General features: G+C 47.9%; 3 protein-coding genes, 2 long non-coding RNA genes, 7 other non-coding genes and 2 pseudogenes across 17 annotated transcripts; 6 read left to right on the top strand and 8 right to left on the bottom strand.

Moving 5' to 3' along the window:
• The first annotated feature begins 9,034 nt into the window (after positions 1–9,034).
• Positions 9,035–10,025, top strand: LOC101388391 (olfactory receptor 2V2-like; annotated as a pseudogene).
• Positions 10,026–50,165: 40,140 nt separating this feature from the next.
• Positions 50,166–50,237, bottom strand: TRNAP-UGG (transfer RNA proline (anticodon UGG)). Its single transcript has one exon. It is a non-coding gene; the product is annotated as a tRNA-Pro (tRNA).
• Positions 50,238–51,936: 1,699 nt separating this feature from the next.
• Positions 51,937–59,862, top strand: LOC147911310 (uncharacterized). Its single transcript, XR_015551162.1, has 3 exons — positions 51,937–52,721; positions 58,206–58,939; positions 59,356–59,862. It is a non-coding gene; the product is annotated as an uncharacterized LOC147911310 (long non-coding RNA).
• Positions 52,890–52,962, bottom strand: TRNAT-UGU (transfer RNA threonine (anticodon UGU)). Its single transcript has one exon. It is a non-coding gene; the product is annotated as a tRNA-Thr (tRNA).
• Positions 55,127–66,562, bottom strand: TRIM7 (tripartite motif containing 7). 5 transcript variants are annotated; one of them, XR_015551161.1, is made up of 8 exons: positions 64,906–65,597; positions 63,897–63,992; positions 59,809–60,039; positions 59,090–59,112; positions 58,686–58,801; positions 58,187–58,222; positions 55,907–56,735; positions 55,127–55,731 (listed from the first exon to the last, which is right to left on the bottom strand). XR_015551161.1 is itself a non-coding variant. In XM_087428146.1 (8 exons), exons 1-7 carry the CDS (start codon positions 65,410–65,412, stop codon positions 56,224–56,226), a joined length of 1,521 nt encoding a protein of 506 aa, XP_087284272.1. In that variant the 5' UTR covers positions 65,413–65,597; the 3' UTR covers positions 55,127–56,085; positions 56,184–56,223. The 5 variants fall into 5 exon arrangements, 4 of the variants coding, with proteins under 4 accessions (XP_087284272.1, XP_087284273.1, XP_087284274.1 ...); XM_087428146.1 differs by having other exon boundaries at positions 55,127–56,085; positions 56,184–56,735; XM_087428147.1 differs by having other exon boundaries at positions 56,184–56,735.
• A 1,402-nt stretch (positions 66,563–67,964) lies between these two features.
• Positions 67,965–68,036, top strand: TRNAA-UGC (transfer RNA alanine (anticodon UGC)). Its single transcript has one exon. It is a non-coding gene; the product is annotated as a tRNA-Ala (tRNA).
• A 464-nt stretch (positions 68,037–68,500) lies between these two features.
• Positions 68,501–68,573, top strand: TRNAK-CUU (transfer RNA lysine (anticodon CUU)). Its single transcript has one exon. It is a non-coding gene; the product is annotated as a tRNA-Lys (tRNA).
• Positions 68,574–78,305: 9,732 nt separating this feature from the next.
• On the bottom strand, positions 78,306–78,378 carry TRNAV-CAC (transfer RNA valine (anticodon CAC)). Its single transcript has one exon. It is a non-coding gene; the product is annotated as a tRNA-Val (tRNA).
• A 1,738-nt stretch (positions 78,379–80,116) lies between these two features.
• TRIM41 (tripartite motif containing 41) lies at positions 80,117–89,769 on the top strand. Of its 2 annotated transcripts, none has more exons than XM_014779599.2 (6): positions 80,117–81,205; positions 84,747–84,842; positions 86,607–86,870; positions 87,415–87,437; positions 87,638–87,765; positions 88,192–89,769. In XM_014779599.2, the coding sequence occupies exons 1-6, from the start codon at positions 80,396–80,398 to the stop codon at positions 88,794–88,796; spliced, it is 1,926 nt and encodes a 641-aa protein (XP_014635085.1). In that variant the 5' UTR covers positions 80,117–80,395; the 3' UTR covers positions 88,797–89,769. The 2 variants fall into 2 exon arrangements, with proteins under 2 accessions (XP_014635085.1, XP_004443639.1); XM_004443582.3 differs by having other exon boundaries at positions 80,118–81,205; positions 86,640–86,870.
• Positions 89,770–90,911: 1,142 nt separating this feature from the next.
• Positions 90,912–95,684, bottom strand: RACK1 (receptor for activated C kinase 1). Its single transcript, XM_004443583.3, has 8 exons — positions 95,431–95,684; positions 94,206–94,377; positions 93,523–93,670; positions 93,190–93,285; positions 92,673–92,783; positions 92,095–92,235; positions 91,437–91,547; positions 90,912–91,029 (listed from the first exon to the last, which is right to left on the bottom strand). Exons 1-8 carry the CDS (start codon positions 95,537–95,539, stop codon positions 90,964–90,966), a joined length of 954 nt encoding a protein of 317 aa, XP_004443640.1. The 5' UTR covers positions 95,540–95,684; the 3' UTR covers positions 90,912–90,963.
• On the bottom strand, positions 93,833–93,911 carry LOC147911306 (small nucleolar RNA SNORD96 family). Its single transcript, XR_015551257.1, has one exon. It is a non-coding gene; the product is annotated as a small nucleolar RNA SNORD96 family (small nucleolar RNA).
• Positions 95,061–95,128, bottom strand: LOC147911305 (small nucleolar RNA SNORD95). Its single transcript, XR_015551255.1, has one exon. It is a non-coding gene; the product is annotated as a small nucleolar RNA SNORD95 (small nucleolar RNA).
• A 150-nt stretch (positions 95,685–95,834) lies between the features above and the next one.
• On the top strand, positions 95,835–96,664 carry LOC147911304 (uncharacterized). Its single transcript, XR_015551240.1, has 2 exons — positions 95,835–96,034; positions 96,119–96,664. It is a non-coding gene; the product is annotated as an uncharacterized LOC147911304 (long non-coding RNA).
• Positions 96,665–108,529: 11,865 nt separating this feature from the next.
• On the bottom strand, positions 108,530–117,077 carry LOC147911303 (class I histocompatibility antigen, Gogo-C*0202 alpha chain-like; annotated as a pseudogene).
• Between the last annotated feature and the right edge of the window lie 23,662 nt (positions 117,078–140,739).

The raw sequence follows: 140,739 nt of genomic DNA, 5'->3' as shown, positions 1-140,739 counted from the left end.
TCCTTCAGATATGAAGGAGAAAAAAAGGCTTTCCCAGACAAAAAAAAAAGCTGAGGGATTTCATTACCACTAGAACTGCCTTACAAGCAATGTTGAAAGGAACCCTCTGACCTGAAACAAAAAAGAAAATAGATAGAATCAGAAAATTGCACCTCTATATCAGAATAGGTTAGTAAACACTTAATAATAACATAAAGGCTAAAGAGAAAGAAAGCATCAAAAATAACTAAAACCACTTCAATTTGCTAACAAACTCACAATACAAAAAAGGATAATTTGTGACAAGAAAAACATAGAACAGGGCCAGCCTGGTGGCATAGTGGGTAAGTTTGCATGCTCTGCCTCGGTGACCCAGGGTTCATGGGTTCAGGTCCTGGGCATGGACTTATGCACCACTTGTCAAGTGAGGCTGTGGGAGGTGTCCCACATGTAAAGTGGAGGAGGATGGGCATGGATGTTAGCTCAGGGCCAATCTTCCTCAGCAAAAAGATGAGGATTGGCAACAGATCTTAGCTCAGGGCTGATCTTCCTCACAAAAAAAAGAAAAGAAAAGAAAAAGAAAAATAGACAGGGAAGAAGAAAAGGATGGAAGCTGCATAGGCTAATGGAGATAAGATGCTATCCTCAGAAAAAGGACTATCTCATCTATGAGATATTTCATACAAACCTAATGGTAACCATGAAACAAAAAATCAGAGCAGAGTCACAAATTATAAGTAAAGAGGAAACTGAGAAAAGCATCACAGAAAACCACCAAACTGAAATGGCAACAGACACACAAGGAAAAAGAAACAGTGGAAACATAGAACAACCAGAAAACAAAAGATAAAATGGCAGCAGTAAGCCCTCATATATCAATAATCACTCTAAATGTTAATGATTGAACTCACCAATCAAAAGACACAGAGTGGCTGGATGGATGAAAAAACAAAACTGAACAATGGCTGCCTCCAGGGGGCCCATCTCAGCTCTAAAGACAAACATAGGCTCAGAGTGAAGGGAAGGAAGATGAAACTTCAAGCAAATGTCAAGTAAAAGAAAGTGGGTATGGCCATAGTTATATCAGACAAAACAGACTTCAAGAAAAAAAAGATAAGGGACAAAGATGGACATTACATAATGATAAAAGGGACATTTCACAAAGAAGATATAGCACTAATATATATGCACCTAATACAGGAGCACCAAAGTATATAAAGCAACTATTAACAGACATACAGAAAGAAATTAACAGCAACACAATAATAGTAGGGGACATTAACACCCCACTTACATCAATCGATAGATCATGCAGATGGAAAGTCAACAAGGAAATAGTGTCCTTAAATGAAACACTACACCAAATAGACTTAACTGATATATATAGAACATTATATCCAAAAGAAGCAGAATACACGTTCTTCTCAAGTGCACACGAAACATTCTCAAAGATAGATTATATGTTGGGAAATCAAGCAAGACTTAATAAGTTTAAGAACATTGAAATCATGTCAAGCATCTTCTCCAACCAGAATGCTATGAAACTAGGAATCAACTATAAGAAAAAACCTGGGAAAGTCACAAATATGTGGAAACCAAATGATATGCCTCTGAACAGCTATTGGATCAATGAGCTAATCCAAGGAGAATTCAAAAAATACACAGAGACAAATTAAAATGAAAACAGAATGTACCAAAACTTTCAAGAAGCAGCAAAAGTGGTACTAAGAGGGAAATGTATTGCAATATAGGCCTACCTCAAGAAACAAGAAAAATCTCAAATAAACAAGCTTACACTATAACTAAGATCTAGAAAAGAACTAGAAAAAGAACAAACACAGCCCAAAGTCAGTGGAAGGAAGGAAATAACAAAAATCAGAGCAGAAGGGCTGGCCCAGTGGCGTAGTGGTTAAGTTCATGCACTCCACTTTAGTGGCCCAGGGGTTCACAGGTTCAGATCCTGGGTGCGGACTGACACACCACTTGTCAAGCCATGCTGTGGCAGCAACCGATATAAAGTAGAGGAAGATAGGCATGGATGTTAGCCCAGGGCCAATCTTCCTCAGCAAAAAGAGGAGGATTGGCAACTGATGTTAGCTCAAGGCTAGTCTTCCTCACACACACACACACACACACACACACACACACACACACACAAACCAGAGCAGAAATAAATGAAACAGAGACTAAAAACCAATAGAAAGGATCAATGAAACTAAGAGCTGGTTCTTTGAGAAGATAAACAAAATTGACAAACTGTTAGCCAGACTCACTAGGAAAAAAAAGAGAGAAAACTCAAATAAATAAAATCAGAAATGAAAGGGGAGAAATTACAGCAGACATCACATAAATACAAACAATTATAAGAGAATGCTATGAAAAGCGTACACCAACAAACTGGATAACCTAGGAGAAATGGAAAAATTCTTAGAATCATAGTCTTCCAAAACTGAATCAAGAAGAAAGAGAGAATCTGAATAGACCAATCACAAGCAAAGAGATTGAAACAGTAATAAAAAATCTCCCAAAAACAAAAGTCCAGGACCAGACGGCTTCTCTGGTGAATTCTCCCGAACATTCAAAGATTTAATTCCTATCCTTCTCAAACTCCTCTGAAAAATTGTAGAGGAAAGGACGCTTCCTCATTTCGTGAGGCCAATGTTACCCTGATACCAAAACCAGACAAGGACAACACAAAAAAGGAAAATTATGGGCAAATATCACTGATGAACATTGATGAAAAAATTCTCAACAAAATATTAGCAAATTGAATATAACAATACGTTAAAAGGATCATGCACCATGATCAAGTGGGATTTACTCCAGGGGTGGTTCAACGTCCACAAACCAATGTGATACACCACATTAACAGAATGAAGAGTAAAAATCACATGATCGTCTCAATAGATGCAGAGAAAGCATCTGACAAGATCCAACATCTATTTTTGATAAAAACTCTCAATAAATGGGTATAGAAAGAAAGTACCTCAACATAATAAAGGCCATATATGACACACTCAGAGCCGACATCTTACTCACTGGTGAAAAACTGAAAGCCATTTCTCTGAGAACAGGAACAAAACAAGGTGCCCACTCTTGCCACCCTTATTCCACACAGTATTGGAAGTTTTAGCCAGAGCAATTAGGCAGGAAAAAGATATAAAAGGGATTGAATTGGAAAGCAAGAAGTAAAACTATCGCTATTTGCAGATGGCATGATTTTCAATATAGAAAACTCTAAAGAATCCACCAAAAAACTATGAGACTTAATCTATAAATGCAGTAAAGTTGCAGGGTAAAAAATCAATATACAAAAATCAGTTGCATTTCTATACACTAATAATGAACTAGCAGAAAGAGAAGTCAAAAATACAATCTCATTTACAATAGCAAAAAAAAAAAAGAATAAAATACCTAGGAATAAACTTAATTAAGGAGGTGAAAGACCTATACACTGAAAACTGTAAGACATTACTGAAAGAAATTGAAGAAGACATAAAGAAATGGAAAGATATTCCATGTTTATGGATTGGAAGAATAAACAGTTAAAATGTCCATATTACCTAAAGCAATCTACAGATTCAGTGCAATCCCAATCAGAATCCCAATGACATTCTTCATGGAAATAGAACAAAGAATCCTAAAATTTATATGGGATAACAAAAGACTTCAAATAGCCAAAACAACCCTGAGAAAAAAGTGAGATGTATCACACTCCCTGAATTGAAAATATGATACAAAGCTATAGTAATCAAAACAGCATGGTACTGGCAGAAAAACGGACAAATAGATCAATGGAACAGAACTGAGATCCCAGAAATAAAACCACACATTGATGGACAGCTAATTTTTGAGAAAGGAGCCAAGAACATACAATGTAGAAAGGAAAGTCTCTTCAGTAAATGGTGTTGGGAAAACTGGACAGCCACATGAAAAAAAGAATGAAAGTAGACCATTATCTTACACCATACACAAAAATTAACTCAAAGTGGATTAAAGACTTGAATGTAAGACCTGAAACCATAAAACTCTTAGGAGAAAATATAGGGAGTACACTTCTGACACTGGTCTTAGAAGTATGTTTTCAAATACCATGTCTACTCAGTCAAGGGAAACGAAAGAAAAAATAAACAAATGGGACTTCATCAGACTAAAAAGCTTCTGCAAGGCAAAGGAAACCATCAGCAAAATGAAAAGGCAACCCATCAACTGGAAGAAAATATTTACAAATCATATGTCCCACAAGGGGTTAACCTCTGAAATATATAAAGAACTTATATAACTCAACAACAGGAAGATGAACAACCTGGTCAAAAAATGGCCAGAGGATCTGAACAGACATTTTTCCAAAGAAGATATACAGATGGCCAATAGGCATATGAAAAAATGTTCAACATCACTGATTATTAGGGAAATGCAAATCAAAACTACAATGAGATATCACCTCACACCCATCAGAATGGTTTTAATTAAGAAGACAAGAAATAACAAGTGTTGGAGAGGATGTGGGGAAAAGGGAACCCTCACACACTGCTTATGGGAATGCAATCTGGTGCAGCCACTATGGAAAACAGTATGGAGATTTCTCAAAAAAAAAAAAAAAGAAAGAAAAAGAAATATCAGATTATCCAGCTATCCCACTACTGAGTATTTATTCAAAGAACATGAAATCAACATTTCATAGAGATTTATGCATTCCTATGTTCATCGCAGCATTATTCACAATAGCCAAGACTTGGAAGCAACCCAAGTGCCCATCTACCGATGAATGGATAAAGAAGATGTGGTATATATACACAATGGAATACTACTCAGTCATAAAAAAATACAAAATTGTGCCTTTTGTGGCAACATGGATGGACCTTGAGGGTATTATGCTAAGCAAAATAAGTCAGACAGAGAAAGACAAATACCATATAATTTCACTCATACGTGGAAGATAGACAATCACATAGATAAGGAGAACATATTCATGGTTACCAGAGGAGAAGGGGGTGGGGTGAGGGTGAAAGAGGTAAAGGGGCACATATGTATGGTGACGAATTAAGAACTAGACTCTTGGTGGTAAGCACAATGCAGTCTACCCAGAAACTGAAATATAATGATGATGTACACTTGAAATTTACACAATGTTATAACCAATATGACCTCAATAAAATAATACTAAAAAAGAAAAACTATGAAGGACGAGTAGACTTATCAGATATTAAAATATACATAAAGTGTCTTTAAGTAAAAAAAAAAAAAAATAGGTAGGGAAGGAGATTCTACGGTGGTCCTAGCTAAAAGTAAAGCTGTTTCTTGGTTGTATGCAATCAAGTTTTACCCGATCAGAGGACTAGAGGACTTTGGAGGAGGATATGCCACGTGAATGGAACAGCATGAGCAAACCAAAAAGGTCAAACAAAAGCTGTATTTGGCAGCTGCAGGTGTCAGATCATTTGGAATATAGGGCTTGTTTAGAGGGAGTTGGGGTTGAAAAGCTGAAAAGGGAGAGTGGGACCACATGGGAACTTCAATCCGTTAGAGGTGGACGTGGGCTCAAAGTCTGAGCTGTGAAGGGACCCACAGAGAGGCTCTCAGTACACACTGCAGTACACTGCAGTACGCAAGGAGAGGCACAGTCAGGGCCATTACATGCATGCTGGCAACGGTGATGCTCTGAACACAGTGGTGACACCAAGGAAGAAAACAGAGTGCTGGTTGTAAGAAGCAAGAGTCTGTGTTAAGACAAACCAACAGGACCAGGAGAGTGTTTGATTTGGGGTACATGGGGTAGCCAGCATGGATCTTATTGAGCTTGAATGGGGCAATAGGTATCATTTTAAAGAAATAAGATGGGAATGGGAAATATTGTTTTTCTGGGACATGCAGGTAAGAATTAATGCTTAAAATGTTTTCTGTTTGAGGTGTCAGCAAGAAATGTGATTGCATATATTCCGCAGGCAATTGGAAGTTGGGGTTGGGGCTGAGGCTTGGGAGGGGTGTCTGGGATCCAATGGGGATTTTGGTCTCATTGGAGAGACAGGAGGACAGAAAGATTCTCTGACTCCTCCACCTCAGCCTCATGGTCATCACCCTGAGATCTTTCCCTGAGTTTCACAGGGCCAGAAATGTAATTGTGATTTTCATCTATGATTATGAATTCCACTTCTACTAACCAACACAAAAGACACAAACTTAACCATAAATGATCATGTATTCATCTGTGATGTTAAAAGATACACTGAGGCACATTAAAAATTTTAAGAGTTTATTTGAACAAAAAGCAATTCCAATTGTGCAGCATCAAACTGGAAGTGGTTAGGAGTGCTCCACTGACAGGAACCAAGGGAAAGACTTTTATAGAGAAAAGGCAGAAGAAAAGCAAGGAAGTTATCTGATTGGCTATACTTAAGCATTTGACTTATTGGAAATCCTAGTTGGCTATTTTTGGTTGATTGTCCTTAGGTTTTGATATCTTAGTCTTGAGACATTTACAGGCTTAGGTTTTGGTTTGCTTGGTAGGATAGTAAGGCATTAAAGCCACTCAGCCTATTGGCCTCCTTGTTTAATTAATTTAACAGTGATGAGAGTTATATCAGAAAGGAAACCAGTACTGCCCTTTAGTAAAAGGATCTCTAATGTTTAAGAGTACAGATTATGGATCAGAAGCTTGCTCAGAGAGCTAAGAATTACAGAAAGGGAACTGTAATTTCCTATCTGAGAATTTCTCCAAGATAAGGTAGCTTGCCCTTCTAAAGATATTTTTCCCTCAAACAGCCAGATATAAAGTATCTGGAACTTATATTCCAAAGGCCCCTTCTCAAGTTTTGGGAAGAGGCCCATACTTACTCACCATGTAACCTTGGACAATCCAGCCAGCTCCTCAGAGCCTCAACTTCCTCATTTGTAAAAGAGGGGCTAATTTAATAATCACTGTACCTTCATTGCAGGATCACTATGAGGTCAAATGAGGAATAGGTATGAGCACTGTGCGATGCAAAAGTCAAATATTATTTTTACTGATTGTGTATTGCCTGTCACTAGACCAGGCAGATGAGAAACAGACTGACAAACTCAAAATCTTTGATTCTTTGTTTTCTAGGCAACTTGCATGGCACCATCTTTCCTACATGACAAGATCACTTGTTAAAATTAATCCGAGTCCCATTTATTTATATCAGCAATCAGGGTATGAGACTAGAACATGAAAGGCTGTGCAGACAGCCTCTAAGATGGTCCCATTGGTCCCCATTTCCTGGTATTCATGCCCTCGTGGGCTCCCTTCCCAGTGAGCATGGGCTGGATTTAGTGACTCACTTCTAAAGACTAGAATTCAGCAGAGCTCACAGAGTGTCACTTCCAATTCCAGGTTATAAGACCACGGCTTCTGTGTGGGGTGCTTTTGCTCTCACTCTCTCTTCCATCACTCACCCTGGGAGAAGTCAACTGCTATGCTGTGAGGAGCCTTTGAAGAGGGCCTGAGGTCTGCCAACAGCTGCACGAGTGATCTTGGAGCGGAGCCTCCTCCAGTCCAGCCCTGAGAGGACTATCATCTGGCCAATAGCTGACGGTAACCTCCTGAGAGACATAACACCAGAGGCAAACAACTAAGCTGCACCCACATTCCTGATGCACAGAAACTGTGAGATAACAAATGTTCCCTGTTTTATTCCAAGCTGCTAAATTTTGGAGCTATTTGTTCCACAGCAGTAGATGGCTAATACAAACTTAAGGAAAAAATATTCACTGCTGTGCTACCTTCAGAACCATGAAAATGCCTGATAGTGCAGCCCTGGATGGATAATGAGACAAGTGAAATTAGAAGGAGGCTGATGAGAGAGAAGAGAGAGAATCCTATAAAAACCGTAAAGGCCTTAGACAGTGAAGACAAGGTTCACTGGGTGAGTGTGAGGACAACAATAAAAGAGTTGTGCATGAATAATGGCAGTGTTTTCCACTCAGTTGTTTATAATTATTTATTCTGTTATTTGCCTTGGGTTCAGATACTGCAACTATCATAGCATCAAGGGAGTTTTATCTTTTTTAATATGCATGACTTTTATTTCTCGATTTAGCTTTGTCCGTATAAAATCAGGCCATGCCTCCTGTTCCATTCCATAGTAACATATTTAGAAAAAATTCTTGACCAAAGATCAAGGAAAATCCCTTTTCAGTGACACGATCCAAATAAATTGATTGAAACTTTTATAAGGCAGTGAGTAAAAGGTTCAGAAAGCCAGGTGCAAGTTTTCAGTCAGAAGGTTTTTATAAAGAAGGCTCTTTGATTTCTACTAAAAGTAACTTTGTAAGTAGGTATTAACTGTACTTGATTCCAGCCCACTTATACTGAAGCCTTGATCCTGGAGTTATTTAAAAGTCTCAGCACAATTAAAGACCTCACTGTTCTTAAGAGGTTTGGGAACCAAGTCACTGTTGCTCCCCATTGGATTGTGACTTTTTGTCAACCCAATATTGACAACAATGGCATCCAACTGCAGCTCTTCCTTCTCATGTGGGGCACTAGAGAGCACTTCCATAATTGATATTACAAACATAACAGAGTGGCCAGCATGATAAACTCTCAGCACATACAGAAAGATATACAGACTAAAGAGAAAATTATGCTTCATTCCCTTCCCTTTCTATAACACCTAAATTATCTCATGGGAATGAAATGGCCTAAGCCCTCTTAGAGATAGTTTACCAAGTCCATGTGGTCTCAGATAGTAGACTCTGTATCATACAATAAAGCCAAGACTTTGCCTGCTAAAGGGGATTGTCCAAAGGTCCCATGACACATAAAATAACTCAGTTTCTACTCATCTAGATAAGGATACACACCAGTACAGATATGTGGTCCAATTCCATGAGCTGGGAGAACTCCTATTGCTGTGTCTTAGGGATATGAAGGAGTGTCCTCTTCTATGTCCCAAAGCTTATGTTGCTGAGGCCTCATGAGTTACAAACAAAACAGCTAGCTGAAGATGTGGAATGCAGAGGTTAAAGAAATGTCAGTCAAACCAATATTTTTTGTCCATGTTCACAGGTTACCGGAAACATCAACTGAGCCATGGAGACGTGGTTGAACCAATCATCCACAGATGACTTTGTCCCCTTGGGCATCTTTTTCCCACAGTCCAACTGACTTTGTACTTTTCTCAGCAATCATGATAGTCTTCACAGTGGCCCTCTGTGGGAATGTCCTCCTCATCTTCCTAATCTACATAGATGCTTGACTTCATACACCCATGTACTTCTTCCTCAGTCAGTTCTTCCTCATGGACCTCATGTTGGTCTGTACCAATGCGCCAAAGATGGCAGTCAACTTCCTGTCTGGCAGGAAGTCCATCTCCTTTGTGGGTTGTGGCATACTAATTGGCCTCTTTGTCTGTCTCGTGGGATCGGAGGGGCTCTTGCTGGGACTCATGGCTTATGATCGCTGTGTGGCCATTAGCCACCCACTTCACTATCCCATCCTCATGAGTCAGAGAATCTGTTTGGGATTGTTGGGAACTCCTGGGCCTTTGGGATAATAGACAGTTTGATCCAGATGGTAGTAGTAATGACCTTTCCCTACTGTGGTTTGAGGGAGGTGGACCACTTCTTTTGTGAGATGCTATCTTTGTTGAAGCTGGCCTGTATAGACACATCCCTTTCTGAGAATGTGATATTTTCTTGCTGTGTCTTCATGCTGTTCCTTCCCTTCTCCATCATCTTGGCCTCCTATGCTCGCATCCTGAGGGCTGTTTTCCAGATGCACTCTGCTCAGGCTGGTGAAAAGGCTCTGGCCACCTGTACCTCCCACCTGACAGCTGTCTCCCTCTTCTATGGGGCAGCCATGTTCATCTACCTGAGGCCTAGGCGCTACCGGGCCCCCAGCCATGACAAGGTGGTCTCTATCTTCTACACGGTCCTTACTCCTATGCTCAATCCTCTCATTTATAGCTTGAGGAACCGGGAGGTGATGGGGACCCCGAGGAAGGGGCTGGACCATTGCAGGGTTGGCAGGCAGGCCTGAAGGTCCAGAGCATCCTGTGCCTGGTGCTGCCACCTCCTGGCTATGTGATGTTGCATAAATAATCTACTTTATGTGAGTTTCAGTTTCCTCATTAATAATGAGGATTATGACACCCAAAGCTTGCAGAGGTCTTTTTAAACCCTAAAGCAGTACTCTTTAGCTCTGATGAAAAACCAGCTTTTTCCCCCCAGTCTTTTTTGGACTAATTCTTTTGTAAAATACATTAAAATGGAATACAGGACTTTGTGAACTCAAGATCTGCGCAGAAGTAACGCATTGGGATTGCTATTACTTATTATTCAAAATTGGAACTACATCTACTATCAGAGGATGCCCTGAGCTTAACTTCTTAATTCTTATTGCTAATCTCTACCATTTATTTAGAGCCTACTATGTGCTAAGCAGCACTCTATGTTCTCTATGTGTATATATAGATATCACTTTTCTCCTATATATATTATGTCTTGCACTAGTGTCTTAGGTGAAAAGCTTCCACATGACAAAAAACAAGCTTGTAAAATTCTCTTTAGAGAGTGCTCACCCTTCACCCTCTATAAAGACTTCTTCCAAGAATAAAATGCAGTTTTTGAGATTCATAAGGATAGGGGTAAAAACTTGCTTGTTTGCATATTCACAGTATCAGGCACATGGGAAATACACATGAAAGTGCTGTGTATATACAATCCTCAAGCAAAATTAGTCGCTTTTTATCTCTTCAGTTTCTGTAACAGAAAAATTGGTTATACTTTTTCTGTTTGGATTAGGATTGGAACATAAATGACAGAATTTGGTGTTATTCGAAATGTTTTCAAATATTTGTATTTGAACTATTGATAGTATTTGTTTCCATCTATCTAAGCTCTGACCAGTATCTTGTACACATTTGCAGTAAAACTATCTTTACCTGGAAAAAAAAAATCTTTCTTGAAGATAGAGAGAAAGAGAGGACAGCATTAGGTTCTGAAAGTTGGACTAAACCACAGAAAGGTGTTTCCTCTGTTTTCAGGCTTGGAGAGAACAGAGGGCAGAAGCACTAATAGCAGCTCTGATTCTTAGGACCTACCATGGGAAGATGACTTTAGATTGTCTGTTCAGCTTTATTCTCACTACTAACATTTTTGGGGTGAACATCAGTATGTCCCTTTTACAGATGAGGACCCTGGGGCTCAGACTAGTTACGTCCCTTGCCCTCACTCCCCAGTTCTCCTCTACACCTCCCCTTAGGAGAAAGTTTTTTTGTTGGTGGAGCTGAGATGAGCAGAGAACTTTTCAGGAGGCTCCCTTCCCTTGAATTTTAATTGCCAGAGACTAGGGACAGAGGTGTGGCTGCAGAGGAGTCTCCAAGGATTTGTGAAAATAGAAGCAACTTCCCTTAGTCACAGCAGAGGAGAGAACAGTGGTGGAGTGAGGAGTGGCAGAGAATAAAACCCCTCACCCTGGTACTGGCCCTGACCCAGTGAGGGGTCTCTTCCACAGATAAGACCTCCCTACTGGCTCCCAGCAAGAAACCCCTCCCCTCCTGGTCTAGCCCACTCCTTCCTTGCTCTCTTTATAGATGAAGGATATACAATGCCTCTGTGGTTTAATTTTTGTTTCTGGAAGGCTTTTTCTTAACCCCTAAAGATTCTGCCAGGGTTTTAACATGGAGCTTTCTCTTCCAGGTTTTTCTTTGTTTTTTCCTTCAGAACACATTTTCTTTCCATTTTAACCAATCCTAATGCATTCCTTGAAAACCTTCCCACAGCACTCATGGAAGACATTCTGTATTTCCTCCCTGTGGATGGGGAATGCTCCAAGCACCTCAGTCAACTCCTATTTTCACAGGATAGGAGGAGATTCCAGAATAGTTCTGAACACACAAGCCTTTCTTTCTCTTCTCTACAGTTCCTATGTCCCTCCTGCTTCTGTTTCAGGCCCATTTCCTTCAAAGAGATGGAGGTGCACTGGCTTCCCTGCACTGAGAGAGACCCCATTGTTGACCCAACTGACTGATCAGAGCAGCCCTTCCTGGGTGGTGGAGTCTGTTCACCAAGAACACAGGGCTTCAGACTGGGATGTGCCCCCTGACTCTCCAGCCCTTCCTGGTGTCATTAATTGGGATGTTTCTGATAACATTTTTCCTTTCTGAATATGATCATTTACTATCTCTGTCATCAGACATTTAAAAATGTTTGTTCATAATTCATTATCATAAAAACTGATAAATAAAGGGAAGGACTGATCATATATCCCTTTTCTATATGAGCTTGTCAAAGTTTCATTTTTTTACAGTTAAAAACACAACTCTCATTCAATGTCACTCAATTAATGAGGAAATCAGACAGTTAAGCTAGTTCTTAGAGCGATAGCTTTTATATAGGCCATCAGAGAATTTATTTTTTTTTAATTTTTTAATTTTTTTGGCAGGGAAAGATTCACCCTGAGTTAACATCTGTTGCCAATATTCCTCTTTTTTTTCCCCTCCCCAAAGCCCCAGCGCATGTTTGTATATCCTAGTTGTAAGTCCTTCTAGTTCTATGTGAGCAGCTGGCACAGCGTGGCAACTGACAGAGAGGTGGTGTGGTTCTGCGACCAGGAAACGAACCTGGGCCACTGAAGCAGTGAGAGCGCTGAACTTTAACCACTAGGCCATCAGGGCTGGCTCCAGAAAATTTATTTTAAAAATCAAAGAATGTTAGAAAAAGATTTCTAGGATACAAAAATGATTAATGTCTTATAAGGCGGTAAAACCACCACCTTACAGTCATGTTTTCTACTGGACATAAATCTGCAAGTTAACATGGAACTTCACAGTGCCTAGGCTCAAATCAAACAGTAAATTGCAAATTCAAACACAGAGGATAATTCTTCCCCACCATCCATCTGACAGGCATCGCTGAACGGTCAGACCATGATTCTCATCACGGCTGCCGCCAATGGGGTGTAATTCTTTGCTGTCTGCAGCATAGAGCCAGAACTGCACTTGCCCAAGAACCAGAAACAAAAACAAAGACACAAACTCAGAACACCAAAAAAAAAAAAACAAAAAACTAGAAACTCAATAATATAGAGTCCTTAGCCCTTCGGGAATCATTCTGGGAACCAGGATGACACGCACTTGGGTTTAAGCAGCCATGACGTACACTTCTTCAGCAAAGTTGACTTGCTCCCTGAGGTGAGTCCACCCAAGCAACTGGGAAGGACATCTAAAGCCATCAAACTATAATTTTTGAAAGGTAAAAACCTGATGCTCAAATAAATATAAAATAAACGTGTCAAAGATTTTATTCAACTTATAGTAATTAATGAAGCAACCAATAGGATGGTTAAACTGGTTCAAAGAGCACTTGAGGAGTGAGAATTTATAAGCAATCTAATAAAGGAAGGATAGAATAAAAATCCAAGTTAGGTACAAAACTGGTTAATGACCTACAAGATAATATATTAGATATGTGGAATTATTTTTTTCATCAAACAGAAATTTACAAGTTAATGGTGTAATCTCAGTGTCTGAGCTCTAATCAAATGGTAAATAGCAAAGTCAAACATAGGTATATTCTCCTAGAGTATTTATAACCCTTGGTTGAGTCTGTGAAACAATGACATTGAAAGGATATGCATTCATCCTTCAGCTTTATTTCCAAATTTTGGATAACTTTTCTTAACTCAGAGTACAGATGAAGTTTAAAGCCCTGAGACTGGATGAGATAGCTTATGAGCCTTGAGTTGTCTGAAAACAGGAATGGTTAAGAAATCCCCCCCACCCTTTTGTGTTCCCAGAAAGGGCCAACAGGCTAACCACAAAAGACCACCCTGCTCTCGCACAGTCTAAGATAAGACCTGCCTCCATCTCTCCTCAATGACCCCCTTGTTTTATAAACCCCCTGCTTTCCTCCTCCTCTTTGAGACTTTCCTCATTAGCAAATGTCCTTCCTGTTACAATAGCCTGAATGAAATCATCTCTTTAACTGTCTGGTGCATTTTGTCTTTGACAATCACCTAGGGAATAGTTGCAGAGACAGAAGAGTCTTTGCTTTGTCTATGAAACCTGCCATTCTCTGCCCACATTTCTCCAAATTAACTATTAATGCAAATTTTTTTTTCTTGGTGAGGAAGATTAGCCCTGAGCTAACATCTGTGCCCATCTTCCTCTATTTTGTATGTGGGACGCCACCACAGCATGGCTTGATGAGTGGAATAGGTCCACACCCGGGATCTGAACCCTCGAACCTGGGCCGCTGAAGCGGAGCGTGGAAACTTAACCACTATGCCACGGGGCCAGCCCCAAAGCAAATTTTTAAAAGGTAATAAATGCAAAACATATATACATAGTGAAAGTACGTCTTCTTTTCACCTCTTCCTCTTGCTACCTAGTTCAAGTTCAAAGCAACCACTATTACAAATTTCCCTCATTCTTTTCAAAGACTGCAATGTTTTCCATGTGTGAATGGGCCATAGTTTATTTTATTGATCCCCTCCTGATAGCCACTTTACATAGTGCCCCATCTACCAAATTAATTTTAAGCTCCAAAATATTCAATCTCTCTCTGGTTAGTCTCCTCATTCTTATCTCCCATTTTTGCCTTGTCCAAATTTCAGTTCAGTCCAAAGTCTCCTCTTCCAGGAAGCATTCTCTGTTTAAATCCTTGCCCACTCAGATCTCTCCAGGATTCTACTTCCCTCAATCCATAAGTATCTTGAGTGCTTCAACCAGAATTCTTTATCTATAACCACTGAGTTGCTGGATCGGAAGAAAATTCAGAGGAGACTTAATCCAGCCAAGTCCAAAGATGCAGGAATTTGCACTACAATCACCCAAACACAAGTTTTACCAGTCTTTGTCTTAATTAGCCCAGTGATGGGGGAATTCCTATTTCATTTCATCTGCATATTTTTGGCATAGACTTTGTGCCCTTAATTCATTTCCTTGGACAAGGACTGGGTTTTCAGGTGACAAATATCCACCGAGCACCTGCTAGTGCACAGACCTGTGGGGAGTGCTGGCCCACAGGGTCCCACAGCACTGCCTCATGCCCAGGCACACAGTTCAGTTAACTGATGCTCCTTAGGAAACAAGAGTTGTGATCATCTCATAACTAGTCTCACTGTGCACAACTCCAAACTGAGAAATTTGCTAAAATAAAGAAATAGAGAGAGAATATGCATGAGAGAATAGGGGAATAGAAGAAGCAGGAATCTGGCCGAGGAGGACAGACGTGGGCGTTGGTAATACTTGTTTAACTTTTGTGTATTTGAAGGACTTTCCTGGCTTGAAATTTTCTATAATAAACAATTAAAAATGCTCACAAGCCCCTGGGTTTTGCCAACTGCCTTATTAAATCTTTCCCCGCCAAATTTCTATTGGGGATTTTTGTGCATGCATGTGGCAAATCTCTATTATAATCAGGTAGGTCAACTTTTTTAACAAATATGTAAAATTGCTTTACACTTGCAGTTGCAAAAACTGTGTATGTGTTTGTGTAGTTTATTAAAGTAGTTTATTAAACAATGAGATCGTATCTGTTGTATTCATACAGTGTCCCACAGTCTGACCCTCTTAACGCCAGCGTCTGCCACTGTGAATGAGGTGGCATCAGAGATGACCTTTCCCTGCCCAGGAAAACAAACAGGCCCAGGAGAGCAGCAGAGAGCCAGGAGCCTGACCACCAGGGGCAATAAGGGGTGGACACTGTGTGTGTTTTTGTTTTTTTCTTGAATAAATGCAAGGCATGGGCTTTTCCTCAAAAAGGTGAAGGTAAGATTAGACACGAGTAGTAGAGTTGTTGGGGGTTTTTAAGCTGTTATTAAAATGCTACAAGTGTTACTACACTGGTCTGAACTAGCCAGGGAAGATTTCACAGCGATTTGAGCTGGGCCTGGAAAGACAGATCTAATGTTTGATGGAACAGAAAGGAGACAGGAGTCTAGACTCTCCCCTCCTTTCTATCTGTTGTTTTTGACAAGAGTCCTAGCCCCTCTGTGCCTTGGTATCCTCACCTGTAAGACAAGGATAGTAGTACCTACTTCAGAAGGCTGTTGTGTCAGTAAATGAGTCAAGTCTTGAAGGTAAGCACAGGCTGGGCCCATAGCAAGATGAGGTATCAGTTCCTATATCTAACCTATAGTTATAGTTTATTATATATTATAGCTTCTTGTTATTAATCTCAGTGAAGTCACACTGTGAGGAAGGGGCTGGGAGGATTGGGTGGAATGGGCACTTTGGAGGGGAGTAGGAAACCCAAGCAGGCACAGAGGATGGACCACCATTGTGGGGACCTCAAGAACCAGACTGAGGAAGGAGTCTGGACAGCATACACTGGAGAGAAAGAGGCTGGAACGGGGAAGCTGCCAAAGGCTGCTGAGGGTGTCCTAATGGGCTGAGGTGCTCCTCTCTCTACCCAGCAGCCACCACCATTCCTAGGTTTCCTGGGACTGCGGCATGGCCATTTACCTCCTAAAGACCCACTGTGGGAGCTGTCAGAGACCCACAGGGCTGGCGACCTCCACCTGGGCCCCCCCCCAGGCAAGGCAATTCCAGGCTTCTCTGAGAAGCAGGCAAATTCGCCCCCAGCAGTCCCCACCTCCACTCATTTGATTCTTTCTGTGTGTTGTCCTGAGCTAGCACCTGAGGGTGACACACAAACCTCTACATATTACACAAAATAAAATGAACATCACCGTTGCCCTCAGCAGCTCACAGCACCCGACGAAGACAGCTGCAGGGAAGAGGTGGGGTGAGGGCACCCACGAAGGCTTCCATCCCTGAGAGTCCCTGAACCCAGAAGGGTGTAGAGGCTTTGGCCAAACCCACATGCGGGGCAAGGAGTGGGTAGGCCATTCCAGAAGGAGGGGAAGTGGTCAGGAGAATGGTGAGTAGGAGGTGAGCGGTCTGTCAGCTGAGGTTCTGGATGTGTGGAGGTGCAGCTGGCTGGGACGGGAGCAGGAACCAGGCTCATTTTTCGGGTCAGGAAAAATGAGCGCAGGCTTCACAGTAGGCAGTGAGAGGTCAGCCAAGGCCCAGCAAACGCTCTCCAGGGTATGTGTTCCCAAGAAACTCCGCAGGGTGGGGCAGGGACCAGGATGATCAAGGTCACTGGGAGCAGACAGTCACGTGGATGAGCTGAAAGACACACAAGGGAAAAGGAGAAATGGGATGAGATTGAAGGTACGATGCCATTGTTACAAATCCAAGCTTGAATGGCTTATTACAAATCCAAGCACCCTGGGCCAGTATACGGACCTGCTAGCACACAGAATGTCTGGTACGGGGAGTGGGCCATGGTATAACAGAGACGAAATAAATGAATTTAATGAAATAAATAAATTTAAAGACTAGAGAAGGGCCTTGCACAGACCAATCTTGCACAGAACAAAAATGAACTGAGGAGTCTGTTCAGCTCTGGACCTGAAGTCCCAAACCAGTGTTTCTTAATCAGGGCCTGGAGGCAGGAGATCAGGAAGGAAAGAGGGTCAGATGAGGACCATCTCCCCCGCTGTCCTCCCAGAGACTGGAGGAGAGAGGCGGTCTGGGGTCAGCCTAGCATTCTACTCTTGGTTTCCCCACTTGTGAAAACTGGAGGCAGGCGATGCTGTGGGCATTTGAAATACAACCTCTGAGGCCCCTGCTGTGCTCACTGCGCACTTCACACCAGTCAACTGCACTTTTGCTCCTTGAATTCTTGCCTTGGAGGACTAGGTGATGAAAAGGACTTTCCTGGCAAACTCACTCAGATTGTGTCCTAGTAGGAGTGGGTGGAGGGCCCAGTCTCCCAAAACCTCCCAGGGACACCCATGTGGGTCCTTCTGAGACAATGGCCAGCTTTGTCCCAGCTCGGAGTAGGGGGCCAGTGGTTGGGACATCTCTGATGACAGACAGCTCCCCCTCTGAACTCCTGCTGTGTCCTAGGCCCAGGCCAAGGGCTCCTGTAACTAGATAGGAGGAGCAATGCCTGGAGGGGCACTGCAGAGGCATCTGGGGGTGGGTGCCTCATCCCATGTCACATGGGCCACCTTCTCCAAAAGCACTTAAAGCAGTCCAGAAAATGGGCTCTTTCTCTTGGCCTTAATTCACCCTGACGATGGGCAGGATATTCAGCAGAGAGGTTAGAAACAGGGCAAATCCAAGTGCCACGAAAGCAGGAATTTCAGAGCCAGAAGTGCCCTTTGGTGATCAGTTCATTCCGCCCTCTCATTTTACAGATGAAGACAGCTCAGGGACCGGTGTGGCTGGCTCATGTCACAGAGCAGGTCCCCACACTCCGTGCTCAGGGCTCTGCCCACAGTCTTCCAGGCCCGTGCAGCCTTGGAACTGAATTCACATGGATTTCCAAATGGGCAGAGACCAAGCCAACCTGGTCTCCCCACGGATGCCTGACTCAGGAAGGGCCTACTTGTGAAAATCTCCGAAGCTGCCCTCCAGGTCCGGGCTCTGCCTCTGTGCTGAGCTAGAGCACTGGGGACCGGAAGCTGCTTTCCCGGAAGGTCTCAGCACTCTCAGGTCCACTCCCAGGGTGGCCCCAGGCCCAAGAGAAACCCTGAAGAAAACTGCGCACAGCACCAGCCTCCAGGTCGGATGAAGTAGGTACACGGGGAGCTGCTCTGAAACCTCCAGACAGCTGCCTTTAGTCCTCAGGTGGAAGACGCCATCCGCCCACTGTCGCAGCACCTTCTCTGTCCCTCTTTCGGCATCTGCTTCCCCATCTGGGACACAGTATTCACATTCAGTGACGTTTTGGGAACCAGTGACCATGCCAAGCTCCTGCCCATCCCCAGACCAGCCCTGAGAGGGGATGACCCAGGTGGTGCCCCATTAAATAGCCCATCCAGGAGAGAAGTGCTGGCTGTGGCGTCTGGTCCCAGGACGGAATGCCAGGAGGACATTCGGCCTGGCAGAGGAAGGGTGCAGCAGAAAGGGGCAGTTCCCGCTCCTGCGGCCCGGGCAGGTCTCCCTGAGGCTGTCGCCGAGGACTCCGGGCTTCGGGCCAGCCGGTGCTCGGGTCCTCTCCCCCGGGGGCAGCCACGAGCTCAGCCGGCGTCCGCGGAGAGGGACTCCCCCAGCCGAGTTGCAGCCGCGGGAAGGTCCTGGGCGCTCCCGAGGGGCGCGTTATGGTTCCCGAGGGACGCGCGCCGCCCTCGGCCGCTCCCTTGTCAGACCCTCTCGGGCTAACGAGCCCCGCAGGGAGCCGGGGAGCCTGAGGCCTGAGGAGCAGGTTTCAGAGGGAACTCGGGGTGACCTCGACCCTCCCCGGCCAGCGTCCCACCTGGGGAGCTCCTAAAAGAGCTTCCAGAGCGCCAGGCCCTGGGCCCCCTGCTTTACATATGCGCTGTCAGTTGAGAGAAAAACAGAAGCTCAGGCTGCAGGAAATGGGCGAACTCCCAACACTTATTTTTTTCCTTAGTATTATTGTTGTTGATAACACACACGCGCCCCAGCCCAGCCTCCCTCGGCTCTGGCCGCGGGAGCCCCTCAGCACGTCCACCTTCTGTCTTCCTCTGTCCTCCCGGGGCTCACTCTGGCCGGGCCGCGGACGTCCTCCCCACAGCCCTCCATCACTGTGCTCTCCATTCGCGCGGGGCTGCGTGTGTGTCTTCCCTTTGTTCCTCATCCCGACCGCCCCTCAGGCTGTAAGTGCTGGAGAGCGGAGTCCTCTTCTGTCCCCTTTCTTTCCTGCTGTGTCCCCTGGGCCTAAATCAGAGCCTGCCCTGGCACACCGCTGACTCCGCAAGCATTTCTACAGCCGACTTGTGCTTCGCACGTGTTAACTCTTCTAACCCTCTTCACCACCCTGTACGGAAGGCACTACTATCATCCGACCTCCAGAAGAGGCCTGACTTAGCTGGGAGCACCCTGACAGTGGGGGCTGACACCACCCCAGGGGGCCCTTCCAGGGGTCACATACACTCAACACCACAACTGTTCTGCAAACCTGATTGCTCATAAACAAAAGCTTTTTTTTTTTTTGAAAAGACAGATATAGGAAATAAAAGGTGAAAGGCCCTTGTCTCTTCAAGCACTAGTACTTTGCACATCACACACAAACACACCAACACACACTGGAACCTCATGCAGACACACCCTGGGGTGGATGTCTTTATTTTTACCATAAAAATAAATGATTTTATGCATCATTATTTCATTTCTGTGACATGCACTTCTCATTGTTTAAACTTGTCCGGTGGCAGGTTCTCAGCTCTGACAATTTGGGATTGGATGACTTCCATCACTCCACTTCAACTTCTCCTGTCTTGCAATGGCCGCTCACCTCCTTCATTTAATTGACATTTCTTTAAATTTGCTCATATCTTTATTGTGTATATAACTACTTTAGCTTCATCACAAGCAATACTATCAATAAGTTCAGTTTTCAAGGTGCAAGTTACATGTCTCCTATGCTACATTAAAGCATTCCATAAACGTGTCTTGTCGCTGAAGCCATTTTGCATGGTACAACTGTCACCCGTGCCATTCCCTGGGAAATGACTGCCTCCTTGTTGTGTTTTTGTTTTTTTGTTTTAGCATTTTATAACAGCTTTATAATTTACATGCAATAAAATTCACTCATTGTAAGTGTACAGTTCGATGATTTTTTTAGTCAATGGGCGGAGTTCTGTAACCGTCACCCCAATCCACTTTTAGAACAGTTCCATTACTGTAAACATTTCCTGCATGCTCATTTGAACTCAATCTTGGCTCTCTCCCTCAAACCCAGACAACCACTGCTCTGCTTTCTGCCTCTATGGATGTGCCTTTTCTGGAAGTTTCATATAAATGAATGATAGGAGTGGAATAGCTAGGTTGTAAGTTTAAATTTGCTATACCAAAAAGTCAAACTTAGAGTTTCTATACTATACTATACCCAACAATTCCACTCCTAGGTATACACCCAAAAGAATGGAAAACATGTTCACTCAAAAACTTGTACACAAAATGTTCATAATAGTATTTTTCATAATAGCCAAAAGTGGAAACAACCTAAATGCCCATCAACTGACGAACGGGTAAACAAAATGTGGCCTATCCATACAATGCAATATTATTCAGCCATGGAAAGGAATCAAGTACTGATACATAGTACAATATGAATGAACCTCAAAAACGTTATCCCAAGTGAAAGATACTAGACACAAAGGCCACATATTGTATGATTCCACTTATATAAAATGTCCAGAATACATTTAATAGGAAAAGCCATTAAAATAGAAAGTAAATTATTGGTTGCCAGGGACTAGGGGGAGGGAGAGTGTGGAATGACTGCTAATGGGCACAGGGTATCTTTTTGGAGTGATGAAAATGTTCTGGAATTTGATAGTGGTGATGGTTTCACAACATTATGAATATACGACATATGAATGAAAAAACTACTGAATTGTACACTTTTAAAGGGTGAATTTTATGATACATGAATTTTCTCTCAATAAAACAATAATATGCAGCAAAGAAAACATACTACTGCATGAACAACATGAATAAATCTTAAAAATAAAATATTAAGGGAAATAATCCAGACACCAAAGAATACATACTAGACGATTCTGTTTATGTAAAGCTCAAAAACTAGTCTAGGTGTTAGAAATCAATATTGTGGTAACATTTGAGGAGGGTGGGGTATTGACTAGGAGGGAACCAAGGGGGGCTTCTGGGTGCTGGGAACATTCTATCTGTCGATCTGGGTGGAGGTTACACAAGTGTGTTCACAGTATATTCTACTTCAAGAAGACTACGTTAAAATATCAAGAGAAAAAAATCAATTGACAGTAAATGTAAGTCTGTTTCTGCACTTCCTATTACGTTTCATTGATCTATATGTCTATCTTTATGCCAATACCACCCATCTTGCTTACCTTTATGAAAAATGTTGAAATCAAGTAGTCTTCAAACTTTGTTCTTTTTCAAAATTGTTTTGGCAAATCTAGGTCCATTGCATTTTTATATCAGTTTTCAAATGAGCTGGTCAATTTCTACGGAAAAGTCTGCTGGGATCTTGATAGGGTTTGTGCTGAATCTCTAGAACAGTTTGGGCCGAACTGCCATTCTAAAAATACGAACTCTTCCATTCTACGAACATGGATTGTCTCTTCATTTATATAGATCTATATCTCAATAATATTTTGTAGTTTTCAGAGCACAGGGCTTGCACTCTTTTTATATTTATTCCTAAATATTCTTTTCTTTTTTATGCTATTCTGAATGGAATTGTTTCTTTAATTTTATTCTTGAATTGCATATTTCTAGTATAAAGAAATAAATTTGATTTTTGTATATATTGATCTTATACTCTGCAACATTGCTAAACTCATTTATTTCTTTTTTTTATTGGATTATAACATGGTGTAAATTTCAGGTGTACATCATTATACTTCTATTTCTGCATGGATTACATCATTTTCTCATGTTCACCACCCAAATACCAATTACCATCCATCACCACACACATGTGCCCAATTATCCCTTTTGCCCTCCTCCCCACAACCCTTCCCCTCTGGTAACCACCAATCCAATCTCTGTCTCTATGTGTGTGTTTGTTGTTGTTATTATCTACTACTTAATGAGTGAGATCATATGGTATTTGACCTTCTCCCTCTGACTTATTTCACTTTGCATAATACCCTCAACGTCCATCCATGTTGTCACAAATGGCTCAATTTCATCATTTCTCATGGCTGAGTAATATTCCATTGTGTATATATACCACATCTTCTTTATCCGTTTGTCCCTGGATGGGCACTTAGGTTGCTTCCAAGTCTTGGCTATTGTGAATAATGCTGAAATGAACACAGGGGTGCATGTATCTTTACGCATTCGTGTTTTCATGTTCTTTGGTAAATACTCAGCAGTGGAATAGCTGGACTGTATGGTATTTCTATCCTTAATGTTTTGAGGAATCTCCATACTGTTTTCCATAGTGGCTGCACCAGTTTGCACTCCTACCAGCAGTGTATGAGAGTTCCCTTCTCTCCACATCCTCTCCAACACTAGTTTCCTGTCTTGTTAATTATGGCCCTTCTGACGGGCATGAGGTGATAGCTCATTGTAGTTTTGATTTGCATTTCCCTGATAGTTAATGATGTTGAACATCTTTTCATGTGCCTGTTGGTCATCTGTATATCTTCTTTGGAGAAATGTCTGTTAGGTCTTTTGCCCATTTTTTAATTGGATTGTTAGTTTTTTTGTTGTTGAGATGCATGAGTTCTTTATATATTTTGGAGATTAACCCCTTATCAGATATATGGTTTGCAAATATCTTCTCCCAATTGTTAGGTTGTCTTTTCGTTTTGTTGATGGTTTCCTTTGCTGTGCAGAAGCTTTTTAGTTTGATGTAGTCCCATTTGTTTATTTTTTTTTTATTGTTTTTCTTGTCCGGTCAGATATAGTGCTTGAAAATACGTTGCTAAGACTGATGTCAAAGAGCATACTGCCTATGTTTTCTTCTAGAAGTTTCATGTCTTACATTCAAGTCTTTAATCCATTTTGAGTTAATTTTTGTGTCTGGTGTAAGGCAATGGTATACTTTCATTGTTTTTCATGTGGCTGTCCAGTTTTCCCAACACCATATGTTGAAGAGACTTTCCTTTCTCCATTGTATGTTCTTGGCTCCTTTGTTGAAGATTAGCTGTCCATAGATGTGTGGGTTTATTTCTGGGCTTTTGATTCTATTTCATTGATCTGTGTGTCTGTTTTTTGTGCCAGTACCATGCAGTTTTGGTTACTATAGCTTTGTAGTATATTTTGAAATCCGGGAGTGTGATACCTCTAGCTTTGTTCTTTTTTCTCAGGATTCCATTAGCTATTCAGGGTCTTTTGTTGTTCCATATAAATTTTAGGATTCTTTGTTCTATTTCTGTGAAAAATGTTGTTGGAACTTTGATGGGGATTGCATTGAATCTATAGATTGCTTTAGGAAGTATGGACGTCTTAACTATGTTAATTCTTCCAATCCAAGAGCACAGAATATCTTTCCATTTCTTTGTGTCCTCTTCGATTTCTTTCAGCAATGTTTTATAGTTTTCAGTGTACAGATCTTTCACCTCTTTGGTTAAGTTTATTCCTAGGTATTTTATTCTTTTTGTTGCAATTGTAAATGGGATTGTATTCTTAATTTCTCTTTCTTCTACTTCATTACTAGTGTATAGAAATGCAACTGATTTTTTTTAAAAGATTTTATTTATTTATTTATTTTCCCCCCAAAGCCCCAGTAGATAGTTGTATGTCATAGCTGCACATCCTTCTAGTTGCTGTATGTGGGACGCGGCCTCCGCATGGCCAGAGAAGCAGTGCCGTGTGCGCACCCGGGATCCGAACCCGGGCCGCCAGCAGCAGAGCGCGCGCACTTAACCGCTAAGCCACGGGGCCGGCCCAAAATGCAACTGATTTTTGTATGTTGATTTTGTATCTCGCAACGTTATCATATTCATTTATTACTTCTAAAATTTTTTTGGTAAATTATTTAGGGTTTGCTATATATAAATTCATGTCATCTGCAAATATTGACAGTTTCACTTCTTCCTTTCCAGTTTGGATCCTTTTTATTTCTTTTTCTTGCCCAGTTGCTCTGGCTAGGACTTCCAATACTATGTTAAATAGGAGTGGTGAGAGTGGGCATCCTTGTTTGGTTCTTGTTCTTAGAGGGATAGTTTTCAGTTTTTCACCATTGAGGATGATATTAGCTGTGGGTTTCTCATATATGGCCTTTATTATGTTTAGGTACTTTCCTTCTATACCCATTTTATTCGTAATTTTTATCATAAACGGCTGCTGTATCTTGTCAAATGCTTTCTCTGCATTTATTGAGGTGATCATGTGATTTTTATTCTTCATTTTATTAATGTGATGTGTCACGTTGATTGATTTGTGGATATTGAACCACCCCTGCATCTGTGGAACAAATCCCACCTGATCATGGTGTATAATCTTTTTAATGTGTTGTTGTATGTGATTTGCTAGTATTTTGTTGAGGATTTTTGCATCAATGTTCATCAGTGATATTGGCCTGTCATTTTCTTTTTTTGTGTTGTCCTTTTCTGGTTTTGGTACCAGGGTAATGTTGGCTTCGTAGAATGATTTAGGGAGCTTCCCCTCCATCCTCAACTTTTTGGAAGAGTTTGAGAAGGATAGGTATTAAGTCTTCTTTGGATGTTTGGTAGAATTCACCAGGGAAGCTGTCTGGTCCTGGACTTTTATTTTTGGGGACGTTTTTGATTACTGTGTTGATCTCCTTACTGGTGATTGGTCCATTCAAATTCTCTATTTCTTCTTGATCCAGTTTTGGAAGGTTGTATGATTCTAAGAATTTATCCATTTCTTCCAGATTCTCCCATTTGTTGGCATATAGTTTTTCATAGTATTCTTTTATAATCTTTTGTATTTCTGAGGTGTCCGTTGTAATTTCTCCTCTTTCATTTCTGATTTTACTTATTTGAACCTTCTCTCTTTTTTTCTTGGTGAGTCTACCTAAAGGTTAGTCAATTTTGTTTATCTTTTCAAAGAACAAGCTCTTGGTTTTATTAATTTTTTCTATTGTTTTTTTAGTCTCTATTTCATTTATTTCTGCTCTGATTTTTGTTATTTCCCTCCTTCTACTGATTTGCGGCTTTGTTTGTTCTTCTTTTTCCACTTCCTTTAGGTGCATTGTTAAATTGTTTATTTGAGATTTTTCTTGTTTGTTGAGATAGGCCTGTATTGCTATAAACTTCCCTCTTAGAACAACTTTTTCTGTATCCCATAAATTCTGTCATGTCGTATTTTCATTTTAATTTGTCTCTAGGTATTTTTTTATTTCTCCTTTGATTTCTTCATTGACTCAATCATTGTTCAGTAGCATTTTGTTTAATCTCCACATATTTGTGGCTTTTCTGATTTTCTTCCTATAGTTGATTTCTAGTTTCATACCATTGTGGTCAGAAAAGATGCTTGGTATTATTTCAATCTTCTTAAATTTATGGAGACTTGTTTTGTGGCCTAATATGTGATCAATCCTGGAGAATGTTCCATGTGCATTTGAAAAGAATGTGTATTCTTCGGTTTTTGGATAGAATGTTCTGTGTATATCTACTAGGTCCATCTGTTCTAATGTGTCATTTAATGCCAATGTTTCCTTATCGATCTTCTGTTTGGATGATCTATCTGTTGGTGTAAGTGGAGTGTTAAAGTCCCCTACTATTATTGTGTTTATGTCTATTTCTCTTTTTATGTCTGCTAATAATTGCTTTATATATTTAGATGCTCCTACTTTGGGTTCATAGATATTTGCAAGTGTTATATCCTCTTGTTGGATTGTTCCCTTGATCATTATGTAGTACCCTTCTTTGTCTCTTTTTACAGTTTTTGTTTTAAAGTCATGTCTTTGTCTGATATGAGTATTGCTACCCCAGCTTTCTTTTCATTGCCATTTGCATGGAGTATCTTTTTCCAACCCTTCACTTTCAGTTTGTGAGTGTCTTTAGGTCTGAAGTGTGTCTCTTGTATGCAGCATATGTATGTGTCTTGTTTTTTATCCAGTCAGCCATCCTATGCCTTTTAACCGGAGCATTTAGTCCATTGATGTTTAAGGTAGCCATTGATAAGTATGTACTTATTATGCTTATGCTTTTAGGATTCTCTCTTTATCTTTAATTCTGGACATTTTAATTACAATGTGTCTTGGTGTGGGCCTCTTTGGGTTTATCTTGTTTGGTGCCATTTTTTAACTTTTTTTCTCGGTGTTTTAGTAGTTCTTCTCTGTTCCTTTCTTCTCTTGCTCTCTTCCCTTGTGGTTTGTTGGCTTTCTTTAGTACTATGTTTGGGTTCCTTTCTCCTAGTTTTTTGTGTATTTATTATAGGTTTCTGGTTTGTGATTACCATGGGGTTCATATACAGTAACCTACGTATATAACAATCTATATTAAGTTGATGGTCTCTTTAGTTCGACCTCGTTCTGAAAGCTCTACTCTTTAACTCCCCTCCTCCCACACTTTATGTTTTTGATATCATATCTAACCTCTTTTTTTGCATTTGTATCCATTACTCTCTTTTGTGGTGTCTTGACATTAGTACAGCCATGTTTGGCCCCTCCATTGACCTACAGCCACCAGCACAAAAAGAAATATAAAAGCTGCTTTCTGCATGGTGGGAACTGGCCCTTCTCCCACGGAGATAGTTGCAATGTGTAAAAAGTTCAAGGCCCTTTGGGCGCCCCATCCTGGGACAGACTGGCCATCTGTGCCGGGCTGGAACAATAACCAGGGTAAACAATGCACGTACACAACTGCTGGGCTGGGATGATAGCCAGGAGGCTTGGTGCCCGTATGCCACTGATAACCATTTGTGCATGGGAACACTGAATGCTTGCTCTGTAAACTCTGTAACTGCTTATATAAACTACTGGAAACCGAGGCCTGGTGAGAGTTCCAACTGTGGAAGGGACGCCTTGCCCAGGACATGTGATTCCCGCCCAGCGGTGTCAATTGAAGAGACTCTCCTGGCAGTGGGGCGTGGATGTTGTGAGTAACCGATCCGATGTGTTCTCTTTTCGGTCAACCTGGTGTTTCTCTTTCCAGTTGATTTGTGTCATTTCCCTTCAGTCGATGTGGATGTTTTCCCTTTCCAGTCGAGCTGATGTTTTTCCCTCTTAATATTTGACCTATTCAGATCTGTTTGCAGACTATCGCCTTTACTATCCTCGATATAATAAAATATACCTTCAGTCCATTTGTTTGGAGTGGAAAGTTTCTTTTACATCTCTGATGGAATCTCCTGAACCTCTCATAATATGTGGAAATAGATAATTTTTCCTATTTGTGGTCTTCTCTTTTCCCCTTAAATAAGTCCCTTTAGTATTTCTTGTAGTATTGGTTTCTTGGTGACAAACTCCTTTAATTTTTGCTTGTCTGGGGATCTTTTTATCTCTCCTTCCATTTTGAATGATAACCTTGCCAGGTAGAGTATTCCTGGCTGTAGGTTTTTTCCTTTTAGCACTTTAAATATATAGTGCCACTCTCTTCTAGCCTGTAAGTTTTCTGCTGAGAAGTCAGCTGATAGCCTTATGGGGTTTCCTTTGTACGTAACTTGTCTTTCTCTTTTGGCTTTTAGGATTCTCTCTTTATCTTTAATTCTGGACATTTTAATTATGATGTGTCTTGGTGTGGGCCTCTTTGGGTTTATCTTGTTTGGGGCTCTCTGTGCTTCCTGTACTTGGATGTCTGTTTCCTTCCTTAGGTTAGGGAAGTTTTCATCTATTATTTCTTCAAATAGATTCTCTGCCCCTTCGTCTCGCTCTTCTCCTTCTGGGACACCTATAACATGGATGTTAGTGGGCCTGATGTTTTCCCAGAGGTCCCTTAGACTGTCCTCACTCTTTTTAATTCTTTTCTCTTTTATCTATTCAGCTTGGGTGATTTCTTCTAGTCTTTCGTCTAGCTCACAAATCCATTCTTATGTATCCTTAACTCTGCTTTTGAGTCCCTCTGGTGAATTTTTCATTTCCAGTATTGCATTCTTCATTTCTGATTGGTTCTTTTTTATATCTTCCATTTCTTTGTTGATGTTCTCACTGAGTTCATCTACTCTTCTCCCCAGATCAGTGAGCATCCTTAATACTCTTTGTTTGAACGCTCTGTCAGGCAGGTTGCTCATTTCGGTTTCACTTAGTTCCTCTTCTGGGGTTTTGTCCTGTTCCCTTACTTGGAACGTATTCCTTTGCCTCCTCATTTTGCCTCTTTCCCTGTGCTTGTGTCTTTGTATTAGGTAGGTCAGCTACGTCTCCTGCTCTTGGATAGGTGACCTTATATAAGTGATGCCTTATGAGGGAAGTGTGCTTCCCTCAGTTCCGAATGTTCCAGGAGTGAACTCTATGTGGGCTACGTGTGTCCTTCTGTTGTGTCCTGTTTGCTCTTCCTGTAGGTGCCCTGGGAGGCTGAGCTGTCCCCCTGGCCAGCTGTTGTAATGCTCAGCTGCTTGTAGTTGTTGTGGTCCCTTCAGTCTCTTTATCAGCTCTGGGGAGCCCCACACAGTTGGCTGCAAGTTCTAATAGCACATTTGTATTGCAGTATTTCTGTTAAGTGAGTAGGCCCCCAGAGTGGCAGGTTGTTGGGCTCAGGGGTTACAATTGCTATAAGCCTCCCGCCTTTAGGTCTCTTGTCAGCTCCCTGAGGATTGCAGCTGGTGGGGCTGACTTCAGGCATGGGAGCACCCAGTTGTTTCAGGCTTTGGAAGGTAGGGTTGATCCCCCATGTGGCTCTTTGAGAAGCACAAATCTTCTGCAGCTGGCAAGCCCCGCCACCCACAGGTCCACACGCACTGTCAACACAGTCCTGCCCCGTGTGCATACCCTGACCTCCTGAAGTGGACCCCGTCTCTCTGAGGCAGGAGCCCCACACACTCCACCACCGCCCCACACTCTCCACCCGCTCCTTGCGCATGCCCTACCCCACAGAGAGGTGGACCCAGTCCCCAGACTGCAAAGAATCCAGTCACCAATCTATGCAGGCCCAGAAGTTTCCTGTGGGCTTGTTGTTGGGTGGGGCCAGTCCCTAGGGTGGGCTGCCCACCCTGGCTGAGCTGAATTAAATCAGTGCTCTAGTGGGTGGGGCAGACCCTGGGCTAGCAGGCCCCAGGGAGAACTCCAAGGGCATCTGCAGTCTGTGTCAGCACGCCCACACCAGGCCACAACAATGGCTGCCACCAATGTCCCAGTCCCTGGAGAGGTCTCACCTCTCACTGAGATGCACTCAGAGCCTATCAGGTGAGTCTCTTTTCACCAAAGGGCTGTTCACCTTTCTTTCTGGTGATTTTAGGTTGCTTTCTGAAACAGATGAGTTTCTGCATGGGCCCTTTAAGAGCCGGTTTTAGTTTCTTTGTGAACCAGCTTTACTCAGGGTACTCCCCAATGTTTTAGTAACAAGCAAAGTCAGATATTATGCCACTCATCTCGACTGTGCTGGGTCCAAAACATGCCTACAGCGGAGGCGCTCCCCAGCTCAGGGCCCCGCTCCTCCAGGCAGGGCTGCGGACCTTTGGGCTGCTCCCGGGCGGCCATGAAGCTGGCGGCTTGTGAAGGTGGCATTTTTTCTCTCCAGAAGGGCATTTCTGTCTCTTCCACCTCAATTAGGATTGTTGTTTGTTGCAGGAGTTCCTCTTATCCAGTTTTCAGTTTTGTCTCAGGGGTAATTTTTCCAAGAGTAGTTGTAAATTTGCTGTGTCCGCGGGTGGAGGTGAGTTCAGAGTCCGCCTATGCCGCCATCTTGACTTCTCTCTCATTTATTATTTCTAATATAATTTTTTTTCTGTTTTTAAAGAAAATTCCTTAGGATTTTCTGTATACAGGATCATGTTGTCTGCTAATAAAGACTGTTTTACTTCTTCCTGTCCAGTCTGATAACTTCAACTTCTTTTTCTCACTTCCACTTCTACGTAGAAGAGAAATAGTTTGAGCAGATATCCTTGTCTTGTTCTAAAACTTAGAAGGAAACATTCAGTCTTTTACCATAAGCATGATGTTTGCTGTAGGTCTTTTGTGGATGCACTTTGTCATACTGAGGAATCTCCCTCTGTTCCTGGTTTGTGGAGGGCTCTTCTTTCATAGGCAGGAGTAGACAAGGCTAGATAGAGCTGAGTGTGTGTGTGTGGAGGGGGGCAGTGAAATTAGCAGGTGACACGATAGGACTCTCGATCAGGGGATGTTTTTCTGGGGTCAGTCAATTCTGGAGAAGGGTTGTTAAGGAGGAGTTGTCCCCATTTCTAAAGTTTGCTCAAGGATAGTCAAGGTCTGGAGAACTGTGCAGAGTAGAGAAGCCAAATTAAAGTTTGGTCAAGTCAAGTTAACAGGCACTTTGTCCCAATTGGTCAGTATAGACAAACAGTTCAACTAGTCATTTATGAGTCAATGATTGGGAATTAGGAGAGTCTGGGTCTGGCCTTGTCACAGGTACAAGGGGGGGTCATCTTCAGGTCACGTGGGGAAGGTTCGTTCTTTGCAATGAGCCACTTCGTGGACCACAGAAGTGCAGGAGGTTTTCTGAACTGATGCTGTTTTCTGTGAGCACTGGGCTCAGGTTAAGTTCAGTGTGGGAAGACACTGGCGACCCTCCCTCCTCAGCCCCTGCCACAAGCCAGGCCTACAGTACTGATGAGGCCTCCACCAAGCCAAAACATATCCAAGGATAGTTTCTGTATCTCCCTGTGCCACCCATCCTGCTTTCCCCTACTTTTCACTCTCAGAAATTCTTCCTAATGCCCAACCCTCCTTGATCCCACCTCAGCTGATGGCCCAATTCCTCTGTTTAGGAGCCCAGATCACCAGCTTTCGTTCCCCTGTTTCCTTAGGACCAAGTTCAACCCCCTACCGAGGTATTCCGAACCATGCAGTAATAAGGTGCAAATCCAGCCTGCTATGCTGGCACCTCCTCACCCTCCCATCTCCTGCACTTGCCTCTCTCAGATGGAATGCACTTTCCTACCAGTCCTGGCCAAACACTTCCACGTGGTTCAAATGCCATGCCTTCCTCACCTGGAAGAAGTGATGCCCATGCCTGCCCCCTCTGCTGCCTTTGTCCCTCTGATAACAGTTACAGGACAGCTCTCTCCCCCAGTAGTTCTGAGAGGCGATGTCAAGTTCTAACATCTGTGTGCCTAAGCGCCCAGCACACACAGTGGATTGGGTCATTTGTCTTTTGTTTGCTTGTTCATAAACATTTTATTGAAACCTAATACATACAGAAAAGTGCACAAATCCTAAGTGTACAGTTTGATGAATTTTCACAAAAAGAACATATCCATGTAACCAAAACCCATGTCAAGAAATAGCATATTACCAGCATCACAGAAGACCCCTCATGCCTACCCCACTCCCAGGCTACATGCCCCATGCTACCACTAGCCTGACTACTCTCACCATAAATGAGTTCTGCCTGATTTTGAGCTCTAGGTGAATGGATTCCTGCAATATGTGGTGTTTTCATCTGTCTGATGTCTTTCCCTCAACATTATGCCTGTGAGACCCATCCATGTCATTGTGTGTAGTTTGTAGTAGTTTCTCATTCTCAGTGTTGTGTCGTACTGCATTGTATAAATATACCATCACATAAAAAACAAATCCTGATTTAGATAAGGAAAGGCTTTCTTCAAAAGGACCATTGTAACAAGGGGAGAAGGGTATTGCAGTAGGGAGAAGGCTCAGATCATGAGATCTGTGCCTCAAAGATTAGGCAGAAGGAAGTTCCTCTCATAGGGAAGAGGAAAGAAGGCTAGAAAGGACTGCCTGTGGGAAGGGGGGTGAGCAGACGGCATGATCAAGCCACTGAGCAGACAAAGTTCTTCTCTGTAGTCAGCCTGAAGCTGAGGTCCTCTGCAGGAATTGGTGGGGGGTGGGGGGAAGGAGCTGCCTCACCCGTGGTTATCTGGAATGAAAGCCTGATTGATGCTGGGGCACAGAGACCCAGCCCATCCCCTTCAGCCTCACCACAACTTGGACATTTCTGCAGCTTCCTCCCAGCTTCACAGCTCCCCATGGAATTGCTGAGGCCTCAGGACTAACTGCCTCACAGCCCAGTTTCTCCCTCTGCCCAGTCCTGCCTGCCTGCCTCCCTTATGAGTGTTGATCCCAGGAGCGCTCCCCATTAAACTTCCTGCACACAAACCTCTGCCTTATAGTCTGTTTGCTGTGAGCCCAACCGAAGAGTCAAGTGTGGGTTTCCATCAGGCATATGCCAGGTGTGGCGTGGTATGCCACGTCTGTGTGAAGCTGTCTCTATAGCAGCCGCTGTGTTGTGGTTTGAGCCAGGCCTGGGTCCCAGGTTGGCCCCAACACACTTGCAGCCGGAGTAGAGTCATTCAACTGTTCTGAGCCTAGGTATCTTCACAGTAAAACAGAGAACAGAACCTGCCAATGATACTGGCTCAAGACAAGGTTGACATAAGGGAAGCCATATTGTAGAAAAGAAACCCTACGGTAACTTTGAATGACCTCTGACAAACTACTCCAGCTGGAATATGCACTCTCCAGGAGATCTAACTGCTCTGTAGATTTTACGACCCCTGCTTGTGCATGTAGCTCCCAGATGTGATAAGATGATAACTTTGTTCTTTTGAGTTCCTTAGGAATGTGATGACCCCTGAACAGAGAGTCTATGCTGATAGCCATCATCAATGAATACTGAAAGATCTGGTGTGGCACTCCCAGTCTGTAACACCAGAGGGTCAACATTCCTAATCCCTTCCCCTATAACCCATCGGCCTGTATAACCACTGTAAGATTTTGTGCCCCCTTAAGATGGTTCTTTGAGACATTAGTCGGCCATCTTCCCCCTTGCTAGCATGCTGTAATAAATTGCCCTTTCTTTTCCACCATCTTGCCTCTTGATGATTTCCTTCTGTCTCACGGAGAGCAGATCGTGCCCTTTGTGCGGTAACACCGAGCAATGACTGGTGACTCCAAGAGCTGATGCCTGACAAGCAGCAGTCCTGACTGCTGTGTTACACATTTCACCCTGCTGCCCAGAGTGCATGCAGGTCAGATCCTCTCACCACTTCCTACTTGACCTTAACCTTTTCCTGTCCCGGCTTCCTCATCTATAAACTGGAACTAATAATAGAATTTACTCTCTAGAGCTGTGGTGAGGGATAAGTTGGTTGATCCAAGTAAGTGGAGATGGTAAAGGAGTGTGAGGAAGTCGGGTAGGCCTAGTGAATGCCTGGTAAAGGGTGGCCTTTAGCAGGAACAAGGATGTCTCCCTGGGCCTGAGGGCCCTGGAAGTGCAAACTGCCCACTTAAATCAGGCCACATCTGGATGGACACTGGATGCACCTGTGAAAATAAACAAACAGAAACCTCATAAATAGAGTTGAGAGGCCAAAAGGGGAGCTCTTCTGCCCTAAGTCCATAGCAGAGCCCATCAGGAAGCAGAAAGACTTCCTCTTGTTGACTGGCAAGAAGCTCAGGCAATGAGAGACTGTCACAACTCAGCCAATGAAAAGCCACTACACCTTGAACTCTTTGTTTACAACAGCCCCCCCACTTCCCCTTCCCTCTATAAAAGAGTTTCTCCTCCTTTTGCTGCTCCAGGATTTGCTCACGGTATGCCACGGTTGCAGACCCTGAATTGAAAGTCTTTGCTGATCCCAAATAAACCCATTTTTGCTGGAGAAATAACTGGCTTTCTGTTTGTTTAAAGTCAACATTTTGATGGCCCATACAGGGATCCAGAGAAGACCTCCAATGACTCCAAGGCTGGTGAGCAAACAGGTTCGGTACCCACAACAGAGACCACTGAGCTCCCTGCTTTTCTCCTTGACCACGGAGTTGGAGGGTCAGTCTTCCTCCTGGATCTGAGCTTCCACCCTCTTTGCATTTCAGGCCCTCCAGGCTTTATTCGAGAGCTATTTTAAGGCTTCATCTGTTTCTAGTTAAGGCCTAATTTGTCTGTGAGTACTCGGATGGCACTTCAGCCTGATTCTGAATCAGGGTATTCCTTGGAACTGCTCTAGCCTTTGGTCTGATTCCTTTTGGAACTGGACTGTTTCTTCTGAAACTGTGCTAGCCTTCAGTTTTATTGGAACTATGCTGGTCCAGCCTTCGGCCTGGCTCCCTTGGGAGCAGATTGTTACTTGGGACTGTATTGATCAACCTTCAGTCCGATTTCATTTGTAACCAGACTGTTCTTTGGAACTGCATTGATTCGACCTTCAGTCCACCTTAATAAAATCAGACTGTTCTATTGAAACTGGCTGGTATTAAGCCTGCGGGCTGTTTGAGCTGTTGAATCTGTTTGAGCTGTTCAAGAGTTATTCCTTTGCTCTAGAGAAAAACCTCTAAGAAATATCCCAGTTATCTCAATATTTTGAGGGCCCCCATCACAAGCTACTGGCCGATTTTATGTTTAAAACCTGGATCATTCCTCATGGGGATTTCTAACTAAATAAACCAACTTAACCAAAAGTAATTTAGAATATCAATGGCCATTATGCGGGGCTGTTGAACTCCCCAAACATACTTTTCTTAAAACTACATTGGACAACCATAGCTCTGTAATTTCCAAAACTGAATGGAACAGTTATTTTGATGGGTATTTTGAGGCTTCCAAACTTTATCAGGAGTCTAAAATTGCCTCTTTGCAAAATAAAATTTTAAGATTAACCTGGGAAAACAAATGACTAAAGAAAGATAAAATGGCTTTTGGAGCCTCATGTTCCTCTTCCCTGGCTTCTTTGTCTCAGGGGTTCTGCCTCCTGCACCATCCTCCTCCTTCCTTTCTATGCTGCCTACACCTCCTCTGTACCTCAGTTCCCCCAGAGTAACTCTCTCACTGAACTTCCCCTCTTCCCTGAACTTCTCCAAACTCCCTCTTCCTCTGAACCTGTCAGAACCTGTCCCTTTAAAATTAAGCCTTCTGAGGAACCAAAGATAAACCCTTAATTTCTTATATTCCCTGGACAAAAGCTGAACTGCAAGCCATAGTTAAAGATTTTCCCAAAGTAATGGAAGATCTCACAAATTTGCTGAGGAATTTAATATAGTCATTCAAACTTATCAACCTTGTTTCTCTGACATTTATCAGCTAGTTCATATGCTTGTCGGTGAAGACCAGGCCCAGCATTGGAGGAAAACTGCTAATTGGGAAAATCCTGAAACACCTCTAGAATTACAACCAGGAGACCAGCCCGCTGACCTGCTATATGATCAGGCTCGGACAATCACTAGACGACTTCATAGGCAATTCCTAGGGCTTTCCCAAAGCCTGTTGATTAGAACAAAATGCAGGCTTTTGCACAAAAACCTGATGAACCTGTTCATGATTATTACAAGCAACTTGAGACTATTTTTAAAGAAAACTTTAGTCTTCCTTTATGTTGATTCCACCAGGGTAGCTTTTAACTTTATGTTTATTAATGGGCTGAACTGGGACCTTTCCCTTCTAGTAAAAAGGACCAGGATGAAATGGAAAATTATGTCCATTCCAGATTTAGTTAATCTGGGAAACCAGCTCTCTTGCACTCTAGATGGTCACCTAAAAGAAAGACCGCTAAAATTCTTAATCTTCAACTCCAGCAAATGAAGACCCCTAAATGAAACCAGATTTCTTCTAGTTTCAAGTATTATTGCAAAGAGTCAGGACATTGAAAAAGAGACTGCTACAAATTTAAGGGCTTCAGGCACCTTCAGCCCTCTAACCAGCCTTTCCAATGTCCTCCAAATTCCCAGTGACAGGTCTCCAAGGAAATACAGGGGCTCTTCCCAATCCTCCCTCTTAATCTAATTGGAGAAACATTTCTCCAGATTGGAGATGAATCTCTTTCTGTCCTGATTGACACTGAGCCACACTCTTGGTGCTCAGCTCCACTGTGATAAAGCAACCCTACCCGAGAGTACTAAAACTGTTCAGATACTGGGGATTTCTAATAATCCTCAACAGATTCCTGTCTCTGAACCTACTCCCTTTTGTTTAAGCCCATTGAGAGACACACACCATTTTCGTAACTGAACTCAATGGGTTCGTCTCTTGATGAAAGCAGAGCCAAAAAGCACAACCAAGGCAGAAGCAGGTGAAGAAATGTTTATTGCTTGCACAAGCAATGGAGAACACCAGGGATAACTCCCAAAGCAGTGTTTCCCAAGCTCAGTGCCAGTAGTGACTTGACACAAAGAGAGCAGAAGGTCGGGGTTTATTTGTAACAACTGATGAACCTGTTCATGACTAGTCTCACAGTGTAACAACTGTGTTCTTTTAAGGTGCATGCATAGCATGTATACATGTTATTAGATACATTGCATGATCTAAAAATGGCTGTTTGGACCCTCCCAAAGGAGGAGAATTTAAGATGCTAATGAGTTAAGGTAACTTTAGGACATCTGATGCTGGAACAATTTGTGGGAGTCTTTCTGCGAACTTACAATTTCTCTGCAAAACAGCAACATCTGCAAAACAGAACATATAGTTTCTTTTTGTCTGCAAAACACTTGACAGATTACATTAGTTGTTTAACCAGCTCCTCAGTAATCCTTTCTTTGCCTGGTTCCCTGGTCACATTTTCTCCTTAGTTCCTTCACTTCTGTTGATTTATTATGCTGAGACTTCTTGGAAAAGTATCATTCTGGATTTTCATTCTCCCAAAAGGGGGAAATAATTCTAGAATTTGACAGTGGTCATCAAAATGCCCAACCAGATGAATTAAATGACCCTTTGACATCTTTTATTTGCTCCGTCTTTGATGGTACTAGAGCTGATTCTGGAAACACTGATCATTTATCCCTTTTGAATAAGCTACCACTGCCCTTATGAGCAAAATCTCCAACTGATATTGGTAAAACTCACAGCACACCTCCCATCAAGATTCAAATAGATCCCTCAAAATCTCTCCCCAGAATTAATCAATGCCCTATAGGTAAAGAAGCCCTTCAAGGGACCCATAATAGAGGATTACAAGGCTCACGGCCTCATTATCCCTGTACTAGTCCCTGTAATACTCCATTTTTACCTATGAGAAAACCAAGGGCCAAGGGTGGAGGTTTGTCCAGGACCTCCGAGCAATAAACAACATTGTTATCCCTCAACACCCTGTTGTTCCTAACTCTCATACCCTACTAACATCCATTCCCACTGGGATCAAATGCTACGGTAATTGATTTATTCAGTGCATTCTTGAGCATTCTAGTTATAAAGCTAGTCAACACCTTTTTGCGTTCACTTGGGAAGGAAAACAATTCACCTGGACAGTAATGCCTCAGGTTTTACTGAGAGCCCTTCTTATTTCTCACAAATCCTGAGGGCTGATCCGGATGATATAAAGTTCCCTGGAGGTTCTACTTTGTTGCAGTACATGGACGATTTGCTTCTTTGCTCTCCTTCCCAAGCCTCCTCACAGGAAGACAGCATCCACCTGCTAAAGCTTTTAGCCTTAAAGAGATATATGGTTGCCAAAGAGAAATTGCAGTTTGCCTAAACCCAGGTTTGATATTTAGGGAGTCTGATATCAGAATAATAGCTACACCAACATCCAAATAGGCTTCATGGTGTCCTAGGTTTCCTAAAACCCAAAACTAAGCGCCAACTTCAAGGTTTTTTGGGGCTAGTTGGTTATTGCTGAAATTAGATTCCAAATTTCTCTCTTATGGCCAAAGCTCTGTATGTTTTATTTAAAAAGAACAACAACCTCGACCCAGTTGTATGGGCAGAACAGGACAATATAGCCTTTAAGGCATTAAAGGAGAGTTTGATGCACCCACCTGCTCTTGAACAACCCAGTTAGCAGGTTCCCTTTTTTATTTTTGTATATGAAAAGAAAGGGAATGCCCTTGGAATACTCACCCAAAAACACGGGAAGCACCATGGACCCACAGGGTTTTATAGCCAGCAAGTGGACCCTGTGGCATGGGGATACCCCTCCTTGCCATTGAGCCATTACTGCCACTGGCCTTTTGGTTAAGGCCACCAAGAAAGTCATTGTGGGATCCCCTTTAATCATTTTTATACTTCATGTAGTAGAAGCCCTCCTGAAGTCTCATCACATTCAACAATTTTGAGTCAGCCCCCTCACCTCCTCTGAAGTCCTTGTGTTAACTGCTCGTCACATAACTCTTTTACATTGTAATAACCTTAACCCTACCACTCTTCTCCCCTCCATAACCGACAGAATCCCTCATGACTGCTTAATGCTGATGGGTCACCTCCTAACTCCTCATGATGATCTGCAGGAAACTCCTTTGGATAACACCAACTTCTCCTAGTTCACTGATGGTTCTTATTCAGAAGATGACAATGGCAAGTATTGTGCTGGGTGTGCTATTGCAACTCCTTTTGATATTGTTGAGGCAGCACCTTTACCTATGGCTACTTCAGCCCAACAGGCTGAATTATACGCTCTTACACAGGCTTGTACTTTAGCCAGGGGCAAAACTGCCAACATTTATACTGATAGTAGTTATGCTTTAGGAGTTGCTCATGACTTTGGAATGTTGTGGAAGCAATGTGGCTTCCTTACTTTCAGCAGAATAAAATTTAAAATGATCCCTACATTCAGGGTTATTGGATGCTATACAGGTACCTGCTGCTTTCTATTATTAAGATCCTAGGGCATTCTAAACTTGACTCTATGATTTCCTTTAGAAAATCACCTTGCTGACATTTCCACAAGGAATGTAGCCTTAAAGGAACCAACAACAGCCAAACCTCTCTCATGATCCAAAGGGATATTTCCCCAAATGATAACTTAGAAAAACTGGCTAGAGAAGCTGAACAATTGGTCCCAAAAAAGGAAAAAGCAAGATTGGAAATTCAACAATTATTGGTTTGATAAAAAGAGAAAGGTCTTGTTTGGCCCAAATAACAACCATTTCTACTGGAGACTCTAAAATTCCCATTTCTAAACACTGTACATGCATTAAACCGTTTGTATACTGACAAAATTATGGCATTCATCAATCAATATTGGTGGGGAAATATTAACAAGCCTGCAAAAAGTGCCTACCTTATTTGTCACACTTTTCCAAAATACAACCCAGGGGACCCTATACATACTGCTTTCAGACATTTTAAACTGCCTAATGAACCATTCAAGGTTTGGCAAATGGGTTTCACACAACTTCTCCTGTCTCATAGATATAAATATGTTTTAGTTATGGTCTGTATGTTTCCTTACTGGACTGAAGCCTTCCCTTGCAGCAGGCTACAGCTAAAGTGCTTTTGGAAAAGATTATCCCTACCTGGGGAACTTATCTTGAACCTCATACTGACTGACGAACCCATTTTACTGGTCAAGTGCTTCGAGAAGTCTGAGCTTTTTGGCCAGTTTTACAACATTTTTTCTGCACTTGCCACCCTCAACTCTCTAGTTTAGTCGAATACACTAACAGCATATCACGACTCAGTTGGCAAAATCTGCAAATACTTTGGCCAAAAGCATTGCCATTGGTCCTTTGAAATCTCAGACCCACCCCCTCTGGAAGTCAAAAGCTCTTACCCTTTGAGAAGTCACAGGATGCCCAGTGCATTTGGCTCCTGCCTCTTTTGACATACAACTGATAAAAGGAGATATACTCCAATATTGCAAAGGCCTAATTGCTTCTACTGAAAAAACAACCATGTGTTGGTAGAGCAATCTTTTCACAGTGTGCTCTAGAGAGATGAAAACATTAAGCATCACATTTTGCAGCCTAGAAATTTTGTCTATTGGAAAAGACACCTCCAGAAGGATTCTCTTCAACCTTGCTGTAAAGGCCCCTATCGGGTACCATTAACTAACCCTTGTGCTGCAAAACTCCAAGGTATAGACTCTTGGATTCACGTGACACACCTAAAGAAAGCACCAAACCCTGACTGGACCTGCACATCATCTGGTGACCTGAAAGTAAAGATTTCCTGGAATTGAAGCAGATGACATCCAATGAGACAGCTTTCCCAAGATGTCAGGACCAGACCTGTTGGAATTTTGTCTGCCAAACCTTTGATGATAACATAATGCTTCAGACAATATCCAAGGTCTATGATCTGATAACATATGGACTTTAGAAAAGTGCCTGAGAGTTCTCCCTCCTACCTCTCCTTGTTACTCAAACATGACCTCAATAGGTTTCCAACCTGTGCACTTTCCCTCTGACCTGGGACACAACACCCAGGAAAGGTCCTTCCTGACATCGAGGGATGAAAGGCTGCTGAAATTGGAAAAATCTGACTCTTGATCAATGATGCTTTCAGAGAAAGATCTTGATCAAAAGGGGAAAATGTGGAAATTAATAAACAGAAATCTCATTAAATTGGAGTTCGAAGGCCAAAAGGAGGAGCTCTCATGCCCTACATCAAGAGCAGAGCCCAACAGGAAGAAGAAAGACTTCCTCTTCTTGACCACCAAGAAGCTCAGCCAATGAGAGGCTATCACAACCCAGCCAATGAGAAGCCGCTACGCTTTGAACTCTTCGTTTACAGTAGCCCTCCCAACTTCCTCTTCCTCCTGGAAAAGAGTTTCTCCTCCCTTGCTGCTTGGGGACTTGCACGTGACTCACCAGGGTTGCAGGCCCCAAATAGCAACTGTTCACTAATCCCCATAAACCCATTTTTCCTGGAGAAATAACTGGCTATTTGTTTAATGTCAGCAAGTAAAACTAAGAATGCTTTTATCTAAATGATTGGTTGTATTTTATAAAAGATGTGCATTGAGATAGGAAATTATCCACAAGGTTTGGAGGGTTTATTCTGTCCTCTTGCCCATCTGCCCCCGGCTCTATCCAGGCAACAGGGTGCAAAGTGCCTGGTCCCAGCTCACCTACTACCTTCCTGTTTCCCTTGTTGCCTAGCACCCACAACAAATGTCTACTCTGTTTTATTTCTCACTGCAAATCTGAGCTTTGTTCATGTATCCCTTTGAGCTTGGTTAATGGAGAGAGCACATAAGAAATGGATGGCTGGGCTGGCCCCGTGGCTTAGCCGTTAAGTGCTCGCACTCCGATATGCTGGTGGCCCGGGTTCGGATCTGGGGCGCGCACGGAGGCACCGCTTCTCCGGCCGTGCTGAGGCCACGTCCCACATACAGCAACTAGAAGGATGTGCAACTATGACATACGACTATCTACCGGGGTTTTCGGGGAAAAATAAATAAATAAAATTATTAAAAAAAAAAAAGAAGTGGATGGCTTTCTGATGTACTGGTGGAAGGGGGTCTGGGAGTCCTGACTAGAGGGTGTGGCAGCCATCTTGGAGAGAGATGATGGCAGCAGTGGAGTTGTCTGGAGCTGCCCAGTGGGCATGTGGGCATGTGCCAGAGCATGCTGGCACCATTTCCTGAGAGAGGGGGACATGCAGGAGGAGCTGGTTGGGAAATAGGGAGGGCACAGGTTCGTTCAGGGATGGAGCTGAAGCTTGTGGGCCTAGAGAGACTTGGAATGAAAATGAAAGAGGAAACTAGGTGAGAGATCTGGGCTGGAGACAAAATCTAGAGGCATCAATCACACTGGCAACCATGGCAGTGGATGAAGTCACCGAGGGAGAAAGTGGGTGTGAGAAGAGCAGACACCCAGGCCCATGTCCTTCAGAATTCCAACATTTATGGCAGATGGAGGAAGAGGCAGAGAGTCAGACCCCGAAGCTCAGGAGGTGGGGGGAAACTGGATGTGGTACCATATTTCAAGGCTCGTGTGTTGATACTTCAGAGAACTGAGAAAGATAGGGCTGAAGAGTGTTCCTGGCTTTAGCCGTAGCATGAAGGTCACTGACAACCACAGTGAGAGCTGTGCTGGGTGATTCACTCACCATCCAACAAGGATGCTGCTGCTTCCACACTGCCTGAAGCTGGGCTACAATGTGATCCAGCAATCCCACTTCTTGGTATACATCCAAAGGAAATATAATCTGTATCTCGAGAGATATCTGCACCCCTAAGTTCACTGCAGCATTAGTCACAATAGCCAACACATGGAAACAACCTAAGTGTCCATTGATGGATGAATGGATAAAAAAATGTGATTGACATATTTATAATGGAATATTATTCAGCCTTAAAATATAAGGAAATCCTGCCATTTGTGAAAACATGGATGAAACTGGAGGAAATTGCGCTAAGTGAAATAAGTCAGACACAGAAAGACAGGTACTGTATGATCTTACTCATATGTAAATCTAAAAATGTCAAACTCATAGAAACAAAATAGAATGGTGGTTACCAGGGGCTGGGGGATGGGGAAATGGAATTTGTGGGTCAAAGGATACAAACTTTCAGTTATAAGATGAATAAGTTCCTGAAACCTATGTACAGCATGGTGATTATAGTTAATAATAATGTATTGTATACTTGAAATTTGCTAAAAGAGTAGATCTTAAGTGTTCTCACCACAAAAAAAAAATGGTAATTATGTGAGGTGATGGAGGTGTTAATTAGCTTGATTGTGGTGATTATTTCACAATGTATATCAAAACATCTTGTTGTATACCTTAAACATATACAATTCTTATTTGTCAATCATTCCTCAATAAAGCTGGGGAAAAAGCTGGGTTACAGAGCAGCATCATCTGCAGCATCTAGGGACACAGGAGCTTACACCCAGGGGAGAGCCAGACAATAAAAAAGGAAACCGATAAGTGACCCAGATGATTTCAGCTACAATTGAGGCCAGGTCAACATTTGAAAAATCAATCAATGTAATTTGCCAAAATAACAAACTAAAAAGGAAAGACCATATGATCGTTCCAGTAGTTACAAAAGAGGCATTTGACAAAATCTAATATCCATTCTTTTTTTTTAGGAACAGTTAATAACAAGTTTTATTTATTCCCCGAAAGAAACTTACATAATGTTTATAGCTAAACAGCAAGATATAAAGATTATGCAAAACATTTTCTGGATTTGTAAGTTTTTTATTGAGGTATAGTTGACATATATATTCATATATGTTGCAAAATGATCATCACAATAAGTCTAGTTAACATCTGTCACCATATATAATTAAAAATTTTTTTTCTTTTATCTAATTCTTGATAAAACTCTCAGCAAACTAGGAATAGAGGTGAGTCTCTCCACCCTAGAAAGGGTAACATCACACTCAACGTTGAAAACTGAAAGTTTTCCCCAAAAGATCAGGAAAAAGGATGTCCATTCTCACCACTTCTATTCAACAATGAACTAGAGGTTCTAGCCAGTGCAAGAAGGTGATAAAAGTAATTAAAGGCATCCAGATTGGAAAGGAAGACGTAAAATTTTCATTATTCAGAATGACATGATTTCTGTGGGGAAAATCCAATTGAATCTACAAAAAAAAAAAAAAACCCTACTAGAACTGATAAGTGAGTTTAGCAAGGTTGCAAGATACAAGACCAATATGCTAAAATAAATTGTATTTCTATATACTAACCATGAACAATTGGAAATCGCTTTGTTTTCAAGAAATAAAAGAAACTGTTGAATTCTGTTCTGTTGCTTTGGTTGTAAACTTGAATGAAAAACAGAAAGTTATGTGTAATTTCTGAAGAATCGTAATGAGGAAAACGGTGCAGACACAACTTGCATTTTGCAGGCATTACAGACTGACATTATGCCTCACAGCTGAGTGTTCAAGGCTTTTTGGGATAAACCAGAAAAAACTGAATCATTTCCTGATGAGCTCAGCCAGCCCATCCAGGATAGACACCAGCCCTACCCTTGTGACAGCCTCCAGCCAACAGCTTACCCATGAGAAAAAAGACTCATTGTTTCAAGACTGGCTGTGATGTTTCTCTCCTTTCTCTTCTCTGCCATTTATAAATTCTGCATTTGCCTTTATTCAAGAAAATCAGCCAGTTGATTGGTCTCTGTCACGCTCATGCAAAAATGAATCTCGATAATCTCAACAAGCGAGTCTGGGGGCTATTCCCAACTCTTCACGCCGCACCTCATGTTCAATGGTTGCAGTAATTCCTTAGACTGGCTGTCTATGGGTAAAAGGCGCTTTTAAAGCTGTCCAAAGTTTCTTAGAAGGAGCTGTAGGCAGCTACCAAGAAACATATTTAAATAAGCTTCTTTGGTTTAGTTCTTAAAGGCTACTCCTGCCCACTGCCATGGCCTATTGCTTTCTGTTTAAAATTCCATAAAAGAGGGGAAAAATTATGGAGAAAGAATTTATTGCATGAAAGTATAATAATTGCATTCTTGACATTTTTACAAAGCAAGTTACAAAACACAATGCAAAGCATTTTTGTTAAAACAGTGCATATGTTCAAGTATGCATGAAAAGAGTCTGAAAAGCTCTAGAACAAAATATTCACAACAGGGGTAGCGTGGTCGAGGGTGATTTTCATTTTCTATATGCTTATTTATGCTAATTTCTCTTCTTATGCCTGTCTAACTTTTCTACAGTGAGCATACACTAATGGAATAATTTTCAAGTATCTAAAAACACAAAGTGGAAGTCCTAAGGAACTGAAAGAGCAGGCTGGAGGAAGCAGACTACACACACAGCACACACGTGCACAGCACACACACGCACAGCACACACACGCACACACACAGCACACACGTGCACAGCACACACACGCACAGCACACATGCACACAGCAGGGAGAGGACCAGGGTGTGCTTTGGCAGAGGCTGCCGCTAGTTCCTGCCCACCCTGGTGCCTACTTAGCCTGGTGTTGCCAAGTGAAAACAGAAAGCTACACAGGAAGGAGGGAAAGCCAGGACTCTCTCTCACCCCATTTCAAGGTCTTGTTTTTAATAAGCTACAAAAACAAAAAGGTTTAAGGAACTTGGAAAGGCTGTTCTGCTGGGAGACACTCCCATATCTGGTTCTCGAGTCTATAACTTGCTAGGCAGAATTCAGAGATGGGCCCCATCTGGTGTACGTGCCCTGTACAGCCCCCTCCCCAGCTGGTGGACATGCCCCGTATAACCCTCTCCCCTTGAGTAAACATGATGGGATAGCACTCCTATGGTCATGTTACATTTATGGAAAAGGAGACTTTGCAGGTGTAATTAAGGTCACTGGTCACTTGACGTTCAGTTAATCAAAAGGGAAATCATCCTGGGTAGCCTGACTTAATCAGGCGAACCCTCTAGAAGAAGATGAAGTGCCAGAGAGAAGCTATACTGCTGGCCTCAAAGGAGAAGTAAACTGGCCTGTTGTGAGAGGGCCGATGAGCCAGCAAGGGGCTCTGAGAGCAGCCTCCAGCCAACAGCCAGCAAGGAAATGAGTATTTCAGTCCTACAACTGCAAGGAACTGGATTCTGCCAACAGCTAGTGAGGTTGGGAAAGAACCCTGAGCCTCAGACAACAGGGCAGCAATGACAACACTGTGATTTCACCTGGTGAGACATGGGGAGAGGACCTTGCTAACCTGTCCCCAGACTCCTGATCCACAAAAATTGTACAATAATAAATGTGTTGTTTTAAACCACTAAATTTGTGGTAATCTGTTATGCAGCAATAGAAAACTAACACATGGCCTTTCCAATTAATGAACTCATATTTTGTTTTAAAAATTTATTTTGCAAAGATATCTTTCTTGTGTAGTGATTTTTATATGTGCAAAGATCTTAAGTGCACAACTAAGTGAATACACACACACGTGTGTGTGCCTATCACCCAGATCAAGACAGAATATTTCCAGCACCAAAAAAAGTTTTCTCATGTCCCTTTGCAGTCAGTATCTGCACTTACTTCCCCCAGGTAACAGACATTAATTTTGCTCATGCTTGAATGTCATATGTATGAAATCAACAGAATACAGACTCTTTTGTCTGGCTTCTTTTGCTCATATAAGTGTCAGTGAAATCCATCCACGTTGTTGCTTGTAGCAGTAAGCTTATCTTAGTCCTTTCTGGCTGCTGTACCAAAATACCACAGATTGGGTAGCTTATAAACAACGGAAATTTATTTCTCACAGTTCTGGAGCCTGGAAGTCTGAGATCAGGGTGCCAGCGTAGCCAGGTTCCGGTAAGGGCCCTCTTTCAGCTTGCAGACTGCTGACTTCTCATTGTGTCCTCATATGGCAGAAGGGGGAAAGGAGCTTTCTTGGGCCTCTTTCATTAGGGCACTAATCCCATTCATGACCATCACATTGGGTGTTAGGATTCCAAAGTGGGAATGTGGGGGAGGACACAAACATTCAGACCATACCATGACCACTGTTGTAATTATTCCATATATGACTATATAAGATTTTATTTATCTTATACAGATAGATAAGATATATAAGATGGTGGACATTTGGACTTTTTCCAGATCTGAGTTATAAGCAAAGCTGCACATAACTCTTGTCATTTCTTGCTCTGTCACAGGGCATGATATACTTTCAGTAAATCTAAGATTTGGCACACCTAACATAAACTCTTACATAAACCCTTATATAAACATGAGTGTGGAGGGCGGAAATGGGGGAGAGAGAGGCAGTCTGAGATATATTCTTTAGTAGATTTTAAGCTCTGACACACAAATATATAGGTAGTTCTTTCAGGCATCTGGAAGGCCAGGCCGAAGACTGCTATTTTTGCAAAACTGTCCATGATTCTCTAGGCCTTTTGTTTCTGCTGTAAATCTTTTCATCCTCTGACTAGAGTCTCTCACAGAGGAGAAGTTTTTAATTGTGCTGAGATCCAATTTATCCATTTTTCCTTTTTGGTATCAAGTCTAAGAACTCTTCACCCAGCTGCAGGAACTAAAGATTTCTCCTCTTTTTCCTAAAAGTTTTATAGTTTTAATTTTACATTTAAGTCCGTGATCTCTTTTGAATTAATTTTTGTATAAAGTGGGAGGTTTGAGTTGAGGTTCATTCTTTTGCCTATGGATGCTCCAGCAACATCTGTTGAAAAGGCTATCCTTTTTCAGAGGAACCGAATCGCTATTGCACCTGTGTCAAAAATTAGTTGGGGAGAAAATATTTGCAAACCACATATTTGACAAAAGACTTGTAGCTGGAGTATATAAAGAACTATAAAAACTCAACATTAAAAACAATCCTCAACATTGACAGAATAAAGGGAGGAAAAACACATGATCATCCCAATTGCTGCAGAAAAAGCATTTGTGAAAATTTAATACCCTTTCATGATAAAAACACTTGACAAAGTAGGAATAAAAGGAAACGGGTGAACGGTTAAACAAACCATGATTCATTTGTACCATGCAACATTACTCAGCAATAAAAAGAGATAACTATTCATACAACTGGAATGGATCCCAAGGGAATTATGCTGAGTAAAAAAGCCAGTCTCTAGAGGCTGCATACTGTCTTATTTCATTTATACAGCATACTTGAAGTAACAAAACTAGGGAAAGAGAACAGATTGTGGTTGCCAGGGGTTAGGGATGGGGGACAGGGGAAGTTAGAGGGATGGTGTGGAGATAAAAGGGTAGTCCAAGGGAGCCAGGTGGTAACGGCATGGTTCTGTATCTTAATTGTGATGACAGTTACTGGAAGCTATACAAGGGATAAAATTGCTATCTAGAGAACCGGAGAAATCTGAGTAAACTCTGTGGGTTGTACAGGGTCAATTTCCAGTTTTGTGACTGTACTACATATAGTCATGCAAGATGTCTTCACGGGAGGCTGGGTGAAGGGTGCCTGGGACCTCCCTGTACATTTCTTTGCAACTTTCTGTGAATCTATAATTATTTCAAAATGAAGTTTTTTGTTTTGTTTTTTAACATTCCAAATCAGCATTCTCTTGTAAGACGTTAATGCTCTAAGCTGGGGAGATGTGTAGACTGTAAGAGCCCTGCTAACGGCAGGGGCTGTGGTCAGTTCATGATTCTGTGTGGTTTTACAGACACATTTTCTGATCCACACTGAGGATCTCACTGTGGGGCAGAGATAACTGAGTGCAAGGTCCTGTTATTAAAATGACTGAGTGGAAGGTGATGTTATTAAAACAGATACTCAGCTGAGGCCATCTCTGCAGGCCTATGAGGCCTGAAAGACACACGCATTGGCTAAAGGACAGCTACATATCGTTATGAGAAGCGTGCGGCAGCCTTTACATTAAGAAACCAAGCGCCGGCCTGGACCTCCCGGGAGGCCGCAGTGCTCCCAACGCTCTAGTCCAGCCTGGTTACCCTCCCCTCTTCCAATCTTCCATTCAGAGTCAGGGCCCAAGGGACAAAAAATAGGCTACTTTCGTCTTCTAGAATTTGAGCCAGCCGTTCAAATGAGGTTTGGGAACGTTTAATGACATAAAATCTAAGTTGAAAAAGCATGATTCAAATCTGTATCCACAGCAAGATCTCAACTAAGAATATAGGCATAGTGGTGCAGGGGAAATTCAACAGAAACACAAACTGGAGATTAGTCCACCAAACGTTGACGGTTATCTCTGAGTTTGGAGCTTGAGGGTGAATTTTTTTCGATACATTTTTTTTCCTAGATTTTGCTATTTTTTTTTTAAATGGACTTTTATAATGGGGACGGGGGGGGGTCTCCGTATAGTGTGCAATCAAGCGTGTTTTCTCAAGTCTCCATACTCCTGGTTGGAACACTTGTACGGGGCGGAAGCCTCAGGCAGGAGAGCTGCACGGACGGAGGCCAACGTGATCACTAAAGAACCACTTCTGAATGTGTCGGTGTTATTGCCAAGACAACGTTATAGGTTAAAAAAAAAAAAAAGAATTGGGAGAGGAAGTGCAGGGTTTCCCCCTCCTTTTTTAATTTGTAAAAACAATACACGCTCACAGTTAAAAAAAAAAAACAAAAAACAGACAAACAGGTGAGAGTGTAGAAGGCTTCCCCTGCGTCCACGCCCACTCCCCAAGGGTGAACGGCGGAGTGACTTCTTGAGCGTCCTTCCCAAACCCCGGGCATGGGGCCTGCACTTCCAAAATCCTCCTCTGTCAGAGCCCTGGTGGAGTCCGGATTCCACGCCCAGCTCCGGCCCAGCTGACCTGGCGGGTCTGGGTATAGTTCTGCGTGACCTGTAGACTCGCCCCAGCACTTGGTTTTTCTGAGGACCTTGGGGAGGATACCTAAACTGAAAAGAGACATCTGGAAGCCCCTAGGCCCATGGTAGCGTGGCCGAGTGGTCTACGGGGCTGTATGGAAGCTCCACTCTCTTCTGGGACTTGGGTTCGAATCCCGCTGCCGCCAGTCCGTGGGCAGGCTTTACGTTTTTTCTCCCTGTGGATCACAAAAGGAAGATTATGCGGAATTGGACACTCGCAGGGTCCCCGCCCTTACTCGGGGTCTGGGACTCGCTTTAGCAGCGGCGGCCGCGGAGTAGCCCGGCTCTGTATGGTCTCCGGCCGCCCGTGTCCTTGAGGGCAAGTGGGGTGGGTTCAGGTCTTTACAGGTGCCCGTGGCTGAGCCGGAGAAACCAGCGGTGTAGACGCCGTTCTCTCCTCCCTGGGAGACCGTGCATCTGTGTAACCTGGACTGGGACCAACTTTGACTCATAAAGTTCCAAATTTACCCCAATGTAATAAATTTCAAACGGTAAGAAACAAAGGAAGCCGCACAGGCCGTCTCCGGAAGAGGTCCTTCCGCTTGTGAGGCAAACGGGCGAATCGCTGCATATGGAAATCCGCGCCCGAGCCCTAATACTGCTGGTTGTTAGGAAAGCCTCCCGCCCACGGCGGATACACAGTTTCCGACGGCCCCAGACCAGAGGAAACACCCATGGAGGCTTTGCGGCCAACCTCTCACCTGTGAACCTCGGTTCTGGGCGGCTCACTCACTTTCCTACCGATCCCCAGCCCTCCCGGCACTCTTGGTGATGTCCACTGCCTGCCCAGGACCAAAACTGTCCAAGAAGCAAAAAAACTTAGTTACTACTAGCTAAGGCAAATGGAAAGGCGGGCTCGTCCGGGATTTGAACCCGGGACCTCTCGCACCCAAAGCGAGAATCATACCCCTAGACCAACGAGCCTGCTGCCGCAGTACCTTTTGGTTGGGTCCCTGATCCCATTCTATAGGGAGGCGTTTCATCACCGAGAAAGCGGATCTTAATTTCCGACATGTTGAACCACGTGTCCCTCACGCCCACCCTATCCCTGCCCGGCCGTCTCCGCGTCCGCGGTGAACTCTCAGCCCCAGGTAGCTCGCGCAGCGTAAACGCTCCGTATCCCTGGGCCTCTCTAAGATCTCCTGGAATCCGAATGAGTGCCTCACTGCTAGGGCTACTGGGGTAGCAGGCAGGGGCATCCTTCCTCTTTGGGGACTGGGAGCCCCCTCCCAAAGGAGCCCAAATAAGGCGCAAGTCTGGGGGCCCGGGGGCGGCGCGCAGAGACCCGGAGAGCCGGAGGGCGCCTGGAGAGACCGGACGCTGGGCTTGGAGGGGACGCGGGACGGACTGGGTCTTAAGCCGCGACTGGCGAAATGAAACCCGGGTAGAGTCCCTTCATGTGGGCCGCGTGGTAAAGGGGCGGGGGCTTTTCTTTATCGGTTTATGAAGATACTAAAAACAACATATACTTATTTGCAAAACGTTCAGAAAATGTAGGGAAATGTAAGGGAGAAATGAGATCACCAGGAACCCAGCTGCCTCGAGAGTGACTGGCCGCGGTGGTGGGTGCGCAGCCCCCGACCCTCGCACCCGTGCGCGTGCACACGCGCGGCGCCCGCCCCGTGCCCAGCTCTCCGCCCTCGCCGCGCTCTCCCGGGACTACCCCGGAGCTGACGCCGCGCCGGCAAACCAGAGGCCTGGACTGTGGGAGCGCTCTCCTCCTCCCTCGTCTCGGACCTGCTCTCTCCCAAAGGATTTAATTGCACTGGGTTATTTAATCGTAAAACAGTGATTCTGATCCCATGCTGTAAAATTCAGGAAGATCCACTCAGAGCTGGCCTAAAGGTTTATTTTTGTGCCAGCAGCAGAGAAATTCCCTACACAGATGGCTGTTACACAACAGCGTGGGAGATGGGTAGTGGTTAACCCACTCTGAGGGAAAAAGTGCTCATTGTCCCATTGCCCCTCTCCGCGAGCGTGCTCACTCCTGTGCGCTGACCGCTCCGCTTGCCGCTCCTCCTCTCGGCCTCCTCCTCGCAGACCACGATGCCGGCGCGCCCGCTGCCCACGCAGCGTCGTCCTGGCTCCCCCCACGCGCACTGAGCTTTAGGTGGGCTCTCCTCTGTGGTCGGCGACCGTGCGTCCTCGGCCCCTCGTCACTATCGCTTTTCTTCTCTATGGAATTATATAAACAAAAATGCAAACAGACGTCCACATCTGTGACAGTAAAGACTGACCTAATGACTTTGTCACATTCTCTTCCAGTCTTTTTTTTTTAACAACCATTTAGTTTTTCTTCTAAACAAAAAGACACACAACTAATTTATGCTGACCTTCTGACGTTTTCCCCCCCAAAGGCCCAGTGCATAGCTGTATATCCTAGTTGTAGGTCTCTCTAGCTCTTCTATGGGGGACGAGCCTCAGCACTGCTTGACGAGCGCGCGCCCAGGATGCGAAGCGGCGAACCGGACCGCCAAAGCGGAGCGCGCGAACTTAACCGCTGTGCCACCGGCGGCCCCTGACCTTCTGACTTTGATTGATTGCTGCTAACGGAAGGCAAGTGTACAAAATGAGCCCAAATCCTTGTGAACAGCGGGGGCGCTGCCTGACGGGCAGAGCCAGGCCCGGGGGGTTGGGGGGGTGTCTCGAGGCGCCCTCCTGCCGCGGCCTGGGCGAACCTGAACGCCCCAGGCGGCCTCGGCCTCGGCAGAGGCTGACCATTGCCCGGCCGCACCTTCCCAGACCGCAGGAGCCCCGTCTCCAGCCGCGCCTCCTGGGGACAGGCTGACTCCCGGCGGTGCTCTAGGGCCGCTCAGGGTTCGAAAACAGAACGCAAGGAGACGAAAGCACTCGCGGGAACCCGCTTAGACGCCGGAGAAGGGGTGAATGGAGTGGGTGAGTAGGGTGGCGGAGGGGGGACCGTTTCCCTCCCTCACACAGGCCTGCTCCCATCCAGACTTTGCAGCAAGACCGACCCGAACGCGCTCGCCCCCATAGGCCAGGAGCCCGCGGGCGTGTTCGGGCACTTGCGCGACTGGGCCTGGGATGCGTGGACCTCTGTGCTCCTGCCCTACCGGAAGGCCAGATTACTACAGAAGCCAGATTGCGGGACCAACGGCGTGTACCCGGGGGCTTAAACATAGCCCCCTCCCGACTAAAACAGTAGATTCCCAGGGTGCTTAGGGGGTGCAAAAGTAGTCACCACGCAATGAAGAAGAATGAGAGGAGGGCGAGCCCCAGGTCCGAGTGGGACGACAGGAGGGGAACGGAAAGACCCGCCCCGAACTCGCCGAGAGCGCGCGCAGAAGGAAGCGAGCGAGGGACCACGGGAGAGAAGGCGCGTAGGACCTAAGGTGCGGAGCCTGTGATCGCAAGGCCGAGGACGCAGTGAGTCTGGCTCTTCGAGAAGTAAGCCGACGGGAGGGAGGGGCCACTGGGCGGCGGCCACCTGAGAGGCAAAAAACAAGAAGCTCCGCTGGGGTCTGATCTCCCAGAAAGGTGGAAATTCGTGTTGGTCTGGGCATCTTCCGCTTCTCCACCTTTCAGGAAAGGCTGGAGAAAGGAAAAAAGTTATCAAGGCCCCAGCGAGATTTGAACTCGCGACCCCTGGTTTACAAGACCAGTGCTCTAACCCCTGAGCTATGGAGCCAGTTGCGAGCAGACTTCCTGCGCACGAGCAGTTGATGCAGCTAGCCTCGCCGCGCAGCCGCAGACAACTACATGGAAGAACTAAATGGCAAGAGGCGGGGCCGGCGTCTCTCAGCCGGTGAGGGTCTCACCGGGCCGCCGCCGCCTCACCCGCGGCGTCAATAAGCGTCGGTGCCGTGGGCCGAGCCTCATCCTGGGAGGGAGCTCGGCGGAGATACGGCGGGCGGTGCCAGCGCGCGAGCACGCGCTGTGGGGGATGGGGTGAGGGCGGGGCGCGCCGCGGGAGGGCGGGGCCTCCGGCAGGCGGAGTGCGAGGAGGGCCCGGGTCCTGGGTGGGGCTGGGGTCGGAGGCGAGGACCGGTTGCGCAGGCCGGTATGCGGCTCATTGGCGTAAGTATGGCGGTCCGAGGTCAGGGCTGGAGAGAGGAGTTAGGGTAGGGTGTCACTAGACCTGTCCTGAGGGGAATCCAGGTCTGGGCTGGTGAGGTGGGCTGGGCGGTGAGGAAGGAGTGGGGGATCAGGAGGGAGAGGCTGATCGAGAGAGAGTGATGGGGAAATCAGACGGTCGGGGTGTGAGGACGTAACAGGGCTGAGAAGGATTGGGTCAGGGCTGGGGACCCCCAGCCCCTACCGCACCTTTAGGCAAATTACGAAAAGGCAACCCTTAGAGTCTGCCTTGGACTTTTGGGGAGCTGGTCCTGTCAGGGCCCCCAAAAGGGCCCCGCAGGGTCATGGCAGAGATGGAGGGTGAGTGCCCAGGTGAGGGACAGGCGTCCTAGCCTGGCAGTGGTCAGAAAGTGGTGGCTGTAGATGATGGACCTTGGCTTGGTGGCCCAACCTGCCCTGTGATCCCTGCAAGGCCAGGTGGCTTAGGTCACTGGGTGGCCAGGCCAGAGGCAGGCCATGGGTGCCTTCCAGTCTGGATGCTGAGGAGCTGTGTGAGGGTCTAGTGGAGGGACCTGCAGTTCACAAGGATCTGGGACTAATGGGTGGGGTCAGAAGAGCCCAAGTTAGGCCAGTCATTGCTCTCAGAGACCAGAGATCTCAGAGACCTTATGATGCCCAAAGGACGGGAGAGGGAAACGCACACACATGCATACTCTCAAACCAACATTGTGACATCCAGAGTCACCATGCTGCCTTGATGACCGAGAGAACATCTTTCAGCCTCCACACATGGCTGCCCCTGTAGCTATTGTTGTATCTCTTCAGATATACAGATATCTGTGCAGTTACTCTGCAAACACATCTCCTCTGATAGACACATGGCCACACTCACAAACACAGCTGTTGAAAATACACACACAGCCATCCCTACGGTCCCTAGTGCTGGCCCTCCAGGCGCCTCCACGAGACACCCCACCTTCTGTGACCTGTAATATGTGTTGCAGTACTTCAGCACAGTTGTTAAATGATCTGAGGGGTAACTGTGACACTCAATCCAAAAGCCATATGAGCCCAGATAACATCAGGGCTTGATGGTAAAACTAGGCAATTTCATTAGCAAATGAATGTTAGAAAATGGGTTTCCTTGTGGGAATCAGTGGTATTCAAATACATGGATTGGCTACAGTGTTCTAGAGGTACTGTCCATATGAACAGACATCGGATTCATCCTCTGGATTCTGCTGTAGGCTAGACTCTTAAATGGTCCTGTCCCCAGCCTGTAGGACACTGGATTCTGATTGCCTAGTGCTATGTGCACTGGGTCTGCCTCTAGAACAGTATCCTGCCTGCCCTACAAGAACCACGTATGCAAAGTGTATGCAAAGCTGCTTCTCAAGGGACAGAACACGGAGGCTCTATGACACCTGCAGACTATTCGACTGTCACTGTCCCTGGATGCCAACACATCTATCTGAACAACTTGTGCAGGACAGAATTACGTCTGAGACTGGCTTTCATCTAGCCAGGTAGCAGGGGAGGAAACCAAAGTCTGCTTGCCACACCTAAACTCTATGCATGTGCTCATAAATGCCTTCTCCAAGATCCACATGCCCCCTGCCCCTGCAGTCTGATATAAACACATGTGCACACATTTCTCACACACATGAACACACATACTCCACCAGCCTGGCAGAAACCCTTGCTCACACCTGTGCTCTTGCACTCAGCCTGGGGGAGTCGAGAATGAGCCAAACCACCCTAGAAATGAGCTCACAGTCTGTATTTCCATCTCCCCACCCCCCATCCCTGGGGAACACTAAGCAAGGGACAGCCCACCACCCCTCCCAGAATCCCAGCCACACTGAAGCTGGGGAACAATTAGCCAAGGGGATCACACCGTCCAGGGCACAGGCTGAGCAGGCCTTGGCACCAGGGTCCTCTGCTGTTGGCATACATTTGGCAAGTTCCAGAAAGGATTTGTCAGGGGCATGTTTGTGCTCTGTGCATTTCCATTCTGGTGTTAGTTGCATCTGTAAAATTATAAGTGCTGTCTTGTGTTTCAAAATTCCAGAATTTCTGGTCTCCTTACCCAAGGGAGACTGTACTTTGGCACTTGAAAGGGGGTTAGGCATCTGTGAAAACAGGTGTTGGCTGTCACTGTGGCTGAGGACACATGTGTCACTTTGTATCATCGGGTTAAGGAGTGCTGAAGGGCAGCAGTGCCTACATGCTGTTGTCCTGGACTTTTCCTCATGTACAGGTCAAGGGTCTCCTTCCAGTTCTGGCCCAGGCTGTCCTCTGAGCTGGAAGTACAGTGCTCCTCCCTGAGTAGATGACTTCATCGGGCCAGTTGGATTCAGGTCTCTGAAGGCAAGGCTCGCACCTGACAAGAAGGCAAAGCAGAACTGAACCTGGCTGGCTGGGTGTGAACCACCCCCTTGCAACTGAGAACAGCACAGGACCTGGTGTGGTGTTGTTCAGCACCAGGCCCTGCTGAGTCTGGGCAGTAAGCCCCAGTGATAGGAAGCACCTGTCAGGAGCTGGGCTCTTGTCCTCACCTGTGTGTACCTCCTCACAACTGTAGCCAAATGCACACGCCCCTGGACAACAGGCAGAGGACAGGCCCCAAGGGTCCTAGGCATCTCTTCCTCTGCTCAGTTGATCACTGAGCCTTTTCCCCAGTTGCCCATTCTCATACCTCGGATGTTGTGGTCTGCAGAAGCCCCTCTAAGGCAGCCTGGGGCAGGAGAGTGGAGGGCAGACCCAAAGTGACCCCGAGGCTCCCGTGGACAGCAACATCCCTTCCCATAAGCAGCAGGACAAGGAGGAGCTCACCCTTGACTGACATCCCGTCTGGGAGGCGGGCCGATGCCCCTCAAGGCCAGATTCGCAAGTAGGTGCCGGTGGAGCAGACAGAGAAAAGGGGGAACACGCGCTCATGGAAGTTGACGCGGAAGGTGTAGAGGTGGCGCATGTCCTCCGCAGCGTAGAAGGACACGGCCCCCACCTCCAGGTCCAGGGCCACCCGCACGCGGGACAGGTGCCCACAGCTAAGGGGCGTCCGGTCGGGGCTGGTCACCGCCCAGTACTGCCCGCCGTTGAGCTGCAGCGCCCAGACGCCCTCCTCCGGGGTGAAGGGGGTGAGGCCCTTGCGGCGCACGCTCTCGCGGGCCACGCCGAAGGCCCAGCCGTCCTTGGCGCCCACCTCCACCTCCCAGTGGTGCCGCCCCGAGGAGAAGCCACAGGACGCCAGGACTCGCGTGTTGGTATCGAAGCGGCGCGGGTGGCTGGGCAGGTCTTGGGCCCGCTGTCCCAGCCGCACGCTCTTAAGATCCAGAGAGAGGATGAGGCGGGGGTTGGCCGTGTCCGGGTCCAAGGTCAGCTCCACTGCGGCCGAGACAGGCAGAGACGTCCCAGGCAGGCCTCTGGCACAGCCCCCCCCTTACCTATTTTTTCCCTCCGCTCAACAAGTACGTGTTGAAATCAAACAAATGGACCTGATTTGGATCCCAATTCAAACAGATCAACAAATTCAATTTAAAAGACAATTGGGGAATTTCGAACACTAGCTATTGGAAAGAATCATTAGTTTTTAGTTATGATGATGGTTTTGTGGTTATCTTTTTAAAAGTCTCTTTAGAGATAACATACTGCGACATTACGGAAATGATACTTATCTGTGATTTGCTTCAAAATAATCCAGTAGGAAGAAGTGGGTAAGGTTGTTTATGAAAAATATGAGTCAAGAGTCGATAATTGCTGAAGGTGTATGATGAGTACACAATATTTGTTATGCTCTTCTCTCTACTTTAGTGTATTTTTAAAATTTTTACATAATGAAAAGTTAAAATATGCACGTGTGTTGTAAGTACTGCTCTGTTCCAGGCCAGTTCTAGGCCCTGGGAATCCCACAGCCCAGTGTCCCTACCCTCCTGTAACTTCCTTTCTGGGGGAAGGGAGAGGAGAGACAATAAATGATAAGCAAGATAAGAGGGACCAGGGAAACAGGCTGTAATTCCAACTAGAGTAGCCAAGGAAGGCCTCACTGAAAAGGTGCATTTGCGCAGACATAAAGGAGGTGAGGAAGCAAGATATGCAGCTGTCTGGGGAAGGCGTATTCCAGGTCAAGGCACAGACAGTGCAATGCAAAGGCCCTGAGGTAGGTGTGTGCTTGGTGCATTCCAGGAGCAGCAAGGAGGGTGTGTGGCTGCACAGAGTGAGCCAAGGAGAGAGTGTGCAGGGAAGCCAGATCCCATGGGGCCTGGAAGGCCACGGTGAGGACTTTACTGAATGAGAGGGGCTGTCGCAGAGTTCTGAGCAGAGGAGGGGCATGGTCTGACTCAATTGGTTTAGGATCTTCCCAGGTAAACTCTGACTTTGTTTGGTTGGTCATCAGCATCAGGAATATGTGCCCTCCCCTCTCCTGCCCTCCTCTTGGGGTTGGAGCCCACTCACCCCAGAGTTCTGCAGGAATAAGAACCACCTGCCTCTCCGTATTCAGTCTCCTCTTACTTCCCCTGACCCCTGCACACATCCCATGCCCAGGACAGGATGTCCTGTTTGGGACATCCTCCGTCTGTTTGGGAGTGGGGACAGGAGAGATGCTCGTCCAAGTGACTGACCCACAGTTTATAGGCCTACAGGCCCCCCTGTGGCCTGAGGGAGCCAGAACTTGGAGGTGAGGATGACAAGGAAAGGGGAGCAGACAGCAGAGGTGCTGAGGCAGGCAGGCAGAAGGAACCAACCATACATAAAGCCCAGAGAGACAGTCACTGGCAGGGAGTAGATACTCTAAGTAGCCAAATAATGGGTACTCATAATCACAACAACCATCATACCTCTCTCCTCTTTCTCCAGCTCTCCCCGAAGATCCTCTGAGGAGGAAAAACAAAGCAGGGTGTGCATGAATGACACAGGAGATCTATCTGGCAATGACAGTGTCACCACCTCCTCTGACATTTATAGCCCCACTGGCTCCTCACTCCCCAGACACCCCAGAGGCCAAGAGTTGATGTGCAGACCTGGGTCAAGCCTGGGAGCAGCAAGGGGCCAGTATTCTAGCTCTACCTGCCCCGGTCCTCCTTCTTCTGCCTGGAGCTTGCCTGAACTGAACTCTCCCTCCTCACCCGTCTTTCTGCCCCAACACCCCTCTACCGCTACTGTTCCTTCGTGCCCTGCGGGGGCCTGGAAAGACCTGCCAACTCCCTGCGGACCAGTCTGGCCTTGACACATCCCAGCTCCTGTCTTCTCACACAGCTTCTGGAAAGGCACATCCTTTCCAGACCCTCAACTACCAGAAACACACCCTGCCACCTGAATGGCCCAGCCCCCACATACCTTTGAACTTTTTGAGCATCCCCTTTAAGACAAAGGTCTTGAGGGAAACATTCCAGACTTTATTCTTCATCTCAGAAGAGACTGTGGTTGGCTTGGGGCCAGGCACATTGCTGCACCTGCAGGACAAAGACCTTGAGGAAGGCCCACAAACACTGTCACACTCCCACCTGTGACAATTAGGATGGTGAGGTCCTCTTGGTGGAGAGAAGTGGAAAAAGGAGGGGCTGACCTTTTGCTGGAATACCCACAGCCAGGTAGGTGGACATTTGCCTCAGAAGGTACCCAGGTAAGGCAGTGGGGGGCTCAGGAGGTGAGAGAGTGGGGTAGAGAATGAAGAAGAGAGCTCAGTGGAAAAGGAGAAGAGCCAGCTTAGAGAGGCCCAAGGAATTGTTAGGTCTACTCACCTGTTTAGTGTGTTTTTGAATTCCTGGAAAGAAAGATGAAAGAAAACCCAATCAGCATCAGGTAACCTCCATTCACCTTTGAGAAAATAAAACTGGCCCTTGCCCTGCTTCCAGAGGAATAAGCAATAAGCAGATGGACCAAGCCCCACCTCTTGCATGGGCCCAGGGGTAATGGCTTCCCGCTGTGGCTGGCCACTGGGTGTCTCGTCAATGTGGGGGACCCCTTGACCCTTCCCACAACTCTGAAAATGCTCTCTCCATTACAGAATTTTCACTGGAGCCATACGCTAGGACCCACTGATGCCTCTGCTCTTGACACCACTCAAGACAAGTCACAGCCCTTAAGCAACGACTGGTCACTCAGACCAGTGTCTTTCCAATGGCTGTTCTTGATCCATTTGTGACTTGTGAAGTTTATTTACTGGATTGTGACTATTTTAAAAGGAAATAAAATAGAATAGCAAACATAAAAGTGCATCACATATAGTAAAGGCAAGTGTTATTTTCCGAGACTTTTGTCTCAAGTGTGTATATGCTGGAATACAATGTAAGGTATATTGTTGTGGCTCATGGTCAAGAAAGTTTTATCACATCCCTTTCAACCTCTTCGGCCCCAGATAGTGTGATTCTACTAAACTCACAGGATCTGACTGTGTTCTCACTGCCGTTCACGGTGCCGCAGGATAAAAGACTCAAACCCCAGGCTGAGCCAGACTTACCTGGAGAAAGTCGAGGTCAGGCCTGCGCGCGGTCTCCTGGATCTGGCTGCTGAGCTTAGAGAGCTGGGCGATCTCGCCACCCAGCTGGGCCAGGTTCTCATTCTGCTTCTGTGTCACCTCCCTGGACAGCTCCTCCAGGCGGCCCAGGAGATGGCCCTCCTGCTCCACCAAGAAGGCCCGCAGCGCCTGAAACTCCGCCCCTACCTTCTCTCGCTCAGCTACCATCTGCTTCTGTCCCAGGAGAGGAGAAATTGAAGAGGCGAGGGGACACCAGCATGGAGATGTGGCATTTGGACAGGAGGCTCTGAGCTGTCCCATGGGGCAGGGCCCCAATCCCCCTCACCGCTCAGGCAACCGAGGTTTAAACCGCTGTGCACACGCTCTGGTTTAAATATCCTAACTCTGAGCACAAAGCAGCCTCAACATGTGCTCGCGCCTCCCCTGTCACAGATATGCCGTGTTCTACGGACCTAGGCTCTCCCTCCAACCTAAGGCAACTTCCAAATCCCCCAGAACCACCTGGGGCTGCAGTTTCTTCATTTGAAAAGTGGGAGGGATAAATTAGTGCCTCCTGTGGCCACCGTAAGGATTAAACTGAGGTCACTTTTTCTTCCCCAAACACATGTATTTCTTGTTAAAAACAACAGGGGGTGGACCCGGTGGCATAGTGGTTAAGTATGTGCGCTCCGCTTCGGGGTTCTCGGGTTCGGTCCCAGGCGCGCACTGATGCACTGCTTGTCAAGCCACGCTGTGGCGTCGTCTCATATAAACTAGAGGAAGATGGGCACGGATGTTAGCCCAGGGCCAGTCTTCCTCAGCAAAAAGAGGATTGGCATAGGATGTTAGCTCAGGGCTGATCTTCCTCACAAGAAAAAAACACAAACAAACAAAAAAAAAGCAGGCCCAAAATGGAGTAACTCATGCTAACTAACCCCCACACCATCAAACTTGGACTTAATAACAATGTCAGGTCCCCTAGAAATAGAATCTTAAACCAGCCAATTAGGAATTGCCTTATCAGCATTAGTTAGGTCATCTGCCTGATAGAGCCCTGCCGTCCCCTACAGGTAGAGTAACCTTGCAATAACCAATCCGTTTTTTTTGCCTAGTATGACCTCCTTCTTCCTGCTCCCTTCTGCCTATAAAATCTCTTGCCTTGTACAGCTCTTTGGGGGTCCTTTCTTTCTGCCAGCTGGGATGCTGCCTGGTTCATGAATTGTTGAATAAAGCCAATAAGATCTTTAAAGTTTACTCAGTTGAATTTTGTTTTGTAACGTTTGCCACCTCTCCAACTTTCACTCTTCACTTTACTTCTTTTTAAAGAGCACCTTTTCCATTTAGCAATTATAAAGGTAACACATGCTCATAATACAAAATCTAGCAAATGTAGAAAAGTAGAAAGAAGAAAGGAAAATCAGTGCCAGTGACCAGAGGTAACAGCACAACCTGGGTGAGAATATGCTGTGTGCAAGCTTCACATTCTATTCTTCCCGTCACCATTATCCACAGAGCTTCACCCCCATGTTTTCAGACACAGACTCGCGCTCCTGATCCTCTTGACTTTATGTGAACACGCAGGAGGTACTCCACGTGATATAAGGAGCAAAGCTCTCACGGCCAGTGACAAGTTAGAAGGATTGTGTCCCTCCAGGACAAGCTCAACTGTCAAAGTTCCTCTTCCCTGAAAACTCTAGGGGAGGAAGGGATGGCTGGAAGAGGAGACTGCGAGTGGGTCTTGAAGTCAGGAGACCTGGGTTCAGGCCACGGCTTCCCAGGACCTTCATCACTGGATGCTGGGCCAGCAACAGCAGCAGCATGTTATCACTTTACACTGACAACAACCCTCATTCCATTTTACAAACGAGGAGACAGAGAGAGAGGCACATCGCCAGTAAGTGGGAGGCCAAGTTCTAACCCAGGGAGTCTGACCCCAAAGTCTGAACTTCTTGCAACTATATTATATGGCCTCCCAAGGAAATAACACAAGTGGAACAATATGTGCCAAAATACTCTACATCAGGGTTTCCTAACCTCGGCGCTATTGACATTTAGGGCTAGGTGACTCTTTGTTATGAGGGGCTGTCCTGTGCATTGTAGGATGTTGTCTTAACATGAGTACAGCCATGTTTGGCCATTCCATGGACCTACAGTCACCAGCACACAAAGAAATATAAAGCAGCTTTCTGTGTGGTGGGAACTGGCCCTTCTCTCGGGGACTGGCCCTTCTCCCACGGAGATAGTTGCAATTTATAAGATTACAAGACTCTTTGGGCGTCATAACGCGGAGCGGACTGGCCATCTGTGCCAGGCTGGGACGATAGCCACGGGACTCAATGCACGTACAACACTGATAACTATTTGTGCATGAGAACACCAAATGCTTACTCTGCGAAAGCTTACTCTGAAACTTGCGCCTACTATATAAGCTGCTGAGGACTGGGGCTTGATGAGAGTCTCACCTGTGGGGGGGACGCCTTGCCCAGGACCACTGTCGATCGGAACTCCCGCCTAGCCATGTCAACTGAAGGGACTCTCCCCGGTGTAAGGGCGTGGATGTTGTGAGTACCCGATCTGATGTTTCTCTTTTCCGTCAATCTGATGTTTCTCTTTTCGATTGATCTGATGTTTTTCCCCTCTTGTTATTTGACCTATTCGGATCTGCTTCTATCTTGGTCGATCTGACGTTTCCCTTTTTGATCAACCTGATGTTTTTCCCAATTGATATTTGACCTATTCGGATCTGTTTGCTGCCTTTGCCTTTACCCTTCCCTATATAATAAAGTCTACATTCAGTCCATTCGTCTGGGTTGGAAAGTTTCTTTTACATCTCTGATCGAATCCACCAAACCTCTCAAAACAGATGTTTAAGCAGCACTCTACCAGTAAATGCCAGTAGCACTCCTGCCCCAGTGTTGACAACCAAAAATATCTCTAGACATTGCCAAAGTCCCCTGGGGGCCAAAATTGCCCCTAGTTGAGAACCACTCTTCTAACTGATAAGAGCATTTCCAGATAAAAGGATTCATTCTCCGTGTTATCATGCAGCAATAGCTGTCCTCTGCCTCTGCTATTTTATTAAGCAGGTATTTTGTAATTATAAAGAATGTGTGGGCCAGAGGGGGGTGGGGGGGAGTGGATGATGGCTGAGGACAGAGTGGAAGGTGCTAAGCAGTATCATGGGGCATGGAGTCTGATCCCACGAAGCTGCTCCTGCTGTGGAACGCCCTCTGGGTCATGGATGTACAGCCGCTGAAGAGCCACAGGCTTACTCCTTTCTCCAGCAGAGAAGGATGGAAGTCTGGAGGGGCGAGAGGTGAGCTCTCCCTTGTGCAGGGAAGTGAATGATCAGATGGGAAGGCCTGAGATGTGCATCAGATGCAGGTGTATCAGATGAAGTTAAGGGTCACGTTTGCCCACCTTCACCAAAATGAGCCACATTTCACTTTCCTGTCACTTTAAGGAAGACACAATATCCTTCCAATCCACCAGGGGGTGCTAGGCACACTCGGATGTGCAGCACAGGCAGCTGGAAACCCAAGTGCCCAGACCTCCTGCCCTCTGGTGGGTGGGGAGCAGCTCTGACACCTCCTGAGCCCCTTCTTCCTTAGCCCCAATTCCAAAACCTAAAAACCTCTAAAAATGAAAAAAACGTTTTTCATAACCCTTTGGTGGCAAAACATGCCCTGTATTGACATGAGGCCATTTACTGTATTTATGTTCCCACTTGATATGAATATTCAAATATTTCTCTGCAGAAACATTAATACATTCAATTACAAGATGCTCCACAGGCCCTAATTTGGGTGTTATGTAACATTAGGGTGACTATACATCCTGATTCACTGGGACACTTCCAGTTTAAGCCAGCTGTTCTAGAATGATTATTGCAGCACTCCTTTCCACTCTCAAAATCTCTCGTTATATAATAAATTATATGGGCAGGCTATATAATATGCATCCTATTATCTTTCTAAATCCACCTCTGCTGTTCCACAGACACACACTCCAATAGCACATTCACAGAGCCAGGGGGGTGGGTGGCCCTCTGTTGTCACCCAGAGGGCCCACCTGGGAGTTGCTCAGCTCACCAGGAGCTCCTTGCTCTCCTTCTCTTCAGTGGAACTAAATGCCTCATAGTCCTCCAGATCCTTCTTCAAGACCTTCAGCCTGGACTCCAGGACCTCCTGCGGGAGGATAAGAAGGGAGGCATTGCGGGGAGGGGACTCTGGAGACCCCCAAATGTGCCTTCCTGGAGCCGTGCAGGAGAAAGGGAAGGCCCTGCTCATTGGAGCAGGATGAGGAGGAGGCCGAGTTCAAGCCATCTCTGGACCTCGGGATGGATACAGCCGGCGCAGACTGCACAGAGGGATACAGAGAAACTGCAGGGTGACTCGAAAGGCCCCAGGGTCTCACTTCCCCAAGATCGTCTGCGCACGATCCAAGCTGAAACGCAAGCCTCCAGCAGCCCAACCTGCCTTGTCCTCTCTTCTGCTCTCCTCCCCGCCAGCAGAAAACCCTTTGGGTGGGAGGGTTGAAGCAGAGTAAGGAGCAAAGGAAGACTGGAGACTGTGTGCCCGAGACCTCCGCGCACACCCCAGGAGGCAGGAAAGGGGGCGCCCAGAATCGACAGCTTTGACACAGCCCAGATGGCTCTGGGCTCTCCACTGGCTCTGGGCTCTCCACTCGACCCAGGAGCCACCCCCTTAGCCCGACCTCTTGGGAGAGTCGTCCCACTCGGCCCCCGAAGGTGGGGACGTTAACAGAGCCACGCCCAGGGAAAGGGCTGAGAATAGAGGCAGCGGTCGTGTGGGTGTGACGGAGACAGGGCTAGAGGCCAGGGACTTACAGACTGAAAATCTCCAAGTCTGTGGAGCATCGCACAGCCGGACCAGCATGGGGCCCAGAGGGAAATCGGAGGTGGGTGGGAGAGGATAGTACTTTCGCTGTGCGGGTGACAGAGGGAGAGCCGCGCTCAGCCTCGGAGTCAGTACTGGCTCACCCGGGCCTCCTGCCTGCCTGTCGTCTGCACTGCGTGCGCGGGAAGGCAGGACCCGGACGGGGGTCCCGGGGACCAGCAAGCGTGGGGCCGGCGCTCACCTTGGCCTCATGCACCGCCTCGTCGAGCGGCAACACGGCGTGCGCGCGGTGCTCGCGGGCGCGGTCGCATACCACGCAAATGGCGCGTCCGTCGTCCTGGCAGTAGAGCTTGAGAGGTTCGCCGTGTTGCGCGCACCCGGCCGCCACCGCCTCCGGGGGCCTGCGCTCCCCGGGCGCGGCCGCGGGCAGGCTGAAGCGCCGCAGCAGCGCGGCCACCGCGGCCAGCTGCCGGTTGGGCCGCAGCTGGCCGGGGCGCGCAGGCTCGCGGCACTGCGGGCAGGGCCGCGGGCCTGGCAGCGTGCGGGGGGCGGCGGCGGCCCCCGCGCCGGGGCGCTCCCAGCAGCGCGCGATGCAGGCGCGGCAGAAGCTGTGGCCGCACTCGACAGACACAGGCTCTCGGAAGAGCTCCAGGCAGATGGAGCACGTCGCCTCGCCCTGCAGCTCTGCCGCCAGTGCCAGCGCCTCGGCCCCGGCGCCTGGGCCGGTTCGCGGCCCCATCACCGCCATGCGCCCCCTCGGCGCTAGCAAGTCTGGCGGTGCGGGGGAGGCCACGGGACCCGACAGTAGGCGGCTCCGAGCGCCGGCGGAGAGAGGAAGGGCGGGGCTGACGCCGGGCTGGCGGAGACCTGAGCTGACGCTCGCCGGCTGCAAAAGCGGAGGAGAGGGCGCGCGTGGACGGCGGGCTGGGCGGCACAGCGCGAGGGGCTGCACGTGCGGGCCAGCGCCCTGCGCCCCTCGCTGGGCCCCTCAATCCTCGGCCTTGGCCTTCGTGGTCCCGCGGCGCCCTATCTCCGTCGTACCCGTCGCTCAACCCCGCCGCGAGCCTATACAGGCTCGACCCAGTCAGTCCTGGGAAACAGGCCGGGACAGGTGGGCGCACAGGCCCAGCTGGGCGCCGCTCCCTCTTGCAGCCCGAGGCCGACTCAGCACGCCCAGGCCGCAGTGTCAGGTTCCCGGAGTGCGGGTTCGTCCCGGCCCTGTGCTGAGCTAAATTTAGTGTCTGGAACCTGGCTCCTGCCCCACCCCCACCCCCTAGCGTGACCTTGTATCCAATTCTGTAGCTACCTTTCCCGCGATTGTCCTCCTCTTTGTTTATTCTTTAACTTTTGTTTTTGAACGAGTGATACATTTACAATAAAATTTCCCGCTGTACTCGGTGTTATTCCACCCCCCCCCAAAAAAGCCCCAATCTTCTACTGTCCCTCCGGTTCATCTCCACAGCCCCACTCCAGAGCTGCCAGTATTGTTTACTTCCACCCCCGCTCTCTTCATTCCCTCCGGAGGCCACTTCGGTTCGGCTTCCACCCCCAGCCTCCTCAGGAACCGCTCCTGTCAAGGTCACCAGTGACCTCAGCTATCCTAACCCAAAAGCAAAGGCCCCTTCTCAGGCCCTACCTCACCTGCCCTCTCCTCTGATGCTTCCTGCTTCCTGACACCCTTTCTCAGGGCTTTCCAGGCTCTCCTCCCACCGCCATGGCCTCCTACCTCCTTCTGGGGCCTCCGTTATAGTTTCCTCCTCTTCTCTCTACCCCTGTTCAGTCTTTGGACCTCTGCCTATACTCACTCTCTTGTGATCTTTTCCATTTTCTCGGCGTGAAAGACCTTCTCCCTGCTGACGCCACAATACATATCCCCAACCCAGGTCCCCTAGGATGCCTGGCTCCCACATCCAAATCCCGCGCAGCATCTCCACCTGCGTGTTCTAAGGGCGTCACCAGCTCACGGTGCCGACGACTGTACTTCCGATCGGCCCTTCCATCTGCTCCTCCCACAGCCTTCTCCACCCCCACCCCATTTAACAGCAACTCCATCCCTCCAGGTACTCAGGCCAAAACTAGGGAGTTCCTCTGTGACTCCAAAACGAAAATATTGCTCACACCCCACCGCCAGTCCTCAGCATCTCCTCACTCTCTCGCCTCCTCCACTGCATCATCTCCAATGACCCGATGATCCAGACAGTTCTCTCCCCTTCTGTCCCCGTCCTCTGCCCTATCTTCTCTACCAAGAACAATCCTGTTAAAATGTTGTCAGATCATGGCCCTCCTCTGCTCAAGACCCTCCAGTGGCTCCCATCTCTCTCCGAGTAAAAATCGAAGTCTTTACAATCGTCTAAAGGCCCTACCCATTCTTGGTCCCCATCCCCTGCACCCTGCCTCTCTACCCACATCTCCTGTCACTCTCCCCTGTTGATCCCTCTCCTACCACATGGACCTCCTTGATACTCCTGCAACATGTCAGAGATCCTACCTTAGGTCCTTGGAACTGGCTGTTCCCGTTATTTGGACCTCTGTTTTCCCAGATACCTGCATGGCTCACTTCGGGCCTCCTTCACGTCTTGTTTCCAATGTCCCCTTTCTCAGTGAAGCCTGCCCCGACCACACTGTTTAAAATCACACCTTACCACGCTCTCCCTCAACGCTGGCTCCATTTTTTTTAGAGCATTCTACTTCCTCTGGAATGCAAGCTGTTAGCGGAGAGGCACTGTCAGTTTTGTTCACAGCTGGATCCCCAGTTTTCTAAAGCAGTTCTTGGTACATAGTAGGCGCTCGATCAACTTTTCTTGGATTGAATTGATTTAAACGTGGTTCAAAAATCAGTTTTACAGAGTAGTTCACAGTGAAAAGTCTACCCATCGCGTACGCCCCAGTCCCTTCCCAATCCCAAGCAATCAACTTTGCAATTCTGAATTATTTTATACAAATAGTATATATTTTACTACATTCCCCCCTCTTTTCGTTTAACAAACGTAGCATCCTGCACACAGTCTTCCTTACTTTCCGTTTTCAGCTCACAGTTCATTTTGGGCATCGTGCCCAATGACTTCCCCTTCTTTTTCCACCGCTGCCTCCAGGTGTTTCTCCCGGCTCTATCTTCCCCCCGGGCGTCCCTCAGTCGAGGTCCGCTCTCATGGAACCAGTAAAGGACCCTGGAACAGCTTGCCAGGCTGCCCACCAGGCTTTACAGCCTCCGGGTTGCCGTGTCTGGCGGATGACAGCTGCCCACTCACGCCCTGTTGGAGCAAATGGGTAAGAATGCATACGGAGAAAAGGCGAGGGAATGGGGATGTAGCTCAGTGGTAGAGCGCATGCTTTGCATGTATGAGGCCCCGGGTTCGATCCCCGGCATCTCCAGCGCAAGTGTCGTCCCTTGTTCTTTATTTTTTTCCTCTCCGAAGTTTCGAAACAGCGTTTTTGCAGAGCCCCGGGAAACACCCCAGACCCTGGAGTTTGCGCAGGTTGGAGGGGTCGGCGGGCCCCCTTCACTCCAAGCCCCTATCGCTGCCTCTAAACTCCGGATTAAAAATCAAGGGTGAGGCGCCCGTGGCATCAGGATGTGCATGTTTTCCCTCCTCAGCACCAGGTTCCCGGGAATGCAAAAAGGCCAGGTTTGCTGGCAGAGCAGAGCAAGCAGAAGATGGAGAGGAGTGGGAGGGATTGTCAGGTACCAGCGGCAGAATTTGTATTTTCTGGGCTGCTAAAAGCCCTTCAGTGGCCTGATCATATACCTAGCAAATCCCAGGTCAGACGTCGAGCTGGATACAGCCGGAATCCTATCTTGAACTAAGGGTTGTTGAAAGGCCCACCTCCTCGTTGATGCCCGGCTAGCTCAGTCGGTAGAGCATGAGACTCTTAATCTCAGGGTCGTGGGTTCGAGCCCCACGTTGGGCGAGCGTTCTGTTTTTGTCCCTAGAACAACTAGGATAGGCCACATGAAACTAGAATTGGCCACATGAAACAATGCATTGCTTCACCCGCTTTTGGAAAAATAAAGAAATGCTATAATGGAAATTTCCTGCGTACAATACATGTTCATTTGAGCTTTTTGTGGCTACCTGATCATTCATTGATTAATCTATCCTTTATCTGCTAACAAAATGAGTTTTTCTTAGTTGTGTAAGATATGCATAATAAAATTTACCATTTGAACCATTTTTAAGTGTACAGTTCTGTGGCTTTAAACACATTCACATGGTTGTGCAGGCATAACCACAATCCATCTCCAGAACTTTTTTATCTTTCCCAACTGAAACTCTGTACCCAGTAAACATTAACTCCCCTTTCCCTCTTTGCCCCAGGCCCTGGCAACAACCCTTCTACCTCTGTCTCAATGAATTTGACTACTCTAGGCGCTTCATATAAGACTAATCACACAGTATTCGTCCTTGTGTCACTGGCATATTTCACTTAGCATAACATCTTCAAGGTTCATCTATCTTGCAGCATGGGTCAAAATTTCCTTCCTTTTAAGGCTGAATCATATTCCATTGTGTGTATATATGCATTTTGTTTATCCATCATCCATCAATAGACACTTGGGTTCCTTCCACCTCGTGGCTATTGTGAATAATGCTGCTATGAACATGGGTGTGCAAATATCTGTCAAGTTCCTGCTTTCAGTTCTTTTGGGTATATAGCCAGAAGTGAAATTGCTGAGCATATGATAGCTCTATGTTTAATTTTTTGAAGAATCGTCATACCACTTTCCACAGAGTTTGCACCACAAAACAAATTTTTAAAATATCTTTTGAGTAAATAATACACTATACTGTTCAAAAATTGGATCATTTTTCAGTGAAAATTGAATCAGTGAAAAACATCTAACTTTCATTCTCTCTCCTTAGGTAACAGCTTTCGTGTCTGCATACATATTCTTTTGATGCAAATATATTTTTATTTTCCTCTATTTTACACAAAAAGATAATTACAGCTCTGTTATATTTTGAAGATCTTTCCACCTCCAGACAGAAAATTTCCTCAATCTTTTTTTGCAGCTGTATAATATTCCACTGTAGATGAATCACAGTTTAACACATCACCTACTGATGGATATTTATACTGTTTCCAGTCTCTTGTTATTACAATCAATGCTGCAGTTACTAAGCATGTAGTTAAGGCAAATCGTCAGCTGTGGATCCTACAGGCTCTTTCCTCCCACCCGCCATGAATGAGATTGCCTGCTTCTCCACTGCTTTGGTGGCAGTGGGCTGCTTTAGCAATACAGCTAAACATGTGACCTCCCCTCCCCTTTAACATTGCCAGGGGCGCTCACTGCCTGTCCTACAAGATAATACCCATTGCAGGGCCTACAGGGCACCCTCACAGGAGCATACTCCGACAAAAGATTCTGAAGGTCACAGTGTCACTCTCAATTATGGTTTCTATTTCAATTCTATAGGACATTATTTTTTCTGTTTTCAGGCCTGTTTCTGTGGAGTATCTTGTTTTCTTCACTTGCAAAGCCATGGCCTCACTGGAAAGGCCTACTCAGTTACTCTGCCAATTTTCTCCCTCGGACAGGAGGAATCCAACTGGAGATAAGAAATTAAATTTGTAAGTGATTTTCTATTTGGTCTTGGTGTCATATGGGGCATATATAAACCATACAGGTAGTTTGTGGTCTACAATAATGATTATATATAATTTATATATAAATTATTAATCAACCATCCACTTGAATATTTTCATTTAAATAGCTTATTTGAAACAGAAAATTATCTCCAGGTTTAATATATTTATGGCTATTTTCTGATTAGTCTAAAAATACTACAGTATCATTTATTACTTTAACAGTCAGTGGTTTCCCTTTACTAGACTTGACAAAGTCATTCTCCCAGGTGTGTGGAGCATCAGGAAAGACGGCTCAACCATCATCACATGCTCACCCGGTTTATATCATATCACATTGGTTCAAGGGTGCAAGTTCCCCAAATAAAAGGGAAGTCTCAGTCACATGCTTGTGTCCTGGGGAATGTGAATCTTGGATACGTAGGAAGATAAAATGTCAACCAGAACAACCTAATTCTGGAGGACTGCCTGCAAGAGGAAGAGTGGCCAAAAGATGACAGGGCACGACCTGCTCCTCCATTCCATGTCAGGACCAACTGCGACCTGCTCCTCCATTCCATGTCAGGACCAACTGGATTAAAATCACGGGATATTTTGGGAAACCCTCTCTGCTGTCATTTGAGATGTTTAGTGTCTAAGGGCAAGTGGAAAGCTTTTGAATATGGAAAAGACTACATACTTGTTTTGTGAGTAATATTCAACTTATTATAGTTGTAACTGTTAAAACCCAGTTTTCTCAAGGTTAAATTCAACTTACAAAAACAGTTGTTTTTCTTATGAAGCTAGCCATTTTTGAAACAACAGGAACAATCCCTTTCACTTCATGAATTAAAGTTACCAAAAGGTGTCATACTGAACATCTAAGTGGCTGGTGATATTCTCTTCGACATTTCAAATGACAGTTACAGACTTATCCCTCTGAACCTTGAATGAGGAGTGCGGAGGGGGCGTCACTAATTAGGTCACACATCTGGAGCGCAGAGCTAGTATCTGAACCTTGGTTGCTGCTGCAGACTCCCTGCTTTAACCTCCAATCCACAGCACTCAGAACCCCCTGGTGTATTATTTAATTGCAGTCTCCTGAATGAACCTATGTGCTCACTCATCTGTCCTTAAAAACTCTGCGTTCAGGTCCTACTGTGTTCCTCATTAGCCTAGGGGTCCTCTAAGACTGCAGATCCAGTGTCCTCCACTCATTTTTCTATCCACTGGCAAACAGAAACAGCAAATGGTGTGGATGGAGTCATTAGAATGCAGAGCCAAGGAGGTCCAGCTGTAGCTGCTTACCCTCCAGCCCCTGGTCTTCCCTTCATCCTTGAACCCACCAAGCAAGCTCCTATTTCAGGGTCTTTGAACCCTCTGTTCCCTTGCCTGAAAGTCTCTTCCCCAAGACCTTTGGAAGGCTGGCTCTTTCTTATCTTCTTGCCTCAGCTCATTGTCACCTCTTCTAATGCATGTTTCCTGGCCCATCTTTCTAATGCTGTCCTCTGTTTGCCTGCCACTCTACTAGAACACCTGCATTAATTTTTTCACAGTCCTTATCACCGTCTGAGATTATTTCTCTGTTTACTTGTTTGTTATCTTAATTGCCTATCAGAAGCTAAACTTCAGGAGGGCAGAGACCTGGCCTGTCTTTTTCACTGCAATGAAAAACGACTGAATAAATGAAGTTTCCTTTTAATAGGGGTACACCATAGGTTTGTTGCAAGGATGCAATTAGCCAACGTACGCCCAGCACCTAGAACAATGCCGAGTCCATACTAAGGGCCCAATTCATGGGATTTGTAGCTATTAATATTGTTTCCTAAACCCTAAAGGTTGACAGAGACCAGACAGACTGAAGGGGAGATGGCCAATAAAGTAATTATAGAAGAAAGATCCATGAGATCTATGAGGATTGTAAAGAAAAGAGCAAGTGGGGTGGGAAGTGGTGAAGGTAGAGATTAAACAGGAATAGTGGAAGAGAGAGAATTGTGGAAGCTGGGTGATGGGTACTAGGGTTTCATAATACCATTCTCTCTACCTTAAATTTCCAAATAAAAAAGTTTTAAAAATAAAGCAAAAGGGAATACAATTACTTTGAGTGAGAGGTAAACATCTAGGAAGATAATTTTGTAGAGTAATAATGTTGAGGTTTAGTTGAAAAAAATGCAGGGGGCCAGCCGGGTGGCGCAAGTGGTTAAGTGCGAGAGCTCCACTGCGGTGGCTGGGGGTTTGCCAGTTGGGATCCCGGAAGCGCACAGATGCACTGCTTGTCAGGCCATGCTGTGGCGGCGTCCCATATAAAGTAGAGGAAGATGGGCATGGATGTTAGCCCAGGGCCAGTCTTCCTCAGCAAAAAATGAGGAAGATGGGCAGATGTTAGCACAGGGCTGATCTCCTCACAAAAAAAAAGAAAAAAATGCAAAGATCTAGCAAAGCTACAACTAAATAGAACCATCAATGTGAACTCACATCCCTTAAACTACTTCCCTAAGTTAATTTGGAAGTGGGGGAGCCAGGGATCCTCAGCCCCATGCACTGCCCTGGCACCCAGATTTGGCTCTTTTCTTTTAGTCTTCGCTGAAAAAACTTCTAGCTCCCTGAACATTCCTCTGCACCCTAGGGCAGGAAAAATTACAGATAGGCTCGAAGTGTGAGTTGCTGCCAGGAAACAAGGATGCTTTCATATAGTCAGGGCAAAGCTGAGAGGACAGACGGGCAGCAAGTGTAAAGGGGCTCCCACCGACACAGCTACAGTTCAAGCATCAGAAAGAGAATAACAGCGTTAACTGAAACAAGATGAGTCTAGGAAAGCTGTACAGCCATGATGACAAGTTAACATTAAATGTAGCCCAAAAGAAGTACGACTCACAGGAGACCGCTTCCTGCAGGGCTTGTTGCCCAGCACAGCCAGATCTTTGCTGTTAATTGTGTTGCTTTGGATTTGTGTACTGTCTCCACAAGATGGGTGAGAACTCTCCTGACAGCTGAGGCACAGGCTAAAATCAACCCAGAGAAGAGCGACAGGACTAAGTGACGGTCCTGGCCTCCCAAAGCCCTGGGGCCACCAAGGAGGTCAGCTTGGAGGTGGTGCAGAGACACTCTGGCAGTCCAGAGCCTGGGGTGGAGGGCACGTACTGGCTCAGCTTAAATCAGTCAGTAAAACATGAGGGAAGAAAAGAAATTGGGTCAGCAGGGGAAGTCTGGGAGAATTCTCCCAAATGCTTCACTGCTCTGGGGCTCTAAGTTCCAGGGCTGGGCCCTGGCCTTCCTGCTGGGTGAGTACATCTGTAAATGCTGGGAAGGTATACAAATGAGTAAGAAAGAGCAATGATAAAGAAACAGCCACGATATTGATATACTTTGTGTATATTATGCAGATGCAGATGGTCTAACAAGTTTTGCCATCACTGGGCTAGTTTTGATTATGCTTTGCCTGCATTTAAGATGTATGAAACTTTAAAGAGAATTTGATTTACCACTTTGATGTTTTATTTATTTGATTTTCAAGTCTGGCAGAAGTGCTAGGAAAGAAGTTTCTTGTCAGGTGTGTAAGGCGGCGCCGTCAGGTGTGTGCAAGTGTGCACTCCCTTTTCTAGGCGTGGAAGCAGACTGCGCTGCACGGGTCTACACAGTGCGCATCTCCACTGACCTCTCTCCCCCAGGAGCTCTGGATTAGGGGAGGGGAGCGCTGCTGGGCTGCTCTGGAGCTTTCGCTGCCTTTTCCCCTTGACCTCTGGAGCCTGTTTCCCAACACACCTGTCGCGTCTCTCTGCCCGGAGGCCAATGAGGATAGGTGAAGAGGGCGGGGCACCTAGACACTTTTGGAGAGACTGACGGTCCTTTTTACTTCTCTGCACCGCCGCTGAGGACATACCAGACGCTGGGAGGGCTACAGCGTAGACTCCAGGGGGGTCTGCACTGGGGGGCACGCGGGAAGCCAGAGCGTAAGGCGCCACCGGAAGAGCGGAGGGGGCCCCACTGAGGACCGGTGGATGGGGGAGGTGCGGGATGGGAGTGGACCCAGTCAGGGTAGAAAAACTCAGGCTCGCTCGCGGTGGCGTCCGCAGTGAGGATGTCGTCCTCGGCACCGTGCGGGAGCGGCCGGCTTTCTGCCCAGCCAGTCACCAGCAGTGCGCGGGCAGAACCAGCGCCACTTTCCGGGCTGTGCTTAATTGAATTTCAACTCATTCCTTCTTGCACTTTTCAATATGTCATTTGTCGTCGCGTGGCATTTCCGCCTTTTGTTATCTTTTAATCGATCAGGATTGCAAGTTCTTTGAAGGCAGGCTCTGATGACAAAGACCACCTTCTTGGCGCCATAGACCTAGAAGCCTGGAATATACTGATTGCAGTGAACTGGTAATGGATTGGGACATGCAGGAGTACGGATAAAACTATAATAGTGTATGTAGAGGCACGTACATTCCAACGACAAATGACTGAATGAGACAAATTCACTAATTAGAAGAAATTCTTTGAGTGAAGAAAAAGCAACGGAGACTGAGTTGTTTCCGCCTAGTTTCGAACCGGGGCCTTTTACGCGTGTTAGGTGAACGTGATAACCACTACACTACAGAAACCCACGGTTCCTTGTTTCGTTCCAGGAGCTTTACAGGACTTGTGTTCGTGGTCACCGCCCAGGTCTCCCCGTTCCACCCGCCAGGTCAGAGCCCTTGGAAGTATTTCGTCCTGGAATACCGGTCCCGCAGTGTTTGTCCAACTAGGAAGCGCCACCCGTTAGTGGGTCATGAAATCATTCACGTCCAGCAATTAAAAAAAAAAATGCAGTGAATGAAAGCAACAGGCCTCGCAGGAGCGAAGGTAAAAGTGGCTTCTGAGGGTTTCGACTGGATAACCCTCTCTATTTCTCTTTCTTCTAGGAAGACGGCCGGAGGGTTTAAATTTTCACATGATTTGTGCTCTATTGACAGTAAAGATTTAAAAGATTATAGAAATGCAAATTTTATCCAAAGTATACGAGATTTAAACATATTTTCGTCAAAATGTAAACTAAAATAAATATAAATAAGCCAAAAATGAAATTAATTTTACATATGCTTTCGAAATAATTATATACTTCTAAATTATGGAAAATTATTTATTAAAAATAAAAGGGAAATTGAAATTAATATCAAATTTTAAGTCAATGTTATTTAAAGATAAAAATTTTATTAAATTTTGAAAACTTAATGAAATCTTTTAAGTAGTTTATAAAAATAAAACTCATCAATCCTAGCATTTAACATCCAGTATTGGGATGAGGCTTAACGAATGTTATACGTAGATCTACATATACGCAAATCTAAGAGTAAGATGGATGGTTTAATATTGCAAAATGTTTTCCCGTCACCGACACTGATTCCCGAAGCCCCGGGGAGCCAGGAATTGGCACAAAGGCTGCGTCCTATTTCGGAGGGGTCCTCGGCGTGTCTGTGACCCGAAAGCCCTCTCTACCCCAGCGCCAGGAGGGAGGCCCTCTTGTCCAGTCTGGTTCAAGGTCACCAGGAGCCTGCCGGTGGCCAGATCCACGGACGCTTACCACTTTCCCTTACTAGACCATAATTTGAGTACCGATTTGTCTGTCCCCTCTTTCTGCACATCTCGACTCATCTGGCCTCGGTGGAAGCTTCGCCGCCGGCTCTCCTTCTATTCCGATTCGTCCTCCATCTACCGGAGTCCATCTCCCCGGGGTCAGATCTGGGTTTCCAGCTTGGCCCACCCTCTCCCCCCCGCATGTGTGGCTCCAGCAAGGACAGCTCTCCCCAAGCTTCAGATTCACATGTCTTGGCTATGTCCTTTCAGACGCCTCCCAACCTGTTCAAGACAGAACTCATTACTTCTTGCTCCTCTCTCAACCCCTCACCCTCAGTCCTCAGTCTCTGTTATTAAACCATCTAAAGCACAAACTCGCAACTCCCCCTCTCTTGCCTGGGGACAAACCATGCGTCCAGCTCCTTCACCCCCTTCTCCATCCAGCTGCTGCCTCACCAGCCACCTCCCATCAGGGACCACAGCTGTGTCCTTCCAGCTCCTTCACCCCCTTCTCCATCCAGCTGCTGCCTCACCAGCCGCCTCCCATCAGGGACCACAGCTGTGTCCTTCCAGCTCCTCTCCCTGACACAGCCTCGCTCTTCTCACACCTCCTGCTTGTTATTCCTGAAGGGATCCCTCTAAAAAGGTAACTCTGAGCCAGTCTCTCTGTCTCTCCGGTCTCCATCACCCAGGGGGCAAAAGACCAAAGATCTCATGTGTTTGCTGAACGTCTCAGCTAAAGAACGCTTGACTTCTTTGTGCCAAGAGCAGCGTGGGTCACTCACCCGGAGAGGGATTCCAAACCCGGCCTGGCCGGAGGGACAGTGGAGGGGTGGAGAAGAGAGAAAAGCAGGAATTGTAGTGGAAAGCTCAGGCAGCCTTCCTTTGTTTGTTGGCAGACGGGGAAGAGAAGCTGGTCCATTGCGGCTTCCCCTTAATGAAAAGCCAGAATCTTTTAGGAATGTTTTCCAGGCCCAGTCAAGGTGTAAAAAATAACCTTGAAACCACAATTTGCAAACAAATCCGCAAGTATTTGTGCAACACTAAGTGTCAAAGTTGAAACTCTTGGAACACCAGCTTGTTTAGACTCATAAGTTCCCAGATAAGACTGCGGTAACAGTAACTCCCCAGGGTGGCCTGAGCAGAGCGGGGCTGGACTACTAGCAACTCTGCCTGTTTGACATTTTCTGACCAATTCCGGTCCAGACTGCCTTCACACAGTGTCATGTAAACCCTCCCTAACTCCCCGCTTCGATACACTTCCGAGACTGAGGCTTTGTATCGGCTTTGTATCGTTCGCTTAGCAAGGGAAATAAACCAGCTTTATATGATCAACAGACTTCTCTTGTGGTCTGCTGTGTATGTGGAGGAGACTTCTACAGACGAGAAACAGAAAACGGGCTGAATTTGCGGGACTAAGGAAACAGTTAACAGGAAGGAATGAATTTCAGTTGAAGTTCAGGAAGAATTTCTTGACAAGACGGGTAAACTGAGGATGTTCATGTTAGCGTGTTCCAAAATAAAGGACATTTTTACATTCCTTTATGTGTGGGGGGAAAAGTGGAGGCCGGATTGCGTGGGGCAACATTTTACAAAAAGATCGACTCTTAAAACTGAGAAATAGAGTATACTGAAGACGAGGATCTCAGATTACCAGGGCACCTCTTTCTTGACCGGAAATCGAAACCGGGCGGCGGCGGTGAGAGCGCGGAATCTAACCTCTAAATCACAGAGTAAGGCGGTAGCGAATCGGGCGGCCCAGGTGTCGCCCCGGACACCTTGTCGTTTGGTAAACAGAAGGCGCCTAATACGTGTTGAACGTGGGTAGGCGGATTTCAGCAAGCGCAAAGGCGGCCTGAGGAGCCGCCTCCCAGGAATTTCTCCGCCGGCGCCTGCCCCTCACTCACTCCCCTCCGGCCAGGGAGGGCCTTAGGGCCGAACGCATTCCAATTCGAGGTCTTCCGCTCAGCTACGGGCGCCCACCGCTGGGGATGCGGAGGTCCACTAGCTCTCGGTCTCGAGAGGACCTTGTTGTCTTCGCCATCTTCATTTCCAAAAAGGGTCACATCCAACGTGGGGCTCGAACTGCCAGATCTTGAGATTAAGGATCTCAAGCTCTACAGGCTGAACTAGCCTGACCACCTCCCCGCTCATCTGTGTTGTGTCCCAGGAGACCAAGATCCACGTGCAGGGAAGCAACTGCACGTGTATTATGGAGCGTCTACTGTACGCCTGGGTCTGTCCTAGAGACTAGAGCCGGGGGATCCGAAGACTATGCCCCTCGACTAGGAGAGGTGACCGTGCGGGCTTCCGAGGGCAAAGCAAGGGGTTAGCTGAGGCGCGGGCCCTGAACTCACACTGAAGCATCTACAGTGCTATGCTGCGAGTGCGGCTCTCCCGCGATCCTGCTCCACTGCCCGTCTCCCTGAAACAGAGATACAGAGGGACACACACCTGTCCTTCCCTTCAGGTGATAGCCCGTCTCCCCGAGAGGCGAGGTGAGCAGATGACAACGGAAATCGAAGCGAGAGCAAAAGTTGTTTCCGCTCGGTTTCGAACCGGGGACCTTTCGCGTGTGAAGCGAACGTAATAACCACTACACTACAGAAACCAGCACGGCAGAGGGCCGCCTGACACGCACCGGACTCTACACAGGCCGGGAACCGCAGGGCTGCGCGGGCCGGCTGAGCCGCGGTCACGCCTTGCAGCCGCACTCTCCCGCACAGCAGAGCCACAGCTCCCGGCACGGCCTAGGACAGCCGTTCGCCCACGAGGACTCGTGCTTGGCGCGTGCAGACCAGCCCCTTAGGGGCGCGCGTCCACGCGCAGGCTCCCTCCGGAGCGAGGTCAGTTCGCCTGCCGGTCCTGGCATCGCGCGGCGTCCGGCACTCACTGGGCGCTCCGCACATGAGTTATGGTCCTGTAACTTCCCCCACGGTTTTTTAAAAAATTAAACAGTCATTTTGTTAACAGCCTCAAGTATTTCTATCGCACAAATAATCTATGTCGCAGAGATGCTCTTGGTAGCACAGCGGCATCTTTCCCAATACCGTTCTACATCCCGGATAAGAGTCTCTCAAGTAAAATCAAACCCACAAACCCAACTTGAGTCCCTGCCCTTAGGCTGGGACCCCATGCAGACAGACCTGGAGGTATTTTGGGTGCAGAGCACGCGTGGTGCACAGCTCAGAAAGTGCTGTATGAATCCATGACATTTAGAAAAAAAGTTTTCTTTTTTAATACATTGACTTGGTTCAAAATTCAAAAGATACAGAACGACATATACGAAAAAGTGTCCTTCCTACCCCGGACCCTCAGCCTTCCCAGAGAAACTCTGCTGCTAGGATTCTTCCAGACAGACGACAACGATGATAAAGGGTCGCTAAACCTTATATTACACTATGTGCTAAGCAACATTCTAGTCGCTTTGCATGACATTAACTCTAATCTCACAAAACCCTCTGGACAAGCACTATTACCCTTATTTTACATGAGCACACACAGGACTATTACGATATCAAATACATTTAACATTTTCCCCTCTTTTTCATAGATGGTAGTGTACTCTACACATCGTTCAGCACCTTGCTTTTTTCACTTAAGAATACATCTTTAAGAGGATTCCCATTTTACAGCTCGAGTGCTCCACGTGTGAACGTGCCGGTAACGATCTGTCACCAGTCCTTTACTGACGGGCAGTTGGGACGCGACAGCGACCGGACCGCAGTTTCTAAAATGGGTGTGGAAACGCCGACTACAGCTGCGAGGCGGGGGGGAGGAGGGGGGAGAAGAGTCTCGGGCCCCGCCCCTGCGCCGTCCCCGAGGGACGACTGAGTCCTCAAACAACAAAGTCCTCCGCCTAGAAGGGCCGGAAGTACTTCAGGGCGCTCACAGGGCCCACCCCTCCGCTTCCGGCATGGGCTGCGGGGAGTCGGTGTTGCGACTCCGTGTCCGGTCAGTAGGATGGCGCCGCGCCGATGCGGTCATAGCACCGAGAGCGGAGGGCCACCAAGCGCTTCCACCGCCTTCCGAAGTTTGCCCCCAGTGGCAGGAGATGGGGGAGGCCGGTCCTTCTGTTTCGCCTGCGTTCCCCGCTCCCTTGCATCACCGAGACGTGGGCCTCCATCGTTCTAGCCCTCCTGTCCTGTTCCTGGGTGCCTGCTAGAGCGTCTCCTCGCCGTTTCCTGTCGCCCAGGGTCCCGGCGGGGGCAGAGAGGGAGAAGGGGGCGTAGCGCAACCGCGGAGGCAACTCGCGAGCTGCGGTGGCTCCCAGGCGCCGGAAGTGTTGGCAGGGAGGCCGGAAGTGAGGGGGAGGGGCCAGGAAGTGAGGAGGGGCGGGGGTTTATAAGGAGGCCAAGGGAGCGTTAGGGCAGATTTGCACTCAGGGCTACTTGAGGGACTTGGCAGTGGCGCTCTGCTCTTCCCTTCCTCTCGCAGGGACACGGTTGTCGTCTGGGAGTAGGGTACTGTGTGTGGAGGGGTGGGTTGTTGGGAGGACATTTCTCTGGCTGCGCTTGAGGCAAAGTGTGAAGAGGCAGGGCTGGGAGTGGGGCCGGGTCGTCAGGGCGTCTGAGGGGGAAGACCCCCGACCCCCGCCGCCCGTCTACACTGGCTGACTGGACACTAAAATGGCTGCCGTTGCCATGGCACCCAACCCCGTGCAGACCCTTCAGGAGGAGGCGGTGTGCGCCATCTGCCTCGATTACTTCACGGACCCCGTGTCCATCGGCTGCGGGCACAACTTCTGCCGCGTGTGTGTAACCCAGTTGTGGGGAGGGGAGGATGAAGAGGACAGGGACGAATTAGACCGGGAGGAGGAGGAGGAGGACGGGGAGGAGGAGGAAGTGGAGGCTGTGGGGGCCGGTGGGGGGTGGGACACCCCCATGCGGGATGAAGAGTATGAGGGTGACATGGAGGAGGAGGTCGAGGAGGAAGAGGAGGGTGTGTTCTGGACCAGTGGCGTGGGCGGGTCCAACTGGGATAACGTGGACTACGTGTGGGAGGAGGAGGACGAGGAGGAAGACCTGGACTACTACTTGGGGGACATGGAGGAGGACCTCAGGGGGGAGGATGAGGAGGACGAGGAGGAAGTGCTGGAGGAGGACGAGGAAGAAGAGCTAGAGCCCGTCACCCCACTGCCCCCGCCTCCAGCCCCTCGGAGGTGCTTCACCTGCCCCCAGTGCCGAAAGAGCTTTCCTAGGCGGAGCTTCCGTCCCAACCTGCAGCTGGCCAACATGGTCCAGGTGATTCGACAGATGCACCCAACTCCTGGTCGAGGGAGCCGTGGGACCGAGCAGGGCATTTGTCCCAAACACCAGGAAGCCCTGAAGCTCTTCTGCGAGGTGGATGAAGAGGCCATCTGTGTGGTGTGCCGAGAATCCAGGAGCCACAAACAGCACAGCGTGGTGCCATTGGAGGAGGTGGTGCAGGAGTACAAGGTGAGAGAAGTAGAAGAAGGGAGTTTAGTGGGGGTGGAGAGGAAGTAAGAGAAGCTAGGAAAGGAAACATGTCATCCTCCCAAAGAATCTCTTGTACTGATGAACTGATTCTTCTTATCCAAGGACTTACTGGCACCAAGGTGGGTTAGAGTGAGAAGGATCCTGTACACAGACAAAGCATACAGTGAAGACGACCAGGGAAGACTGGCTTCCTCAAAGTAAATTGGGCAAAGCTGGTGATGCCATATCACTGGGCTTCATCTCCTGGGGAAAAGCCACTGCTGTTTCACACTTCTACTGTCCCTAAGTGTAGGAGTGCAGATGACAGGCCGTAGGGCTTTACCACCAGTCTCATTTTCTTCTGGGTTAGTCTTAAGTCTTCGACTGAGACCTCTGGAGATGGGAAGAACTTGGGGCCTCAAAGAACAAGAAAGGGCTCTGAGGAGCAGGAGCATAGAAATGACCACTAGTGTCAGACACAAATGCTCTACACAGGCCTTCTAATGGGTATCCCACCCACCCCATGATATGGCGTGGTTCTCGCAGAGGATTTTTGTTGGATCTGCATCAGTCTGATGTACTGACCGGAACTTCTTCCCTGGGAATTCAGAAAAAAGGGAGAGGCTTATAAGTCAGAACACCTGGCTCTGAATTCACTCTGGCAAGTCTCTGAATGCCTTTGAACTTTAATTTCTCCAGTATTATTACCAAACACTTACTAAGCACTTTTCATGGACTATCTCATTTAAAACTCAAAACAACCCTGTGAGTTTGATATGCTATCTGTTTCCATTTTACAGATTGGGAAACAGATATAAGTAATATACAAAGGACCACACAGCTACTTGTAAGTGATGGACTTGGTTATGACCCCTTCTCCCCTGGCCTGTATTGTTAACAATGTCACCACCATTTGAATGTCTGTTGTTAGTTTGACTTTTCTGACATGTGACTTTTCTTCTTGGAGTCTGATTTTAGTTTGGTTAATATCTTGCCCCCTACTTCTGATCCTGACTCTTTTTGGACATAAAGGAGATTTTTCTGTGAGACACCCAGCACAAATAGCCATCCAGGACAAAACTGAGTGAAGGCCCAGATGGATTTGAAGCAGTGGGACCAGGAGGGGGAGAGGGTAGCTGCTTCTGTGTGGTCTGCGCAGAGCTTTTTTTGTCTTATGACAATTGTAGAGTAACGTGTCTGGATCTGTGAGTGATACAGCTAAGACAGACCTACATCCCCTTATAACAAGTAACTATTTCTTCCACACACTAACTGTCAAACCTGGCTGATTATCCCAATAACTAGGAGATTTCAAAAGTACCCTAGGGATTCTGAATCAGTGACGAGGAGAATGTCTTTAGAAAGCCCTGCCTAGCATGGGAATCACTGCGTTGGTAACATCGCCTGCCTTTTAGGCCCTGCGTTATTAGGAGAGGTTGTGAGCTCCTTTAGTCCTTCCCTTTAATATTCCCTCGGTTAACTCGGTTCCTAGTTAACATCAATGTATGTTCACTTTGTTAACTGGATCCTGGGGTGGACTATCCATGGGCATTCTACTCCTTCTTCTCTACCTTCCTTCTGCAGGACTCTTCCGAAGAGCTTCTGAAATTGGATTTTAATTTATGTTAGCCACATCTATTGAATGCCACCCCAGTAGAGCTCTGCTATTTGGGGAGGCCATATGGACACAAATAATCTGATATTAACAGATCAGCAAATGTAAATATGTAAGTTTTATTATGTAGAACTAATTCAAGTGATGCCCTTTCCAACTTATAGGCTATTTTACAGGTAGGTAGTTTATTCTTTTCAGATACGTACACTAACTAGCAATAGCTTGGCACAGTGTTACTTTGTAGAAGTATTTCCGTATTGAATAGGTAATAACACACAAATGATCTATAAATGAAGCTCCTAAAAAGTTGAAGGTCTTTGAAAATTTCTCTTAAATAGTACTCTGTTTGGATATGTGCTTATGAACTTTTTGTCAACAATTTAGGAAAAATATTAAGTGGGAAATTTAAGCATCATGAATTCTGACTTAATAGAGTTGAAATTATTGACACTACTGGAGAAAAGTAGAAAGTAATATCAAAAGGCAAAATTTGGGGTAGTTTATACTATTTTCACATTATGGATTGATTGTAATCTTATTATTACTGTAATTTTTTTCTACAACCACTTATCCTGTGCAACAACTGCCTTTTGTACTCTGGGTCAATAACCTCTTTAGTTCAAGGGTCATTATCAGGCTGTCATTGGCAGCCTAGGCCTAGACAGGGAATATTAGATGACATTTACTGATCTTTTGCTGTATGGCAGACACTGTGCTAAGCATACTGTCCATGACGTGGATTCTGTTATTCCCAATTCCCATCTTAAGATGAGGGAACTGGTAGCATGGCTTGCCTCAGGTCTGCGTTTAGGTTCAGGTTGGAGTGTAGGCTTGAGCTCTTCTGCCTTGTATTACCACTCAAGGAAAAGGAAGGAGAGGGCAGAAGTAGTAGAGGAGATAAAAAGGGAAAGAGCAGGTAGGTCGGGCTTATCTCACCCTTACTGGTCTCTCTAACCGCCCTTCAAAGAAAAAGATCCTGCTACAGATGATTGGAACACACGGCTCAAGTGCATATTTGCTGTGAAGCTTAAAACCTTAGGAGGAGAGGGTTTTTGTTTTTCATTTAGCAAGTAGTTGAATGAGAGAGAAGGCAGATGGACGGAGAGAAGCATAGAAATTGAAATAAGTAAAGTGGGGCTCCTGCCCCCAGGAGCCCCTGTGTCTTGGAGGAGGCACACTTGTAAATGATTACAGTGCCTGGGAAGTATTGTAAAGGTTGTATTCATGTTTCTTTGGATTACAGAGGAAGTTGGGGATGGTAAGGATCAGGGCCATGGTCAAGTAGCTGGGTTTTAAAGGAAGAATGCCTTGGGCCAAGTGGAAAAGGGCTATCTCAGACTGAAGGAACAGCGTGGATAAAGGTATGAAATTATACTCAGGAAAAGACAAGTAGTTTTATGTGGCTAAAACTAAAATTCTAGATAGAAGGGGTAGGTGTAGGAGAGGAGGCTAGAAATGTAGTGGCAATGAGAGCCTCATATTTTGCAAGTGGTGGAGAACTACTGAAGGATTTTTAGCACAGGCACAAAATCATCAAAAGAGTAGAGATGGAAGTTATGAGGAAGAATGCTCATGAGGGCGAAGGGACCATAGGCAGGAATATTCATATGGAAGGACTTTGTGAGGTGAGGGGCTCAAGTGAGGTCCACCCCAACTCTGAGTGTGGGGCTCTGTAGTCATCAGGATCCTATGTTTAGAGAACACGCCCAGGGCTTCTGTACATGAGTGCAGGTGGAGGGTTGGAGGCCTTTGTCATCATCTGAAGAGAAGAAAGGGGAAGAAGAGAGTATGATGCTCATTTGATACCTGTGATGGGGATCAGGCTTTGAGCCCCAAACCACTGCAGGGAGGATGGGGGAGGTGGGCTCTGAGGACAGGTCCTTCTCTTAGCCCAGGCCTCTAACCTTCCTTTTTTCATTCCCTCAGGCCAAACTGCAGGGACATGTGGAACCACTGAGGAAGCACCTGGAGGCTGTGCAGAAGATGAAGGCCAAGGAGGAGAGGCGGGTGACAGAGCTGAAGGTGGGTGAATGTCCTTGGCAGGGGCTGACTGGCTCTGTGGTCAGGGCAGGGAAGATGGGTTCCCCACTCTCACAAATGGTGACTAGATCCCTGGAAGAGGGGCAGCCAAGGCCTGGGAGAGAGGTCGACACCTTCCTAGCGTTCTGAAGAGAAAGGGGCCTTAGTGGGTCAGGAGGTGTTTGTTCCTAGGTTCCAAAAGGGAGTGAAAACAGGCCTGACTTGGAGAGGTTCGGTGCCTGCCCAAGGCTGCAGAGCCCAGAGCCGGTGCCCCACACTGCTGTGCCCACCACATGAGATAGCACAGAGGGCAGAAAGGGGCAAGGAAGAATCCACATAGCAGCCATCAGAGAAGCCCCGGGTGCCAGGATGGTTGGCAGGTGGTGGGCAGAGCAGCCCTAGGCATGAGAGGGAGCCAAGAGTGTTTAGTGGATGGGGAGGAATTACTGAATGTTAGCATTGCAGAGACATAGTATCGTCTAGTCCTTATATCTTCTAGTGTTTCTCAGCCTTTTTTCATTATTGCTTACCCCTCCACAAGGAGTATTTTTAGATATGTTTTTCCTAATTTCCATCTCTCACCCCCTGCCTGTTTTTGTAAAGCCAGCAGGCACTGGAATGGCCTAGCACTGAGCTTCAGAGACCAAGCCAGGACATCCCTCCTGTCTGACTTCTTCCCTTATCCCTTCCATGCCTGCCCCCCTGGCCAGTGGCTGGGCCTTGCCACATCCCAGGGCCCGTGCTCATTCATTGCCACCTATCCTTTAGGGACTCTGCTGCTGGCAACTGCCAGGACTGAGTGGTAGAATCTGAGTCTGGGAGTCGGCGAGTTATCTTGCCTCCAGCCAGCTACCCAAGTTGAGACTTCTGGGTTCCTGGGGTGCTGAGAAAGTGTCAGGATTTGAGTGTCACTGGGACAGAGAGTAAAACTGACTTTCCTCCACCTCCTTGGCCAGCCAGGACTTCCCTCCCCACTCTGGCCTGTTACTCTTTGTCCCAAGAATGTGTCTAGCTGATATCTGGGTGAAAATGGTGCCCATCATCCAGGATTGCTCAGCCCAGGCAAATGGGGTGGGAGTGGGCAGAAGTTTTCTCTCATTGTATATAGAAGTACCGACATCATAATATCCTTGATTTTGCTTCTTGGCCCTTAAAGTGTAAAATATTATCTGGCCCTTAGAGAAAAAGTTTGCCAACTCCTGATAAAAGGATTGAGTTACTTTCCCAAGGTTACACAAGTGGTGTAAATCAGGACCCTAACTTCCTATCTTGATTCCTGAATTTTTTATTTATTCATTTCAAAAAATTCTTACCAAGCACCTATCTGTGGATGGTGCTGTGCCAGGGTCCGAGGACTCTTTGGCAAACAGAGCTTATGGTGCAGTGGGGGAAAGGTTAAAAGGTATTCCAATGTAAACTGACCATTTCAAATTGAGATGTCTGCCTTGAGGAGATACAGTGGTATTTGTACAATGAAATCAGAAATCAGAATAATGAAATTTAGATCTGGAGGGGAGGCAAGGCTTCTCTCAGAGAATGTTTAAGCTTAGACCTGAAGAATGAGTCGAGTTAGGTAGCCAAGGTGGAGTTAAGTGTTGCAGGCAGAGTTTGGGACCATTGTGCCAGGAGTGTAGGAGTGGTGTGTGGTAAAGCTGGGAGGTGGGAAAGGGAACAGGAGCCTCTTTCCATTCGGGATATAGGGCTCCTTTGCCTTGGGTTGAGGGGCAGCAGTTGCAAAACTGGAGGTTTATGTTTCTGTGTGTTGAGGTGGTATCCATCATCCTCTTTGCATCATCCCAGAGCCAGATGAAGTCGGAGCTGGCGGCTGTGGCCTCAGAGTTTGGGCGGCTGACACGGTTTCTGGCTGAAGAACAGGCAGGGCTGGAGCAGCGCCTCCGAGAGATGCACGAAGCCCAGCTGGGGCGCGCAGGAGCAGCAGCCAGCCGCCTTGCAGAGCAGGCTACCCAGCTGAGCCGCCTGCTGGCCGAGGCCCAAGAACGGAGCCAGCAGGGGGGCCTGCGGCTGCTCCAGGTGAGCAGTGCCTCCTTCCCTGTCTGCCCCCCAGTATCGTGTTTGCTCTGTCAGGCAGTGCTTGTAACAGCTGTGCAGAGCTGCCTCTCTTCTCATTGGGAGGAACCCACAATGACTTAACCTGAAGACCAAAAGGTTTTTTGAGGCTGGAGACAGAATGTGGTTTGTGTGATGATTATACCTAGTGAAAAGAAAGAAGATTCAGTTGTAGAAGGGAGATTTTAAATAAGAATTGAGAAAAGAATTTTTGACAGTGACATCCTGAAAGATGACCAAGTCAATTTTGAAAATTCTCTTACTGGGGTTGAAAATTCTGTTACTGGGCTCACAGCAGGATGAGTTAGGCATGCTGAGGCATAGGAATGATTGAGATAGATGCACATTGGTTGAGGGCCTTGAGGGTGCTTTTTCTGCCTCCCTGTTCAAGTTCAGTCCTTCCTTTCTCTGGCTGGAATCAGATTGGGAGAAAGGAGCCGCCCCTGTGCAGCTGACTCTCTCTTTGTCTCTTTTTCCCTCTCCCTCTTTTTGTTTCTGTTATTCCCAGGACATCAAGGAGACTTTCAATAGGTGTGTTCCCACCCTTTATCCTTTGTGACCCAGTGGAATCTGGTTCCCCATCCCTGCCTCTCTTGGATATCCTGCTCCTCTCCTTCCTTCCCCAGGACCCAAGTTTCTGCCTCCTGGATCCTCCTCTCCTTCCCCTCAGTTTCTATTCTTCCCTCTGGGAATATCGTGGTCCCACCCCCTGCCCGGTCCCCTTCCTCCAGGTGTGAAGAGGTACAGCTGCAGCCCCCAGAGGTCTGGTCCCCTGACCCGTGTCAACCCCATAGCCATGACTTCCTGACAGACGCCATCGTGAGGAAAATGAGCCGGATGTTCTGTCAGGCTGCCCGAGGTAGGGAGGTCACCTGTGAGACTTTCCTTTGCCTTTCCCTTCACAGACCTGAGATGGGGTTCTGAGGGAAGTTGGGCCCCGAGGGAAGAGTGGGTGCTGAGATGGAGCAGGATAAAGGCAGGCCACGCGGGGCTTCAGGCCAAGAGTAGCTTTTCTCGTGGCCCAGGTAGGTGTTGGGGGTGGGGAGGTGGCAAGAATAGCCGGGGCCAGAGGGAAGACTTGTCTGGTGTCCTGGAAACAAGAGTGGAGAAAGAGGTGGAGCCCATAGGAACCTGAGCCTGGCCTGTAGGATGGGGTGGGGAGCTGAGGCTGGTTGGATGGGGGGAGGGAGGTGAAAGGTGGCAGGAAAGGCCGAACCCTGGAGTTGGCTTCTGATGGAGAACAGTTGTTCCAGCCCTGGCGTATTTGTCCTCCCCCCCTCCCAAGTGGACCTGACACTGGACCCTGACACGGCTCACCCGGCCCTGATGCTGTCCCCTGACCGCCGAGGGGTCCGCCTGGCAGAGCGGCGGCAGGAGGTTGCTGACCACTCCAAGCACTTCTCAGCGGACTGCTGTGTACTGGGGGCCCAGGGCTTCCGCTCTGGCCGGCACTACTGGGAGGTAGAGGTGGGTGGGCGGCGGGGCTGGGCAGTGGGTGCTGCCCGTGAATCGACCCATCATAAGGAGAAGGTGGGCTCTGGGGGGTCCTCTGTGGGCAGCGGGGATGCCAGCTGCTCCTCACGCCATCATCATCGCCGTCGCCGGCTCTACCTGCCCCAGCAGCCCCTGCTCCAGCGGGAAGTGTGGTGTGTGGGCACCAATGGTAAACGCTACCAGGCACAGAGCTCAACGGAGCAGACACTGCTGAGCCCAAGTGAGAAACCGAGGCGCTTTGGTGTGTACCTGGACTATGAGGCCGGGCGCCTGGGCTTCTACAATGCAGAGACTCTGGCCCACGTGCACACCTTCTCGGCTGCTTTCCTGGGCGAGCGTGTTTTCCCTTTCTTCCGGGTGCTCTCCAAGGGCACCCGCATCAAGCTCTGCCCTTGATCAGCCTGCCACCCGTAGGGGCCCCTCTGGTCAGCACTGTGGGGGCGGGTGGTGGTGGAAGATGGCCCTCAAAGGCTCCTCCCACTGTTACTGCATTGCTTCCCACTCCTGCATCTCCCTCTAGGAGCCTAAAGAACTTTCTTGGCCTCCAGCTTTGCCTCCTCTCACCTATGTCTGCCAAACAGGTCTGCATGGGTCCCTGATGAGAATAGCTGCCTGGTTATCCCTCCTGTGGGCCCAGGGTTCTGAGTTTGAGTAGGGGATGAGGGGAGATGGTAATTTCATTACTAAACTTCCCTTTCCCCACCCCTGCTCTTCAACCTTCAAGTCACTTCTGAGGCTGGAGGATTTGGGCAAGACTGATGACAGCCCCCATTCCAATTCCATTTTCTGATGCAAATTTTAGCTAAGGGATTTGGAAGCTTTTTTGGGGAGGCAGGCGGGGCAAAAGGGTGGAGCTGGGTAATAATGTCTTACTATCCGGGGGAAGTAGAAGGGATTCTACACTTTCCTTCCATCCCCAATTTCTACCTCCATAGACTGGCCAGAATTTAGCCTCAGTGAGAGGTCTAGAATGGTGGACACCATTGAAACCACGTACCTTTATATCACCCAATAAATTATTTTCTCCCCCTTCCTTTTTCCAGTACTCAGCCCAAAAGCAAAGCTCACCCATCCTATCCCTCCAGGTCTTTTCATTCTCAGGCTCCTTTCCCTTTTGTTCAGTGAAATTCCTTTGTCCTCTTCAAGTCTTTAGTTCCCTCCATGTGGCAAGCCCTGACTGGGAGCCTGGGGACAGGGGTTTGGATCCCCCGAGAGGAGAGCCTTGGGTGTAATCTGTTTTTCTAGTAACTCCTTGCCTTCTGTCACTTAGCAGCTTTTGTCCTCAGCTTTGATCGCTGAGGTTGTTTTACGTTCCTGAGGGAAAGGGAAGATGGGCTGTGTTGTGGAAATAAAAAGGTTTATTTGCTTCTTTTGTGGAGTCCATTACTTTAGATGAGCAGAACCTGCTTGAGGATGTAACTTAGAAGCCATTTGATTTCTTCCACAGTAAGCCAGTCCCTTCGGTAAATGAGATGCCACAGAACTGAGGACTGGTTAATTGCACCTTTACCAAATACATGTCCTTGGTAGCTGTCACATCAGGCATGATCCTGTTTCAACTGATTGGGGTACAAATCCTATCCTTCTCCCCCCATTTGAATATCCTACTTTATTGGCATGCCCTGCAGAATCTACTTGAAATCATTTGCGACTTCCTTTTTACCACTGCTTTGATAATTTATGACTATGGTTTTCCCAACAATCTCCACATATGGGTCTCAAGCCCAAGACCTAGGAACACTCCACTTTTAAAGTCTTTCTATATGTGATTATATCTAGTTCAAGTCCCACAAACTTGAAGCTGAAGCCAATGAGAGGCCTCATTACCATTATGGGTTGAAGGAGGCAATGGAGGGTACATTCAAGCTACTTCAATACACTGTGCTTCTCATTTAGCCACTGAGAAAAAGCCAGCTGTGATCATATTTATGCCTCCAGATTACACAATTTTTAATCTCTAATTATGGAAGGAGTAAAGAGTTGTTCTTAAGCAGCAGTTCTGGTGAGAGTTCCCTTGCCCTGAAGGGTTTTTTCCAAACCCCCAATTTGATGTAGACTATGCTAACCTGGTGAATTTCAGAGTCTTTTCTGAATTATAATCTTACCTTTGGAGGAATGACAAAATGCCTGTTTTTTCAATTCTTTCTTTGGTGTTGAGTTGGACTGGAGGACCTAAACCAACTGCAGCCACTTTGGAATAATCAGTCCCTTTCACTCAAGAATAATTGAAGGGAGGCCCCAAGAATTTGTACCTGAAATGTAGAACACTGTGATGAAGCAAGTTGGGGAAACTACCCTGTATAACCTCCATGTCACATCTGATGCCACTCCAACCCTACAGGGAACCTATACAGACTGACATCTCCCACTTCTGCAAGCCTTGTTTACTTGCCCATGCATTTCATCACCTTGCTTCCAGTTTGCCAGTATCTTAACTGAAGAGACTTTTTTTTTAAACTTTTAAGCAGCACAGCATAGGAAGTGGCTTTTTTGCTTATCAGAGAAAGACACTTTCTAAAAGTCAAAAACCAGTTTTTTATTTCTAAAGCTCTGTCATGTATTTCTAGCGCGTGCCGATGGTCACCTGCCACACTCGCACCAGGTTGTCCGTATAGCCAGCAAACAGAGTCTGCAAGGGAGAAATGAGTGATTATAAGTCAGATCAGAGCCATGGAACTCTGCAGTCCCACTCATGCAACAAAGATGGCCCTTCTTTTAAAATCCCCACTCTACCCAATTGTGGGTGATAATTATGTACTCCTAGAGAAAGCAACAGCTGGTAGTAAGGATTCATACATTTATAAACTGGTCAAATCATTCAAGGTGTTAACTGAAGACAGGTAACCACTGCCCTCCAGATCACAATCTTCCTTCCGAAGCAGGAACACGTAGTGTATGTTCACTGGCACAGCTAACTAGGTCCTCGCAAATCAACTCGGCTAATGTTGTCATTTTACTTTACGTCAAGACACACTAAGAGCAGAAAGGTAGAGAGAAAAGGTAGAAGCTGAGTCACCCGAGGACAGAACCTCTTACCTGGCCATCAGCAGACCAGGCCAGGGAGGTACACTGGGGTGGCTCTGCCTTGCTGCTGGTACTGATAACTTCTTGCTTCAGTTCATCTACAATGATCTTGCCCTCCAAGTCCTGGGGAAGGGGCAAAACCAGGGTAAGGACACTCAACACTTTAATGCCGCTAACACTTAAACCTCAAGACAGACAGGTCCCCTCTCAAAAGCCCCTTTATCACTCTGATTCTCAACAGAGGATGATTTTTTGTCCCCTCAGGAACACTTGGCAATGCCTAGAAGTATTTTTGGTTTTCACGAAGGGAGAGGGAGTTTACTACAGGCATCTTGTTGGGAGCAGAGGACAGGGATGCTGCTACACATCCTAAAATGCACCTACCCTTCCCCCAAAGTATCCTGACGAAAATGTCAATTGTGCTGAGGTTGCGTAAATTGCTATAAGTGGTCATCCCTTTTAGTAGGCAAAGATCTCAGATCATTGCAAATTCCAATCCCAGGAAGTTTTAACTTGCTCTTCTTGAGTCTCCGAGGACAGGCTGATAGCTAGCAGTTGTTCAGGAAGCTCAAATCCCAGCAGTGAGTCTGCTGACACATTTGAGAGATCACAATGCCAGGGCTTGGAGAGTACAGCCAGGCACTTGGCCTCAGCTGCAGCCCATACTCACCCAGATCTTGATGCTGGGGCCTGTGGCAGCACAGAGCCAATAGCGATTGGGACTGAAGCACAAGGCGTTGATGATGTCCCCACCATCTAGCGTATAAAGGTGCTTGCCTTCATTTAAATCCCAAAGCATGGCCTGGCCATCCTAGACAGACAGGGAATGTGAGTCACGGTGATGAGACCTCTTCCAGATGTTAATCCCACCTGTTTCAAGAATCTGTCTTAATTGTTAACAGCCTCCGCCCCCTAGTACCCTGTACTTCCCAAAAGCTAATGACTCAAGTACAAATCTCTGTTAACCTTTCCCTCAACGCGTGACCTCATCAATCCCACCAAAAGTCTCTGACAACTTCTGAATAAATCCCTAACAGTTCTGAAAACACATAATGCTCCTCATCAATAGCTTCAAGAAACAAGCTTTACAGAAGAGAATCCTTTGCCTTAAACACTATGCCTTATCTGTGTCCTTTTCAGAAAGTGATCTTCAGAAACATTTATTCTTGGAATGCTATCTCATTATTTTAAGTATCCTTTCTAAGACACCATCCCCCATCGAGCAGGAGGCTCCTGGCCCCTGAATACCTTGCCTCCAGAAGCACAGAGGGATCCATCTGGAGAGACAGTGACAGTGTTCAGGTAGCCCGTGTGGCCAATGTGATTGGTCTTCAGCTTGCAGTTTGCCAAATTCCACACCTAAGTTTGGGGAGTGGGGGGGTCATAGGTAAAGAACCTGGCTCTGAATCAGCCAGGGTCAGGAGGGCTCAAGCCAAACAAAAAAGGCACAGGCATCTTGTTTAAAAGCATTCCTGAATAGGGTAGCCGTTTTTCTTTCCATCACTAACAAAAAAGGTTAAAGAATTTGTCTAGGCCACAGGAAAGCAATTAGGATTAAAACAGGTAACAAATGCTATGTGTGTTGCCTTTCAATTAGCTACTTCAGACCAAATATCAAAAACTAATGGGCTGTACTGGGAAAATAGCAAAAGGAAAAATGTCAATCGTGGCACAAAGCTTTCAAAGTTGGAGGCTATGACCACCTGGGAAGAAGCAGGTACATATGCTGGCTGGTAAAGTCCCTACACTCCTGCTCCAAGCTCACCTTGACTAGCTTGTCCCAGCCACAGGAGACAATGATGGGATTGCTGCTGTTGGGTGAGAAGCGGACGCAAGACACCCACTCCGAGTGGCTCTCATCCTACAGAGGATGGAAAGGAAATAAGGCAAAACTGTCTTGTCCCATAAAACTCTAGACCCCCACCCCTCCCCTCAGTTACATGGGATACATGTTGATAGCCTTGCATTCACATCCCCAGAACCCAAACCTTTAAGATCAACAGACCCCTTTTAGATTCCAGATGAGGCTTGAATCACCAGATACAGCCAAGGTTAAGAAGGATGGGAGAACCTTCAACAACATGTGCCTTCACTTTACCTGGACAGTGTATTTGCATACACCCAGAGTATTCCATAGCTTGATGGTTTTATCACGGGAGCCAGAGACAATCTGCCGGTTGTCAGAGGAGAAGGCCACACTCAGCACATCCTTGGTATGTCCCACAAATCGGCGTGTGGTGGTGCCCCTGAGAGGGAAGACTTGGTCACTCTCTAGACTTTGCAAACATTCTTCCACAGTCAGACTATTTCCCTGGGGACCTTGTTCCTGTCCTAGTGGAGCTGCATTACTCACACAACCCTGGTCATGGCTCTGATCACAGCAGGTGGTTGGCTGAGATATGCCAGAGAATCCCTTCAGAATTGCAGGACATGTCCTCATTCCCACGTGGGGATTGGCTGACAATGTCGTCTGTCATCACTGGGATCCTCTATTATGCCTGACCATCCCAAGACCGAGCTCCCAAAATAAAACATGTTCAAACTGTCGCCTACTCCCAACTGCAATATCTGACAAAACTGCTCATCAGACCACTCCTCAACAATTCTGCATCACTCATTAAGAGCAACGAGAAGGGAAACCAAACAAGGCCAACCATCTTCTCTAGGTGCTCTTTGCCTTACAGTGCCCTCAATGGACCTAATCGCCCCTGGGAAACCACTTCCCAACAGTATCTACCTCTTTTCTGCCCAGGCCCCAGAGCTAAGTGAGCAGCTACTTGCGTTGTGAGATCCCAGAGGCGAAGGGTTCCATCCCAGGAGCCTGAGAGGGCAAACTGGCCATCTGAAGAGATGACCACATCACTAACAAAGTGGGAGTGACCCCGAAGAGCACGCTGTGGGATGCCGTAGTTGGTCTCATCCCGGGTCAGCTTCCACATGATGATGGTCTTGTCTAAGAGAAGGTAAAACAAAAAAGGAAATCCAGTTACAAACCTCGAAACCCACTTGCTGACCTACAGGACAACCCAAGATGCCTCAAGGTCACTGAGACTTACAAAACGACAAATTAAGGACACTTAAGTGGGGAGGGTAACTGCAGGCTATAAAAGTGGTTACTTGTCAAATCCAAGTGACTCACTATTCAAGAATAAACAGCCAAATAGACCTAAGCAGTACCACGAGAATTTAACTGAAGTGAGCAGAACTTTATTAAAGACCATGGATTCCCCTTTCCGATATTCAGACCACTTCAACATCTATTTCGAGACTTCCCTGAGGTCTAATGCACAAACAGAGCAGCCTGGGTATGGGAAGACGAGCTATGGGCGACTACTGCTAAGGGCTACCAGAGTGCTGAAATTAGGAAAACTTGCTTTATACGCTACAGGATCGGATGCTTTCGCTGACATGTGTACCACTCAGGGACCTTTTAAGTACAAGACATGATCCTAGCCTCAGACAAGCGTCAACAGTGTGGGCACAAACGGAAGGCACAAGAAGCCTCCAAACACAGTCACGCACACGGAGAAGGAAAAAAAACAGGGCAGAAAGGGCAGGCGCGGGGCAGCCGGGAAACTGAAGTCATGAGGTCCCCTTGGAGTCCACCCACTTCCCACCCAGCAGAGGTCCGGGCGGCAGCTCAGAAACAGCCTCTGGGTCTCAGCATGGGCTCTCAGATGGCATGTTGGGTTCATCACTGCCCCGCCCGATCGGTAGGTTTCTGGGCACACACTTAGCCACACCTGCATGGAGGCGGGCAAGAAATAAGAGAAAAACACCCAACCCCGCAACTCCCTGGCAGCTAAGAGCTGATCTATGTCTCGGTATCTGCTAAGTGGGGATGCCTTAGGGATTTATCTTGGCTGAGGCCTAGGCAAAGATCTGCATGGCCCAACTCACACCCGGACGGAGTTTTCCGGGCAGCCAACTCGCGCGCCACTGGCCTAGCCCGCAGTGCATGCAACCCCCTTCTCCCCCAATCCTCTGCCCCACACCTCAGCCATACCTCGCGAGGCCGACAGTATCATGTCTGGGAACTGGGGAGTGGTAGCGATCTGGGTCACCCAGCCGTTGTGACCCTTGAGGGTGCCACGAAGGGTCATCTGTTCAGTCATGGCGGTGGCGGGTGCGAGTGTCGCCGCAGCGACGAGGATGGAACCGGATAGCTCAGAGACACGACCACTACAGCCGCTCGCGCTGCCGCCCCGCCGAGGAAAAGAGAGAACACCCTACGCCGGAACCGGATATACCCGCCTTCTCGAACAAAATGGCGACCGCTGTGAGTCACTCCTGCTCAAGATGGCGGCGCCATGTAGCCCATAGGACTAGGTGAAATAACAGGACCTCATGGTCCCCTCCGCCACGCAACATAACTTGGCAGCGCCGCACAAATACAGTCTGAAATCAACACGACCGAGTCCTTAAAAAGGATCCTCAGGCGTCGACTGAGGCGTGACGTCTGAGCCGAAGAATAGGGGAGGCGCGCGGCGCGTTCCCAGAAGGCTCGCCCGGCCGCCTCACGGCTCCTACGTGGCGCAGCGCGAGCCCCGCCTCTCCGCTCGGCGGCTGGGGGCGCCACGGGAAGGGAGCCTAAAGCCGAGGTCGGAACTGTGAGTGATGGTGGGCGATGTGAGAAACACGGTACTAAACTTTTTAAATGAACGGTGCTCAGGTGAACTATTAAACCCTAACAGATTTCCATGCGCAGAAGGCTGCTCTTCCCTCAAGAGGTTTGTGCCCTGATGGTATTGGCCGAGGCACTCCGGGTCCGGAGGGACTTAATGCAAAGCCAGACTAAGGCGAGAGTGAGGTATGGAGCGGAAAGCCGGCGGCGAACGAAAGAAAAGTCGGTCTGTGGGCCGCGGGACGGCCACCCCGCCCCGCCTAGGCTGCGCGGAGAGCCCCCGCAGGAACGGAACGGCCCGGGAGGACGCACCTCCGGGTTCGACCCCTGGGGCCTAATCACCCTCCAGGATGGCCCGCGGCCCGGGGGGCCAAGCGTGCCCTGAAGGAGGCGCGCGCACAGGGAGGCAGTGGAACGTGGGTCCCTGGCTGCCTGCCGGCCTCACGTTCCGCCGCACGGCGCGTGAATCCGTGGAGCCTCCCGCTCCCGCACATCCCTGACTAGGAGAGACTGCTGGCAGCCCCCCTCTCAGATATTTTTTCAAGGCGGGGCAGCACAGATCTGGATGATAGCCGCCGCTATCGTCTGTGCAAAATAAAGGGCGGATTGTACATAGTATTTTGTTTTCTCTTTGGAGGATGTATTAGCCTTAGTTTCTCACCTGTGAAATGAGATTGGAAATACTGGTACCTACCTCACGTGGTGTTGTGGAGAGTATCTGAGTTAAGAGAAAGTTAAGGTAAAGGACCCAGAACAATGCCTGGCAGAATAAATGCACGCAGCTTACTTAGTGAGCACCTCTTGGGTTCCAGGCCCTGTTTTAGGTCTTGAGGATACAACTGTGAACAAGACAGATGAGACCTTTTTTTTTTTTTGGAGTTTACATTCGGTGGGGTGGGGGAGGGCAAGGTGACGGGGCGATCGGAGCAAAGACTCGAAGAAGGTGTGAGGGGGTGGGAGGCAGTTGACAAAGGGCCTCGTAGGCTTGGGGAAGGACCTCGGTTCCTCAGGGCGCTGTCCTGGCTGTGCTCCTCCATAGCCTGATGACTCCTCCATCGCTTGCCTCCTTGGCACCCCCAACTCGCTGTCCTTTAGCTTTTCCAACACTGAACTCGACCCGACCCACATGTTTTGCTTCTCCTGTGGTCGTGGGGACCCCTCCCTTCACTCACCGCAATATCAAGCGCGCTGCCCACGATTCTGGTCATGCCTGCGCCTTCCTTGGCGCTCGGCACAAATGGAGACGTGAGCGACTCCACGCGTGCCTGTACACGCAGAGGATTTCCTCGGCCCCTAAGAGCACTCGCTCCTTCACCTCCTACCTCCTCTCCCCAAAGACATCATCATTCAGTCACATTGTTACGGTTTTCCCGCCTCGAAAATCCGGCTCTCTGTTTCTTGAACATTGCCCAGGGAGCTCCTGTGGAATCAGCATCCGTGAGGTACAGCCTCCAGGTCCCTCACGAATGCTCCAGGATGGGACCTTTGCACCGCTGACCCCTTTCCAGAAGCCGGCAGGTCCCATGCGAGCCCCGCCCCCTGGTTCCCCCCGCCCACCTCTTCCCGGCCCCTCCCGGAGTTCTCCCCGCCCCGCCTCCCGAGACCCAGGCCGCGGAAGGTGCCCTTCGCTTCGCGCGGCTCAGTGGGTCCCTTCCCACGACCGTCCCTGACTCTATAAGACGATTCTGGCAGTGCCCTCCCCATCCCCCCGCCTCTTTAGAGCCGAAAGGGGAATTCGGGTGTTGCCCTGGAGCCCACGAGGACCGCGATGGCGATGCCAGCAGAGGAGAGGGAGAAATGGAATGTGGTGGACTTCCCCGACGACCAGACCCGACCAGACCCAGCCGGCTTCAGGCTTTCCACCTCGGAGTTTTCTTCCAACCACCCCCGGCCTCTCCTGTCTTGGTGGGGATGCTGGTGAGCCACAATGCCACTGAAGGACAGTCCTGAGCCGAGGGAGGTGCCGCCCCGACCCTGAGGACCACATCGGCTGTAGCGAGGGGCGGGGACGGGCGTGCATCAGCCGCCTTTCCCTCTCAGCCCCAGCTGGACTTTAGCCCTATCCACACCTGCTTCCCTCAGGGGCCCCGCGGCTCCCTCCACGCATACAGGCCCCCACCTGGCCAGGGTCAGCGTCAGGGTCACCTGGACGCCTCACTCCTTCCGGGGAGGGCTCTCGGTCAGCAAAGGGAGCCCGACCCCTTCTAGCGGGGTGACATCTCTAAGCTGTGGGATGCGTCTGAGAATCAGCCGCGCGCCTCCCACAACAAAGTCTACTACCTGTGCTGGCTGGGTTGAGCCTTTGGGCTTCTTCTCACCTAGGGCGTCTCTTCTCCAACCTCACAGAGGTGGAAGCCTGCTGGTGGCCCCCACCCAGCCTTTGGGGAAGACTCTTCGCAGAGCTTCTCCCAGCTCCTTCCTCCCCTCCGTGCCCTGTGGGCAGAACCTGTCCTAGCTGGGCTCTCCACTCCGGCCCCGCCCACCACTCCTGGCCCAGAGTTCACCTGCATCTTACCCACTTTTCCTCTGAGCCCCTGAGCTGCCCCTCTCTCCCCTCACCCCACGCGCCCCATTTCCATTCCATACAAGGTAAGAATCCCAAGGAAGAAATTGGAGAGGCTTTTCTAAGGAAGTCCGTCTCACCATTCCTTTTGTGGAGGGAGCCCACAAGGACCTGCACAGCTGGAAAGAGCCTTTTGGGTTTCCCTGCCAGAGCCTCATGACCTCTTCTCCAGGAGCAGAAGCCTCCATCTCCTATTACCAGCATTTAGGAGGTGAGACAGGTCTTCCCTTGAATGCTGAGGTGAGGGCTATTGTAGGTGGTGGTGGAGGGGCTGAGGAAAAGGTGTGTGGCCAGGACCAGAGAGCCTGCTGACTGCCAGCTCAGGGCTGGGTGACTTCCCTTTGTTTTACTGCCCTGATGCAGATTCAGTGTGGTTAGCTCTGGCATGCTCCATACTCTGTTTTGTGGCTACACAGGCCCTCCCCTGCTCCTCCAATTCATCAGTTCTCTCCCACACAGCACTACACACTGTTTTTCTGCCTGGAAGGCCCACCATATCCCACCCTCCTTTTCTTAGTTAAATCTAAGCTTCCTTCTGGTGTCAGCACAGGTTGCCAAGTCAGGGAAGCCCTCTGTGACCCTCAGGTGTAGGTCAGGCTCCTTTGTTTCAAGCTCTCCTAGCAGTGGTGCAGCGTGTGCTGGGCCTTCACAGCATTTAGCTCAATTGGTCATCATTTGAATCCCTCAGGGCTCTCCTCTGAGTGCCCTAAGGATGGGGACTAATCTGTTTCTGCTCACAGGTTGCATTCCCAGCACCTGGTAGATGGTTTGGCATGTGGAAGATTCTAATCTTGGTGGCCAGCCTCACAGGCTGAGTAGTTAAGGGCAAGTAGTTAAAGGGAGGGCGTTCCAGGCAGAGAGATCAGCATGGGAAGAGGTATACAAGTGGTTTGTGTACCCAGGTTTGGGAGGGATGGTTTCAAGAAGGAAGGTAAGAGTGAAACCCAAGGTGGGCAGGGAGCCCTAGTCTCAAGGAATTGACTGCTAAGGAATCTGGATTTTGTCCTGAAGCCTAGGGCCTCCCTTTAGGATTATCTCAGCCGTCTCCTGCCTATACTTGATTTTGCTGAAAGACATTTATTGTCAGTGTGAAAGCTAGGTTGCAGGAGTAAGACTAGAAGCAGGAAGAGTTCAGAAGCTGGGCAGGAGGGTTCCTAGGAGGGTCATGAAAGTCCTATGAAGGGAGGGACTAAGGATATACCAATGGCCTTATGAGTGAGGTGTTGAGCATCTCTTCCAACCCATCTCTCTGCTCCCTACCCCCACCTTCACTCCAGGGTCTAGAATTGGGCTCTGTATATAGAAGCTATTTAATGATTGAGGCCTAAATAATTAAGCTCAAAAAAGTTGGAAACATGGGAGTATAATTATAGGTTCTGTTCCATTCTTCCCAGTGAGATATGGGGGTGTGGCATTAAATCAATGCTGGGAACAGATCTTACAAAGAAATCACATACCATTTTTTTTTTCCCTTTTTCTCCCCAAAGCCCCAGTAGATAGTTGTATGTCATAGCTGCACATCCTTCTAGTTGCTGTATGTGGGACGCCGCCTCAGCATAGCCAGAGAAGGGGTGCGTCGGTCTGTGCCCGGATCCGAACCTGGGCCACCAGTAGTGGAGCGCGTGCACTTAACCGCTAAGCCACGGGGCTGGCCCCCCACATGCCATTATTTTTATGTCTCTTGATAAAGATTTAGTGTCCATCTTAGACAGAAATCTGAAGTCTTAACAGTCCCCCAGAAAGCCACTAAGGCATTCTGTCGGGTCTTCCCTGGGAGATAGACTATGGGATTCCCCAGGCCCTGGGTGCTTCAGCAAATGTGCAGTCAGAGGCTGTGGAAGTAGGCAAGGTCCAGGCAGGTGGCTATAGTCCAGGCAGGACTGTAAGAAATGCTGGGAGAAGACAAGCTTCTGGCCTTCTTCTTAAAGGATTTAAAGCAGCATTAGGTGATAGGGAGAAACAAAAGGTGACCCAAGGTGCCTTTTCTCAGCTTTTTACTGTGAAGAGAATTTCATATGAACTCCCATGGTTGGGAGAATATGTTGAAATGGAAACTTGAGGCTGGCTAACTTACCACAAGATATGAGGGCTGAAGAGGGGGCAGTCCTCCCTGCTCACACTTGGGTTAAATAGCCAGAGCCTGCTGAGAAATTCTATCCTTTGCTGTAGGGGGAGAGAGGGGATTCTATGTGCCTAGGAAATGGTAGACAAAAAGGGGCTGTGACTTCCAGGGATGCTCTTTCCAGGCCACTTGGATCCCCTTTTATCTTTGGTGGGGCCCTGCTTGGTGACAAGTGGAACTGTCAACCGGAAGGCTCTGACCAACTCTGGATCCAAGTCCTTTAGGATGGGGGAAAAGGCTAGAAAGGCCTAAGCATGAACCTCAGTAGGTGGGAAAGCTATGGAGGAATGAGCCTCCCTGTTCTTTAAGGCTATTTCTTTTTCTTTCTTTCTTTTTTTTTTTTGAGGAAGATTAGCCCTGCACTAACATCTGTTGCCAATGTTCCTTTTTTTCTTTTTTCTCCCCAAAGCCCCAGTACATAGTTGTGTATCATAGTTGTAGAGTTGTAGCTCTTCTATGTGGGGCACTGTGTCAGCATGGCTTGATGAGCTGCGAGTAGGTCCGCGCCCAGGATCCAAACCAGCGAACCCTGGGCCCCCAAAGCGGAATGCGTGAACTTAACTGCTAAGCCACCAGGCTGGCCCTTTAAGGCTATTTCTAATTCAAATCCCTGAGGTATCCATTTTTGCCCTTCTTTGGCAGGGGCAGAGGTGGGGAGAAAAGCAGTAACTCAGAGGACCATTTCCTTCCTTCCTTTGCAGTCTCCTGGTAACAGAAGCCTTGTCGCATCTCCTCCTACACTTCTTACATGCAGAGATGAGCTATTTTCCCAAGCCCAGGATTCTCATACTGTACCTCTGAGGACTCTCTGGTTTGTGGACAAAGACTATCATTAAAAGTTAAATTTATCACCACCTTTAGCTCTCACGATCTCCTCTTCAGCTGTTATTCCTAGAAGCTCTCTCTTCCTCTTATCAACACTCACAGCACAAACTGCTTTTCCTTCTAGGACTCTAAGACCTCCTCACCTTCCTGTCAGGATTTAGTGTGAAAAGAGAAAGAGAAGAACCCACTTACCTGCTTTAGTACTAGGTTTTGCCCCACATCCCATTTTCAAAAAGTCAGGCACCAAATAGACCTTATTTATACTTATATCTCTCCTGTTTTGAGGCCCCAGCCCCAGTTCTTTTTGGAAAGGGAGTAATACAGTTTGTTTTTAGCTACTTTCCATTAGAGTTCTCCCCTGTCACATCTCCTACATGTGATCCTCATGGATCACAAGTGAAACTGGCTCAAGGCCATTTTGGTCAGATTAAAAAAATACAAGAAAGCCTCTTTCAAATATTTTCTCCTTTTATGCCTAAAAATATCACCTTACAGCCTACCTCTCCTGATTGGGAAAAGAGAGTTATTTCTCCTTTTTCATCTTCCCTTTGGACTAGCTACTACTCCTGAGGGTCCTAGGAAGGACCGGAATTCAACCTGCCTTCTTTGTGTAGAACCGTACAGTTCAGTATGATTTGATAGCCACTAGCCATATATGACTATTTAAAGTGAATTAAAATTAAATACATTAAAAATTCAGTTCCTGGGGCCAGCCCGGTGGTGCAAACAGTTAAGTGCACGTGCTCTGCTGTGGCGGCCCGGGATTTGCCGGTTCGGATCCTGGGTGCGCACTGACACACCGCTTGTCGAGCCATGCTGTGGCGGCGTCCCATATAAAGTAGAGGAAGATGGGCACGGATGTTAGCTCAGGGCCAATCTTCCTCAGAAAAAACAGGAGGATTGGCATCAGATGTTAGCTCAGGGCTGATCTTCCTCACACACACACAAAAAAAATTCAGTTCCTGAGTTGCACTAGCCACATCTGCAGAGCTCAAAATTCACATGTAGCTAGTGGTACCTACTGTATGGGACAGCACAGACTTAGAACACTTCCATTGTTTCAGAAAGTCCTTTTTGACCTGGTATAGAGAGGGCTAGTGTCCCCTTCTTCCCCTTTTTGTAATTTCATTTTATCAGTCAATAACTATTTGTAATAACTTCAGTTATAGGATAACTATCAGAGGGAGTCAGGGATGGAGGGTGGGAAATAGCATAGAATCTGTAGGTCCTATAAAGGCTTCAGGAGGCATGGCAGAGGAGCCTTACATTTTAAGGGAATGTTTTAGGGGCTGATGTTATATGTATCAACCCACGGCCACCCCTACTCTGATAGGAACAGACAGGCTCTGGTCTTATGTATAAGTTCTGCATAATTCTTAAAAAACAAAACAAAAAACCAACTGCCCTATGGTCCTGCTGAAACTGAGGAGTAGCTGAAGTGATTGCCTTTTATTACTCATTGTTTCTAGATCTTGATTTCATATACTGCTTTATCTATCATAGTCCTTGTTCTCCCACATGGCAGTGACATAGGCACTATAATGTTTAAAAAAGGCTTGCTGACCGTGCCACATGCACACCAAGAGCTAGGAGAAGTGGGGGGGAGGGGTGTCATATCAATTAATCCACTGATGCTAAGATGCTAAGACTACATTTAATAAGGTTCCAGCTAGGTAAGGCTATTCTTCCACTCAACATGTATGCCACTGGGTACAGGGCCTAAGTGAGGCTGATAATGGCACGTTTGCAGATATGACCATTTTCCCTGAGTCTAGCTCAGTGGTTCTCAACCAGGGATGATTTTGCACCCCTCCCTCCTGCGACATTTGGCAATGTCTGGAGACATTTGTGGTTGTCACAACTGGTGGAGGGGTACTACTTACATCTAGTGGGTAGAGTCCATGGATGCTGCTAAGCATCCTACAATGCACAGGACACCCACCCCCAACAAAGAATTATCCCACTCAAAATGTCAACAGTGCTGAGGTTGAGAAACCCCGGTCTAGACCACAACATGGATCAGTTCTTCATGCTAAGACTAATAATCTTGAGGTCCAGGCTCAGTAGGATAGTAAGTAGGGCTAGCAAGTGTCTGATAAATTGGGAAGAAAAAAATTAGGAGTCAATGGAACAGTGGGCTCCATAAAGCTGAAGGGCAGGTATAACTGGAGTGTGTGTAACTGTACTAGAAGGCTAAGAGCTTAGGCCATAGTGCAGTTGGAGTTGAGGATGTCAGACGTGTATGAGGTCCAGGGTATAGCCACAGGCGTAGAGAGGAGCAGGTTTAAACAGTCTGACTTGTGATACAGCGGTCAACAGCTGAACCTAGTAGGAACGACATTCAATAAACATGAGCATCTGGTGGATATGGATATAGCAGTTTTTCTCAACGTTTTTGTAACCCACACCTCTACTTTTCATATACCTAAAAATCTCACATTCTCCCCCCTTTACTGTTACTTAAAATTTCAAAATTAAGGGTCATTACCAAAATTCATCACAGCAACAGTAATTTTGGAAGGCAAAAATTTATTCAGATGATGTGATAACCATGTCGTTATTAAGCTTTAACTTTTCTGTCCTGGGTGGTATAGAAGATGCAACACAACACAAGCTGCTTTAACAACATTCTTGCACTGTTTTCTTCCCGCAGCTAGATATACAAGCAATAAAAAATAAAAAATAACTTAGCTTTTAAGATGTAAGGACAAAATGGAATAACACGTGGAATAAAGCCTTCTCATCGTTTAGACATTTTATATCCAAATTTCTTTAGAGTATCTATCTGGAAGTTCCTAGTCAAAACAATCAGACTTTGAGTTCCATAAACTCCTCTTGAAGTTCTTTCAGTGAGGATTGAACATCAGTGTGAAACACATTCTTCCCCAAAGCTACCACAGCTTGTTTTAAGAACAAAGTCAAGAACATATCACCCCCAAATGGTTCTGGATATTTCAGTGTTTTTCTTGAAATACCATTCATAAATCTGGTCCTTGAAAGACTGGCCAAGAAAATTAGACATTTTTAGCACGAGTTTGCTATCTGTAGCTGGATTTTTGGCAAGTTTTGCTTAAGGTATTTCATAATGAGCAGTGATGTTAGTGTTTGCCCTTTGACATTTCAGGGTCAATGTATTTTAAACTTCAATGTGTTAAATTGTGCTTAAAGTTTTAATTTTTGAAATTTTAAAGTTTCTTTTTACTTGGTGTTCCAAAATCAGAGTTGTTCTGTCCATAAATTCAGCTGAGTACAGTTCTTTGACAACCAAGGAACCTCAGTATGTAACAGAAAACACTCTGAATGACATTCAGATCTTCAAAAACCAAGGCAAACTGGAATCCAATGTACTGTTTTTCACAATGGTCTATGCTGACAGCAAGGCTGAAGATTTCCAGCAGTCGATGGAAGTCAATTCTTGGTGGTGACTGCTGCAGTACATCTTGAACGCCAGTTTTCTTCAGTTTTTGCCAAAAACTCAGATCTAAAACATGCCATTGCTGTAGCACCACCAACATATACTCCTATAATTTTTTACCCTCAACTTAGTTCATTTGATACAGCTTCAAAAACATTGTCCTTAGTGGTCAAGTACTAGGTTCATGAAAGTAGCACATTCACAGAGTTTCAAGCCTTATTTTGAACATAAGCAAAGCATAATTTTCTTCATCAGTAAATTCATCTCAACTAATAGCAAAGAAGAATGAGTTGATGTTTTTTAAAACCTGAAGTTTTGTATGTTCAGTCAATTCAGAGTTAAGACTACAGCAGTAGATGAAGAAATTCTGGAATTCCTCAGTTTCCTCTCAAAGTTTTGGCAGCACTTGGAATGCAAGGTTTCACAAGTTTCTCCTTTTTTTTCTCCTTTGCAATTAAAAGGGCTATTTAATATTAAGCTTTCATGGCCTTTGAAGATTACTGTTAATATTCCAATACTGTCCAATCTTAAAGCTGCAGAGAATACTCCACTTGAGCTTTGCAGAATACTCCACTATTTTTAATGGCATAAATTTAACAGTGTATGGCATGCCCAACACTTCAGATAACTCAGCTGAAGAAGTTGACCCTATCTTCTGCATCATAAGGTGAATATATACTTCATAGAAGCCTCAAAAAAGTTTTTGGCTGCCATCTTGAGCTACCTCAAAGAAGAAAACAAAAACCAGGAGCATTGATAGTGGAAGCCTCTCGTCCCTCTTGCAGAGCGAGGAATGATTTTATTGGCAGCAGCTGGGTGGCAGGGCAATCCAGGCATCCAATTATGCCTAAGCCCCAAGAAGTGAAATCTTTGTTCATTTTCTTCTCATACACCTGTCTGCCGCCTAAAACCTGACACATTTTAATGATGCCCTTGGCCAAATGTAAATGATTTTACTTTCATAATCCTCTGATTCTAGCTTGAAGAGTCAAGACGAACTCTAACTCATGGGATGGACAAAATGGAAGAGGTAAATAAGTAAGCTTTTCAGAGCTAAAAAGCCTCTTCTTATACAAAATTAAACTTTAAAAGAACACTGACCTCAAAACAATGTAACTGTCCTGGATACGTGACAGAAATAGCAGTATAAAAGGCACCATATCCACAATGAACATCTCCTGTGGCTATCCAGCCTGTCATATACCTCATTAATTATAGGCCTTACTCTGAATGCTTCTTGTTCTATCTTCATATTCCCACCAGCCAAGGAGTTCTTTCCAACTTTGTTTCTTATATTATGAAAAATTAAATATTTTTTCTTTTTAGCATTACAACACTAAAAAGTTTGATCGTCGCCAAAGTAGATAAGAAATTTGTGTTCAATTAGTAGCTGACAAGAGAGTATTCACTGTAATTAGAACTGTGTGATGGATAGTGTATAACATATTAAATCATTATACAAAAATAGTTCCTTATAATGTTAACTATTATTATGAGAGTTTTGTTCATTAAAATTCTAAATCATGCTACTGTAATGTGCGTATTTACCAATGAAAGGAAGTGACAAAACTATGAACTGTATAAAGAGTGAAAGAGAATATATGTCAATTACTATCAGTTTACACATAACTTACATAAAAGTTTTTACTTCATCGATGTATGTAATTCCTATATTTGGCAACACCATCTACCTAAGTTCTGGTATGTTTGAAAATAAGTGTTATTTTCTTTTAAATATTCTATATTTCAGAAAAGGATTATCCCCAATTTGTTTAACTTGGTTTTGCCATTTATGCTTTATAAGTAATTTCTCAGGTTTCAAATGAGTGTTATCTGGCCTCCCCAGTTGAAGAGACCATCTCTTTTCTCTTGTCTAAATTGGCTTTCAATTAAAATTTTGGCTTCAAAATCCTTTCCAGAAAATTATAGCAGGGGAATGAAAGGTTACCTCCTTTCCTCAGCTTCAGTGTACTAGAAACCAGAAGCAAAGGGCAGTTTCTTCTGTAGGCAAACTTAATTACTACCGTGGAGGAAAGCATGGTGCTAGAGTTTGTCCTTAAAGTCAGATTATGATGGAATTAGCAGTGATTTGTAGTTAAGACTTGTATCTTAACTATGCACTTACTAATAGTTACTGTAAAATGGGGGGTGATGATAAATATCTAATATATGATGCCTGTAGGACAGTGTTCTGTTTGTGTTTTGACTGCAACCCAGAGTAAGCAGTACGTTTTACGTCGAGACCAAATATACACGTGTACATATAACTTAAAAGTTTCATAAAACAATACTTACTATGCTCCATGCACTCTGATATTTTCTCTTCTGTTTCATTCTAAAATAATGCTGGGGATGACCCATTTATTTTAAGACCCATTAATTGGTCAAAACCCATAGTCTGAAAACCAGTGATGTAGGATAACATGGGGGAAATACCTTTTATAAACTGTAAAGCACTACTGAGATGTGAGCAGCTGCTACTGAATATCCAAGTTAAGACTTTTATGGGCCTTAAGAAAACCTCTCCTTCCTTGGGTACTGCTAGGAGTCACATCCACCTAGGCTTTTGGTAAGGAAGAGAATATTCATGCTATCATTGAGACAATTCTCTAATGCTCAGATCAGGACTAGAAAGCAAGGCATTAACCAAATCAATACCCAAGGAAGGGAAGACAAATTAGAGGAAAGTCAAGTAAAAAATCAAACATCTGTATAGTGCTTTATGGTTTATAAAATACTTTCACATACATTATCTCTTTTAATCTTAACAAGCCTAGGGAAAAAGTGAAATCTAAGAGGTTGAGACCTGCCCAAGATTAGACAGTGGCAGAGCCAGGTCATCTGATCCTAAATCCCTCACTCTTTCCACTATGATAAAATACCAGAAAAGGAAAGTGACCAGGACATGAGGTTTATTCTGATCCATCAAAGGAGTTTTATGTCCTCTGCCTTTCTCTACAGGCAAAATGAACCTTACTGAAGTGGGGAAGCACGACTAAGGGCGGAGGCGTGGCCAGTTGCTCTTATTAGTCCAGGATTCACCTGGCATTTCAGTCTACCCATACCAGCCATCTGTTTGACACTGCTTGTGCTCTGAGGTCCCAAATGTCTATCATCTACAAATACTATGGTTTTCCATTCCTATGTGTTAAGGGTCCTGGAGTCTTGGTCAGGTATAAACTCAGGACTCACATCAGAGGGAAATTAGGTACTAGGGATCTGTCACTTATACCTGTCACACTTAGGTAGACTGAAAGGGAATAATAACAGTTGTCGCCTTCCACTGATTGTCATATGTCTTTGCTCCACTTCCTCTGGGAAAACCAACTGGCCTCAGCCAATGTCTCCCTTGACCACATATGCCCATCTCTCTCCACCGTGCCCCCCATCTCTCACAAAAAAGAGGTTCAACTAGCAAGTGGCCACCTATCCCAGCTCCCCGTTTCCTCTCTACCCCCTTCAAATCCCCATATTCTCTCCTTATGCCTCTCACCTTGTACTCCTGCACCCCCTCCTCCAATGGCACCACACTGTGCTGTTTGTGGCTCCTGGATTCTCAGCACAGCACACAGATGGCCTCTTCGTCCACCTCGCAGAAGAGTTTCAGGGCTTCCTGGTGTTTGGAGCAGATGCCCTGATCGTTCCCCCGGCTCCCTTGATAAGGAGTGGGGCACATCTACTTAGGAACACCTGGGGCTTCCTGTTCCCAGCCCACCCATCCCACAGCCTCACCTGAGGCTTGCTCATGAGATTCCTTATTCCTGGCTATGGGGAAAAAGAACACAAAACAAGAGAAAAGGTGGGTGGTGGGCAGAGGTGGGGCCCTGGGTGCCCACCTTCCCTCTCCTTCTCCTTTCTGGGCCCTTTCCAAGGTCAGGCCTAGTGGTGTCCCCTGACTGTGGGATCCTCAGGGTCCTCAGGGTGCAGTGTGGCTGTGGGGTGTGGGTGCTTAGGCTGTTCCACAGGTAGGGGCAAGGGGCAGGGCCTCAGCAGTAGCTGCTGCTCCCCAGGAGGGAGCAGTTCCAGCTGAAGGGATGGGAGCAGAGCATTCCTCCCTACAGGGCTGGGCCGGCCGGAGGTCTCCCACACCCTCATTTCTTCCCCACCTACCTGGAAGGTACCGCGTGGTCAAGATCACAACTCCAACCACCAGCAAGACCAGGACAGGGGAGACGACCATGGCAATGAGGCCATGAGAGAGGGTGATTCTAAGGAAGGCAAAGCAAAGGCAGCACCCCCAGACCACGGGACTGTCTCCGGGTGCCCTGGGACCCTCCTGTGCCCCTCCTCACTGCAGACCATAATGAGCATACAGTCCAGGCCGGAGTGCTGCACATGGCAGGTGTACAAGGCCTCCTTCCTGGCCAGCACCCGCACGGCTGCCCACATGTGGTAGGTGCCATCCCTGCTGAGGCGTGTCCCCATGTATGCAGTCTCCAGGGCCAGCTCTTCCTCACCCTGCCACCAGCTCAGCATGGTATCCTGTGGGTAGAAGCCCAGGGCCCAGCACCTCAGCATGGCGCCCCCATCCTGGGCCAAGTGCCCTGTCACTTGCACCATGGGCGGCTCTGCAGGAGGTGGGGGGAGGCAGGCTGGTGAGTGGCCACTCTCTGCCCATCTCCCATGCTGGATTGCGGGCTCCTCCAGCATATTCCAGGATGGAGGACAGGGAGGAGATGGAGACCAATGCAAGAGGCAGGGATGATAATTGCCAACTGTTTCAAAGGGTACTGTCCTGGGAATTGCTGTGGGAGGGATGTGACTTCCTGCCCCCAACCTCCAGGAGGGTCCTGGGTACAGCTGTTGGTACCTATACTGACACCTCCCCTTCTTCCCAGAGACCCTAGGGTCTTCTCACATTCTTACATACTTCCCCCATGACTTCCTGCACACAGTAGGTGCCTAATAAATGGTTGTTAAATGAAGGTAAGAATGATGATCCTTCCCTCACCTTGGAATGAGGTTGGATTCTGGAGCTGGACAGCCTGGTTTGGAGCCTAGCCTGACTCCTGGCTACTGCCCTCTGTCTCTCTGGGCCTAATGGGGATCCATCTTTCCTTCCTTTCAGAGTTCTAAATGACATATTCAGGCTGGTGGTTCATGTTATGTGTCAACTTCACGGGGCCACAAGGTGCCCAGGCATTTGGTCAAACATTGTTCTGCGTGTTGTGTGAGGGTGGTTCTCAGTGAGATTAATATTTGAATCAGTGGACTCAGTAAAGCAGATTGCCCTCCTCAATGTGGGTGGGCCCCATCCAATCAGCTGAAGATTTGAATAGAAGAAAAAGGCTGAGTAAGAGAGAAACTCCTCCTACCTGGCTGCCCTGAGCTGGGACATTGGTCTTTTCCTGCCTTCAGACACAAACTGCACCATCGGCTCTCCTGGGTCTCCAGCTTACTAACTGCAGATCTTAGAACTTCTCAGCCTCCATAATCACATAAGCCAATTCCTTATAATAAGTCTCTCTCTTCCTCTCACTCTATACATCCTCTGGGTTCTGTTTCTCTCAAGAACCCTAACTAATCCATTAGGTGAAGGGTGTAGAATGTCCCCTGGTGCTAGATGAGAGCTCAACACTCACTTATTTTACACATACCAACATGGTGCGTTGGGGAGGCAGGGGCTATTATTACCATCCCTGTTATACTGATGAAAAAGCAGAGGTACAGAGAGGGCAAGTAACTTTCCCAAGGTCACACAACCAGCAAGTCTTGGAGCCAGGATGCAGATCTGGAGGCCAGGCTCTAGTGCCTGAGCTCTGAACCACCACTCTCTGCTCTCATAATCACATCTCCTCCTCCTGACGTTGTCTTATCCTCCCTTCAAGGCATTTCCTATTACCTCAGCTGCTTCACATCCCACCACTCAATCACCAGACATCCAGGCTGTGCTGGGTGCTCTGACCAGCCCCACCCCCGGCAGCCCACGAGGCCTCTGCGTCGGCACCCCCAAATACCCGCCTTCCCTAGTGTCCATCCCAGTCCTTGTTACTCCAGCCCTGCTGGCCGGGGTCAGGAGTTTAGGATGCACCTGGAGTCTAGGGAGCATGTTTAGCATGAGGGGTGTGTGGGGAGAGGAGCCGCCAAAGGCTGCAGCTCCCCAGGCAGTCCCCAGTGGTAGGGGGACTGGCCTGGTGAGGGACACTATCCTCTGGGGCCTGGGGTCCATTTCTCAAGGGGCAGAACCACAGGATGTTAAACCCCAAAAAGACTATGAGCTGCTTAGTTTAACTCGCTTGCTCTACAGCTGAAGAAAATGAGGCCCCGAGTCAGGGGGTTTATTCCCCACGACCATACTGTGGGGCAGGGGAGGCCACAGAACTCCCCATTCCACCTCACCTGAAGTGAGGATCCTTTTGTCCTGCTCTGCATGAGGAAGCCGTTGGCCCGTTGGCCGTGTCTCTGGGCCCGCGGGCTCATCTGAGCCAGAGGGACACAGCCTGCCCCGCCCCCCCCCCGCTCTGTCGAATGGGAGGCTCTGGAGAGTGAGAGCAGGGGCCGCTCTCTGCGTTGCCGCAGGCTGTGCCTTACCTCTCTGGGTGAGGCTCTGCCCTCCCAGCCCCAGGTCCCTGTGCAGGGAGGTGAGGCAGAGGTCTTCCAGGCAGGCCTCGTCCACTGTGGGCAGCAGTGCTCCGTCTCTCATCAACGCTTGGTCCGCAAAGCCACAGGCTCTGCTGACACCCAGCTCAGAGTCTCCAGGTCCAGTGACAGGTGGTCCTGCCCATTGAAGCTACACTGCCAGAAGCTGCTGGAGTGACCGTCCTCCCAGATCCCACGCCCGTGCATGTGGGGAAGAGGGCCGCGGCTGGCGGAGCTGCAGGGCCATGTCCCTGAGAGTAGGGGGGAAGTAGGGCCCCACCCCACGGGGCCCGCCAAAGGGTGGGGGGCAGGGTGTGTGTATTTTAAAAAATGCTCCCCAGGTAAGTTTTATGAGCAGCCAGGGCTGAGAAACCTGCTGGGCCTCTCACGTGGGGAGAACAGTCAAGTTCATAATTAGACACATCGTTGTTTCATGTGCCACTAAGAAGGAAAAAACTCAGCGACTTATGTGGGTGAGATGTCCTCAATGGTAAGACCAAGTCATGCTCCAATTTCAGAGATGTTAAAATGTGCAATCTGGTGAGGCTGGCTGCTGCCACGACCACTGGGGCCTGGCCCAGGCACAGTCCTTCCCAGCTTTCGTCCTCTATGTCTCCTCCTCCATCTGCTCTGGGGACTTGTAGTCACTTGGCTGTGCAGCACAGAGCAGGAGGGTGCTGTGCTCCACAGGCGCTTCCCTCAGCATCAGCAGCAGCCCGCAGTGGGCGTGAGCTTGCCATTGTAAGACAAGGAGGCTGAGGCTAAGAGAAAGTCTCCCGTCCCTCGACGCTCGCTGAGGCTGGGCAGAGCAGGGGTCCTCACTCAGGTTCTCTTCCCGCCCCCCAGCCTTGGCCTAGTTCAAGGTCATCCAGCCTCCCTCTCCTGAGGGCCTGGGGTGGGCATGTTCGGGGAGGGCTGGGATGAGGCAGGGAGAGCCGCCTGCCGGTCTACCACGGCCTGGAAGCCTGGACAGCCAAGGAGAAGGCACTGTGGCCCAGCTCCTGCAAATGCTTGCTGTGCTGGCCCGATGGGGAGGCGCCTGCAGCCCCTGCTTGGCCTTTGGGGAAGGAGACGGGAAAGAGCCAGGCATCAGGAGCATGCCCCGCCCCTCTGACAGGCTCAGGGGAGTGGCTTCTGTCCCCTAGCGGACAGGCATGGCTGACCGGAGGGTCAGCGTGCAGAGAGTGAAGGAAGGAGGATGGGGGCAGCAGGAGCCCACCTGCTGCACCTCCGCCCAGGCCTTCTACTTCTGGGTCTCCATCGCCCAGTACTGGGCGTCTGCAGGCGTCCTCCACGGGGCCTGGGGCTCGGCCCTGCCCACACGACTGTCGTACTGGATGAATGCTGGTAGTCCATGTAACCCACAGCCAAACACTGGGGGAGGCCGGGCCCTGGTGCTGACAGGCCAGGCAGCGGTGGTGGAGGGAGTGCATCCCCGCGGAAACACACAACAGCCTCAGGCTCGTGCACCCTGGGATCCTCCCAGATGCTTGTGGGGGTCGGCAGTGGAAACCTGTCCAGAGTATTCTTTAGCAAGAATGGAATTTCAGTTAAAAAGATAACTGCATCCAAAGAGTTTAAAGAATCAATCAATCAAACATTGAGGTCAAAGTTCATGCACTAAGGACTCTATTCCTAGAACGTTCCTCAACTCCTCTCTCAGGGCCTACTTACTCCTACTTTACATTCATCTCTAATTAAAGTCTGATGATCCGGTTTCCCATCTCACAATTAAAGAGAGTGATTTTAAAAAGCTGGTTGTTTGGAAGCTTAATTGATGTGGAATTATTCATTCCTCAGAGATGCCAGATAAAGGTGAGCCATCATGCTTAGCTTGAATCATCACTGCCAAGCTGGTTCCCCACTCCCTCCCGCTCCCACAGCAGACACTGCTAGTCAATCTCTTCTCTAAGTCCAAGTGCTGCCTCAAGCTTCTTCTCTAGCATGTCTCCATCGACTGACCTAGCCGCCAGTCCTGACTCAAGCTGTTAAAACAAGTGCTGTATCTTTAAAAACTCAGCCTACCTTTCTCAGAGATATCCATGGCCCACTCTCTAATTTTTCAAGAAGGTTTTGCTCAAATGCCGCCTTCTCAGTGAGGCTTCCTTGCCCACCCTATCCAGTGCTTACTCAGTGCTCCCAGCTCTGCTGTTTTTTTCCAGAGCACCACCACCTCCCAGAGACTCTGCACTGCCCTTGTCTTGTGAATGGTCTGTCTCTCCCCTGCAATGTCAGCTCCCCAGGGTCAGGGACTCCAGTATGGATTGTTCTGTTTCTCCAGTGCCTAGAACAGCTCTGGCACAGAGGAGGTGCTCAATGTTTGAATATTCAAATGTGAAAGGAGGAGTCAAACACATTTCCACACCCACAGCTCTTTGTAGCCACCACACCAACTCTGCCCAGGCCCTCTGCACCTGCGGTTCCATCTGCCCCACACATTCCCCTCCCTCTCTTCTCTCTGCCAATGTCTCCTCCTCCCTCAGGTTGCAGCTCAGGTGCCCCTCCCTCCAGGAAGCCCTCCTGATTCCACCCTGACATCCCTCAGAGGGGTCCCTGTGCTCCCTGTGAAGACCATGGGCTCCATGAGGGTGAGCAAGACATCTGACTGTGTTGTGTCACTGCTGTTTCCACAGGCCTTGGGGGGAAACATCACGCTTGGCACACAGTGGGCACTTACTTCCTGCATTTGTTGAACTGGACAAGAAACAAGAGCACGAATGGCAGTGACAGTAATCACAGCCGCCATTTTTGGAGTGACTGCTGTGTGTCCTGCACTGATCTAACTGCTTTTCATTTGCCATCTCAGTTGATCCTTAGGATAAACTTAAGAAGTCAGTGAGATTGGCCCATTTTACAGATGAGGGAACCGAGGCCCAGGAGATGCCAAGTATAGCCCCAAAGACGTGTACTAGAAAGAGGGCAGCCCGGATTCCCTCCCCAGAGCCTGCATCCTTCTTCCAAGTTGAGGAAAGAGGAGCTCTCTTCTCACAGCTGGAGAAACCGCCTCACGGGAGGCGGAGGCGTCAGTGTTCTGAGTGCTGATGAAGGGTTGACATCAGGCCTGGGCTTCTGCAAGCCTCCTGGGAAAGGACTGGAATCTCTCTCAAGGTGCTGTTTCCTTGCAAACCACCAAGTTAAGAGCAGTGGGGCGCTCCTGGGCTGGGAGCTGTGAATGGGTATGCAGGACTTGTGGGGAACAGAGGCTGGGGTTTCTCTGTGTCACAGTGACCCACTCGCTCCTTGGCTCTGATCTGCAGCTGCTCTGCTTGCCCTGGGTGTGGGGGAGGGCAAAGAGCCTGTGTCCTTAGTGCAGTGGGGAAGCCATGTACACTGGGTTCCCATCTCCCACTCCACAGAAAGCACAACATGGTAGTCTGAATAAGGGCCCCTCAAGATATCCCTGGAACCTGTGAATGTTACCTTATATGGTAACAGAGATTTTGCAGATGTGATTAAATGAAGGGTCTTGAGATGGGGAGATTATCCTGGATTGTCTACGGGGGCCTAAATGTGTCTTTATAAAAGGGAGGCAGAGGGAGATTCCATGACTGTCAGAAGAGAAGGTGACATAAAGATGGAGCAGAGAAAGACGTAGGAAGGGGCCGTGAGCCAAGGAACGCAGCTCTAGAAGCTGGAAAAGGCAAAGAAAGATTCTCCCTTCGAGCCTCTGTAGGGAGCTGGCTCTGCTGACATCTTGGTTTCCGCCTGGTGCAACCCATTTTGGACTTCTGACCTCCAGAACTGTAAGAGAATAAATGTGTGCTGTCTTAAGCCACCAAGTTGTGATCATGTTATAGCAGCTAGAAGAAACTGACGCTCATAGTATTAAACTAAAGCCCATCGTGTCATGTGAGTTTTCATGGCCAGTTCAAATCCATGAGCCCTGAAGGTCACGGCTGTTGCCCTGAGACAGAGAGAGGAGGATGCACAGTCTGGGAGGAAGGATGTCCTCTAAATGCCATGTCAGGGAAAGCCTCCCCAAACAGGAAACTGAGTAAGACCTGAAGGAGCTAGCCACGTAAAGACCTGGAGAGAGCAGCCCAGGGCTGCAGAAAGGAACACCAGAGCAAAGGTTCTGTGTGCATTACAGAGGGGAAAATCAAGCACTGGTGTGACTCAGGGTAGTGGCAGTAGGAGTGAAAGGAAGGGCTGAACCCCGACTCCTTCCCAGGCTTGTCCAGATGGGTCTGGAAGAGCCGGCATACAGCCTCCGGCCTGGCCCTCCCTGCCATGGGCTCTGGTTCCTGGCCTTAGCTTCTGCTCTACTCTGGACTGCTTCCCCCACGGCTTACACCCTGGCATCTGATACCCACCCTGGGAGTCAGGGACCTGTTTTGAGGACAAGCTCACGACTGTGGCCCCCTCACTCAGCCGACTTCCAGGTACTGCCTCCCATATACACAGTGAGGGGCCTGCCATCCCTCCTTCCCTGAAAATCCCACTGCTGTCTGCTCCACGGACCAGATGATCCTAGGAGCCCAGCCTGCTCTCTGTGGCGGCTCACATGCTGCCCACACCCCTCTTTTGTCCCAGGATGGTCTAAGCTGGGACTAGACTCCCATTTGCTCACTGGACCCAGGAGGGATCATCATGCCTCAGGCTCCAGCCCAGAGCGAGGCAAAAAAGCCAAGGGAGCAAACATCAGGCCACTTCTCTGGCTTTGGAGGTGCCAGCTGCTAGGCTGGAGTCAGTGCCAGGCACTGTGGGACCATGGCAGGAGGAAGTGGGGGCCACATGGCAAGAGTCCAGAGGAGTCTGCTCCTGCCGTGACATGGCCCAAGGAAATGGCCACATGTCCATTGCTGCCTCAGGGCCTGTGTCATCAGCCCCCCACTGCCCCTTCCTGGTCACTGGTCCACATGGCCAGCCCCCTAACGGGCAGTCCTGTTCCCCTTAAGCACGGCCTCCCTCTTCCTCTGACTGGTAGGGGAGGGAAGTGCCCAGCCCCTTTCTCACCCCTGCCCCCAGAAGACTTTTGTGCATCCCCACAATCCATGTGGCACTGCCACTCTAGCTATGTGGCCTTGAGGAAGCTATTTCACAGTTCCAGGCCTTGATCTCCTCATCTGTAAGTAGGGGCAATGAACTGACTCGCTCCGCAGTGCAGGAGCCTTCAATGAGATAATGAACACAAGAACCAGTATGGCACGGAGGAGGGGCTGCGCAGACATCGTCTTCTCAGTGTCCCCCTTTCTGCTCTGAGGGGAAAGGTGGGCCTGGGAAGGAGAGAGCTGGAGTGGGGGTGCGGGGGGCGGGAGAAGATGCTTGAGAGAGGGGTCAGCTCTCTGGAGACCAGGTCTGACCCTACCCTAGCCCAGGTACCCTTCAGAAGCTCTGCCTTTGTCCCCTACTCTGTCAGAGTCCCCCAACCCTGAGACAGTCCCCCAGATTCCCAGACTGTGGACACACCCTCCAGCTGGCTAGGGACTCCTGGCCTCAGCCATCCTGTCCCTTCAGCAGGCGGACAGGGGCTTACCTCCAGGCCATGGCTTGTTTTCTAACTTCAGACTGACCAATTCTGCCATTACACCTTTGTTAAGGAGGCCGGGCCGTCGGCCATCACGGGCAGCCCCCAGGGACTCTCTGCAAGGGGGAAATGGAAAGCGTAGTATGAATCTCAAGGCATAAATATCTAGACATCCTTGTTGACCACTAGAAGAGATGGTATGGAATGATGAGAGGCATGTTGAAAGAGAAGAGGGACGCGGGGACCTTGCCTCAGGATTGACTGGAAACTTCCCCGGCATACAGGTGCAAAGCCCATAGGGTGAGTTCTGGGGCTCTGTGCCAGGCGCGGTTCCCGAGCTTTACACGGATTGATCCATGGTGTTTTCACTGCATTCCTGTGAAGCAGGCCCTGACTGTTCCCACTTAGAGAGGAGGGAAGCCAGGGCTGGGCAGCCCCTACTTTGCCACAGGTTCTCCACCAGGCTGCCCCAGCACTGCCCGCCCAGCAGCCTTGACAATCCAGGCATTTAGTTGGCCTGGGGGCAGGCGGGCACCGGACACTGGCAGGCGTTGAAAGCTTCCCAGGTGAGAGCTGCCAGGTGGAAAGCCCACACCCTGCTGGCCCTGCCCCGCTCTGCCCGCATGCTCTCTTGCTCAGCTGTGCCAGGCCTGACCTTGCCGCTTGCAATATCACTCACTTGACAACCATCTTCTGAGCACCTACTGCAAAAGCCAGGCCCTGAGCCAGGTGGGGGGTCTGTGTGGGGACAGACATGAACCACGACAGACATGGCTTCCAGGAAGGGGGGACAACTGAACAATTAAACAAGCAGGTCCAGTAAGGTGAGTGGGGCTGATGAATGTGGGGTGCAGGAGGTGCCAGGAGCTCCCAGGGGCAGGAGGATGCTAGGGGTCGGGGTCTTGTAGGCAACCTCACCACCTTTGAGTTACCAGGCAGTGGGCTGGGTGAGGGGGAAAGAATATTCTAGGCTAGTGAGTCTTTTTTTTTTTTTTAAAGATTTTATTTTATTTTTCCCCCCAAAGCCCCAGTGGATAGTTGTATGTCGTAGCTGCACATCCTTCTAGTTGCTGTATGTGGGACTCGGCCTCAGGATGAACGGAGAAGCGGTGCCTCGATGCGCACCCGGGATCCGAACTCGGGCCACCAGCATCGCAGCGCGCGCACTTAACCACCAAGCCACGGGGCCGGCCCAAGGCTAGTGAGTCTTAAAGTGTAGTTCCTGGACCAGCTGCATCAGCATCTCCTGGGAACTTGCTAGAAATGCAGATTCTTTGGCCCAGCCCTATTGAATCAGAGACTCCGGGGTGGGGCTCACCTTTCTGTAGTTCAACGAGCCCTCTGGGTGATTCTAAGGTTTGAGAACAACTGCTCTTGCAAAAGCACTAGCAAAGTGGGAACACCTGGAGTGAGAAAGAGTGTGATGTGTTCAGGAAAACCAAGGCCAAGGGCAGACTGCAAATACAAGAGGAGAGTTTGGGGAGGAAAGAAAGGGCTAGATGGTCCCCCTGTGCCTCAGTTTCTCCATCTGAAAGTAGGGGATAACAGGGCTGTTGCGAGGGTTCACTAAGTTGATACTGCACAGTGCCTAGAACAATGCCTGGTGTGAGGCGAGTGCTGTCCGAAGCACTGTCAGATTGACCCAAGGGAGAGGCCGGTTAGTGCAGGTCCTAAGGGCAAGGTCTGGGCCAGAGGAACGGCATGGCTGTGGTTAGCATGGAGGGGCCCCTGAATCCCCGGACTTAGATGAGTCTGCCATGGGGGCAGGACAGGGGTGGCAGAGTGAGAGGGCCTGCCCAGGCACCTGAGGAGGAGGGAGGAAAGGCAGATGGAGACCGAAGTCTCAGGGGGCACGGCCCTTGACTGTGCCTCAGTGACCTCACCGGGATCTGCAGTCCCCCTTCTAGCCTGCCCTTGATACTGCTTCTGTCTCAGCACAGCCAGCCAGGTGCCAGGCCAGACACTCAAGGGCACCCCAACTCTGCTGCTCACCCTCTCCAGCCCCTAATCCCAGATTTGCCGTAGTAACTAGCTTTGTAACCATCTGTCTCTAATTAGTCCGTCTCTAGTGGTCTTGGTCCCAAAGACCACTGTTTAGTTCTGCCTTCTCCCCTCTCACCTGGTCAGGACTCCGTACCTAGGCTCTTGCCCAAGGCAGCATGGGCTCCAGAGGCAGCCTGCTGAGTCTAAATCCTAATCAGCCATGGGACTTTGTGTGACCTTGGGTAGCCAGTTAACCTCTCTGAGCCTCAGTTTCCCTATCTTGCGGATAATAACAAAATCCTTGTCACAGAGTGCTCTGAGGTCAGAACTCCCTGCTGCAGCACTCATGGTATCTCGCCTGACAGCCACTGCCTCACGCCCCACCTCCTTAACGGAAAGCCTGGCATCCAGAAGCATTGTGAGGGGGCCTGCTGGGAACCCTGGCTACCACCTCTCCAAGGGCCATCTCCCTCCTACTGTTTGGCACGCACCCAGAGTTATCCCTCCACTCCTTCCCTCCTCCTTGGCTTGGGGTCCGGTCCCCTTGGGCCAGCCCTGCCCATTCCCCACACAAGGCTACAGGGCCGGTGCCCACACACCCATGACCATTGCTGCCACGCAGAACTGGAATTGCCTGTGTGCCCCCATATCACACCAGGGAGGGGCTATAACGGGAAAGAGGTTCTTACTCTGGGGTCCATGGATCCCCTGGGGCTGTGTGAACCTGAAAACCAGAGTTTAGGAGCCTCAACTTGGAGGGGAAAAATAACCTTTATTTTCATTAACCTCTAGCAGAAATTGAGCCTCTCTCACAGTGAATGGAGGAACAAAGCTAGGCAAGGTTAGCAGGACCTGTGCTTTAAGCCCCAGTAGAAGCCACAGGTGTTTTGGAATCTCATGACAGTTGTTGCAGACACCTGGAAATATGCTTCACCCTCACTACTTCCAAATTCCTGGAGCTGCGAGGCTTGTTGTCATTTAATGCATTATTGAATGTGTTAACTAGAAGCACATATACTACATCTGACAAACTTCTATTTCTAGTTTTAAAAATTTTAATAGCTTTATGGAAATGTAAGTGGGTTCTTTTGTAATCCTATGACTTTTATGTATTAACATTCTGAGACAACATCCAAGGCACAAAAAAGGTTAAGAACGCCAACTCTAGATCCTAGTGCTGCCACCTAGCATCCTTTCTGGGCCCTATTTTAAATCTGTAAATTGTAACCTGAGGATGTTCTGAAAGCCGAAACGGCTTCTTGAACGTGAAGCACTTATATAAACAGAGGCTGGCATAAAGGACACCAAGCATTATTACTGTCATGATGGTGGACACCTCCCCGCCTGAGCTAATAAACTCTCGGGCATCTGTGTGGCCGGGGTGGGTGGTGCCCTGCGGGTGCAGTGGGGAATCCAGGATGAGGTCAGGCTCCGCCGGCTCTGCGCGCAGAACTGAAACTGGGAAAGAATGGATATTCCGGGACAGGTCAGAGAAATCCTCGTTGCTCCTCATTACCCTCCATCCCCTCCAGTGGCCATCTGGGCAACCTGCGAGAGCCACGCCCAGGGGCCAGGGAGGCCAGCCGCGGCGGCAGACAGGGCCCTATCCAGTCCGGGCTCAGCGCCCCCCACAGATTCTGGGTCAGCTCTCCAACTCACCATCCCCTCATTCCGAGGTGGTTCCGCACTCTCAGCTGATCTCTCCTCACCCTCCCCCACGCCCACTGCACCCGCACTCAGGTGGGGGCGATTGGGATCCGCCCTGCGACTCTGCCCCGCCTCCCTGTCACCTGCTGCGCGCGCTCTGGCACCAGTCCCAACAGCAGCTCGAGCAGCAGCGGCGGCGCGCTCCCGGGGCTCCTAGCCCCACTCCCGGCCTCGCGCGCTGCCCCAGGGCGCTGGTCCGGCGCAGCCGGCGTTCAGCTATGGGGTCCAGGGCCCGGCACCAACGCTTTCAGCTGTCCGACTGCTGGCGCGCCCTTCGCGGGTCGCGGCAGGCGAGCGCTCAGCGTCTCCAGGGCCGTGCAGCTGCGGCCGTGCTCCGCCCCGCTCGGCTCCAACTCGGGTCCAGGCTCCGTCCCCGCTCCGCAGCGCCCCTGGGGCCCGCCGATCTTCGATGGCCCGCTCTGCCTTCCTCAGAAGGGGAAAACTAAGAAAAATATGACAGAAAACCAACCGTGATGATAATTGTGAACTTTAGCTTACATGTGTCTTCACTACCTCATGAAACGAGACCCGACGGTGGAGCTAACCTCCCTGTCACTTGGAAAGTCGGGCAGGTGTCTGCAACAACCGTCCTGTGGTTCGAAAACACCTGTGGTTTCTGTGGGGACCGAGGCGCAGGTCCTGCTAATGCTACTAGCGCTTTGCTACCTCCATTCATCATGGGAAGAATGGCTAAATTTCAGCTAGAGGTTAGTGAAAATAAAGGTTATTTTTCCCATCCAGCTTCACAGACTTGCTGAATGATGACCAGGGCCTCCCATGTTCAGGACATTAGTTTTCAGCTGGGCAGTTTCCGATATTTAAAAATTCATGGGGAGGGCTTTGGTGGTCCCGATTGGGGTGGGTCAGAGGTGGGGCCAGGAGTGCCAGAAGGGCAGCCCTGCGCTATTTTTGCCCAGCAAGTGCCTGGTGTCCTGCCAGGCCTCACGGGGAAGAAGACTGATTGTAATGATCCGAGTCTCAAATACATTTATTGAGTTTTAATATTGTCAAAGGAACACGTGGAGAAGAAAGAATAGAGTTGCAAGGAAAGTGGGCATCAGAAAGTCTGGTTAGTCAAATAAAAATAATATTTAAAAGAACTGCAAAATTAGTAAGTTTGCATTGTGATATGATTATTATATTCACATAGGTTGTGACATATTGTAGACATTAGCATTGCAAAAATCGAGGAGGAAGTTATTTTTCTAGGCAATCCAGGTTTATTTTGGGGGCTAAACCAAATAGAACAACCCAGTTAGTTTTGGTTTGTTTCAAAGTGTAAAGTAGGGTGACCAACTGGTCCTGGTTTTAGCACTGAAAGTTCTGCATCCCTGGAGCCCCCGGCGCTGGGCAAACCAAGACACTCAGCTATGGGACGCAATGTGCCTAGTCACTGCGAAGCAGGCAAATGTCGTTTTTGCTTCCACCGTATACACTGAATCTTCCGGGAAGACAGCTGCACTGCAGATGGAGGGACGTGGTGCTTTGTGTGGTGGGTACTTTACCGGATGTGGCTTGCCTTCTGCAGCACCACGCCACTGCGACAGCACCACGCCACCGCGACAGCTGAGCTCCGTGTTGCCCACGCCGCACATTCCGTCAGCCTGCGTTTGTGGCTGTTGTATTTAGAGGCATTTTGCATATATGTGCAAGTGCCTGACTATTTAATCATTATGTTTTCTTTATAGTGAAGGTAAACATTTACATATTGGAACACATATTATTTTATTATAATTTAATTTTTAATACTTTTTTTTACAATTAAGGCATTATATTGATCTTAATTTTTAATTTTCTGGGTATGTAGATTAAATTATCTTTGGATTTTTTTTTCCTTCAGGACAGGAAAGGATGTTACAAAACGTTTGTAATAAGGAGAGCTTTTGTGATGGGGCTCTGACACATACCCACACCCACCACAGGTGACACTCGGACCCTGAGCAAGAAGAGGGGCCAGGCAGGGGAGAGCCTCCTAAGGTGGTGACAGAGAGTAAGGCAGATGAAGCGTAGGAGGAAAAGCAGTTCTGGGCAGGTAAATGCAGGTATACCTCACAGCAGGCAGAGAGGTGTGTGGGGAGTAGAAGGAGCTGCTGGGGGAAGGGAAGGCCGCACAGCTAGGCAGGTTGTCGGCGTCTAACCACAGAGGGCCTGGAGTGCTGAGCTGAGCAATCTAGATGCCAGCCTCAAGACTCCGTAGGTCACTGAAAGGTGTAAGCAGTCAGATCCACCCATCCACTCATTCAGCCGGCGGGGGTTTTCTGCTCTGCACTAGGCAACCCATCAGGCCCTTGGGACAGGCAGAGACCAGGTGAGGTCCTTGCCAGTAGAAAGTCCACAGTCTGGAAGGAGGTGGATTTACATTAATTACCCTAACACCAACAACCAACACCAACACTTAGATAACTGAGGATGGGTCAGAGAGGCTCTTGTCTAAAAAGCTTACTTACAGCTGTCATCCAGTCCGCTCAATAACCCCCTGAGACAGGACCTCATTACTCCCATTTTACAGATGAGGAAAGTGAGGCAGATTGAGATTAAGTAATCTGCCCAAAGTCAGGCAGCTGGTAAGAGGCTGGGCTGGGATTTGAACCCAGGCAGTCTGGCTCCAGACACCATGCTCTTCGCCATTCCAGTTGTGAACTGGTAAGGGATACACAGCACATGGAGTGCTATGACAGAGGTTCAGAGGGGCCACTGGGAGGGAGTGGCCAGTGTCTAATGGGGGTTTACAAAGGGCATACTGGCTGCTGCCTTCAGGTCAGAGTGGAGGACGTGAGACCGGCTTTGTGAGAGAGGAAGAGAAAGACCCCATGAGGCCAGCCTCATCCAGCACCTCCATGGGAAGGGCTTTTTGAGAGGTCTGGGGACCCACCCAAGCATCCTGCTGTGCATTCGCTGCTTCCTCTGGGATAAGCAGTGTCTCTGGAGCTGGCCCTGGGCCCCTCCTGCTTGCCTGGTTACACAGTCTTGGCCCAGAGACACAGTGGCCCACTCCCCTGGGGTCCCTGTTCTAGGGACATTGGCCAAACTCTCTCCCATTCCTGGCTGCACTCTCTCCACTGATTTCCTGCCCAGACGTCCAGAGCAATTCTCCTAAAGTGTTTCCCATGGGGAGCTGAAGGCTGAATCCTCCTGTAGGTGCATGAGGCACTCAGATCCCCAGATCCCACCTAGTGGAACAGCTTACCTTTCAGGGTTGAGGACCCAGGCCTTGGAGCAGAATTCTAGGCCTGCTCCTAGCAGGGTGGGGGGCTCACCATCAAAGTCAAGTCATTAAAATGAATTACCTGATAGCTAAAGCAGTAAGCTAAAGATAAGTCAGTTAGCAAGATAATCAACAATTCTGAAATTAGCTATATTAGCATGGACAACGTTAATTCCTTCCACAGAGAGCAGTGGGCCAGGATTTCTGCTGGCTGGGACTTCCACAGGCTTCTGCAGCGTAGGCTGGCCTCTGCAGAGAGAACTCAGGAAACCCAGACTCGCAGGGACCACATTTGATTTTCAAAACCCCTTGTTGAAGGAAGAAAGGACCACTCAAAAGCTGAGATGGAAAGCTGTATTATCATGTGCTTATGCACCGGAGAGCTTGTCAGAGCCAGTCTCTTTGGGCAAAGCTGCAGTGAGCTGATGTGGGACTGGGCGGCACAGTGCTCAGGGACTGGGCATCTTCAGGGCTGAGTGTTGGGTTCAGCGTGGGCGTGGTGCTGATGCCCCGACTCTCAGAGATGTGATCACTGCAGTAAATGGTCACTGGCTGATGAGCACGCAGGTTTGAAAACATGTTCTGGTGGTTCCTTGTTCCCGTGCCTACATGGTAACAGGCTGTGCATGAGCTTCTAGATTCTCACCCTTCACAACCTTTGGTTAAGGTGTCGTCTAACCAATAATAGGCTCCCTGGCCAAAGTCTTCACTGCTCTGGCCTGAGATCTTCGAGAGGAGGAGGAAGGAAGGAAGATGGCAAACAGGACGTGTTTCTCCTAAGTTGTGTCAGCTGGCTGCAGGGTGTGTAGTGTCCTCCTGTCGGGGAGTTCTGGCTGTCATCGCCTAAGAGCGGGGAGGAACCAGAAAGTGCTCTGGGCTGGAGCACTTAACTTCTCTCATGCCTACCTTGCCTCCCAGGGTCTGCTTAGCTCACCTTTAGAGAAGGATGAGATGAGAGAAGAAATACTAATGGTTGTCCAGGTCCACAGACAGGAGGGATGCTGGGGGATGGGTGGGGTGGAAGGAGAGAGAAGAGTGGAAGTGGACGAGGGCTCCTGGCTGATGAGGATGTGAAGCTCAAGTGACCATTTTCTTGGCAACCTCACGCTGAGAAACCTTCTTTATGGCAGCAAACCATCCCGGATAGCAAGGGGCATGGCTGAGACCCGGCACTCTGGTGGGACACACAGCCTTCAAGGAGGACGGACGAGGAGGACAGGAGGAAGACAGGAGGATGAGGAGGACGAGTAGGACAGGTGGACGAGGAGGATGAGGAGGACAGGACGACGAGGACAGGTGGATGAGGAGGACAGGACGACGAGGACAGGTGGATGAGGAGGACGACGAGGACAGGTCAACGAGGAGGATGAGGAAGACAAGGAGTACAGGTGGACAAGGAGGACAGGAGGACAGGAGGATGAGTGCCCCTACGCTGACCAGCGGCTGAACAAGGAATTTGTCCCATGGAGACTCCTCCAAGGGCAGGAGTAAGAGGCCAGCGATCCCACCCCAGAACCAAGTCCTGACCAGAGAGGGTAGAATTAGGCAGACTGCTGGGGACTGTGGCCAGGCACTGGCACAATCCAGAGTCCTTCTGGTGGGAGGGAGACCCAGCCTCATGGAGACTCGTCCAACCAGTCCAGGAAGAGATTCCCTCTGACCACACCTGGGCCCCCCAAAGGAGCCCCTGAATGTGACAAAGCTGAGAGTCCTCCCCTATTGGCTTCTCACCCCAAGCCCAAGAGAGAGTCCGGTTCAGCCCCTGGTGTTCCACCCGGCAGGTGTATCTTGGCTCCTCTCTAGGGGCACATTCCCAGCCACCCCCTGCTGGAATGTGCTGGTTCCCATAGGAGATGCCCACCCATGTGGAGCTTCCATACACTCCACGTTGTAGAGCCAGGTCATTGAGATGTCCTGGGGTGGAAGGGTGGTTTCTCTGTGGGATGCTCATGGCAGCAGGTCACCCACATGGAGGGAGGGCTGGGGGAGACGAAAAGGAGCTTACAGGTGGGATGAGGGCTGCTGGAGCTTTCCACCAGAGGGTCTTTCCACCCACACCCTGGACCAGGGGAGCAGCACAGGGTACCCAGCTTGGACCAGGCCTCTAACTGCTTCCAGGATGAGAGAGTGCCTTCTCTGCCCCTGTCCTCCCCTTGGGTTCTGGGTGCAAACCCCGAGCAGGGATTACTTACAGCCCAGGGGTTCTGCTGTGAGAACCCTGGGTTCTCGCCTGCACCAGCACCCCCCGCTTGGAGCCCCAGTCTTCTCTCTGCGAGGTGGGGACTCCTTTCCAACTGCTTGGGCCTCCTCGCCTGGGCGGCTTCTACTGCTGACAAAGCAGCTCTTCTATACATCTGACCCTTGGATTTGTGGAAACTCACTAACCACAGTGGTAAACTGTCATGTACTGAGTTTAGCAAAGAATTTTGCTTAGAAAATGTTTGAAAAGGACAGGAAAGGAAGGAGTGCTGATTAGCTGAGATGACACCCTTGTAAGAGTCTAGCACAGTGCACAGCAGGTGCTTCATAAATGATTGGGGCTTTTATTCCCGTGTCCCAGGACAAGACCCGTGTTAAGACTGCTCTCTGCCACCTGCCTCCAACAACAGGATGGAAATGGAGAGACCCGGGACTCATGCCAAGGAGGCAGCTTGAGAGAGGCAGCACGGAGCCCGGCAGGGTTGGCAAAACGCCCCATGTTTCTGTCTGTCTAGTCAAGGAGGCCTTTTGCAAACAGAAATATCTAGTCTACAAGTGAGGAGAAGGGGGTGCATTGGCACCTCCAGGGCAGGTCCTGACAGCACCTGGCAGCTTGCTCTCCAACCCACCACATTATGGCCACCCAGAGCCACAGCCTCAATCTGAAAGGAGACACAAGACAGTTCGTCTCAGCTGCCCTGCACGCTGACACTGGCACACATGTACACTCACATGCATGCACGCACACGCAGGAGGAAGGGAGATGCCGGAGAGAGCGCCTGTGTCCCACTACATCCATTGACAATAACGACGTCCCTTTACCTGTGAGCAGTGTTTCACACCTTATTGAACAATTTCAAAATTTTATGTAGTCCTTGTAACAGCATGGAGGTGAATGCAGTTTGTCCCTGTTTTCCAGATGAACAGATAGAGGCACAGACAGGTGTTGCTAGACGTGGAATCAAGGCTCAAGTGCCACGTGCTCTTGCTCAAAGTCCACTTTCCTCCTTTGCACAGCCGTCTCTTCACACACCCTTGCATTTCCTGCCTAATTAGTGCAGTTCTCTTGCATACCAACAAGCACCACAAATTAATTTTCAGCCTTTCCTGTAGGAGGACAGCATCTTCCCAGGAGATGGTAAGGCCCCTGGGTGGGCACTGGGACGTCCTCAGCCTTGTGTCCCCAGAAGCCAGGCGCAGGGAGGTGCTCCCATGTTTGCTGAATGACGTGTTGATATCATGGGCGCACGGTCTCTAATCATTGGAGAGGTGGTGAGGCAGCACAGCTTAGCCATCAGCTCTACAGGGCACTGCTTAACCAGTGACAGCCCCAAACCCCACTGTGCTGCCTGGTGGGACTGTGGGCACGGTGAGCTGCTGGGACGAGGAGTGGAGGGCTGGGTACCTGCCTGACTCACGGGCTTGCTCCAGGACTCTGGGAACATCTTCAGGAGGTAGACACACTCATGCTCCAGCCCAAACTTCCTTCGCTTGTCAGTGGCCACGTCCCTCCCATTTGCACTTGGTGATGAAGGCGACATGATGGGCAGCCGTCCAGTTTTCAGTCTTTAAGTGGTATAGCAAACTGGGGAAACCCTCAGGCATTGCTATCAGCTGTAGCTATTCGCTACAGCGAATCTGGCTGTAAACTGGAGAACGGGGACCCCTGCAAGACCCCAGCCTCATCAGGGGTGCTCTGGGGAGGTGGGGAGGACCCAGGGCTGCACAGGCTGCCTTGCACAAATGGTTTTCTGTTCCAAGTCTGAGTATCTTTTTGAAACATGCAGTTTGTATCTGGGCTTTTCAGTGACATTGAACATGGCTCCTTGGGAGAGCCTTGAGTTTGTCTCACGAGTCTCCCCTCCATAGGACTTTTGTGAGAACTGCCCTTTTCAGGGCTGATTCCTCCACTCCAACCTTGACAGCCCATCCCTTCCCAGGCCAATGGCACTGGCCGACCAAGCAGAGGCTGCCTTGCTGCCCCCTGACCTGCTGGGCGAGGTGGGAGGCCCTGGACCTCAGGACTTGGGCCCCTGCGGGGGACGCTGTGCCACCTCCTTGGACTCACCCTGGCTATCATTGAAGTAGCCTGTCGTGGTGTGCAGGTAGCCTTGGGACTGGCGCTCCAGCCTAGCACCTGGGTCTACTTCTTCCCCAAGAAGGCTCCCTTCTCTCTTGGATCCACTGCATCAGGGACTCCACTTTCTGCTGCTCAGACCAGGTGATCATCTGGTCCTCCGAGTACATGAAAGCAATGTTTCCAGAGATGGTGGGCTGAGCCTCTGACATCCACGTGTGCAAGCAGAGCAGAACTTGGGACCCTGGGAAGCGCAGAGAGTTGCGTCTCTAGGTCATGAGTGACCTGAGTTGTCCTGACCTCATCAGTCTCAGGCCCTTTGCATGATCCCCACTTTAGAGATGAGGACACAGAGGCACAGAGAGGTTAGGTCGCTGCCCATGGTCACAGAGCTGGGAAGCAGTGGAGCTGGGTTGGAAGCCAGGCCATGAGGCTTCAGAGCACACATAGGGTCCCTGTGAGTCTGAAGGGAAACCATAGTGGTCTTGCCACCCTGGTTTCCGGCCTGGGGCTGCCTGGCTCACTCTGTGACTTGGACAATTATCTCTGCAGTGGGGCTACGACAGCTCTTCGCTCTGCAGGGCAGGTGGGTGGGGGCTGGGAGGGTTGGTATGCACAAGGAGAGACATGTCACTAGCAACATAGCTGGGCTCCGGAGCTTCCCCAGGAACTGGCGGTCCTGGGACAATCACAGGGCTCTGCATCCTTCCATCTTGCTGCATCTGAAATGAGGTCAAAAGGAAAGGAGGCAGGAGGGGAACAGAAGCTGCACAGAAGGGTTTGGGGGCTTGTCCAGGTTCCTTCCCCTAGAGATGGCCACTGTCTGGTCTTGTCCTGATTTCAGTCTGCATACTCCCCCACCCCCCTATTGTGGGCAGTACCGTAGACCCTCAGGAGATGATGTAATAGAGGCAGCTCGGGAACCTACCTCAGGTTAGTTACACCTGAGAGCAAGAGGAGGGTCAGGGAACCTCAAAGAACAGCCAGGCTCCTCTGGGAATGGCATTTTAGGGACAGATCCATCATCACCGGGAAAGAACCTTTTCCAGACAGGTGTCCTGGGGACCTAGGACAGGCATCAACAGAGTGGTGGCCTTTTGGAGGGAGCCCCGGAGACTAACTGCTGGCCAGAGGAGCCCAGAGCCCAGAATGGAGTGGGGAAAGTGCTGCTGTGCTTCACACAAGACCTCTTCCTCTACTGGGCCTTCCTGGACCCTCCGGAAAGATCTCTACTGGACTAACAGCTCCCATCATGCTGCAAGGTGACGGCATAAATGAGGCAGCAGCAGGAAGAGCAGCACCTGCTTGCTCGCGTGGTGAGAGTCTGGGCCAACTGGGCTCCCCTCTGGACTGTAGGTGCCACAGGGGCAGCAGCCAGGCCCACCACGTGCCCTGTACACACCGGTGCAGGGGATATGGCAAATGCGTAAGCAAGTGCTTGCTAAATGGACGGTGCTGCAGACACAGACATATGGCTGGATTGGCCATTGTCTAGCTCAGAAGCCCTTCTTTACTGATGGAGGGGACACTGTGAAATGGTAGGGTGACTGGTAATAGTTGTAAGAGTGATGGCGTGAGATGACAATAGTAACTGCAAAGACTATTTTACTACTTTAATACACTGTGTGGAAATCACTTTGGCTAATGAGGAAAAGGACTAAGACGAGCTCCTTCCCAGAGAGCTGGGCAGACCCTGTGCAGACCCTATCCTGCTCTGACCAGCAGGTCACTGACCCACAGGTCCTGCTGTGGTGTTAATGGACAAGACGCTGGGTCATCTGCAAGGACAGCAGGCCACCCTCACTCCTCAGCCCTGTGCTGAGGCCAGGCCTGGAGCCTGCCCTACTAGCTTCAGGGCCCCGGGGGCTGCAGGGCAAATACAAGGCTGGGGTGTGTGTGTGTGCATACCATACCTCCTGAGGAGGGTTAACTGAATCCTTAGAGCAGCTGGAAGCTGCTGGAGGCAAAAGGATAGCAACTTATTACAACTTTTTACAACTTGAAATAGAAGTCACTTGTGCATTTGCCCTAGACTTGCCTTCCTAAAAACTAAATTTTCTTGCTAAAAGCATTTGTATTTAGAAACATTTCAAACACACATTGAAGTAGAAAAAATAATATAATGACCCCTCCTTACACTCATCACTGGATTGCATAGCTACCACATTTGCTTCATCTCTGTCCATCTTTTTGCTGCATTCAGTCCCAAAGCAAATCCCAGACAACATGTCATTCCACCCTTACATACCCAAGAAGCAGTTTCTAAAAGATATGGGCATTTTCTTACAGAACTTCAGGACCTTGTCACATCCAACAACATTCACAGTGATCCTTGGTATTGTGGAATGCCTAGTGCATAGTGACTAGACGGACTATGCATCATGGACTATTCCATCATGGACTCAGTATGTCCTTTCAGAGCTAGTTTTTGGAATCAAGATCCACATAAGGCCCACTCAGTCCCATTCTGTCCATATCCCCAAGGCAGAGGTTCCTTTCAGACATGGCTCAGTGGCCCTGGGGACATGCCCCTCTCAAGATGTGGCTATTTGCTTTTCTGAGGAATCACTGAACTTGCTTCTCCATCTCTGGTATTTCCCACACTTGGAAATTACTCTAGAGTCCACTCTTGCTTTCTGCTTTCTAATAACTGTTACAATTGAAGGAAACCGCATTTGCTTCTTATTTACTCAGATGCTGTTTATAGCTTACCTGAGGCCGCATTCTTGTCCTTGGGACAGCTGAGGATAGAACTTGGGATGTTTCCTTGTGTGAGAAAGAGAGCAAACTGATTCAGACCAGGTCTCCTGGGTTCTGTGGCTCCGGGGGATTTAGAAATGGTCTGAAATCATGTGTCACATGTTGAGAGTGTGCTTTTTTTTGGTGGTGGTGGGGGGGGGGATCAGATGCTGCTTAAAGACTTAATAAAATTCCCAAAGTGCCTTTGACCAAGGAAATGTAAGTGACAACTGGCTTAGAAAGGTGCTGCCCCAAATCCTTTCAAGTGAAACAATTCTGGGATCCCAGTGATAAAGGAAAGAAGAGAAAAGAGAGGACAGAAGTGGGAGAAGGAGGCGAGTAGGTACAGAGGGTCAAAGATTGAGAGGACAGAGAGAGTTAGGGGAAAGACAGGCCCTGTGACTGAGTGCCCCTCAGGACAGGCAGAGGTAAAAACCCATCGCAAATCTCGGCTCCTTGGACCCTGCCTATGTTTTAGGTCCGTGCCCATCTAGAGACAGCAGTGGGTAAAAACCAGTCCCAGGGCCAAGGTCTGGGCGGGATCCTGCAGGATTGGCCCAGTTGGAACCACATTGTCCAATGAAAACCAAAGTCAAACTGATCATGTGTCATCAGTCACCAGGCAGATTAGTCCTGACACCTTCGCGTTAGCGACGTGTAAACACATCACCAATTTTCAGGTTGAGTAGGTCCTAACGGTTTAGAAAAAAGAGAATGTGATTCAAGTTGTTAAGTTAGTCATTTATGTGCATACTTGTTTGGTCAGCAGACCAATTAGTCTGCCATGTAAGTGAGCAAGAAATGAACTTTTGCTTTCTTTGAGGCATTTTACATTTTGGCTGTGATACTGCAGTCTGCACCTCAACTCTCAGAGAACTCAACTTCTCCTCCCCAACATCCACGTGGGTCTGGAGTATTTGTTTTTATCCTTTCTGTGAGAAAAAATGTCTATAGATACTGGAAAGGAAATGGGAATGAAGAAGTGCGGGTTTTAGGGGCTCCATTGAGGCGTTAACGGGGACTTCATACTTTCTCTCCATAGCTGGAACCTCTCCTGTTGTCTGGGAGGAGGCCAGGAAAGGACCAGATTGTCCAAAGTGGGGGTGCTTTCAGAGTGGCAGGTGTGTGTGAGTCTGTGTGCATGCACGTGTGGGAAATGTGAAGATGGATCAGCTTCCTTCAGATGGAGGCGCAGTCCCACTCTGGGCCAAATGTATTTTGACCTCAGCATGGGGAAAATCAGGTTCTTCTGGTTTAGATAGTGTTTAAAGGCCAGGGAACCTGTGCCACTCCTGCTACTCCGTGTGCCCATGCTAACCTGAAAGTGGAACTTGCAGCACCCCAGCCTCGGGGGGACAGGTGTCCAGACACGCAGGGAAGCATGGGGAAGCATAAGCACTTCCTCTCAAACCACCCTCACCTCTTCACTCCTTCTGTAGTTTATTCCTCCACTGCACAGCTCTGATCACTTCCAGCTTGAGAAGGACAGCAGCGCAGCACCAGGAGCAGCCTGGGTGTGAGGGTGCTGTGGTGGTTCTGGAGAGGGGGGAGACAGTGAGGCAGGTCCCCCAGGTACTTTCCTAGCCCCTGCTGCAATCCCAGATCCCTCCCTCTTCTCCTTTCTTTTCTTCCCCTATGTCTCATTCACCACCCCAGGCCACCTTGAGGGTCCCACAGGCCTGGTATGTCACAAGGGAGGTGTATCTCAGCTCCCCCGCAGGGAGGACCTCCACTGTCACTTCTGGTAGGTGAGTCTGGTGTCTAGAGGCTCCTCCCAGACCACATCTCCATCTACTCTGTGTCTTGGGTCAGCTCCTCCCTGTCTAGTAGCCATCCAAGTATGATGTCTTGAGGGAAGGAGCCAAGAGCTGAGCACTTGAAAATGGTTTCTTCTGCACCTTTGTGAGTGTGAGTGTGTGCGTGTGTGTGTGGTCCCCTGTGCTGAAGGGGAACTAGAAATGAACCAGTGGAAATGGGGTGAGGATGAGGCAGACTGTGCTCTGAAGCCCTACCCCCATTCCCACGAGCTAGAAAATGGGGGGCTTGATTAGGAGAGACAGAGCTCTGTTTTCTGAGTCCCTGGCCCCTGTTAAGGCTGTGGCCCACACTCCAGGTTAAAGGAGGAGTGGGGAGTCAGAGCTAGCTGCTCAAATATACTTGTGCATTTGCAAGGTGGTGTATGTCCCCCATCGTTCATTACTGCTTCACTATAGACGGAAACAAACTCAAAGTCCATCTGTGGGGGACTGGCTACATATGTGATCATATATCCATATAGGTGGAATATTATGCAGCATAAGGAATAAGAATGCTCTCTGTGTACTGACAGGGAAAGATCTCCACAATAGATTGGTTAGTGAAAATGGGTGTCTATTATGCTACTTCTTCCAGGGGAACATAAGAATCCATATTTATTTACTTGTATATGCATAAGGAAACTATAGAAAACATTTTTACAAGAAATTAAAGCTGACATGTACAGAAGACTTATACCATATTCATGGATCAGAAGCTTCACTATTATAGCTGTCAGTTCTCCTCAATTATTCCATGGATTCAATTCAATCCCAATGAAAACCCCAGCAGCATTTATTTATTAGTTTAAAATTAAAAAATTGAGGTGAAATTCACATAGCATAAAATTTGCCGTTTTAAAATGACCAATTGAGTGGCATTTATATTCACAATGTTGTGCAACCTCTGTCTAGTTCCAAACATTTTCATTAGAAATGAAAATTTGAAAACTGTTCCAAAACATTTTCATCACCTGAAAAGGAAACTCTGTACCTTTTAAGCAGTTGTTCCTGCTTTCCGCCCCGCCCCCCAACCCTGATGTCAACACAAAATAACCAAAAAGCATTCTATACATAAAAGAGATATGGTGACCTTTACTTGAGCCAAGTTGAGGATTATAACCCAGAAAGGCAGTTTCCACAAAGGACGAAAGCATTCTGGAGAAGCATGGTTTTCAGTACAGTTTTATACTTTTTAGAACAAAGAACATACATTAAACACATCCAAGTTACATATTCATCAAAGTTTCAAAGAGCTATTCAGTTGCAAATTAGCAGGTCAACATGACCCTGATGTCCAGGAAAGGGAACTTGTCTTCAGGAGCACTGATACGGGTGTCACCAATACTGGTGGGCGTAGGAGGGGAACTATGCATCCTTATCAGCAAAAAGTACATTCTTTTACTTTGAGATAATGTTTAATGCATTCTTTACTTTAATGGTTAAAGCAGATGTACAATGTATGTTTGATAGGCCATAAGTCAGGCTTCTTTAGTTCAAGCCAAATGAGTTTTGGACCAGAATAGCTACCCCGTATACCTCAATATGTGAAAATCTCTTGTCACTGGTAACCAGCTGCATTAGTTTCCTATGACTGCTGTAACAGAGTACCATAAACTAGGTGGCTTAAAACAGCAGAAATTTATCCTTTCACAGTTCTGAAGGCCAGGAGTCTGAAATTAAAGTGTTAGCAGAGCCATGATCCCTTCAAAGGTTCTAGGGGAGAATTCTTCCTTGCCTTTTCCAGCTTTTGGTAGCTGCAGGCATTCCTTGGTTTGTGGCAGCCTCACTCCAGTCTCTGCCTACCTCCATCTTCATGGGGCTGCCTTCCCTCTGCATCTCTTCTTCTCTTTTTATAAGGCACCAGTCATTGGATTAGGGGCTACACTAATTCAGTACATCTACAAAGACCCTATCTCCAAATAAGGTCACATTTTTTACGCACTGGGTGTTTGGACTTCAGCATATCTTTTTAGGGACACAATTCAGCCCATAACACCACCAGTCTGCATCCTGTCTCTGTGGATTCACTTGTTCTGGATATGAGATTTGATTTTTTGGTGCAGATTGCCATGCTGATTCTAAAATTCACATGGATGTGCGAAGGGCCCAGAATAGGCAGGACAATTCCTGAGTTTCCAAGCCTTGGCTCTTTGTCCACCTCCCAGGAGCCAAGTACTTAGTCCTTTCTGCCAACTCCATGTGGATGAAGAAGAGGGCCTGGGAGAGAAGTGCCAGGAAGTCAGAGCCCAGGGAACCTCTCTGAGTGCCCGCGAGGGTGACACTGCCTCGTTTTCTGGGAAGGCAGGCTGCAGAACTGGAGGACAGGGTGGGAACTGAAATTATGGGAAGAGCCACAGGGGTGTGGCTGGGAGCAGATTCCAGGGCCATGGAATGGGAGGAGGCATAGCCCATCTGCTGTCATTCACTGTGCTGTCTGTCATTCTGGAGTCCTTGTTCCCAGAGCAGTGAGGGCAGGTGAGGCCCTTCCAGTTTGGCAGAATGATTTTGCCAGGTCTGCTTCGTCTCTCTACGTCATACCATTCCTCCCTTCTGCACCGTGGACACTGGGATTGCAGGGGGCTGGGCGTGTGTCTCAGGAAGCAGGTGTAGAGGGATTTCCAGCAACCAGTTGTTGACTCCCTTACTGAGTGAGTTCACAGTTGGGTGCCAGGGCCCCACTCCGCAGGACTGACCCTTGCTACTCAGTTTTTGGCAGAACTGAGAGAATTCCTAAAGTCCTGTGAGTCAGGTACCTATGTCATATCGGCCCAGATCACTGGACAGGCCGGCAGTAATAATGTTTCCTTTTTATTGTTCACATACTTCTAATTCATGTTATTCTGTGTTTTGCATTAAATAAGTTTTCAAGCAAGATAGAATCAGAAATATATGATAAACAACAGTAAGCACTTTTTAAAAACTCAGTTATGCTTAAGGACTTCCCCCCCTAGTGTAGATATGTGCAAATGCCTGTAACAGATGGTTCCTTCACTTTTCCCTGGCATCTTAATATTGGAGTTGTGTCTTAGTCCAGTTTCCAGAGAAAACAGAGTCTGAGGCAAACATTATGTGCTGACACTTTAGCATACCCCTTCAGTGAGGGCTTCTATCTTTTTATCTTCTATCAACAGATGATTAGAAAACTCCATACATCCCTTGACAGTACCACCACTTTGTAGGGTGGGTCTCAAGCTTGGGCTTGCATGGGAATCCCACTGAGGATGGGGCTCCTAAACACAGATTGCTGGGCCCACCCCTGCATCTCTGATTTGGGAGGTCTGTGGTGGGGTCCAGGTTTAGGATTATGCTCTGAGAACCACTGAAAGTACCCTCCTGTCAATCCTAAATCCCACCCCAGCAAGTGTCACCTTCTCTGCAAAGCCTCTGGCCCCACCAGCTTTGAGGGCCCAGCACTCTGAGAAAGTCTTGTCTGTGGCTCCCTGCTTCCAGTGATGTGGAGAGACGCAATGCTTCCTTTCTCTTATTGGTAGTTTTACTTTAGAAACTAAGGTGTGGAGAGCCCAAATCGAAATGTTGTCTACTGATAGGGCCTGAGCACAGCTGGCCATCTCAGCACAGAACTAATTATGAGGAAGTTCAAAGGTTCATCTTTTTGTGTCTTTCAGAAGCCCACAGGTGAGGGTGGGGAGTAGCTCTTGGCTGTCGAATGTCCTGGCCTCCAGGTGTTGCAATAATGAATAATTTTCTTATTCATAATGTCCCATTCAGGGTTTAAACAGCATAGAGGGGCCAGAAACAGTCACGTGTGCTTTTAATCACATATGTGAACTATGAGGGCAGCTCAGGGAGGATGAAGGCATATGATTTCAACCACTGACGACAGTGATTTGTAGATGTCGTTTCTGTCTCCTGGAGCACAGGGAGTGCCCTCTGTTTTCATCCCTGCTTCCTGGGAAGGGCCGAGTGAAGGGAGAGTTTGGTGGTCGGGCTGAATATAATCCAAACCATTCAGACCCCTGTCCCCTCCTGTGCTGCTTACTCCCAGCACTTGGGAGCCCTGGGGTGAGTCGGTGATTATGGGGGATGGAGAACTGACCCTGCTGAGTCCCCTTCTTCTAGGTCCTGGTCTGCAGGCACCAGGGCAGCTGTTGTTGGTCTCCTCTGTGATCTCTTTCCTTCTTCCCCTTTGCCCCATGGCCTCCATGCTCTCCATGTCCCTGACATCCCTGTTAGCCAGATCACAGGCAGACTTTTGCCTGCGGTTCCCGTTGCTCCAAGGAGGACCCAGACACTCCCAGGATGATGCAGAGGTTGCAGAGGACATATCCATAATGCCAGGGCAGGAGCAGGACTCAGGCTCTTGTCTCCTCATCACACTCCTGACCCTTTGTGCTCGGTGTCACTCCACAGGCCCACCAGCCTCCAGTACTGCTAGCCCTATATGGGTGGAGCTGACATTCCAGATGATCACAAGTTAACCCCTGGGGGAGTTTCCAGGGGAGAAGTTGTGAGTGAGAGATAAGGAAGGAATCAGGGAGAGGAGGAACTGGGGATGAGGGGCACCAGGTGTGAGACCACAGGAGACTTTTATGGCTCAGACCTGCCTTGCCTTGGAAGGGGCTTGGGGTAACTGAGGGGATGGTAAGGGGGAATGTCCTTCTGAGAATGCCCAAGGAAACTCCACACACTCAGGCTTCCGGTTTCACATCTGGCTGGCAGAGCTGTTGACAGTCCCACTGGCCACCTTGTAGTGAAGTCCTCCCAGATCACAGTGGGGGTGTAGATGCAGCCACCACTGAGTTTCACAGTGCCTGAGAACACTCTCCCACTTTTTCTTTTAAATTTATTTTTTTCTTCCTTTTAAAAATGATTTCAGTTATTGTGGAGTGACATCAGCATCACGGCAGAGTGAGCTTCCCCTAGTGAACTCTCCCCCTCCAAGACACAACACAAAGGACATTCATATTCCAACAGAAGCTATTCACACAACACAGGGGACGTCTGAGGCACCCATGCAGCCATACACTCGAGGACTGAGGTGCTGGAATCCCCAGAGGAAGTGGAAGGAGGTAAGAGGAGCTCCCTTCCCTCCCCCAAGGACTATGACTGTGAGACTGAGACCACGTGGCTCTCAGAGAGTGGGGAGAGGGGCGGCCCTCTGCAGGAAAACTAGCGCTCTCCAAGATCCCTCACAGTCCATGGGGAGCCCCCCTACCGAGAGAGCGGAACTGTTGCAAGGGTACTTTTGACAAACTAGCCCCTCAGGAGAGCAGAGAGTGGCAGGGAAGTGAGAAACCTCTGGGATCCAGGAGGCAAAAGTAAGTGCCCCCCCACCCACCCACCTGGCACTTCAGCACAGCGGCCCTGCAGCAATAGCTTAGCGGCGCTGCAGCTTGGCCCCAGCACCAGCACCAGCAGCAGCAATGTGCCTGCACTGTGCCCCCAGCAGCAGCTCCCTGGAGCCCTGGCACCAGTGGCAGTGGCGCATCATGCCCAGGCCCCAACGGCAGCTCCCTGGAAACCTGGCACCAGTGGCGGTGGCGCGCCAGTGCTCCAGCCCCAGAGGCAGCAGCCCTATGGTGCCTGGGCAACAGTAGCTGTGGTACACCCCTGCCCAGGCCCCAGCAGTGGTGACATCCAGCACCCCGGCCCCACCAGAGGCGATGGCCCCCCCAGAGCCCCCGCACCGGTGGCAGTGGCAAGCCCGTGCTCCAGCACTAGCGGCTCAGGCCTGACAGTGCCCAAGCCCTAGCTGCATCAGCTTGACCGTGTGCTGGCCACAGCTGCATCGGCTTGACCATGCCCAGGCCACAGCTGTATCAGTTTGATGGCACCCCACCCCCAGCTCCTCTGGCTTGGCTGCACTCAGGCTCCAGCTGACTTGGCACTAGCTACTTTGGCCCAGCCACGCTCCAGTTCTAGCTACTTCGACCTAGTTGCGCTCAGGTTCTAGCTTCTTCAGCCCAGCCACGCTTCAACTACAGCTGCTTCAACCCAACCACACTCCAACTCCAGCTGTGTCCACCCAGCCACACTCCAGCCCCAGCTTTTCCCACTCTCCAGATCCAGCTGCTTCCACTCAGCCATGCTGAAACTCAGCCGTGCCTCAGCTCAACCACAGGCCAACCAGAGTGCCCACGGATCGAGGTGGGCACAGAATACAGCTCTTTACCCCCACCTAGCAGCAGCAAGAGGAAACTTCGGACAGATATTTTCACTATGAGGAAAAATAAACCAACACCAACAGGCACCATGCAAAAATATTTTTATATTTATATATATTTTAATATAAATATTAAATCTCCAGACCAAGAGGAAAATGACAAGCACCCAGAAGTCAACCCTGAAAGCACAGAAATGTATAACCTTAATGACAGAGAATTCAAAATAGCTATCATAAAAAAGCTCAATGAAATACAAGAAAACACAGACAACTCAATGAAATCAGGAATTTCTTCACAAAAGAGATTGAAACTATACAGAAAAACCAATTAGAAATCTTAGAGATGAAAAACACAATAGAGGAGATAAAGAAAAATCTGGAAGCCTTAAGCATCAGAGCTGACAAAATGGAGGAAAGAATTAGCAATATTGAAGACAACAATGCAGAAATGCTCCAGATGGAGGAGGAAAGAGAACTAAGACTAAAAAGAAATGAAGAAACTCTCCGAGAAATATCTGACTCAATTAGGAAATCCAACATAAGGATTATAGGTATTCCAGAGGGATAAGAGAGGGAAAAAGGAACAGAGAACTTGTTCAAAGAAATAATAGCTGAGAACTTCTGAAACCTGGAGAAGGAGCTGGAAATACCAGTGAATGAAATCAATAGATCTCCTAAATATATCAACATGAAAAGACCCACTCCAAGGCATATAGTAGTAAAGCTGGCAATAGTCAATGACCAAGAAACAATATTAAGTGCACCTAGACAATAATAATAATAATAATAATAACAACAACAACAACATACAAAGGACTTCCTATCAGGCTCTCAGCCAATTTCTTGACAGAAACTTTACAGGCTAGGGGAGAGTGGAATGACATATTCAAAATTCTGAAAGACAAAAACTTTCAGGAAGAATACTCTATCCAGCAAAAATAGCCTTCAGATATAATGGAGAAATAATAACTATCCCTAATGAACAAAAGCTAAGGCAGTTCATTGTTACAAGACCCCTTCTACAAGAAGTGCTCAAGAAGGCCCTCATGCTTGAGGAAAAAAAAGAGAAAGAGGATACAAAGTTTTGAACAAGGAAGGAAACAGGTTGACAAAACCAGAAAAATTGCAGCTTTCTATGAGAATAGATTAGCAAATAATTATAAAACCAAAGATCAAGGGAAGGAAAACATCAAAAATAATATAACCTCATCACTTTAAACACAAACTCACAAGACAAGATGGAATAAGTTGTGACAACAATGACTTAGAAGGGGAAGAGGAAAGGGATCGAATTGACTTAGTCTAAGGGAAGAAGAGGCCATCAAAAAATGGACTATTACATCCATGAGATTTTTTCATACAAACCTCATAGTAACCACTAACCAAATAACCAGAACAGAGTCACACACGACAAATAAAGAGAAAACTAAGAGAACCATCATACTGAACTACCAAACTGAATTGGTAGTCTGAAACACATGGGACGAGAAACAAATGCAAAAGAACTGGAAAATGAGCAATAAAATAGCAACATTAAGCCCTCACATATCAATAGTTACCCTAAATGTAAATGGACCGAACTCTCCAATCAAAAGACACAGAGTGGCTGGATAGATTAAAAAACAATTTGCTGCTTCCAGGAAACACATCTCAGCTTTAAAGACAAACACAGGCTCAGAGTGAAAGGATGGAAGACAATACTCCAAGCTAAGGGCAAACAAAAGAAAGCAGATGTTGCCATACTCATATCAGACAAAGTAGACTTCAAGATAAAACAGGTAATGAGAGACAAAGAGAGGCAACATATATAATCAGAACAGAGACACAAATGATCAATAAAGAGAAAACTAAGAAAACCATCACAGAGAACTACCAAACTGAATTGGTAGT

Source organism: Ceratotherium simum, unplaced genomic scaffold (genome assembly GCF_057802395.1).
Source record: "Ceratotherium simum simum isolate JZ-2026a unplaced genomic scaffold, ASM5780239v1 HiC_scaffold_43, whole genome shotgun sequence".
NCBI lineage: Eukaryota > Metazoa > Chordata > Mammalia > Perissodactyla > Rhinocerotidae > Ceratotherium > Ceratotherium simum.
Note: the sequence above shows the minus strand (reverse complement) of the source record. Positions and strands in the feature narration are given on the sequence as shown.

What these genes read in the sequence shown, in the direction of transcription:
- RACK1 (XM_004443583.3), bottom strand. Translation starts at nt 95,539, where the DNA reads ATGACTGAACAGATGACCCTTCGTGGCACCCTCAAGGGTCACAACGGC. An exon ending in TATGCAAATACACTGTCCAG is followed by an intron (nt 93,286 to 93,522) that starts GTAAAGTGAAGG and finishes CATCCTCTGTAG; the next exon opens with GATGAGAGCCACTCGGAGTG. An exon ending in TCTGTGCTTCTGGAGGCAAG is followed by an intron (nt 92,236 to 92,672) that starts GTATTCAGGGGC and finishes CTGTCTGTCTAG; the next exon opens with GATGGCCAGGCCATGCTTTG.
- TRIM7 (XM_087428145.1), bottom strand. Translation starts at nt 65,412, where the DNA reads ATGGCGGTGATGGGGCCGCGAACCGGCCCAGGCGCCGGGGCCGAGGCG. An exon ending in AGGAGAGCAAGGAGCTCCTG is followed by an intron (nt 60,040 to 63,896) that starts GTGAGCTGAGCA and finishes CTCCTGGGACAG; the next exon opens with AAGCAGATGGTAGCTGAGCG. An exon ending in GATGCTCAAAAAGTTCAAAG is followed by an intron (nt 58,223 to 58,685) that starts GTATGTGGGGGC and finishes TTTCCTCCTCAG; the next exon opens with AGGATCTTCGGGGAGAGCTG.
- TRIM41 (XM_014779599.2), top strand. Translation starts at nt 80,396, where the DNA reads ATGGCTGCCGTTGCCATGGCACCCAACCCCGTGCAGACCCTTCAGGAG. An exon ending in GGGGCCTGCGGCTGCTCCAG is followed by an intron (nt 86,871 to 87,414) that starts GTGAGCAGTGCC and finishes TGTTATTCCCAG; the next exon opens with GACATCAAGGAGACTTTCAA. An exon ending in GTTCTGTCAGGCTGCCCGAG is followed by an intron (nt 87,766 to 88,191) that starts GTAGGGAGGTCA and finishes CCCCCTCCCAAG; the next exon opens with TGGACCTGACACTGGACCCT.